Source organism: Augochlora pura, chromosome 7 (genome assembly GCF_028453695.1).
Source record: "Augochlora pura isolate Apur16 chromosome 7, APUR_v2.2.1, whole genome shotgun sequence".
Classification (NCBI taxonomy): Eukaryota; Metazoa; Arthropoda; class Insecta; order Hymenoptera; family Halictidae; genus Augochlora; species Augochlora pura.
In genome coordinates, this window is record NC_135778.1 from 26820930 (window position 1) to 26930146 (window position 109217).

Sequence of the window (109217 nt, forward strand, 5' to 3'; positions counted from 1 at the left end):
CTCGGCCAGGTCAGAGAAACGGCCCACGCAACGCGGCCAATCAGATCTCGCAACGCAACTGGCCAATCAATATCAACGATTCTAGCACCATTTTCGAAAATTACCCCTATTATTATTATACTTTTCTTTTTCAAACGCCTCCAATGCAAAAGATTCTAAATTACTAAATTTACATTTATATTGTTACTTATTTATTAATAGAGTGAAACAGGTTGCAAAATATGTAATATATACAGTGATTCGGTTCGAAAATGCAGAGAAATTTAACGTGTTAAAAGTAAGGAGGAAGAAAGTATATTTAATTTATGTATTTGTTATATGTAATATTTATTCTGGTTCTGATATATTTAATTATTCAAATAAACATTGTATTTCTAGCTGTTTATGTCTTTGATCAATTTTTTGTTAAATCGCGTGACATTGCAGAAGTTAGTTACTTTCTGATCAGGTGATTCAGAGTAGAATTTTTTTTTAACTGATTAATACTGTAATATAAGCGGAGGAATAATTGCATGATATGGGTAATAATATTTTCTACAATTCTAGATCATTTTACTCGCGGTGGCAGCGAGCTGCAGGGCCGGCTACGTGAGTCAGCCGAGCTACGGAGACCAGCCCCAACTTCATGGCCAACCGGTTCCTCAAAGGTTCGCACCCCCGGCACCGGTCGGTCAAGACGGAAACGTGATCGACACGCCGGAAGTAGCACAGGCGAAGGCGGCGCACTTCGCGGAGTTTGCTAGGGCTGCTGCGAGAGCCGCGGAGGAAGCCAAGAACCAACCCCAAACTGCAGAATACAGCCCACAGATTCCATCGCAGAATTACAATTACGCTCCTGCTCAGCCCACAGCTCCTACCTACCTCAGACAACCGAGCTATCAGTCCCAAGCTCCCGCCTATCAATCTGCTCCAGGTAAAATGGTTACACCATGCTGTTTGGATTGGTAGCTAACTTAGTTTGGTTACTAAGCTAGCTAACTTAGTAGATTCGGTTAGGTCAGAATTTAAGACTCGTTCATTGAATCTGGACTTGAAACTTGATTGAATCTGGATTTGAAACTTGATTGAATTAGGATTAAAACCTTAATTCAATCTAGACTTACGACTTGATTTAATCTGGGCTTAAAAACTTAATTCAATCTAGACATAAGACTTGATTTAATCTGGGCTCAAATCTTGACTAAAGTTAAACTTAAACTAGGCTTAACCTGAATCAAATATTCGACTAATTCTGAATTTGATTGGATATGGACTTAAAACTTAGCTAAATCTGGACTTGAATATAGGCTAAACTGAATTTAAATTTTGACTAAATCAGAACTGAGAACTTGATTGGATATGAATTTAAAACTGGATTAGATTTTGATGTAAAACTTGGTTTAGGATATTACTTAAAACTTGACTTAAAATTTGACTTAAATCTTGTCTATAAAATTCGACTAAAGCTTGATTATATTTTTATATTAAACTGAACTAAACTTGAACTTAAGAGATCACTAGTTCTGTTATATGATTTGATCAAAATTTAACTAAATACGTATCAAAACTTGTGTCAGTCTGGACTAAAACTTGTCTAGTTGTGAACTAAGACTAGTCTAATTCTAGATTAAGCTTATCTAAGCCTGCATTAAGTCCAATCCATGTAAAAATTAAAACTTATCTAAGTCTGGTTTAAGACTCGACTAAATCTTGATTATCTACGACAAACCTCGAGGTTACAAGCTAATAATCGTTAACAAAAATTGCAGTTCAGGCTCCGGTATACAGCCAGCCAAGCCCCGTGTCCTATCAACCGCAATACAGTAACAGCGCCAACTATGTTGGACCACAAAACTATGCCGCCGCCACCGCGAAGCCTACCCCCTTCGTTCCCGCCCCCCTCGCTGAAGATGGCACGGTAATTGACACGCCGGAAGTGGCAGCCCTGAAGGCCGCCAGGCTGGCGGAGTTGGCCGAGGCCGAGGCTAGGGCGTACAAGTACGCGCAAGACTTTAAACCGGAAGTTGGAGGCCAAGGTACGTTCCCGCACCCTTGAGGTATTTTTCGAAGTCATTGGCCGGGTCAAGTACCGGTTCAATTTTTATTCGAGCCATTAAACAATCCGTAATTAATCTAAATAACACTTTCTCAAGACTAATGCATTTAAAATGTTATATAATTTATCGTTTCTCTGGAGATGGATATGTTAAGGAAAATTTCTGACAAAAATACACCTAAATATTAGAAATATTTAGGACTATTTATTATTATTTAGGACTTTGTTTATTAATTTTTTTAAACATTTTGAGGCATTTGTTTTTCGATAAATTTATTAAGACGTTTGGGCAGTTTTATTCGTGATAATACTAATTGTTTTGTTGGTAATTATACTAATTATTTCATTGTTAATAATACTAATTGTTATAATAAAAGTAGATAGAGTTACGATAGATGTAGTCTGGCTCCAATTGGACCCGGGCACCGTCATCCGGGCGACACAGTGAAACAGAGCGCAATATCGATTGAGAAAAATGCATAAACGGTGCTCGTGTAACAATAGCTATGATAATACTTTTCGCAGACGGTAACATTTAACCATTGGCTAGATATGGATACATTTGTGACAGCCTAATGCGATGCCGCAGTCGGACGGTTTCCCAACGGCTTAATCGTTCGATTGTTCTTGTGGGAATGGTCCGTAGAGACACTAATCGCTCCGACTATAATCGTGAATTAGCCATTCTTCGTCACGAATATTAAACAGGGTCACCGCGGGTCAAGCACTGACTTCTGTGAACGACCTTAAGAACTGCAATCTATTTATTAATACCTGAACCATATTTAAAAAAAAGAACAATTATCAACCTTTAACACGGTCGTCGAACGTACAACTCTATAAATCTTTAACATAATCATTTAAACTTCCACGCAATCCTCTATTGGCTCGTTAATTCTGCAAGAACTAATAATTATAAACAATGTAAAGTGAATTAAATAGTTATGAAGCTTTTGTAAGATCATTTTACAGGAACTAAAAGCAATTTGCCTTCGTCGATTGAAAGCTTATTAATATTTAAGAGACGATAAAAATTTCACTACACCTTGTTAATTGTTTAAATTAGGGCTTATTAATCGTTTAAATTAGAGTTTATTAATTGCTTAGATTGGAGCTTGTTAATTACCTAACAAGACCTTCTTAAATATGCGCTTTTTGTATTGAAACAATAGACAAACAATTGCATTAAGATCTGCAGTCTACTCGTCGAGTTTGCAGGGTTTCAGCGTAAATACAGTTGTACTTGCTGATTCGGAAACATGCGTTCGTTTACCGAAACAATGAGTGGCAGCGATTGTCAGTCCGGTTAGGGGTTAAACGAGAACGAACCCGGTTGACAGCCGGAGGAAGTGACGGGCCAGAACCGGTTCCATTTGTTCCGTATTAACTGGCGGCCTGCACCCAAAAGCGGGCCGAGCTATTTCGACATCTTACTTGGCAGCGCGGGGATCGTGTGTCGGATTTAAGCTGATTGAATATCTCGCGTCGACGACGCATCCACCCGCGCGTTTAATCGACCGTTAATTTCTCAATCCCAAGGACGTTATTAATATTTGTTGCAGCCTACGCTGGACCGGCCGGTCAAGTTCCTTACAACGTCGGACAATACAACGTTCCTGCGCCGCAAGTGCTTCCGGGCCCGGGACTGCCTTATCACGCTCAGCAAGCCGCTTACGCGAAATCACCGTTCCCAGCACAAAGCTATCAAAGAGTCAGCACCTACTGATCCTGGACAATTTTCACGCAAAATCGGGACATCTGTACATAATTTAGGCCAATAAATTGTTCACATTTTTTAAAAAATATACGTAATCGTCGCTTTTATTTAGTGAAACGATCCTACCCGCTCTGCGCCAAGCACATTCCGTGATCACGTAATTAAATGATCGTAGTCTCTTCTCTCTAGTGGAAAATGATTCGAAATACTTTCGAAATTAAAAAGGACGTACGGTTTGATGTTATGCCATGTCCGTTCGCGTAATTGAAATGCAATTATCGCATCCGATTACATCAGATTTGCGTATCGCATCCGTTGAATCTGGCGCAGGATTTTATTTATTCCGAATCTTTTCTGTTTCTCCTTTCTTGCATATTCTCATCTTGATCTTGTTTCTGCGGTCACGGGGAAAGACCGCAGATCGTTGTTATTATTATTTCGACTTGCGCAACACACGATTTCGAAGATACAGTACAAGAAAGTGAACAGGCTGTTGTCCTTCGGCTGATTTTTCCGCGTAACGTAAGATCGCGCGCGGGACAATTGATTTGCTTATCGGTCGACAGCGGGCGAGAGACAACGCGCCGAGGATGAAAAGCCGTTTGCCCGCGTAGGAAGAGAACACGATCGACGCATCGAGACGTTTCGATCGCGTCGGAGCGTAACACGGCTCGTGCCAGGCATATTTATCGGCTGGAAGTGGGTCGATAAAACGCGCAGTTCGAGGAGTCACCGAATCTAAGGCCGCCCGCACGCAGGAATCGCGAGCGCGTTTCGGTCAACGCGAGACCGCAGGTTAACCCACATTCGATTTCGCTATGCACTGCGGTTAAGCGTAATCCAAGAATTAGAAAGAAATCCACGGACTGGACCGAGAGTCAGCGAGAACACTTCTTCAGGGCCGACCCGTGCCGGCTTCTTTCGACGACAATCGCCGCGGCGCATTGCTGCGCGTTTCTTTTTTCACGGGAGAACCCTACACCGCTGGAAACGCGCTAACGAAAGAATACGATTCAGCAAATCGATTTTGTGTTTTTTTATTTACCGTAACCGTCGATACGAAATCGTCGTGACGCAAAGTTTACGCAAAGTTTGCGAAAGATTACGCCTCAACCGAGAGATAAAAATCGACGCGGCAAGGGAGAGATCGGATGATCGGTTAATCGTGTTGGAACTACTGCGTTGCTTACGGCAACGATTGTTCCATACCACTGCGGTTTACGGAGAAAAAGTTCTATGAAGACGGCAGAAAGCGCTCGACATGGTACATTGGAAAAAATTGTAGAGTGATTTGATTTGTCCTTGCGTTTAGTATCGTGTTGAGCGATTTTTAGTAATTACATTTGAGCGAAACTTCGTCTAGATGCACTTTGAACTCAGGTTAGACCTACTTTAAAGTGACCTAGACTTAATTTAGGTTTGACTTAAGCTTGGTTTAGAACTGATTTAGACCTGATTTAGGCCTGATTCAGATCTTGATTTATACTTGATTTAAACCTTATTCAGACTACACTTAGATTTTATTTAAACCTTGATATAGGTCTAATTTAGATCTCGATTTAGACTTCAATTAGACCTCAAGTTGGACTTTGATTCCGACCTGATATATACTTGAATTAGGCTTGACTTATACTCGATGTCTAATATTCGATTTCTACTTGACTTAGACTTAATTCAGACTTGATTTAGTCTTGATTTAGGCTTGACATAGACTTATCTTCTAACATTTGATTTTCACTAGACTTATTCAGGCCTGATTTAGTCATAAGTTAGACTTAATTCAGACTTGATTTAGTCTCGACTTAGACTTGATTCAGACTTCATTTAATCTCGATTTAGACTTGATACAGACTTAATTTAGTGTTGACTTAGACTTAATGCAGACTTTATTTGGTCTTGATTTAGATTTCATTTAAACTCGTCAGTCGATTTAGACCCGCCGCAATTCTATTCCAGGACTAAATCTAATTCTTAGTCGTACCAGAAGCTGCAGACCTAAATTGAAGCCTAACGCAGGCCCGAGTTTCCCTGCGGAGATTTCCTATAGTTTTCGGGATGGGACACAGACTTTATTGAAAGGGAATTACTTTGTAGCTGCAGGCTGCCTCCAGACCGAATGTTACAACATAGGTCACCGGTGTACGAAAGACGTGAGAAGAAACGATCCGGGGAACGGAGATTCGTTCCTCCTGAACGAACTCGAACATCGTGATTCGCCGTTTTTACCAGCAGAAAGGTTGAGAATTGTAACTTATTCGGACTGGCATTTCCGAGGCCGTCGACGTGGCAATACCGAGATACCATCGAATTTTCAATTTTGAAACCACCACTTTCAACGCTGAATATCAACCAATTGAACGGGGTAAATGTGTGAATTACTGTGCCCATTAAAGTGACGAAGTCTTGGACAAATTAAATAATTCGTTTTGACTACGTCACGCTTCTTTGAACTTTCTACTGAAACAAAACATCCTTAGGTCAGTAATACTATTTATAAATATAAGAAAAATTATTGTAAAGCCACGGTTACGTTATGGTGGCACAGTAATTGACACACTTGGTAGATTTAATTCGCCCTAATTTAAAATTGCTTGTGCGCCGCTCGAGATTTAGACTATTCGACGAGGCACGTACTTTCGCGGTGTTTTTTGACGTACGAGATCTGTGTCGAAAAAGTTCGCGTAATGCCTGCAAAAGGTTAAGCGTTCGGTTTCTCAGCCCCGTTTCCCAAAGGTGGCAACGTTAACAATCAACCCGGACCGAATATGCTATAATCACGTTGCAGCCGATACAGAGATTATATGCTACGTGGGCCAGGTTTTGCGTAAAACTTTTGCGCAACCGTTTCCTCACGAAAGTCATCGACCCGGCCGTGTCATGTTACGTCGTAAACAGGGAATCTGAATCTATGCTAATTAACCGTAGCGGTTCGGCACGCCTGTTACGCTAATCGTCCGGCGTCTGATTAGTTTCTTGATGTAGCACGACAGCCGGTAAAATAAGACGCCAGACGGACAAGAAATCAGTGACGTGAGGTAACATTGATTCGAGACATTAAAAAATGAACGCCGGTTTCGCTTTCGATTTTTACTGGTTATAAAAATATTGATCCTTTGGACTTGTGCTAAAGACTGTTATATCGAATTGATTTATATTTATAAAACTATTTTATAAACTGCACTAAATCGTATGAGAATAATTATGTGAGGTCTAAATTAATTTTTGAAGTGAATGATGCTTTGATTGGATTCTAGAGAAAAATTGTAATGATGATTAGGCTGTTTAGAGGACTTAGAGAAAAATCGTGATGACAACTTCAGTGTGTCGGAGATTGAGAAAAAATTGTGATAATGATTTGACTGTATTGGTGACTAAAAAAAAATTATGATGATAATTTGATTGTATCAGTGACTAAGAAAAACAATGTGGTGATAATTTGTCTGTGTTAGGGACGAAGAAAAAATTATGATTACGATTTGACAATGTCCTAGACCTGCAGAAAAAATATGATAATGATTTAACTGTCTCGGTGACTGAAAAAAATTGTGATAATGATTTGGCTGTGTCAAACACCAAGAAAAAAATTATCATGATGATTTAACTATACTAGAAACCTGAGAGGAACATTATCATGGTGACATAACCATGTCAAAGACCTAGACAAAAATTGTGATGATAATTTGACTGTATTATATACCTAGAAAAAAATTGTGACGACGACTAGACTGTGTCAAATAGCTAGAAAATGTTTATGACGACGATTTGACCGATGACAATAAGATGTTAATAATTTCAAGAAGAAGCAAATGGTAATTGGCTGGCCTGTATCTGTAGCGGCGTTTATATGGGGACGAAATCTCATCGTGGAAAGAGGACTGCCTTGAAGGGATCACAGGAGGATCTATGATCCCGTCTAGTCGTCCGTGAATCAAGGCGTGTTTCGAAACCGCAGAAAAGTGCTGCCTAAGTTGCATAGTCGTTTCTTGCGACGCCGCGGCGGGGGTGTGCTGTTGCACTACACTGAAAAGTGACCTCGAAAAGTCGCGTAGAAACATCAGGGACACTCGAGGGAACTGCTGCAATATAAACATTAATGCAATACATACATTAGAGCAACGTAAACGTCAGTGCACCTTTAATATTAATGCAATAGAAAAATTAACGTGGCATCAATAGACTGTAACCGTAAATCTATGAAAAATATTTTAAAAAGGAACCTTACGGATCGTCTTCTATCCTAGATCTAAATTATATAAACACATAACCAATTGTTATAAATCTACATAAAGTTAAAATCAATGCTCTTAGCTTATAACATAAGACAAAAAAAATTTAATATTTTCGTGAATAATTTTAAATACAATAAATATAGTCTCAAAGCTTACCATATATTATAGAATTCTTGAAGAAACTGTTTTCCCTAAAAATATAAACTGATTTTTCTCAGACGATCCATCGCTGGATTCAGTGATCCATACTATAGGCTGTAGCAACTACAGTTTCCTTTCCTGCTGGTTTCGCAGGATCACAGTTGACATTCGTGACAGAAACGAAACAATTATGGTATCGATTATCGTCTCGGGTGTGATCATCGTAACGTGGTTTGCGCGCGGTGACACCGCGACGCTATAAAAGCAAGATCGATCGATCGAACGTGATACACTCGCAATCGAGACGTTCGTTTCGTGGTCGGTGGTGTCTTGGCAGCATGAGATTAATTGTAAGTGCGATCACAGTCCCGAGAAACATGAATTTCGGATTCCAGCGACACGAATCCGTACGGAGGGCGCCGATTAATTCCGTAAACCGACAGTTTCGTTTTCACTCTCTGTCATCGGAGCTATAGAAAATTCACAAGCTCGGCTTCGAATTATTTTTTTTTATTAATTTCGACCGATTAATTACAGTGTCTCTCGAACCGTTTCCCCTGATTTTCTAGATAGTTCTGGCTGCGTTGGTCGCGACCACTGCTGGAACGTACGAGGACAAATATTACCAGTACAGAGGCCCAGCAGCGCCGCTTAACAGCGATGGGATGGTGATGGACACGCCGGAAGTTGCCTCCGCGAGGGCGGCCCACTTCGCGATGCACGCGGAGGCCATGGCCAGGCTGAGGAACGCCAGGAAAGACTATGATGAGGCGTACGAGAACGGCGACATGACGATGATGATGATGCCCGAAGCGATGCCACAGATGACTGAGGCTACGCCGCCACCGAAACGCCAACGTCAACGACCTATGATGGCGCCACTCGCTCCCGATGGCCGTGTCATGGACACACCCGAGGTAAGTAAAAAACATAGTCATCGTCGTTGGCACGCGGCGATCGCGACGAAAAGTTGCCCAGGCTCGAGGGAGTGGCCGTGTCCTTGATTCCGATGCCGAAGGTCGCCGCTAGATGGTGCTTGAATCTACGAAATTTCAAGTCCCGCGAAAGCATTCGTATTTTGATATTTAATATATCATGTAGATCGAGTGCAAAAAATCACTCGCGTTTATTAACATTTCTCGAACATAAAATAGAATAAAAGACGACTTTTTAATGTCTATGATAAAAGAAAAAAATTGACTTTCTGATATCTTTCTAACTTTGATAGCTTTCATTGATGCTAGAAGTCTTCAGTGGAAAATTATTGAACCGAGTGCTTCTTCAACAAAAATTAAATTTTTCTAAATTTTTTGCAAAATTAAATCTTTTCAGAACGATTTTTCGAGCAACCGAATATATTTCATTTTTATACCATCTTCGCTGTACTACTAACATTATGCGTACTCGACCCTCCACAAGAGTTAATTGTTTACCCAATGTTTGTTCGAATTTCATTCGTAGGTGGCCGCCGCCAAATCCGCCCATATGGCGGCGCACGCCCGCGCGGCGTCCAAGGCGTCCGAGTTGTACGAATTGGACGTGTACGACGGTAGGAAGAATTTGGTTTATTTGGCGCCGATACGATTGACCTACAAACAACTCGACCCGATTGGCTACCGTGGACCATTTGCGCCGCTAGGGTCCGATGGGCGTGTCGTTGACACACCGGAAGTGGCGAGGGCGCGCGAGGCGCACATGAAGGCTCACGCACGCGCCGTTGCCATGTCTACGCAGAATGATCTATACTACTGACCGGGGCAAATGCCAGGCGACTTGGGTACGTGGACAGAGAACTGAGAATCGAATTAATAAAAATTATATCCTCGTTCCTGGTACTTTATTAGGAAGCATAGTCTGTACCTGATTTCTGTAATGGCCCGTGGGGATATATCGTTCAGCCGTGAAAATTGCAGATTAAGAGCGTAGGTGTCTGTAAATACCGTTAGTATCGATCATTTCGTCTAAGCGGATTAAGCGTAGGTCTTCATATTGCTGAGCGTTGCAATTTGAACTTAATTGCCATATGCGTAATCGTTAACGATTAAGGCACACTCGCGGTAGCGTTTAAGCTAAGACGTCGAGCTATCAATTGTTTGCCTGTAGCAGGAGCTTAGTGTGCGAAGGGCAGTCGAATTAGAGTGCTTTTTGTTTATTGCCACCAATATGTATTCTGTACACGGTATTATGTCTTCGTGAAATACAAATGTGTTTCTCTTGTTCTTCTTCTTTCTTCGATGGTCCACCCACTCCGTTAGCCGCTCGTTCACCTACCAAGATTATGCTCCTACCTGCTTACTAACCTCTCTATTAATCCCCTATGCACTTGGCAATTGTCTCGCAACGAGACCTATTGTTTCAATCGCTGGTGGATCCCGGTGATTACCCTTTTCCCAACTCCTACACGCCTAATTACCCGCGTTTAGGAACGCGGCCATCCGTTCGTCCCAAACCACCAAATTATGCCAACGTCGCCTCCCAATTCCACCTCCGTCGTTGTCCCCGCTCGAATGCCACTCGACGAGCGGACACCGATCTCGCGGTCGATGCAATATCATTTCAGACGTGACTGGGGAGGCCACGTGGGCTCAGCGTGCACTTATTCTGTCATCCCACACCGTGCCGGATTACTCACGCTCGAATGTAGGCAAAATAACCGAGAGCAGGTACAGTGGGCGTCGTCCAATGAGAAATCGAAAGGAAGAGCACTCCCAGCTTGGCCTAGGTCTTGTGCAACCCGGATTCCGCCGTATCAGAATTCCCCGACACCGACCAGAATTCACGAGCGTGACGTGTCTATCGTTGACATTTGATAAATGTAATTTAGGGACACTCCCAGCTGGCAATTAATATTCCAATAATATTTCTGTGTACACCTATCCTGCTGCGATGACGCGTGGGACTGAGACCTACTTGATCGGAGACTGATTGAACTCTGAAGTTAGTTCGCGGCGATAGGTGTCTCTAGGTATAGTCTGTGTCTGCTTGGCAGGTACGAAGAAGGGCCGGTTATGAAATTCAAATATTGAAGCACTTAAAGGCTGTTTATATTTTATATATAGTCAGTAGTGTTAGTATAGTAAGTTGTTAGATGTCTTAATAGCGAGTGGGTAAAAGGTAGCTACCCTATGTTTAACCCGTTGCACTATAATAACGAGTCAGACTCGTGATAAAGATTCCACGTAATTTCTACTAAATATGGACATTATTAATATTTTACTAAATCGAAATCAAATTGAATTTTTCTATTATCAAAATCTAGAAACAAAAGTACATGAAGACAATAAAACAAACAAATATTATCTGGTACTGTTATTAAAAATATTAAGGCCAAATAAGTGTCAAACAACGCAGCGCGAAAGGAATCGTAGTACAAGGGGTTAATAGCAATGATTCAAATGTTGTAACCTAAAGGCTGTTTATAATTTATATATAGTCAGTAGTGTTAGCTGTTAGATATCCTAATATCGAGTGGATTAAAGGTAACTATCTTAAGTTTATTTAACAACGATGACACAGGCCTATATTCGAGATGCTTAAACAAGACTGCTGACATGCTATAGTTAGCTTCTAGGCACCTTAACTCCCAATAAGTAATAGATAGCTAGTTATATCCTATATCTATTTAGCAATAAAGTCATAGAATTAATCTCCATACCTAAATATAACCTAAAAATAGAATGTTTATTTTCCATAGTTAGCTAATAGTGGTAGCTTTTCGGTATGATATCTAGTATATAATTTGTACTTATCTGTAGCCTAAGTTTACTTAGCAATAATGGCATAGGGTTGCACAAAAGACATCTAAAAGAAAACTGCTGATATCCTATAGTTAGCAATAGTGTATGATTTCAGTGTCCTAACTCAGGAAGTAATAGGTAGGTTACCCTGTATCCATTTAACAATAGGACTAGTCTTCAGGTTCTAATATTAAGTCACCTAGAAAGAAAAGGTTTATTCCCCATAACTAGCTATCTAAATGACTGGTAGTTATCTATACCCTAAGTTTACTTAACAATGCTGACATAAGACTAAGGCCTCTAGAAGAAAACTATCAGTACCTTACAACTAGTTAACAAGACAACTTGTAGATAACGTCCAATTAGTAATAGATATACCCTAATCCCAGTTAGCAATGATGACATAGTCCGAAGGTGTCGCAGCTCCTGAAACCGAGGTGTCGGAAAGCTGTCGCAAATATCGAAGTATGTAGGCCAACCCGGCGACCTTTGGTCTGCTCCGGTCAATCGGCAAGAAGAAATTCTGCGGGGCCCTAACTTGGACGTTCACTTTCGAGCGCCGAGACAAGCGCTAATTTCAATATCCGCCGCGGTTAAACAGTCAATTACGGTCGATCGGCGAGATAAGGATCACGAGAAACTGCTCGTGATCCCGGTTCCGTCCGAGAGCAAATGATCCGTGAGTCGTGTCTGCTACCGGTGGGCCCAAGTCCCTGGGCCTTGCACTTACCCAGACCACCAGACACCGTCCACGGAACCGGTTCTGCTAGATAGCTGGACACCGTGAACGGGGCACGCCCGTCCCGCCACGCTAGACGGTAATTCGTGTTGCCAGCAAGGACGTGATTGACCGGGCCTGACGAGATATGCGCCGGGCTCCGGGTTCAAAAGCTCACCGGCTGCCAGTGGGCCCAATCTCGCCGACAGAAATAATAAAAGTCTTTGCGAAATAAAAATTATCGGAATTTGCACCACAGGAGCTTTTTTAAAAACTATTTGCCGGTGTAAGTAAACAATAATTAATGCGAAACATTGTCTTTATGTAATTTGATAGTTCTATAATTGAAAATTAATTTCCTTTGCGTGCTTATAATTTTTAATTAATTTTTTAGTTGATGGTATTTCTTTTGCCCGCATTGTCTGTAGAATGTTTCTGAATTGTTACAACTGTCTTTATATTGTTACCACCGTTTTCGTTGATTTCAGGATCGTGGATCGGTATATAAGATGCAGAATGGGATATAGTCGGGAGAAAAGTTGTCGCAGCTGACCAAGGTCTCTTCCCCCACTCTCCTCTTGACGCAGAGCGTCTGTGGCGGGGAGGCCTTGTGGTGGGGACGGCCTTCAGCATCCGACTAATTCTGTCGCAACTATAATTCACGGCTTGTTCACGCCTATGTACACGTGTCCCGACCACGCACGCGGGCTGGATTCCTCGGCGTAATCAGATTTATGCTCACTACCGTAAACCCCGCGTTGTTTTCACTGCCGTGTTTTCCACGGCGAACACGAATCAATCTGATCTATGTCACGGGCATGTTAGTCAGGCACGCTTGATAGCCGGCTGATCGTAGCACAGTGGTACTCAAATTTCACTCGAAGTACCACCTAACTTTTTAACTACACTTTTTCAAAAATCTACAAAATACTTCAAAGAAAGCTCCAACCTCTTGACTATTCTTTTGGGTAAAAGATACTAAAAGAAATGCTAAGTAGTGTGAAATACTATGAAGGTATACCTGGAGTAATTTTCCAAAAATGCACACAATAATTAATAAGTATTGCCTTAGCCTTCTAACTATATTTTCAACAATCTATAAAACAGTTTCTATTTTCCGGAAATATCTGGATCGATGATGTTAGGGATAGATGCCAAAACAATTGCAGGACAGAACTTTATTATCGACCTCGTCCTCTTGCGACATTATGTACAATCCACGTTAAAAAAGTATTCGCATAATCAGGAGTGTGGGGGGGAAATACGGTGAGTACAGTCTACGAATGAAATCTAGACAAAGGTGAACGCAGACTTTCCCCGGGCGTCGAAAGCGAGAGCGATAAGGAGATCACCTTGAAAAGGAATGTGATAACGATTTCCTTCTTGAAACGACTCGATGCTATCAGCGTCGGTGCGACGGTCCGTTACTTCGTTTGCGTTTCGCCAACGAGCGGCGCGCGCTCTCCCATTTCACTCGAAGGATTGACACAATGCCCGCGGAAATATACTGCGGCATTTACCCGGGAAAATTCACGTCGACGTCGGCGCGGGCGCGTTGCGAAACGGCGGAAGAAGCGACGTCCATTTTTCTGACAGTGTTCGAGTCGACAGAGAGGTAGCTGGTGCCGCGACGCCAATGACAGCTGGCGGTCGCGACGATAGATTATGGCAGAAGGAAGCAAAGATTCGTTGTACGAGTAATAAAAAAAGGAAGACGATTTTTAAGAGACTAAAAAAAATTGGTAAACCGTTACATCGATGCTCGGTAGACTTGGTGTTTCAGAGGTAGTTTGGAGACGATGCATGACCTTCCGGAAGCACCGGTAGCATTGGAGGTATGATTGCAGTTTTGTGGAGGCGCCAGTACCGTCTAATAGTGGTTCCAGCTGTTGGGTTGGCCCCATTGGTTGGGTGGGTTGTAGGCGCCCGACGGGTTCCAAGAGGGAGCAGCCGGAGCTGGTGGGCCTGCCGGGCCCGGGCCCCGCTGCGCCTCCGCGTTGTACAGCGAGAAATGCACGGCCTTGGCTTGCTGCACTTCCGCGGTGTCGACTACGCGACCGTCAGGCCCCAAGGGGGCTGGTGGACCACTGTAATTAATAATTAGCTACAGCAATCTCTCAAAAATTTAATTTACTACAATTATACTTCACACGTTTCATGTTCTCTATACTATGTTTAAATTTAAACGGATTTCCAAAATATATAATCTAAATAATATAAAATACATGATAAAGAATTTTAAAATATTCAATCAAGAATTTTAAAATATTCAATCAAGACTTTTAAAATATACAGGCTGACTAGAAAGTTTGGCCATTCTAAAATTATACTATACCATACCGAGGTCAACTAGATGAAAGATGCTTATATAGACTTGCGTCTAGAATTCGTTTGTTGAGAAGGTATAAGCGTTCAAAAGTTATATGTTCGTACCTGTAGTGTGCGTAGTTCGAGGGACCATAAGGCCCAGCTGGACCAGCGTAAGAGCCAGGCCCAACTTTCGGCGCTCTAGCATTGGCGTCGGCTAACGCTGCCAAATGGGCAGCTTTCAGTTGCGCCACCTCCGGCGTGTCTACGACTCTGCCGTCTGGGCCCAATGGCGCTGGCGCTGCATGGCCACCATAGCCCCCTGGGTGACCGCCACCGTACCACTGTGGCGCGCAGAGCACTGCGTTCAAGGTGATGGAAAAAATTACCTGCGCAATTCATCCTGTTATTATAATGGGATCTTCAAATTAAAATCAACTATTACAAATAAAATATTATTTTATACTTTCGTACACGGTTTTATTTCTTTCGATGGATAAAATTGTACCAAGATTGGGTCCCAATTAGGTACGTAATAAACAAAAATTAGGCTTTGATCAGGCACAAATTTAGTAATTCTAAATAGATGCTAATATTCTTATTATTTCAATAAATTAATTAATGAAAATAATTTTATATAAACACTTATCTTAAAAAGCAAAAAGTTATTTTCATCTACATTTAATAATCATGAAAATCAAAGTGATGGCTCTTTTTGTATGTAGTATTGTTTGGAATAACAATTGTCAGAAAGTTAGGAAGAAGTACTGTGACTTTAGGACAGAAAGGGTTAAGTTTTATGGAGAGAAATAAATCGGTTAGGCGAGAGATAAGGGCGTCGGTACTCACGAAATAGTGCAACATGATGTCGAACCTCGGGGTACGTCGATCCAGCGACTACAGATAGAGGTTTAGATTCGCATAATGACTTCCAGTATCGTGGATCGTCCAATTTATAGGGGTTCGGTCGCGACAGACCGCTCGCGCCCCACCCCTTTCTATGGCAGTCACAACAAACGGGGTATAACCACACCCAGGAAAATGCTCTCCTTAAGGCTAGCTGCCCTGCCCCGTAACATTTACCAGGCATTAACAATGACACCGTGTCCCGTAACCTCGTCAGGAATAAAACTCACCTCCCAGCGGAGCTATGCGACACTAGGAGCGTGGACGCACGTCATTGCGGATGCAATTCCGACGTCCTCGGTATTTATCGGGGCTAAGAGCTCTGCAATGGGCGGGACCGCCGTTGTAGCTGGTCCATTTGCTAGATCACCATACGCCGCTGCCGGCATATTCCTCCACGGTTTTCGGGGTGTGACACCGGCAATCTCAAATATTTCTCGTTCTGCGCGGCTATCAAAAATTTGTGCGCATCGCGGAAATTAAAATGAGATTTAATCGAACTGGTTTGAATTAGTTTAAACAGGTTTGAGGAAGTTTTGAGCAGTTTGAGATAGGTTCAAGAAGTTTGAAAAGCCTCGAGATTAAGGATTCGTTTAATTTACAATGATTTTTAGGATTCGATTTATATATGCAACGAAGACATTTATAATACGATTTAGAATTCGAATAGATATCATTGTAGATTCTTTGTGAAGTTGTTTGATCTGATTTACGTTTAAGAAATGTTTTATAAATGCAAATTCTACTTGTAATAATTTTAATTAATTTAAACTGCCTTAACTTCAAGAAACGTTGCACAGAAATTCTGTCGAAGACTTGGGACTTAATTTCGACTTATGAACAAATTATTTACGATAAAATTTATATATTAAAGCAAATACTGTTTGAACGGGTTTGAGTTTAAAGAATGGTCCATGTTGAATAAGACGAAAGGTCGTTCCAAAGATGGAAGAGCCAATCGTACGTAGAATAAAATAATTTTTGGCAGGTTACGATATTGAAATAAATATTATCGCAAACATTTCTGTTGTTTTATTTCGTCAATAAATACACCAACTTCTGAATGGCGTTCAGTAGCCGTAGACTATATTGACCAGAATCGAGGAAGTCGTGACACCGACCTTGCGGTATAATAACGCTGGAATAGTCTCGATCGATCAAGCGATAAATCGGCGTTCTACTACCGTAAGGAAACAGGTGATGCAAGTCAATTCGTGTGAAATACCTCATGGTAATTTACGCTGGCATATCTGGCAGCGCAATATTAATTAATCAAGCGACGACAATCATTCCACGTCCCATTCAAAATCGATATCTGCCTTCCATTATCGAGAACAGAAATTACCCTGACTATCCCATAAAAAAATATATTATTGCCTTCGATTAATAACAAATCCCAGATACATTTATTTATTTTAAATTTTTATACAATGGTCTTGAGTCTAAATCTGGAGGAATGTTACTCAAATGAATGTGAATATAAATACCAATTTAATATTAAATATCAGTATTGATTGAACATAGTTTAGACTGAGATTAAACTAAGATTAAACATAGCTAAAAGTGATGTAAATCAAAATATTGATTTGATATTAAATGTAAATATTAATTTAATATTAACGTAAGTTCAGATGTAATATAAATGTAATATAAATATAATATTAATCTAATATTAATATAAGTACAGATTTAATGTCAAATGTAAATATTAATTTAATATCAATATAAGAACAGATTTAATATTAAATGTAAATATTAATTTAATATCAATAAAAGTACCGATTTAATATAAATGTAAATATTTGTTTAATATTAGATATGGATGTCTATTTAATATGAATATTGATTTGTTCATCGACAGGGCCAGTAGAAAGCGTCCAATCGCAATTTCCATCTTCATCTGCCCAAGAAAGAGCTCCACCATGCCCCGAGTGCGTTTCTTCGAATGCCATTCGTGCCGGTCGTTCTCCTGCGCGTGTTGCCACGCGTCGACGCAAGTGGTGCAGCCTATTGCTCGTTGCAACAAGAATCGTTGCGACAGTTATCCTGGTTCAAAGACCAGCGCCCGGCGCATTGTGCGCCTGCTGACCTGAACGGGACAGCGAGCTTGTCGCCAACGCCTCGATAACGACTCAGAAATCGGTCCGACAGTCCCCGATAGTCGTGTAACACGTGACATTTAGGAATTCATACTGGTCGGTGCCAGAGCACAATAGCGCCAGCACCGCATCGCAAAGAAATTCCAACAGGTTTCCGCTTGTCCAACCACTAGCGAACCATCGGGATAACAAGGACGAGGAGGGTTGACACAAAAAGACAGAGGTTTCATTAAATAATGCAACCAGTTTAATATCAAACCGTAACAAACGCGTCGCCCAGTCCCAGCGCGGCCAGCACCCTCTATCTACAAACTGAACACGGCTCGCTACGTTGCATAAATACAAGCTCCAACAATCTCGACGTACGACATCGTCGCTAGACTCCTAGGCTACAATCAACCACGCGAGAACGATGCTAAAGAGAACAAAATTTCGGCGCTGTTTAATCATAGACGGCAGTTCGCAGCCATCTCCATCATGCTTGCTTTACCCGGCGATGATAAGGAGACCTCGAACAACCGACTGTTTTCACTGCACTATACACAAGACTATAATTCCAATAGAAAATTCTGCGGCTCAGATTGCGGCGCTGTCTTCAGTAGTCAGGAGTCAGCGACCGATCCTCTCCCTCACCAGAGAGGCTGGGGGTACGGCTCCGCGTACGATAGCGACGCGATCTTCGAAATCTGCTCGGCGTGGGCAGCCAGGTGAGCGGCCTTCGCGTGGGCCACTTCCGGCGTGTCGATCACTCGACCATCGTGGGCCAGAGGTGCCGGCGGTCCGTGGTACGCGGCCAGAGCCGGGCCCGCGTAGGCACCGCTGTAGTCCTCGTATCTGCCGTCGTAGTCAGAGTAGCCCAGTGTCAGCGGAGAAGACTTCGCCGCTTCCGCAGCGTGCGCCGCCAGGTGAGCTGCCTTCGCGTGAGCCACCTCCGGGGTATCCACCACCCTTCCGTCGTGGGCCAGTGGGGCTGCGGGGCCGTGATATCCTGCGGAGTACGCTTGGTAGGGGGCGTAACCTGGCAACGCTGTGGCTGACAGCACAAGGCACGAGAAGAGCAGCTGAAAATTGCAGGAATTTTTGATTAAATATTTCGTGGTGGAGGAACTTTTTGGGGGATTTGATAGTTTAGATTTGATTAGGACAGATTTAGTTAGGATAGATTTAGTTAGGTTAGGTTTAGTTACGGCAGATTTAGTTAAGTCAGATTTAGTTAAGTTAGGTTTAGTTAGGTTAGGTTTAGTGAGGACAGATTTAGTTAGGACAGATTTAGTTAGGCCAGATTTACTACGGTTAGATTTAGTTAGGACAGATTTAGTTAGGACAGATTTAGTTAAGACAGATTTGGTTAGATCAAACTTGGTTAGGTCAGATTTGATTACGCTATATTACATATTGTCTGACTAAGTTGGATTTTACCTGATAAAGTATATTGACGGAAGAGTGTAATTTTCTTTGGAATGTACCGTTGTATAAAATTAAAAATTGACAATCAATAATATTAATTATTATGAGGAGTCAAAGAATTACTATTATTGTTAGGAGTAAATGTTAATCTGTATAGGTTGAGCCGGATAAATTATTTCAGTTTGTAGAACAGAAGTTAATCACCTTCTTCTCAATAAATAGATACAGGTTTTTAAAAATCTACAGCTTAATAACGATATTAATAAATGGAATAATTATTAGAATATGTGACTAAATAATGGTCAAATAAATTCAGTAAAGTGGAAGTTATCAAGTGTAGTGTAATCGTTGTCTGTGATAAATAATAAAGGTAAGATTACGTTCGACAGGGTTAGATCTAGTTAACATTTTAACCCGCAGAATGCTCTATAAAATTAAAAATGCAAAGCCCAGTAACAATATTACTAAACGGAATTACTACGAAGAATAGCAAATTATTTTAGACTGCGGAGGAAATAATCGTCTCCTGAATAAATTGACGTAGGTAAGTCCACAGTCCAATACACTAGTAGAAGTGTAACAAATAAAATAATTTTACTAAGTTACAAAATAAATTCTACCCAATATTTTTCAAAAATCGAACCGTAGTTTGTTAAGCGAATAAATGCGAGTAAACGTAATCTTGTTATCGCAGACCCTCTAAATCACCGTAAAACCAGCACCGGTGTCAGTAACCACTATGTAACCAAGATGGCGGCGAGGCGCCCGGAAGCTGTCGAAACAACGACGGTTACTCACGAGGGACCTCATGTTTGCTTATAGGATCGACGAGCTGATGGTTCTCTGCTGGCCGAATGGGCCGAGTACACCTTATATAGTCGTCGAACAATACAAGCGCCCACCGTTGCCGGTGGTAAACAACAACGACCACACCGGGAATATCTGCACGCACACGCACGCGTCCCATGCTTGATTTTCACATAATGAGCGACCGGGGTTGCCGGTCTGGTGGGGCGAGACATTTCTATTTGGCAATGTAGAAAACTCTAGTTGGGGCAGAGGGGTGGGGCCGACCTAGAAGGGTAGGGAAAATGGTAGCCAGCGGGACGGGGAGCAGCCACGGCGAAAGAAATGGGACGGCCGAGGCGAAATGGCCGCGTTCCGTTGCGTCAATGATGGAAACCCGACTGTTCCGATCATGCTATTTGCCCGGCAAAAAAGATCGTGAGATTTGGAAACGGGCTCGCGGCCGTTCGATCTGCTCTCTTGGCCAATCTGGGAATTTCTGTCGATCGCCCGAGGACACCTGCTGCGCAAGAAGATGGCTCCTCCATTTAATCAAATAACTTTAATCGCTGTTTTATTTCTATCTTGCACTGGAAATCGCAGGATTTGGTTTTATATATTTTTATTTATTTATATGTACTTTTATTTATTTTTGTGAATTTTTAATTATTTGATTGTACTTTTAGTCATTTTTATTTAGTTTGATATACGTTTATCTACTTTGATATACTTCTGTTCAGTTTTATATACGTTTACTTATTTTTACATACTAACATATATTTTTATATACATTCTTCTATTTTTATATGTTCATTCTATTTTCACATATTTATAAAATGGTGCGATAATAATTTATCTATAGTGTATTTCATTGAGACCGAAAGGACTGTGTCACATCGGCATAGTCACCCTTTGAACTATAATTCAAAATTTCTATATAAGTATGATGAACTTTATGTGAACTGAAACAAGAAAATATCAACTTTTATTAAATTAATAAATATTATAAGATTGATTTTACCGTGTTACTGAAGTGAAAATTGCAACAGAAGATGACACTTTGCAACATTGTGATTGAAAATGAAAACGGTTCAAAAAATATAACAATCAGATATTTGACGCCGAAGATTAACTTCGTAAAGTATCGCCCGGAAAAGAAAAATTTGAGAGAATAAATACAGAAGGAATTCTGCGGAGATTCAGTAGAAAAAAAAATGGTTTCTGCTGTCATTTCACACGCTTCGAATATGGCAATACTCTGAGAGATCCTCGAACGCTATCCCCGATGCAAATTCACCGAGATTCCGTCACGTATCGCTACGCCCGAGTTCTTAATAAGCCCCGCGGCAATTACATTTTGCGAAACACTGCGAACAATGACACCCAACGTCCAAACAATCATTTCTAACGAGCACCGGCCGCCTAATTGGGACAAGTTCATTACGGTGTAATAATTCCACGGTGTAATTCGTAATCCAGCGATCGCCGCGCCGCGTTCGATAATCGTGTATATGTACCAGAAAACTTAACCTCCGCTGCCACGTCGACTGGAAAGAGGTTCACCGTGATCGAAAGTCTTTGAAAAAATTGTTTAACATTTAGAAACAAATTAATAACCTTTACACAATCGAAAAACATTAGCTATCTTAGATGAATATGTGCGCGAGAACAACGCCATTATGAAAATAGAAACCAAAAATGAAAAATTAAATTACACATTTAATAAATGCATGTTTCAATTGAAAATATCGCAAATTAAATTTCTTTTTATGTACATTTAGAGCAGACTCGAATTTTGCAATTTTTAGTTTATAGTACTCAGCCTAATGTTAATTAGCTGTGGCATAACGTTTAAAGCGTTTCAATATTACTCTTCAGTTTAATATCGTTTACGTATTTTTCGAACCGAAAATATTTCTCGCAAAATAAAGATACACAGCTGTTGCAAACGGTGGCAAGTCTCTGCGGCGATCTATTGGGTAATTGTAACCCGCAGACTATGCTAATCGAACATTTCACGCACGAATGGCGGGAAACGACGGAATTCGGGGAACCGTGACAACGGATTTTTAGCGACACTTTTTTTCGGCGACAAGCATGTGGTGGACGTAACCGTGGCGAATGTAATAAAACGAAAAAAAATTACGCTCGGCATTCGCCAAGAAAACAGAAGAGTTTAGAAGACAATCGACGCTTCGCTCGCATTTCAGGAGAAATTTCGAACATTTACCACTTCCAAGAGAAAAACGGAGATAGCCAACGTGTAACACTTTAGCGACCGGTTATTCGGCTGTAAAGATTTTTATATTATTATAATACTAGCGTTAAGCAATATTTATTTGATCTATTTTATTTATTTTACTTTTATTTTATCTATTTTATCCATCGCGAAAGGTATATTTTAAAAGTGATATAATAATATAAAAGCTTGCAAGCTAACACTTTTACCACAATAAGAATCACATATATGACAGATAACAATATAATAGATAACTATACAGGGTGGGGCAAATAAAGTGTTACTGCTTGAGGAATTGATTGTTACTGTGAAAATGATTATTGCGATATTTTTCGGTTTTTCAACTATTTTCATACCTTGCGCGACTAGACTGACCTTGAGTTATAGGTCGCTGGATTCGTCTTAAAATCGGCAATAATGTCATCGGAAAACAAATACATGATTCCATTTGAAAAAACATCGATGACCTTCAAATCTCAAAAAATATGACGTTTGAAAAGAGCAACATGTGCTCGTTTGAACCAAAAAAATTGTTCCTCAAGCATTTTCGCGTATCATTAACGATAATGGAGATATTGCTTTGTAACACTTTATTTGCCCCATCCTGTATAACAGATAACTATATAATAGATGACTATATAACAGATAACAATATAACAGGTAACAATGTAACACATAACCGATAAAAATCTGATTTATAGATTACACCTCGGTAAAGAGCTAAGATCGACGTAAAAGTATGTCAATTATGTGAATTAAAACAAGAAAATATCAGCGTTTAATAAATTAATAAGTATTATAAGATTGATTTTACTTTACACATTGTGGTTAAAATTTAAATCAGTCCAAGAAATATGACAACTAGATATTTGACGCCCAGGGTTACCCTCATAAAGTATCGTTCAAAACAAAAAATTGAAGAGAATAAATACAGCAGAGAATCAAAGACAATAACTTCATATCTTGCAGCAGAAGCGTGCGATTTCGATTTCGCATAAGTGATTCGCATCGAGTTGCCGAGACCTAATTATCCGGGTCGAGTTTCTCGTTCGAAAATCCGGATGTCCATATGTTACGCGCAGTGGCAGCGATCTATTAGATCGATGGGTTGCACCTTGCATTCCCGGGATCGGTAGCGTGAAAAATCGCAGCCTCAGGTGTCCCTTGAATGTCAGCCAAAAGGGGATCATGTCCGTCTTTTATGACATCCGCTACTGGCGAATAACACCGTAAATAATCGCGTAAATGTCGATGCCCGATACACACAATAGGCATTCCCTGTCGACAACCGTCCCTGGCCGAGTGCGAGACAATCCGTACCGGGTTAGTGACACGCCTAATCGGCCCCGCGACGTTCGAGAACGATCCTTCGCAGGTAAGGAGGAAGTCTGTCTGCCCGATCCTCCGATACAACGACGACCAAAAAATTCATTTCGTAACAATGACGACAACAAACAAGACAATCTTTCTCGTGTTACGTAATCGCAACAGGTGCGTTTTATCAATAGCTACCGTTCCTTTTTAGTGTACGGTGTCTTGGGTGATAGGATTTGGATCTAATTTGTGAACATTGATCATTTAATTTCTATAATTAATTTTTGCTGATTTATTTTTCGTGTTTTTTAATAAAGTTTCCTGTGAAAGTGGTATAGAGCGTGTTGGCAAGTTTATTTTAAAAAATTGATAAATTATAAAGATATGATATATTTGTATAAGTATACGCAGTTAGGTTTCTGTGAAAAGTTCCAGGTATTAATTACAATGATAGTAATAATATTTATTTCATCAAAGAGAGGTAAAGAGAAAAGAAAGGAGATGATACAACGAAACAGAAGACAAGACATGCGATCAAGATATTTAAGCAATGCGAAAAACAGAGAACTTTTAACGAGCAAATAAATTAAATTAAAAATGCTTGCCTCAATTATAAGAAATAAAAACTGTCTTTAAAATAACACAAATATACATTCCCGAATTCCTACAATTTCTCGATACCACAAATCACGTTCACCCAATTTTGCCGCAAATAAAATCCGCGTTCCAATAATCACCGGTATGATTTACCGCGCAGCCATTGTTCAAGGAAAATTGATACATTGACTTGTCCACACCGATCCCGAAACAAACGGTGCTTAAGCGGAATGAATTGCGTCGTTTGTGCAACGGTGAATGTGCTCCAGAAGCGCGTTTAATTGCTGGGCGAAACGGTTCGGCGACGGTTTTCCAAATAAACATTTCGTGGGTCGCCCGGCTCGGAATTTTTCGGTTCGACAGCTTTCACCGGGCCGGACAACGGAGCTTGCGGAAAAATCGGCCTAACGACCTTTCATTGTTAACGCTTCCTTGCCGTCGACGGCGGGCAAGGAACGGCGCCGCCGTCGGCCCACGCAACAAAGGAGCGCAGCGCCAATTAATACCGCGGCACGATGATCGTTTAGCGCGGGTCCTTAGCGGCCCGCCGGAAAGATAAGCCGCGTTTAAGACAATGCTCCGCGCGGGCGTGTCGAGATTACTTGGAATTCCGTGGAAAGGGCTTTTGTTCGGCCCGGTATCGGCCGATCTGAGCATTATTAAGCCGCCCACGTGGCGGAGGCGACGCGGGACACGCGACACGATTTTCTGGCCATTCCTGGGACACCTGGCATGCCTCGCGTCGCGATTGCACAGATGCTTTACTCGACGACGGTCATCCCCCCCCGCTTACGCAGTCACAGATCGAATCACCTTTCCTGCGTTCGCTTATACCTTTTTTACGCAATGAAAATAACAAATTTTATCGCGATTTATACGTTCGCCTTGCGTTTTATGGCACTTAATTCGCATCTTTATGACTTCCGATGATATCATCGTTTCTGAGTGCTTACTTTTTTGCGATATATCTGTATTCTTCTCTATCCTGATTTTTAATTATTTAGTATTGTTGTTTAATTATATACATTGTTGAATTTTTGTTAAATTGATTGTTCCTACAGATCGACATTCTTTTTATTCGTGTCAGATAACTGTGACTATTTTATGACGATAGCAGAGATTGCAGTGTACTATAACTTCGGATAAAATTATTATATTTCAGTACAACTTTTTTCCGATGCTAAACAAATACATCCACAAAGTTGTCGATTTAATACGACCGGTTCTTCTTGTTTAGAAAATTCGTCCGAAAATTGTTCCGTTAAAAGTGATACATCATTCTCGCTTATAATGTATAGTCATTATTATAGTGATCGAGATATTGTGACAGAAGTTTCTATAGTTTTTATACGGTTCAACGCGGACTGTCCGGACCGTAGGAATACATAACTCAGGTTTCGTATTGTTACTCAAAAATCGTGACGGCAAGAAACAGCGTGCATGTGTGGCCAGAGGCATACATGCGTGACGGCTATTCTTCCGACGTGGTTTTGTCGATCCGTGGCAGATTATTTGCCAATGAATTTCACGCCTGCGACGCAATCGCGCTTTTTCCGCCGAGGAATTCGTCTGAAATCTACACACTTTCGGTTATGTGACAATGAAAGCCGGGAGAGTGTCCCTTTTTCTTGTCTGTTATCTAACTAGCCGTTGAAAGGAGAAAGGGTGCAAGACGAAAAAATTAATTTGTTGATAATAATCAGTTTGACACGTAACCGCTGAGATATTTGAACGGATGGTCCTTTTGAAAATGAAAATTAATAATGTATAAATGACAGTAGGACAGTTATTCTCAGATTTATTTGATAAAGATAACGATACGACATTTTATTGTTATATTTATTGTACAAAAGAGACAATGAGGCAATTTATTCTTAGATTTATTGTATGAAGATAACAAGAAGACATTTTATTGTTATATTTAGTGTATGAAAGTAACAATAAGGCAATTTATTCTGCGATTTACTGTATAAGGATAACAATTAGATATTTATTCTTAGATTTATTTTATAAAAATAACTATAAGACATTTAATCTTAGATTTACTTCATAAAGATAACTATAAGACATTCATTCTTATATTTATTGTATAAAAGCAACAACAGGTAATTCATTCTCAGATTTATTGTATGAAGCTAATAATAAGACATTTTGATGTTATATTTATTGTATAAAGATAACGATAAGATATTCATTTTTCATTTATTGCATAGAAGAAACAACAAAACATTTCATAATGGCATATGTATCATACGCCATTGAATGTATATAAATGTATGTAAATATGTAATTGAATGTATCAGTGAGTTCGCAAACGGCGTTATTAACTCCTTGCACTATAATAACGAGATTTCATGCAGGATTTAATAAATATTAATATTATTAATTTCCACTATATCGAAATAAAAATAAATTCTTCTGTCATCAAAGTCTAGAAACGAAAGCGCATAAAGACAATAATGGAAGCAAAAATTGTCTGGCCCTATTAAAGAAAATATTAAGAATAAATAAATGCTAATCAACGCAGCTTGAAAGGAATTACAGTACAAGGGGTTAAAACAACCTGTAAGCGACTTACTAAATCAAGCTTGTAACGACCGCAACAGTTCCAGAATCAATTTGCGGCCCGACAGACAAATTAATTGTTTTATCTCGCAGAAAGTGTCGGTACTTGAGGTCCGGCGTAAATCGGTGCATTATCGCAGCGACGCATCGTTTTAACGATGCCTCGGGTCCAGTTCGGCCGGTTTCGTTTCCGTGGGGAGCCGCTTCCAGTCCGATCCGCGGAACAAACGATTCTCCACAGTCAATCACCTAGGATCGATCTTTCCAAGGAGACGCGACAACCTTCGTCCGGATCTTTTTACCCGGTGGCACTCATTCAACGTAATTGCTATTCGTCCACGGTACTCTTTATCCGCGTCCCTTTCTTCCGAGAAACCCGCCGAGGCCGTTTTTATCCGGAACAATTAACAAAATCGTTCGGCGACCGCTGAAACCGATTGCCAAAATATACAGAAATCACCGATTGGGACGACGTTCTGTATAGTAATTTTTTCGAGTTACCAATTATAGTAAATCTCATGTAAAGATTGTCGAAAAAGATGGCGGATTGACGGAGACGATATGACTAATAATGATTCGATGACTTAATGTTCTTCATCGTGGTGAATTATAGCAAATTAAAAGAATAGCGAAGGTATCTAGAAGGAAACTAATATTTGAGAAAAATTATCATACATTTAATGTATAATATATTATTATGTTTATGTATTAGTTATTTGGACCTAATCGATAGACCTCGAAACCTAATTGTCGTCTTCGCCGTGCGTCGACGTTCCGTGTAACGCACGTTCTCCTTTTCTTGCATCAGTACGAACGAACGAGTCGCCTGAACGCGCAATTAACACGCGCCGCGGTAATAATGCCGCTCGCCGAAGGCGTCGATTCGTCGGAAAATGTGATAAACAATGCGGCATGAATGATTCAGTATGCTGATGCGTGGCTGCGCGCTTTTTCCATCGCGACGAGCACTGCTTCCAGCGAATTTTCTCGAGGATGCTGTGTACAGTTTGCTTCTGCGAGGATTGCAATTTTTACGGAACGAATGGAATAGTATGGCGGACTTTCACTCCCACGGTTAGGCTTCCAAAACTGGGGCTGGACGTCGTCCAGTGCCGGGATGGTAAGACAGGCTTGTCATTATGTAAACTGCACGGATCTTATAATCATTGTTATCTTTACTGCAACATGCTATTAGACGTGTATAGTACCAACTGCATTCGTATGCATCCTGAACTCTGTATCGTCGATGTTACGCCATATATGTAGGTGTCGCTGTATCGGGTTTTAAAAATTTAGTAGATGCAATATGAATCAATGAAAAGATTAATAAAACTCACTAATTCTTTTCATTTAATGTTGTTATTTTATATCCACTAGAGCGATTGAACGAAGGATGAATTAGCTCTTTAATTTATAAAATTGCTGTTCAAATTTCCTGAAATACTGATTGCAATTAGACTGTGGATTTTATGCATTTATGCAGAAATTGGGTAGGTGCGATTTAAGACAGTAAAAAGATTAAGTGAGTTTTATGACGTTAATGTTTGTTATTTTTTATCCACTAGAGCGATTAAACAAAGGATGAACTTGCTGTTAAATTTCTGGAATTGCTGCCCAATTTTTAGAATTGCTGTTCAGATTGCCTGTCATACTTACTGCAATTATACTGCGGATGTTATGCATTTATGGAAAAATTGGATAGATGCAATTTCAAACAATGAAAAGATTAAGAGAATTTTATAATGTTAACGTTGTTATATTTTATTCACTATAGCAATAAAATAAAGAAGGAACTTGCTGCCTAATTTGTAGAGTTGCTGGACTTGCTGTTCTGATTTCCTGTTATTTTTATTATTATTAGAGATTAAACAGTTTAGAAGCATTTCTGTATTATTATCAAAGAATTTCCGATTCATACATCATATAAAATATTTTACTATATTGTATATTTATATTAAAATTCTTTCAATCATGAAGACTTGTGATAAATTATTTTATTTGATCTCACGTTCTAATTAGAATCCAATAAAAATTACATTGTGACTATATCGTAACTATTATATCACTTTATAATAATACAAGATAATATTATATTCCTGTAATCTATATTTTCCATAATTACAACGTGACTTATTACTAATATGCAATTATGAAGTAATTTCCATCGCAGCCTAATTATAACTTGAACAAGAATTCAATCGATCGATGCAGTTTTCGTAATTTGAATTTGAGAATGAAAAATGCAGTACCGATGATTCTGAACGGCACGACAGGTGTACACGGTGTTAAACAATATTACCGACGGCTGCGAGATGCACGAACTATGCAAGCCAGCGACCTTCCACAAATTAGAGCGACCATCCGGCGTCTCAAGGAGATGAACGGCGCGCGGTTTTTGCTCATCCTCGGATCGCTCTGTCGTCCAGTTTTTCACCCGTAGGTGAGAGGATCGACGGCCGTGCACCTGACCTCGAACTGTGGGACCCTATGAGTGACAGGTCCCGCGAGGAGAAGCGTCCGGGCCCCGCGTACGTAATGTCAATGTCAGCACCTCAGGTGCAGCGGCTTCAGGGTGTGGTCCCCTCCTACGGGTCGTCGACTCCCTACCAGTTTCACATATATAAAAGGAGATGCGTGCTTGGTAAGGGTACGGCATAACAGTTGGTACCCCTTAGGGCGAGTCCTGGTTTACCACCCAGCAGCGCTCCGGCCACACCATAGACCATGAAGTCGTTCGTGAGTATTGGAATTCGTGATATCAATTCGTTGCCGTCGGCAGGATAATTAGCCACCTTGAAAAATCGAGTTGACCTGACCGTGACCTAACATAGACCGTGATGGGATTTAGGAAGGATCTATTTTGGATTCAGGCTTGGTCTAGGATTTTTTTCTGTAGTTTGAACCTAATTTTTAACCCTTAACAAAATAAAAGCTCGGACAGATTTTATGTAAAAATTGGCCAGCTTGGACAGATGATTACTTTGCGAGATATTATCGTAGGATGCTGAAACTTTTTTTAAATTAAAGCTTGAAATCTCTATTTTAAGATGGTATTTGTGGATTTTAAGTTTGGTACACTCTCGCAATTGCAGCCGTTTAAGTATGAAAGAAATTGTCAAATTCGACAAAATATACGGTCACCTAAAATTCTTAAAAAATTTTTTCAGTCAAATATTTTTCACAGATACGCTGTACAGTAAAATAAAGCCGAATTCTTCCTCTTCATTTCGTAAAAAGAAAAACGAATCTGCGATTTTCATTCGCAAAGTGACAGCAGTCCAAAGTAACCCTTATGCCAAACTTAGCAATATTTGATACAAATATTTGAGCAATATTTGATTAAATAATTACAATGATATCGCTCCATCTTAATTAAAATAAAAATACCTTATCTTAAAGTACAAATTTCAGGCTTCAGAACAAAATAAAAGTCATCATCCTGTAATGATCTCTGTCGAAGAAATGATAGCTCAAAGTTGTCCAATTTCGATACAGATTTTCTATTATCCACGAAGACGTAAACCCACGAATAATTGTCCACCCATTCGACACAGGATAAAATAAATCATTGTTCCCGTTTCGCAGATTGTGCTAGCAGTATTCTACAGTTTGGCAGTGGCGGAACCAGGTTACCTGGCGCCACTGGTGTCCTATAGCTACCTGGGCATCCCCCTGGCGTACGACGGCCGAATTTTGGACACGCCGGAGGTGGCGCAGGCGAAGGCAGCCCACCTGGCCACACAGGCGTACGAGGCTGCCAGGAACACTCTGGGATATGCACACGTGCCTGTCTTGACCCGCGTTTACACACCTGCAATTACCTACGGCGCTCCCATCGGCGCGGACGGCCGGGTCGTCGATACACCGGAGGTCGCGGAAGCGAAGGCTGCTCATCTTGCTGCTCACGCACTGGTAATTGCCCGGAAAAATGCGAAACCATTCAAACATCGGCTAATGAACCGTTGTCTGCACTTGCTTAACCCTAGACAAGCTAAACCGGCCGGGCTGCGCTATTTGTCTGCATAGTTTGCCAGAGTTCTGCAGAATTACCATTGAATTGCTCGACGAGTTATAATCACCAAGTAATTCAATTAGGATGATTACGTTATTATTCACACTGTAACTGTTCACTGAGATCACAGTTCGTAATTCCAGTACATTTACAAAATTCTAATTAGTTCAGTTGCATTCATTTCGAATCGCGATGTAATCGAATCGCTGTGTAATTCAATTAAAATTACGAATTACGGGATGGTTGAATTAAAAGTACGGGTTACGGTGAAATTTAATCAACATTATGCATTACAATGTAATTGCATTCAATTTATAAACTACAATGCATTTGCATTCAATTTATGAATCACAATGTAATTACATTCAATTTATGAATCACAATATAATGGAATTCAAATTACGAATTATGAGCTGATTTAATTGAAATTGCACATTACAGAAGAATTGCAATCAAATTATGATTTGCAATGAAATAGAATTAACGTTACAAACTACGACGTGTTTTAATTAAAATTACGCATTATATAATTGAATTGCATCGTAGTTAGATTACTGTACAATTAAAGTAGAATGTATTTAAATTGCGAAATTGAATTATGATGTAATTGAATTAGCCCAGCTGTGATAGTCAATCGGGTATTTCTTACGCGTCGGATTGAAGAGTCGTCCGAAAGTATCAATGGATTAAAATTAATCTGTTCGGTGTTTTAATTTGCAGGAGGCTGCGAAGAAGGTCGGAATGTACCCGTACGGAGCACTAGCGTATTCTAACATACCGTATGCCTATAGATACGGCTACGGTGCCCCTCTCGGTCCTGACGGCAGAGTGGTCGACACACAGGAAGTCGAGGATGCGAAGGCTGCGCATCTCGCAGCGCACGCGCAGGCCGTTCAGAATGCTGCAAAAGTCTGAGCAATGTTACCTGCTAGATTTATTCTATAAGTAACAGTCTCATTAAACAGGAACTAGTTCACCTTCTCCGACTGATTTAGCTGAAAAAAATGGATCGAGGATGCAAAAACAATCGTTTGCTTCTTTGATAATTGTTCGTGTCTCGGACGATTGTTTAATTACTTAAATGTTAACCATTCCACGGATGCCAGTGTATGTGCGTATTTAACTATTGTTTGGTAATAAAGCCTAATAGTCACATAAGTGTGTGGGCAGCATTTCATTACGGACTCTCCATTATTCGAACCCCCTAATTATGTAAAGTGCACCATTACGGTCGTAAAGGCTTCCGACAGAAGTTTCACCTCCGCCAAGTAGTCCATTACCATAATCAGAAGATTATATTGCCCGAGATGCTGCGGGGCCCGGGTCGAGCATGCTTCTTGCCGCTAGATGTCGCCACCGTTCACATTTCCCTAGCGATTTCAATGGATCGTTTGTAATGTTTATTGGACTCGTGGAAGCGTTTTGGATATGCAGGACATTTCGTTTTTCGGTAATGAAAACTGAGACCTTAGCACGTGGTATACAATTATTATTTAACACAGTACAGACCCTTACAATACACGGTCTCTGGCGAGACGCGAAACATGCGTGCGAATGTCGGGGGATGTACATAGATATTTACAGGGACGACCGAGGTACACGCAAGCGATCGATAATATCTATCACTTATCACATTATCTACGTAAGAATCACTAAATGCAGCGGGATAAATTCACATGTAAAAATATATCGAACAGTGTGAATACATTTGATCCTTCGCACGGAGACCAGACCCCGTAACAACGATGGCTAGAATTAAATAGAATGTTCCGCGCGACGCCTGCAGCGATTCTATCGCGTCTACAACGAATTCGCTACGCGAAGTATGTATATTTGTTAAGTTGGCCCTTATTTTTCAACTTTCAAAGAGTTGACCCTCCTTTTCTTATTTATTTTGTTCTCATGCTTATTCGAACAGAATTTAGGGGTAGAAGCAGGAAGCTTTATCTTTCGGAAAATTGTCGTAGATAAGAGCCAGCCTAATCTCCATTAATTATTAACTACGAAATTCATCTAATTGTCGGAACCGAGACATCAATTTTTCTCACACGAACGCAGAATCACTGCCGCAGCGTCGCGCGAAGATCACGCGGCCCCGTTGTGGCGGGATCTATCTCCAACCCTCATCCAGCGACGACCGGGTTACGTCTGACCCAAACGTAAAAACCCTAATCTCGCGGCTCGAAACTATTGGAATCGTGGCTCGCGTTCCTCTGAGAGCCGCGAGAACGATGTTCTCCATTCAAGGGCGGGTCAGGATCGACCCAGGCCTGATATGGGTGGCGAACGACGGCGAGACACACACAGACACGCGTTTACAGGCTCGTCGACCTAAGGTCGCGGGAATTCTCCGCCGAACAGATAAAAAGGATCTACAATGATCTAGAAGGTAGGAATGATTAGAGCGGCCGCCAGGAAATCATGAAGATCGATCGACGGTTAGAACGACGATCGTCGCTACGGGCGACAACGGTTTGAGTATTTAGCGAGTCCGTTCCGAAACCTGCCACCATCTTACTCCGTCCGGTACCGTCACCCTTCGCTGTACACTCGCGCGGGACTCTACATCGACGTAAACCTAAATGTACAATTTGTGCAATTGCATCGCAAGAACGCGCACGTTGAGCAATCCAGGATCTATGCGATCTACCATGATTCTCTCTTTATCCTAAAGTTCGCCGCGAGTCTCGGGAGCTTGCCGGCCATTTTGCTACCCGAAAGAGGTCAGCCTTCCCGGCAACCGAGTCGCACGGTCGGTTCCAAAAAACCAAGACGAACCCGACCTCGAACGATTACTATACAAATTCTCTACGCCGTTTTTCGAGAACGGAACCACTCCGATCGCCTGCGCTCAGCTCCGGCTGCGCAAAATGGCCGCCGGGAGCTCGCCGAGAGACAGCGAGTCCCGCGCACCCCAGCTCTCCGTGGTCCGTGATCAAGAGGTCCGGCCATTAATCTTAATAAGTGTGAATCCATGATCATGTACAAGGTTATGGCAATACTCAGGAAAGGAGGGGCCCTTGTTCGGGGCCTGCCTACATATAAATATACACTAGGGAGTCCGCGGATTCACCAGTTACCAAAATCAACGTCGCCACGAGGAGCCAGGCGAGGCTCCGGCGATTACCACTTCCTGTTCGGGCACATCTCCATGCGGAAATCGTACACGCAGCTCTGGGTCTGCTCGTCGAAGGCCGTGCCCTCCTCGCAGACGAACCGGAAGTCGAGGACCTGCCTCGAGGTGAAGCCAGGGGAGCAATAGTGGAACAGTCTGCAGTCCCTGGTGTCACCATAGAAGCGGTACATCTCCTTCTCCAGGCAATTGAAGCTGTCCGGCCTCTTCGGGAACGTCGGCTTGCGGATCGCGTATCGCGAGGTCGTCGACACGTCTTCGGGTACTTTGGGCCAGAAAAAGACAGCCTCGGTGGTCGTAGTCGTGGTCGTGGTTGAGGTCGTGGTTGGTGCCGGAGTCGTGGTCGTGGTTGTGGTCGTAGTTGAGGTCGTGGTCTGAGTCGAAGACTCGGGGACCGAGGAGGTCTCTGTCGAGTCTTGGTGAGTCTTAACTGTCGGCTCAATCGGCTGGCTTTGCATAGTTAGCTCTATGGTGTCCTGTTGAGCCTTTGTAGACGACTCTGTCGAGGCTCCCATCTCAGCTGATTTCGCAGTAGTTGCTTCATCCTTCTCAGGTTCACTTGGAATGCTAGCCACCGAGGGGGCCGTCGTGCTAATGATCTGGAGATCTATCAATGAGTAAGTCTTCGTCGTAGGCTTCTCGGCGGAGGACTCGATATCCTTCAGGGTTTCCTGGATGGCAGAAGCTATGGTGGACAGTCTGACCACAGGGTAAGGTGTGAAGCTGTCTATTTTGCTGCTAGTACCCTCTTCCTTCTCGGTATTCGCCGGCGACTTCTGTTCCGAGGGGCTCGAGTCCTGGTCCCCTTCGTTGTTCACCGAAGCCTGGTCCTTCTGCATCGACTCACTCGGAACCCTGTCCTGCTCCAACTTCACCTCCAGCACGTTCTCCTCGCTTCTAGCCTCTGCAGTAGTGACAGGGACCTCTGTCAGCGGCACCGCCGCCTCCGTCATCGCCACTGGCACTTCCGTGGACTCTGGCCATTCCTCTTCGATGAAGGTCGTGGTGGGGACAGTTGTGGTAGTCTTGCGGGTTAGCAGTGGGAACTTCCTGATGACAGGCTTGGGGGCTAGCTCGTTGTAGGACTTAGGAGGCTTGGCTGGCTTGGGGTTCAACAGGCTAATCCTTGGTTTTATGATGACGGGGTTGGGGGTCGTTGTGGGAGGGACGTAGGTGTAGCTCTTCCTGATGGAGGCCGGCTTGAACAGCTTCGGAGGCGTCCTGACTGTCGTCGTTGTCGTTGACTTCGTCGAAGGCTCTTCTTTCGGCTTCTTCGCCTCCTCTTTCTCAATTAGAGGGTCCGCCGAGCTGGTGGTAGCTTCCGCCTCGTCTTCGTAGCTTTCGTCGCCCTTCCCGTCGTCCTTCTCGTCCTTTTCGTCCTTCTCGTCCTTCTCGTCCTTTTCGTCCTTCTCGTCCTTCTCGTCCTTCTCGTCCTTCTCGTCCTTCGTTTTCTTCTTTTTCTGCTTCTTCTTCTTCTCCTCCTTGGCGCCAACGGCCTCCTTGTAATTATCAGGCTCGTAGTTGTCGTCGACGTAGTCGTGGGCGGTGTTCTCCACAGACTCCGAAGACTTCTTGCTGTCCGCCAGCTCCTCCTTCTTCTCCTTCTCCTTAGGCAGCTCGTCGGTGTACTTCAGCACACCTTCCGTGCTGGCTTCCTGGTCGTGCACCGACTCATCCTCCTCCTCGTCGATAGTGTCCTCCGTAGAAGTGAAATACTCTTCAGAGTTGCCAGCTTCGGTGGAATCGGTCGTATCCTTGTACTCGTTCTCCGTGTCGATCTCGTGACTGCTTTCGTAGAACGATTCCGTGGAGTCGTACTCCGAGGATACCTCGTGCGACGTGGTTTCTTCGGTTCTCATGGTTGAATGCTCGTACGATTCCTGGTCTTCGTCCTCGTCAGAGAACTTCCAACTCTTGTCTTGCCTGTGAGTGATCACCTCTTTAGACACTGTGTCGAATTTCATGCTCTTTCCACGTTTGGATCCTTTCTTGGCTGCGTGGCTCTTTCCATGGTTCGAGATCTTCTTGTCCTTACCGCCGGATTCGTCATGTGTTCTCTCGGTAGAGGAGTCTTCTTTGTATTCGTGCTCCTCTTCTTCTGTTGAAAGGTTCATCTCGACTTCATCGTCTAAAGGAGAGACTGTGGTCTTCTCTTCCCATTTTCCTTCGCCATCCCCTCCATCGTTCTCTTTATCTTCCTCTTCGTCCTTCTCATCATCCTTCTCTTCATCCTTTTCTTCATCCTTCTCCTCATCATTTCCTTCATCATTTTCTTTATCCTTTACCAAACCTTCCACATATTTCTTCAAAGATCCATACTCATTCGCATCTCCCTTCTTGTCATCCTTCGCTATCCCTTCGTCCTTTCCACCGCGATGACCCTTCCCTCGATGCCCCACAGCCCTGGTGTCCAACTCTTTGGAAGATTCGGACTCTGACCAGTCAAAGAGGCGTTTGTCAATCTGGTCGACGTCCACCATCGGAGTCGTGGAGACTATGTCTTCTTCGACGGTGTGCTCCTCAGCTGGCATAGTCGTTGTCTCTCCTTTCCACTCAATGTCCTCGCTCTTCTCGTCCTTCTTCCTCGAGGATATTTTCCCTGAGAAGGACCTTATCCTGGCGCTCTTCCGTTTAGCGTTTGGCTTCGGCCCAGCTCGGTCTTTCGACCTGTGAGCTTTGCTTTCGTTGTTCGAGTCTTCTTTCTTCTTGTCTTCGACATTCTCCGACGGTTTGGCCGTGCTGTGTTCTTCGTCCTCTTCATCGGAGTCGTCCTTTAACTTAGTCTCATCGTCAGCTTCATCCGTGTTTTTAGAATCCTTCTTGTTCGTTATTGTTTCAGGCCAAACAGTGGTACCCTCTGTTGTCGATGTGACTGGAACCTCTGTCGTCGTAGGTTCCTCTTCAGGCTCCGCTGGAGTCGAGGATTTCGTCTTCAGGTGATCGTTCGGATTCAGTATGACGACGTCGATGACTCTTTTGCCTTCCACATGCTTCACGCCGTCTGCGTCCGGCTTCTTCCACGAATCCTGCTTTGCATCATCCTTGGCCTTCTCTTCTTTGGAATCCTTGGCCTTCTGTTCTTTGGAGTCCTTGGCCTTCTCTTCTTTGGAGTCCTTGGCCTTCTCTTCTTTGGAGTCCTTGGACTCTTCTTTATTGTCCTTAGCATCGTCGTATTCTTCACCGCCGGACTCCTTCGAGTGCAGTTTCGAAGGCGCTCCGCTCTCAGAGTACTCGGAATCGTCACCCTTGCTGTTCCTGCTATCGTACTCGCTATCGTCATACTCCTTGGCCTTGAAATTTTTCGAGGCCTTCACCTCGAGGTCCTCCAAGGACACATTGTCTCCCATCTCTCCGGTTTCAGCCATCTGTAGACTACTCGCTTCCAAAGCATCTTGGATCATGTCTTCGGTGAACGGCTCGCCAAAAAGAATGTCCTTAAATTTCATCAGGATCCTCTTAAAGGATGTGTAGTTCGTATCATGATCGTCTAGAGGAATTTGGTCCTGGTTCCTTATCTTAGCCTTGATGTCTTCTAATTGAAGTTCTTGTCGCTTGGGTCGGTCAGTGCCCCTGACGAAAGACATCATGGAACTCTTCGTCTGACCGGCCGATCTTTTGATCCTTAAGGACGTCCTGCTAACCGCGACACGTCTGGCATTTCGAATCTTTGGGACATCCCTGTAGAAAGGATCGAAAGACTCGTCCCCTTCCTTGTAGTCGTCGTAGCTGGCTGGGATGGTTGGCAGAGGCAGGGTTACCAACTGCGTTGTGTTCAGAGGTCTGCCGGACTCGTCGCTGACGCTGGCTTTAGCGGTGACTATCACTCTGGACTGAGAAGGTAGCAAAGGCGAGGGGTTCTGGACGATCCGCTGGATGTCCGGTGGCGGTAGATTGATGGTGATCTGATGGGGCTTCAGCTGGGGAATGGGCAGAGGTGGCAGCACGTGGATGTGCTGGGTGACCTGTTCGATGTTTGGCCTAGAAGGCTGCGTAGGCTTCGACACGCTCCTCAACGTAGGATAGAACGATCTAATAGTAGTTTCATCAGTGGCTGGTGTAGGCAGGAAATTACCGGAGATCCTCTGCTGCTGAGAACTCTGACTCACCGATCGCTGCTCCGACGGCGTCGGAGAGATCGTCAGCTTCGAGATCTGAAATTAGACTTAAGTCAGGCAACGGATAATCTCTAACAACTTCGTTACTTACTTTTCCTTTGCTAGTTGGCTGGACAGCTTCCAATGGTCTGATGCTCTGCTCCCCACTCTCACGGTACTCGGAAGTCTCCCTGGGGTTGTTATTATGCAGGGCGAACTGCTCCGTGGTGCTAGCTATCCCATGATTGTGGAATATGGGGTTGATCAAGGCAGGACTGTTACCACTGTTGCTCAGAAGCGTCTGGATGGTAGAGGAGGTCGCGTGGAACAAGGGCGACACTGTCGAAGGCTCGTTGTGGATGATCTGCGGACTCGACGTCGAGCTGAACCTGATCTGGTGCACCTGGGGTGGCTGAACTGTCGTCGAACTGACGCCCTGGTTGCTGAACAGCTGATACGAAGTAGCTTGTTGGTTGTTGCTCCTCTCGCCATTGTGGAAAATGTACTGATGATGGTAGCCGCCGTTCTTGTCGTCGTACAGGGACTTCGACTGACTGGTGTGCACCTGGGGGAACGGAGGCTGGGGCTGGAAGTGCTGTGGGTAGCCAGTGGGGTGAGAGAAGGTGCTTGAAGTTGGAGTCGTGGATGGCTTGTTGGGCTTCGAGGTAGTCGTGGTCGTAGTCGAAGTCGTAACCGGTCTGGCTGACGTCGTTCGTTGAGGATGATCGTCTATGGAGTCCAGAGGGTCGATGTCGTCTTCGCTGTTCTCGTGCAAGCTGCAAACAGGGCCACCAATTAGCCTCTTCAGCCATAGAAGGTACTTTTAACTTGGTATAGGAAGCTTTTAGAATTTCGAAGCTATCCAAGATAGCAGACTTTCTATTTAATTACCACTCTAACTACTCGAGTCTGCTAGGCAATCTTTCGGGTCTTTCAACTTCGCGACTTCAATAAGCGAGCGTCTACGAAGTCTAAGAGGATTAACGACGACAGAACCGATGGGATTAAAGAAGGATCAACCAGGTGCCATGACCAGACAACATTTAGCCGACATATTGCCAACAAAGTAACGCCGTTGGACCGTGTAATTCGGCCGACAGGCGTGACGCTAACAAGTGAAAACTGCGAGAGAGCCTATCGATCAAAAAATCGGCGTCGCGCACGCAATCCCGCGGTTCAGTCCACGCCTCTCGACCCCCCTTGTATCACGCCACACGCCGCTACTCGCTGTCGCGCTGACACGAAAGTCGCGCTGGTATGTGGATCGGTGTTCTGGTCCTTACGAAACCCTGGGGTGAACGTCCACGCTGGTCGCGGATAAACAGTCCGCGCGACAGGTGGAGCTGGCCAATCCGCCGGGTCGTAATGATCATTTCACTTTGTATACATAATACAATGTAGTTTAGAGATAAATCCGCCGGTCGTTCGGGACCCGAGTTACGTGCGACGTGTGATTGACACCGGAAAACGTTGAACCACGATGTGAACCCGTTTTTCGAACTGGTAAATGGGTGCGTTGGCCCAGGAAGTGTCTATCGGGAAAGCTGGCTCTCGGCTATCTGATCCCGGTTACCGCGACGCTCGGGTCAAAAGTGGCCCGGCGTCTTGACAACCGGAAAAAAGCGTTTATCTTGGGACTTATGCTGCTAAGAAGTATAGCAATTGTATGTTTGTTTAGCCGAAGTTGTCGCGGGTCGAGTGTGACCCATGGTCTTGCTCGAAGAGAAACTACTGTAGCATGGATGACTGATACGATCGATTTCATGCGAATGGATTTTAAACTTCGGAGGAAGTATTTTAGGGAAATCTGCCTACCTGAGAGTGACCGCGTTGTTGCCGTAAAGCTCCAAGTTCAAGTTGTAGAAACGCTCGCTCTTGCTGCAGTCGACCTCGTCGACGCGTTCGCAGACCCTGGTTTCCTGATCGAAGACGGTCCCGTTCAGACAGAGGAACTTTATGTCCATAATCTCGTCTGAAACCAAGTCTCGTGGTGAAGGACGGGCTCATTATTCGGGGATGCTCTTCAGGGTCATCGTTCACGGAACGTCTAGGTCACGTAGCTACTACATTTGCTAATCGCCAAACATCTACTTCGCAACATCGTTCCTCTATCTCTTGCCATAACTGTCGGCAGATGGCGGCGAAAACTGCCTCGTTACCGCGACCGACAAAAGATTTAACACCGGAATCAGTCCCTGATTAACGCACTCTGCGCCACGCGAAAAAACATTAACAACCTATTTTTACAGTACGATAAAAATGTCTGAGCATTTCTTAATTGGAGCCGGCAACCTTGGGGTAAAAAGTTAAATGTCACTGCGGCTTAATCACGTCCAGTTTTATTAACCCTTTATGCTATGATCTCGCCGACATTGTGTAATGTATTCATGTCAACGTGGCAGTTCTTTTTAATTATTATTATCATTTTCTATGCTGTATGGTAATCGCGTAAGATACAAAAATAAAAACACAAAATGTTACGCTAATTAACTATGCATACGTAATGATTTTATGTAAGTTAAAACCAAGATTTTTACACGATTTAGAGGAGAAATCATTTGAGTGGAATAACTGCTATTTATTAAGTTATGGAATGGATTATCGAGATTTATAATATAATATTCGAACCGGTTGATCGTCGGTGGCAGAAGATCGTAGGGGGCAAGTTCCGTCAGCGATATATCGATCGGATCTCGCAGGTGTCGCGACAATTAGAATCGATAATTAGACGCTCGCGTTGGGCGTCGCGTCTCGACAAATCGGCCGATCGGCCGATGGAATGATCGAAAGGTCCGCCCGGGGGCCCGGCGAGCGCCGATCCAAGTTTTGTAATCGATCGAGAGATCACTCGGCCGAGAATGTCACGGTCGTCGAGGAACGTTTACTGACCTAAGCCGAGAGTGTCTGGCTTCGGCGCGTCACGAGAAACCGATCTCCCGGTTGACTTTGGTGACTTTTCAGTCGGATACGACGCCAATTCATCGCGCTGTTCAATTGAGAAATCTGCTTTATCCACTCTGCCCTTCTAACACGTTGCTCAACACCTGGACCACCGACGCGACGGCCGGGTCGACGGGGACCCGAGACATTCGGTACGTTAAAAAATATATTAGGTTGGTGCATATGAAATATCGGATTTTTAAGCGAGTATATAAAACTGCATATCTTTTTCCAAAAGCTACTGATTTAATCAAATTCTACTCAATTTCTACCTATATCAAATACAAATTCTACTAAATTTATTTCAATACACTTTTTCCAACCCGAGTTTAATTCATAGATGTCTGTCTTCAAGAAATTCTGATTTTTCGGATCAATAAACTATAGTATGGAATTTCTTCAGACTGTCTCCATTTACATACTGTTTAGCCCATGAAAACTACATATACGTTGTACAAAACAATTGTAAAATTAAATGAAGTAAGATATATTTTATGAAAATTTTATAAAATATGATAGATCTTTTGCCACTCGACTGTCACTATTTTAAAAAATTTGGGACAGTTTCTACGGGCTGAATAGTGTATAAACGAAGACAGTCTCAAATATTCCATATCAGAGTTTATTAATTCTAAAAATCAGAATCTGTTTAAGACAGGCATTTCCGTATTTAAATCTCGTTGAAAAAGGTGTAGTAATGCAAACGGGCCATATTTTGATTAAATCAACAGCTTTTGAAACAAAATATACAGTTTTATATATTTACTTAAACATCCGACATTTCATATGCACCAACCTAATATTAACACCTTTTCGAACGGAACAGATTTTTGTCAGGGCTGCGAAAGATTAGATTTTTGATTTATTGTATATACATTATTATTGAAAGCTTAAGATGACCGCTCATACTGCACAATGAAACTTTTTAACCCCTTATCGTATTTTGACGAATCCTATTCCCGATGGAAATCATTAGTAACACATTATTAAGTATAGATATTATTCTGTTCTTTAAAACTGGAATAAAATTCTAATCCCTTGTTATTAATACTTAAGTATTCGAGTAAATATAAGCACGGAATAAAAGAAATTATGTCAATTGAAATATTCTTAATCATATATATTAAATATTTATTCTTTTACCTTCATTTACATAATATTAATATTATAATAAATTTATTTTATAATATTAATATATAATCATGTAACATTAATAATTAATTATTTTTGCAACTGTGAAGAAAATGATACGGGAAGAGTTAAAGAAACAAATTATAGAGTTTATAGAATCATGCTCCGAGGAACGAAGGGTTAATTCAGGGACCGATTAGGATCGAAGCGAGCGTGTCCCTGGGTCCCGATCAACCCATCCGCCGGCACGTTCAGTTATGGAAAGACGAAGCGTATTGGTGGCGATTGCGAGCTAATTAGTGGTGAAATCGTGTCTGAAGCATTGAGTTACCTTTCTGACCGATGGTGCAGACGTGGAACATCTGACATCCAGCCTCGACGTCAGCGTAATAACCGCCAATCACCTTTCCCTGACACGAGAAGTTCGTCTCCGGCAGGTTGTCGAAGTCCAAATACTTGATTCACGATAAACGTAATTAAATTAGATTCACGATCCAGATATCGAATCGCTCCGTAAGATCGCGCTCCTTTGATTTCGCTTCAAATTTCCCGCGTAATAATTCTCTAACGGCGTGTCTCGCACGTGACTCGACCGCGTACGTTTTCTCCTGTTGTACGATCGTTTGCTTACTCGTTCCGTGCCAGTAACAAAGTGATTAATTTATCGAAACCTCTCGAGTGTTAAATTAAAAAGAACGAACGTATCGGACATGTTTGACTAAGTAATTAATTTGTCGAATAACACGTGTTGTGAAAATGAGTAAAACGTGAAATATTTACGAATTTTATTTATATTATTATTATTATTATTATTATTATTATTATTATTATTGTCATTATTATTAGTATTATAATTATTGTTATTATTAGGCGGGAAATTCGAGTCGAAATTGCGAGAACGCGAACTCACGTGCAATGATAGAAATAATTGAAACGTTTGTTCGTTATACTCACGCCAGGTTCCCCCGCGCTGCATAACACGGAGCCATGCTGGAGGTTGAGGATGGACAAGAAAACTGCAACAGAAGAGGCGTCATTGTCAGAGCGCGGCGGTAGCGGCGGTCCGCGGACAGTGAAAGTGTCACGGAGGAGAAAATGATTTTCACGTCACGGGGGCAACCGTAAGAAAAGGCTGCGTGCCCGCCACGGGGGTAATTTGCTTGTCTAATTTATGCGTTTGCGCAACGACTGTGCCCAGGGGAACCCTGTTACACCAGTTACTGTTATAATTATGGGCAACTATCGACACGCACCGAGCTGCTCCACCAGAACGCCGAGCCGAAAATTCCGGCCGGTCTTATCTCGTTTGAAAGTTCATAAATTATCCTCATAATTTGCAACGCTTTCCCAGATTTAAATTAATTAGTTTTCGCGAGCTCAGCGCATTAATCGAAACGGTTCTTCGGGCCCGTAATTATTCGATAATTTTGATGAAACTCCTGGCCTTTGAGAAACCAACATTATTGTAACATTTATAATATTGTTTCATTGGGACAAAGACGAGGAATTAATTGTATTATGTCATATTATAAACTGTTGCAATGTTAATCAAAAAAAGCTATTTCAAAAGGTACTTTACAAAGGTAAAGTTGAAAACTGAAACCATTGTAACACTAACGAAATGAAGGAACAGTTATTGTAAATTAAAACGGTCATAACTAGTAAAGGTGCAACTATTGAGTAAATAATTATATTAACCCTCTTAGTACCGGCCAAAAGAGTCTATATCTGAGCGAAAGTTTAAAACTAGTTTGACGAAATTTGATAAAGTTTCGGAAAGAAATTGTAAGAATTTTGAAAAGCTTAATAAATAACAAATTCAAAAAGGGAGAAGAAGAAAGAAATGAAATTGTTGTTTAATAAAAATATTAAGAAAACTATCTTTTCAATAATAGCCAACGACGATATATCGTTGTTTGGTACCAAGAGGGTCAATATTATATTATTAAAATTATAATATTTCTCAGGGATCGTGATTGTCGCGTTCGAGCGTAGATTCATTTATTAGCGGAGTGATTTCAGTTGACGGTCAGCGAAATGATTATTAATAAAATAGAATGTCACACGGTACTGAAACGATTGGCGATCGAGTGGCCAGTTGTGGGCCGAGGCCACCAGGTGTGAATACGAGCTGTCCAATCAGATTCATTGCCGGATCCTGTCGATCTCGCGAATCTAATATTTGCGATCGAGGTCTCTCGCTTCGATTTCCATAATTACCAGTCTACCGAAAGGTGTTCGATCCCGGAATCGACTGAACCTGAATCTCGCGATTTTTTCCGCGTAATAACATCGCGAAACATTTTTCCATAAATACAGTATACAGAAACGTTGCTATTTTTATGAATAAGATAATTAATATTGGCAATATAACAGAAGGAAAGCTGAGAAATAGTTGAAGCGTAAGAGAAAGCAGAAAATTAATATAAAGAAGGGAAAAAGATTTCTTTATAAAAATTTATTTTCAAAGATTTATTTATAAAAATTTATTTTCAACTCATTTCTACCTGATTGAAAACTTCAATTGAAATCTCAATTTAATTAAACCTCATCGACCTAAAGATCAACCTCAACCAGTATAAACTGGTTTAATTTCATTTATTTATAAAAATTTATTTTTACAGATTTATTTTTAGCATAACTAAAATATTAAAATTTATTGTAACATATATTCATTCTGTTATATCACCTAAATCGTTTAAATTTGTACGAATAATGCTACTATTCCTTTTCGTGTAGAGTCCTTGTATTCTTCGAATTATTTCCTGTGCCATTTATTTTATTCGAATAGTTGAAAGTTGAACAGTTAAAAAAACGCTTTGTCAAAAATTAATTTCATCAAAAATTCGTTTCATTAAAGTTTCGCTTCATTTAAAATTCTCTTTAGCGAGAACACGCTTCGTTATTAATTGCTTCGTTAACAATTCCGCCGGTGGTTTTTGACGATCGACGAAATTCAGAAACGCGGCACCGCGGCTAATGTAAGATCCACGGTCAACAGGTTGGCAGTTTCTAAAAGAAGAGGAAAAAGGCCGCGGAGTTTCTAGGATCTCGGTCGTGGACGATTAAGCGCACTGTACCGAAAGAATGATGCGTATAAAATTTCGATTTCTACGGTGGAATCCCGACACCTGGGGTCCACACGCTTTCCATTTCTCTCTCTCTCTCTCCTTTCCCTTTCTAGCCTCCTCCGCGCTATTATCGACACCCACTTTTGACACCGATTTTTAACAGTTCGTCATTCCCTGCCAAAGTGTGCCATTGCCTCAATTTTACAATAATTCTCGGCGTTACCACGAATTGTGCAACTATTCCGAGAACCCGGAAAGTCAATTTGTCATCTGTGTAAAAATGTACAGCTGCTATATGTTTAAAAAGGTGTCACAAAAATGGTCATTTCATTTATCAGAATACCTACGCGTTTATAAATATGTACAACTCTTGTATCTTATAAAAAATTAAACAAAAATGTTTACTGTTAATTTACAAAGACATCTGGGTATATATTAACCAGTTAAAATTATGATTATTCTAAGTGTAAAGAAAATGAGAATCAATTAAAAAACTATACGCCACAGAGTCCCTCAGTAAAAAAAAAAAAAGAATTAAATAAATCGTACTATTTAATTAAATAGATTCTACTACAAAAATTCATCTCTGAAGAGGGTAAAATTAACAGCTGTAGTAAAATAATAGAAATGTCACAAAAATGATCCCCGTGCTAATTTACGAAAATACGAGCGTGATAATAAAAATATAAAGTTACTGTATGTCACTAGAAGTGTCATAAAAATGAGCTCTGGTAATTTACAAAAATATCTAGGCTTGTATAAAAATATACAGCTACAGAACAGTACCAAAAATGACTCAGATATCGTCACTGTTAATTTACAAAAATACTTAGCACTCTAAAAAAATTTACCACAGTTCCATGCTATGAAAAATGACACAAAAATAGTTCCCCATAATTTATAAAAATATCCTAGTCATGGTAAAACTGTGCAGTAGCCTCCTACTACCAAGAACATTGTAAAAGTGTCAATATTAAAAATTATTTTAAAAATGATGGAAGATTGACTGTTATAAAAATATACAGTCTTTTTTTAATGCTGTTTCAGCGAATGTATAGTCTTTTTAATACCGTAATAGCGAGTATACAGTCTTTTTAATACCGTAATAGCGAGTATACAGTCTTTTTAACACTGTTTGGTGAAGTTAGGCGCAAGTGGGGGCAATTTAGGCAGCGGAGTTACCCATGGCGCCACCTGGAACGCGGCGAGGCGCCTCGGCGCTGCAACCGCGGCAGTCAGCTGGTTTTCCATCAGCATTTTTCTGCGCATCTGCACGCAGCGCAGTGGCGGTGTGCAACCAGTGATATAATCCCTTCGGCCGCGTAATGCCTGTGTGAATCCCGTGACATTTAGATCTGGCAACGATCTGCCGACCCGTTGCTCGTCTCCGCGAGACAACTCTTGACAGTCCGCCGATAAATCTATCATCCGCGGTCATGTAAATAGCCGCCGCGGAACTGATTCACGCTGATCCCTATCCGCTTGGATCGGGCAAGGATCCGCCGGGCCCGCGTCGATCGTTAAAAAGCCATAATCCGGAATTGAAGCCGGCGCGAGCCGTGAGCGCGGCGTCCACCTAAATCCTCGCGGACGGGGAATAAAAATATCCGGAGCCGCGCCGCCGCATAAAACGAGTGCATCGAATGGGTGCATAAAATCCTAGTCGCCCTAACGAGCCCGGCTTTATGGTCGCGCTGCGTTACTATGCTGAAATGCCGCCGGGAAATATGTATCATAAATTCGTGCATATCGTGTACCGAGCCACGATCGAAATTGTTGAAACTTACTTAACATCGCAAATGTTGCAAAATTTCCTGCGCTGATTCCCCCGGCTCGCGTGCTCGCTGATACGACGACAATGCTGATATACGATTACGCGAATTATACTAACATTGCGCAACGATCGTTCGCTGATCGTTTTCATAATCTTGAGAATTCTAATTAATAATGTTAAACGCGATAAGCAAATAAACTAGTTCAATTATTCGATAAAATTCTTTTCATATAGATTTTAGCCCCAAATGGATTTATATTTGTTAATCGAAAATCCTATATCCTTTACGATTCTATTTTTATTCTATTATTCTATTAGATCCTTTATAAGTGTCCCTATTGTTATCTTTAACACGGCAGATATTCCGTGATAAATTCCTGCGTACTCAGAAAAATCGTCCGAAATTCGCGTTTTCGACGATGTTCCAGAGACATGATCGACTAGAATGTAAAACAATGAATGTGCCGGTTCGATAATTGGATCAGAGTGCAGCGTAATTAACCCAATTACAGCGTCGGCGGTACCGCGAACGATTGCGACGTCTCGGCAAGAGATTCCGACGATAAATAACGTCCGATATCAATTAGAAGAATCGTTTCTGGTTTTCGTCCGGGAATAATTACCGCGACAGGCCGAACAGGGGGGGAAGAACTGCAGCTTCGATGGCCGCATCTGGGCCTCATCTGGCTCCGAGATGAGCAGGGATTGTGAAACGCGGGATGTAGCAACGTCCCAGCGACGCTACCGTAACGATAATATCGCGGTAATGGTCGTAACTGTTGCGATAATCGAGCCGCGGAGATTTCTTCTCGTTTCTCCTTCGGGGCGCCTCTTCAAATATTTTCCCCGGCTGCCCGGCGTTTGCCGTGTCTAATTGCGAGCGTCAAAATCGATGCCCGGGGAGGCGACAAGTGCATCCTGCCGTCGTAGACACCCCGAATCGGTAAAAACCACCTTCTCGCGAGTACACTCGAAGTGGACAATAATTACACCGACATCTTTAATTCGACATTTGGGTCACGTCGTGGTATAATTATTGTACCGATTTAATATGGACTAAGTTGTCGCGATGTTCATAAATCTTATGAGATAGTAATTGTAAATCTTGAGAATTGGTTATTAAATTCAATGACAATATTTTAGTTTAACTTAATTCAAATTTAATTTTGTTGAGGTGTTATTTAATTTGATTTAATTTAATGACAGTCTTAATAGAGACAATTTAGACTTCAGTTCACGTTAGTTTTAAATTCTGATATTAATTTGTAGCAAATTGATTTATATATATTTAAAAGCTAGAAAATTAATTTTATCATCACTGCAAGAATGAACTATCTTATATTAATGTAGTACATAAAATACTGTATATAAATACAGTATGTTATAGTTTGTGTGTGTATTATATTATTAGAGTATATAGTACGATTATAGTTTTATTTTACTATTATATTATATTACTATATATTATGTGTACTATGTATATATGTTTGTATATCATTATATCTATTATATTATTATTATATATTATAGTACATATAATCCCATTTTAATTCCCATTCATATCCCATTTGAATTTCTAAATGTAGTCCAGAAATGACTATTTTAAAGAGTCAAACAATTGACTATAAAAATCTGACTTCGCCTAAAAAAATATTTGTTACTACTTCGAAACGCTTTCTGCCCCATGGCGCGCTGTTCAATCCCCGATCTAAACAGCAAAATCCGTAATTATTGATCCCGATTGCGGAGACCTTTGGCTGGCCAGGTTTCGCCCCGCCGCGGTGGTTCACGGCGTTGTTTCTCAAGATTTAATTGTCCCATTGTTGATCCCGGTTAAGATCCACGAGGTGTGCAGCCCGCTGCTAATTGTTCTGTTCGTTTGATAATTTGCAACGTGGGAAGTCCGATTGTTGCCGCGGGGGTCACCGAATCTTTTCGATATTATCCGACATTAATAAATAGCTTGTCCGAGCTCGTTTCTCTCACGATTGAAATCGAACGTGCCGGAGCCTCGGCTATCCGAACCACATAAATCTCCCTCGAAAGTGAACCGTTCGATCTTAAATAAATAATAATTTCAATCGTCGCTGAAACTAGGTCATCGTTCTAATTACTATATCTAATATATATTCATTGTACGTGTATATTATAATAATTCCTATTTTTCTCTTCACTTTTATTATCGTATGTTTGTTATTAGATTTCTGATTATTATGCGAAATAAAAATTGTCTAGGGGTTGAATAGGAGTTGACTAAAGAGGTAATTTTTCTTTTAGTAATTTTGTTGGCTTGAAATAATGCCGAGACATTTTTCTATATTTTTAATTTCTGTACTATGATTTCTACTCGAATTAAAAGTAATTCCCATGAATGCATAAAATCTACGGTGGTATTATTAGCTTAATTTATCTCTCGAACTAAATTGCAACAAATAGGTGTTAAATAAAAAGGTAATTTTACTTTTAAAAATATTGTCGCGAACTCCGTTGGCTTCACGGGTTATAGAATGCGGCATTTTATTCTTAATTCACACTATTTACAATTATACTGTGAATATTTTTATTATTCGGCTGTTTTCGGAACAGCAGAATATTTTTATTTTTTCAGCTATTCATTATATTCAGCTATTCCCTTAGGGTTTGTCCACTTCAGGGCAGTATCGCATTACGGCGACTTGATTTGGACAATTCGTCGTAACATTATTATTCATTTCAAAATAACAGACTGAAGTTTTTCAATTCCTTTAATCTCCTTACCATGTTCTCTACTCGAATAAAAAGTAATCGTTTTTAACACAAATGCATAAGTTATATTTTAATTTTCACCGTGCTCGTTTGACGGCCTCTTCCCGTAAGAAATGTTCCTTTCCCCGCGTAATCGGGCGAAATCATTGTTATTAATATTTTCGAGCCGCGCGACGGTTTTCACGACGGCGTCTGAAGTTATTGCGCCGAGTCAGAATTCCCGGCGTCCTTATCATCATTCTAATTAGGTAATTGCAGCTGTCTAGGACGCCTCCGCACTGATTTTCAAATGTAATTACTTCCGGGTCTATGAAAGCCTGTTCGCGTTCGCCCGTGGACGGCTCGACTCGTCTCTGGAACCGGTGTCTGACAGCTGTAAAAATCCGCGGTGACGTAAACGATTTTTAACCCCCTGCACTATCGCATCCTTTCATGCTGCGACGATCAGCACTTATTCGTACATCATCATTTTCTAAGACGACCAGACGATTTTTGTTTCCGCTATTGTCTTCATTTACCTTTGTTTCTATACTTCGATAACAGAAAAATTTATTTTTACTTCGATAACAGAAGAATATATTTTTACTTCGATGTAGAAGAAATTAATAATATTCGTATTTAGTAGAGATTGCACAAAATCTTCATCACGAGTCTGACTCGTTATTATAGTGCAAAGGGTTAACCTCTTACCGTACCATTTTCTTTACAATTACTATGACTAGAATTTTTTCGATCGCACTAATTTCTTAGAAGGGAAAAGGAATTTTATATTTATTGTGCGCTTATATTCACTCGAATGTTTAAATATTGGTGACGAGAGAATGAAATGTGATTCCTGTTTAAAGGAACTGATGAACATTCATACCTAACAGATCATTGTTATAAATCTCCATTACGAGTCTGACTCGTTAAAGTACGACAAGGGGTTAACAATACGTCGAGCGACGTCCCTCGACGAATCGCCTCGACCGGGATCAATTTTTCCGGGTAGCACGCGGATGATCGTCGCTCGTGCGAACGCAGGTGGCGATGAAAATTGATTTTGCAACGCTCTGCGACGATTAGAAGGGTGTGTAGCAACGGTGGACGATGTCGCAACGTGGAGATTCTTCCCGAGCAGGATGTCATAAATTGTTGCGCCGCGAGACCTGACCGAACAATTAATGCACGGCCGCGTGTCGAACGAGCCGGTAACGCGCGAGCAAGAGCCGCGGCAAATAAACGTTCATGTTTGGTAAATTGCAGGGCGTCACCTTGCTCCGCAACAATGCCAACATCTCGGCGTGCAATCGCGGCTCTCAGAGAAAGTTAAATCACTCCGGGGAATTCTAACACACCCATCGGGCTCATCGAATCGTTTCCAGCCGGAATTCGTTCCACAAAATTCCGTTTTCCAAAGGAGGACGTTGTAAACTCCGCATTAACCCTTTAGGGACGTATCGAATTTATACGTAGGTGTTATGCTCGTCGTTTATTAACCCTTTGAGTGGTGATTTTGAGGCACCGCTAAAATTGTTCTATCACGTCCCAAAATAATTTTTATATAGACAAAGCTTAGCTCTAGAAAAATTGTTAATTAGTAAAGCTGTTTGTATGAATGACTGTTTGTAAAACTGCACTTTGTTATGTAGAATGAAAGTACTATTAATCAGAAAAATTATTTCAGATTTACAGTTGAAATGGCTTCGAGTGCAAAGGGTTAGTTTCGTAATACATAGTATGGAAGATTAAGTAGAAAAAATAAAATTTAATTCTCTTTTAATATTTAGATATATGTAACACGAGAATATGTTCTAATTTTATGTGGAAATAAAAAAGTAAACAAGTAGATTTGATGGCTCGGAGTAGAGTTAGAGACCGCAAAGGGATAACAATCCATGAATTATTTGTTTGAATGTCGTATTAATCGAACTACGAGATTTATGCTAAGCTAAAACGTGACTAGAGTCAGTAAGGGTCTCGTTTTTTATATTAAATACATAGTTTTGGAGGCTGGGAGAAGACTAGTTTGTAGAAAGCTGACTCACAAACAGAATTAACACTTAAAACACGGGATTCGGGTCTATTCAAACCCACAGTACAATTTCCACATAATTCTCTATTTAATCTCTTTCTTCTTTAACCATTCCCTTGCCAATTAATGCTCCACTTAATTTATTTACCATTCAGTCATCTAATTTCCAATTCATTCTCCAATTAACCAACATATCATCTAATTAACATAAAAATTCATTCCATCAGTCTCTCCGTAAAAAGACTAACGCCTCCAAAAAAAAAAAAAACCTTAAAACCCCCACCGAAGAACATTGTCAAATAAACCAGCAAATGATCCTAAGCACAACCCGGTCACATCGTCGTGAGAAAGGGCCACCCTTAGACCGTTAATAGATACGAACAAATTCACCGGAGTTCCAACAAAGCCGGGATCATCTTCGACAACGTCTAAATATGCGCCGGGCGCGGAACAATCGTATGCATTTCTCGATAGAGGCCTGAATAGATCGTCTGAGAGATGAAAGGGTGTATCTGTTGATCGTGGCCATTGAATTGAAACGTACACGTGTTCGCGTCGATCCTCGGCGAATGCCAGCGACAATGGGGGCGCGCGGTGAGGCATAGGTTAGGAGTCGCGGTGAAAATAATCGAGATTCGACGCACGAAAATCGTGTAGCCGGTGAGCAATGGGCGCCGGTTTCGAGCGGTGATCGCGGCCGCGGGTTGTCCCATCAGCCGTGAATCTTTTTCTTTTTTATTCAGCGTGCTTTCTCGCGGCGTATGGGATAATGGTGTTTCCATGTGTGTCGCTGCACGCGCGCCGGTCTACCCGATATTTCCTGCATCGATATATCGCCCACGCTTCGCCGGCCGTGCATTATCGACGTAACCGCGGATATTCGGTGTAACGGCGGCCTTACGTGCGCGCGAGAAGGTGAAAGGTGCTCTTCTTACGTGATTTTACAATACACCCGCCTGCCCTTTCCACTCTAATCGAATCACCTGGCTGGCTGGCTTCCTTCTGTGACGTACACGGTGCTCGCCAGACACCGCGAAAACCGCCGCGATTTAATTGTTAACGACGCGTCGTCGCCCGAATATGGGCGACGCTAATTTCTGACCAATCTTCAATTCAATCCGTTCAAATGTATTACAATAAAATTGAATTTTCTAAACTAAAGCGAAACTAGAAATTTAACTCTTTCCACTCGAAGCCATTTCAACTATAAATCTGAAATCAGTATGCGGGCTTATATTTTCTACTCCATTGGTATAAAAATGATTTTCAAACGTGGTAGAATGTGTCCGAAACATTTTAGTGGAATTCAATTTGTTCAAATATATTACAATAAAAATAAATTTTCGACTAGAATGTTTCGGATGCGAAAGAGTACCAATGCCATCCTCTATGATAAATATTAAATTTCTAGTTTCGCTTTAGTTAATTAAATTGCTTTATCTATGAGGGGATTTTAGTGGTAAATTGTCGGCAATGAACGCGTTAATTAGCTCCGCCCTTTTAACTCGAACTCATCGCATTTATTCGATACATATAAAATTCTTTTATATCATTTTCTTGTATTTCAAACTGGATTCTATTATTTTTTATTATATTACTTATAACTTGACTGCTATTGTCATAGTACCAACTACTTCGCGGGAAGTTAAATTAGAAATGTCGATCGAAAATTCATCGCGATATTATCCCTTTGCACTCCAAGTATTTGCATTCTATGTAACAAAGTGCAGTTTTATGCGGATGAAATTGATTCTTGTGACTCGTAGCAACAGTTCTTTAAATCTAAGCTTTGTTGGTTTAATTATTATCGCGATAGAATAATTTTAATGGTGCTTTAGATAGTACCACCACTCGAGTGGAAAAGGTTAAGTTATCATTGCAGAAAATTCTGTACGGTAATAATAGTTTAACCCCTTGTCCATTTTCATCATTTATAACTTTTTCAGTTGCAATAACTTTTAAGAAAAGAAAGACGATTTAGATTTATCGCATGTCAATAATTTTTTAAACGATTAAATATTGATAACAAGAAGTCAGAATTTTATTCAGATTAAAAAAAAACGGAATACCACTCACGCTTAACACATAATGGACTAACAAATAGTTTATAACAAATCTAGAATTAAAGAATTAATTTCCACCACAAGAATGCATCGTAATGAATTTGTTTTATTATTATATAGCATTATTAATAATTACAGATAATATAGTAAGTTTTAGTGATATAACAAATAACTGAAGAGTCGAATAAAAATAACTCGGCATAGAACGTGTTAATAAAGTATTACTAGAAATCTTCATCGCGTGTCAGACTCGTCGAATTATGGCAAGGGGTTAATATCATCGCGTGGAGGGTGTCGGGAAAAATGTCGGGATCCTCTGGAGAAATTGGTTCGGGTATCTGATAAAATTTCTCGTCGCTCATGGTTTTGTGCAACGAGGAGGCGAATTCCTGCACGGCGTCGAATTAAGCGTCCGGGAGACCCCGCGCGAGTATTACGTATCCCGTGATAGACGTGGAACGATGTTAAATAGACGACCCGAGCATCTGCAATTTCTGGCATGCAAAAAGACGTTCGCGGCACGATCAGGAAAGGACAAGACACGCGCGCAGGGAAGAAAAACAAGATCTGCTGAGAATGAAAGTGAAGGTGAGCAAAGAAACTGACGACCGAACCGGCCGTTGCAAAATCACGGCGTCGTCGTCGTCGTCAGCGGCGGCGGCGGCGGCGGCGTCGGTAAAAGGACAAAAAGGTCGTAATTTGGTCGATACGTCATCACTTTCTAACGATTATGCTATAGTGACGCGCCGTTTCGCGTAAATGGAGCGCTGGCGATCCCAGGCGATCCCCGGCCAGGCTCGCGTGTAATCGATCCGCAGATTAATATCTTAATCGGAACGTTTACATAATAATTATCCCAGCGATACTGAAAGAACTCGGCTGTACTCTTGGCCATCGGCAACATGATCGTTATCCCCTTGCCATATCATTTTCTTCATAGCTACAATGGTAAGTACCTTTTTGATTATAATAATTTCTTAGGAGAAAAAGAAAATTTATATTTATTGTATGTTTTCATTTACTAGAGTGATTAAATATTGATTGCAAGAGAACATAATTTTAATTCGAATTAAAAGAAAGGAACGACAGTCATACTTAACAGGATATTAATATAAATCTCCGTCAGGAGTCTTACTCGTTAAAAATAGAATGTTGAAAGTTTAGGAATGTTTTTTGGTTAGCAGCTATGTTCATTGGGAATGGGATAAATTAGAGTTTGGATTTAACAAGACTTCAGACTAATTTCGACTTTACTTGGATTTAATATGGACTTATTTTTGAATTAATATGAATTCAATTTTATTCAACTGGAGTTTACTGGAGTTTACGGGAGTTTCAATTAGGCAGGATTTAACTGGAATTTAATCTGTATTTTATCTTCGACTGGATTTAATTTGAACTTGGTCTGGATTTTAAATTGTAATTGGATTGAATTTGGCTTGGATTTAGCTTGGACTTAATATAGATTTGAACTTTGGCGAGATATATGCTTCGACTTAATATGGATTTGAACTTTGGCTAGATACATGCTTAGACTTAATATGGATTTGAACTTTGGCGCGATATATGCTCGGACTTAATGTGGATAGTATCTTAAACTAGATTTATATTTGTACTTAATTTGGATTCTAATTCAGGCTAGATTTATATTTAGATTTAATTTTGATTATAATTCAGGCTAGATTTATACTTGGACTTAATTTGGATTCTAATTCAAACTACATATATTTATATTTGGACTTAATCTAAATTCCACCTTAAGTCAGTTTCAACTTAGTCTAAATACCATTCTTCTCCTAAAAATGCCACTTTTTCAAAAATACTGCACATTTCGACCCAATATGACAGAGGAGCTTCAACCCATCACAATCGAAACATTTTTAATTCCAAATCCAAAATATGAATTATATAAAATCGAACTTAGCAGCTCGTGCAATATTTACGCTTTTAACAATGTATTAAAATATAAACAAATTCGATAGCATTAGAGCGGCCACTCGAGTGCAGTGGGTTAATACCTCTGATAAATCGCGCGACGGCTACCGATTAATTAAATGGACCAAGACGAAGATTGTTCCGAGTATCGATGCTGCCGCGGACCTTTCTCCTGGCCATCTCTGGACTACCCATCCGCGAGACTTGCCCGTAATTGTAGGAGAGCCAAGCCGTAGATGGATGGCCCGGGATCATCGGAGGAGCTCTTTAATATTTATGAGGAACGTTCACCATCCGAATTCTCGTCCTTTGTAGACTTTCACCGGACCGGGCCACGCTCCCGCAATTTTTCCCTGCGGGGCTATCCCCGCGAGGAACATCGACGTATTAGAAACTTCTCGGCGTCGGGTCATCTTCGCGGGAACCACGAGCGAACTTTCTACCGAGAGATGCTCGGTCATCGTCGCGCGGGGCGTCAAATATTTACCCAGCCGTGCACTTCGATTCGGAACAATGGATCCGTTAAAGAAGAGTACCGCGCGATTCCTGCGCCGATGTCCGTGCTGCCTGCGAATGTTTGCCAACCTGCCGCGCAGCAACTTTGAAAACGCGTTTCTTTGGATTTCACGAGTTCTTTGGACGCTGTTTATTAACCCTAGGCTAGGCGCGTTGGTGAATGTTATGTAAAAGTCACGTGGAGTGTGTACATCCTGAGAGATCTCTAATAATACCTGTTGGGGGGTTGTGAAGCATTTTTGGGGTCGGCGTGAGGTAAAAGAAGGGGAGAGTGTTTCGTCTTAGGGCCGTTACAGGACTCGTCAGTAAGACTAACTATAGGACCTTGCCTTAGACACAGGGTTAAGGGTAGGGCAAATTTTGGTTGTATATATATATTCGATGAATACTATGAAACGGGCGTTATTTCTAGTCTATGTTCAGCTGCGGCGCCCGTTTCATAGTTTCCAACTTAATACAAACGAGGGTGAGTGGCACAGGTAGCCGCTCTGTAACTATGACTCTTAATTAAAAGCTAATATGCAGGTACTGACAGCTAGGTAACAGTTTAACACGTTGAGCACCGCGTCACCCAAATATGGGTGACACTAATCTCTGACCAATCTTGAAAATTCATTTTTATTGTAATATATTTGAACAAATTGAATTTGGCTAGACTGTTTCGTCTGCGAAAGAGTTCTAATGCCACCCCCTATAATAAATATTAACTTCCTAATTTTCCTTTAACTGATTAAATTTCTTTAACTATGTATGGATTTTAGTGATCCATTATCAGCGCTCAATGTGTTAATAATTTATTAAAAATAAAGAAACATCGATTATAAAACAAATAACTTGGCTGTCGAACACTCTCCTATTCCAGAGTTATATAGTTGATCCCGCCTTCAGGATTATTTAAACTTTATGCAATTTTCTATTACGATATATACTTCATTAATTTAGTTTCTCTAAAAGTTTCGTGGCTATATTTTTATAATGTTGCGAACTTAATAAATTAGGTAATTAATTGTCCGTCATTTGGACTGGTTAATCATAGCAGTGGATGATGGGAGTTTCCACGGACGTGTCAGCGGTGATCGATGGCATCGACTCGCCAGGAATTCGCATGAATGGGCTGCGTCAACCGAATATGAAAATGTCGCCGGACTGTTTCCCTCGGAACGTATGCAAATCGAACAGGAAAGCCGTCGTCCGCAAAAATACAGAGCACGGCTAACTCGCGGCGATCGCATGAAACCGCGTTACGAAACCGGCGTTCTGCCGGCGCGCGGCGAGCGATTTTCACGTATCCGCGCGGAACACGTACACGCAGATCGATAGATCGGGCCCCGATCGTACCCGCTAGTAAATCAGCGTTAACACTCGAACGGCGGACCTTTTTCGCAAAACTGTAACTGGGCTATGTTCGGCTTGATTTGTAATTTTATCTATTAATTTATACGACGTATTTTTCAGTGCACCTCCACGAGGTTCGTTAATCTTTGCACAAACACTGATTAGATATACGTGGAAATGCAAATTAATCGTCGGGACTTAAATGTTCAAATAACAATACCTGTACCGACTCGAACTCCGCAGTGCGAGTGTTAAAATACAGCGCCTTGAAAGGTGTTTTTTAATAGTTAAGTGTATGAAATTTCTCATTAGGTGTCGTAAGGGTTATTAATATTTATTTGTTATAGTTTCTCGTCTCCAGGTGGTAATAATAATTAGCGAATCTTCAGGAAAGATAAAAATGATCTGAGTTAATTTTAAGACGTAGGAATTGTATACAAACTATCGTAATAAGTTAAAAATAATAAGAGAATGTCCTTATATTTTTTTCATTGACTTTTTAGCTCTGTATTCGACCTATTCGTTTGTAATATAAACGCACAAAAACCGCGGTCAGATGAATAATAGTTACGAAAGCAATTGTTCAGGCCGTTGAAGCGAACTAAATCACAGTTAAATTTCGATGGGGTCACGTGCGTGACACCGGTCGTTAGCCGGCGTTAAAGGAAAAGTTATGCGAACGTGACGCCGGCTGTCAAAGTCCTGGGTAACACGCTATTATTTTGTTTATCGTTGGGAATAATTCCAACGAAATGCCACACTTTTCACCGTGCAATTGTGTCGATGGCGTGGCGGCTGTATAACAACCGGGGAACGTGCGACTGAGTTAAAGACCCCGACGGCCATTAAGTGAAAATAAAAGCCGACGAAAACGCCCACGTGGCTTCAGACCAGGCCTTTCACGCGACCGAACCGGCGTGCCGGATTTTTGCATGCCGAGCGCACCGAGCCGAATCGACGACCTGCCCGGCGACAGTGTTTTTCCTGCGCCGAGGAAAACCGCCTGCCACCGTCGCCGGTTTTCGCATAATTTCCTATAATTAATCCACCGGGACCGCTCTGTTGGATAACCGATCCCCAGTCGTCGATAAGAATGAACGGTGCAATGAACGCTCGCTGCTAGAAATCAATCTGTCTTTCACCAGTTTTTCTCTGCCCGAGATTATGGCCCGGCTTGGGCCGCGTCTGAAATTAGTCTGGACCAGTGTCGGACGTTAATCTAATCGAACGAAACGAACGAATTCATTGCGGTCGAATATTTTGTTCCAATCGTTCACTGTTCGTCGTCGATCATTTTGTCTGTTTATTTCAATGATTCTTTGGTCGTATCATTTTTTAGTAGAACAACTCGGAGAAATTTGTTCTGATAATTCGAAAAATTCATCGTTCGAATTCTAAGCCGAACAATTCTTCATTCCAATTATTCTAAATAATTCGAATAATTCAAAGTAATTCGAGTGATCTAAATAATTCGAATAATTCTAAGTAATTCGAGTGATCTAAATAATACGAATTATCCTAAGTAATTCGAGTTATCCTAAACAATTCGAATAATTTTAAGTAATTCGAGTGATCCTAAATAAATCAAATAATTCTATGTAATTTGAATAATTTAAATATTTCAAACAATTCTTTATAATTCGAATAACCCTAAATAATTTGAATAATTTAAATATTTCAAACAATTCTACATAATTCGAGTAATTCTAAATATTTTGAATAATTTAAATATTTCAAATAGTTCCTAATAGTTCGAATAATTCTAAGCTATGAAAACGTACAGTATATTCTATCATATTTCTTCAAATCAATTGCTGTTTGTATGAAATCCAGTAGCAATAAATTTGTATTCAAATAAAATCTTTTCGCATGAGTTCTCACTCGAATAGAACTTAATCGAATGAAAATTAATACAAATGAGAATTTACTTGAATAAAATTTTATTCGTGTAAGAATTTATTTGCCTAAGAATCCATTCGAACAAGAATATATTCGTGCTGGAATTCGTACAGAAAATAATTGATTCAAATATACGATAGAACATTAAATGTTTTATCATAGAACCTATTTATTTCTCCATCGTGGAACAATGCGAGAGTTCTTTCCCTCTTTCGCGCTAGCCTCGGCAAGATCTACCAGCCGACATTATTGTGAATGACGTCTGCTTCCTTGACTCATTCATCTCTCGGCTCCTCAATGAAGCTTCCTCGCGCCGCATACACTCTTGCGTAGACACGTGTCCGGTGTCCGTGCACGCCACCAGCACGCGATGCACAATTCGCTTAACATTCAATATTCCCTAATTAAAGCAGACGCCGTGAAGATGATTCACGAATCTTGGTCTTGGCCAATCGCGCGTGTGCAGTCATTCCTAATAATATTCCAACGCGACAACTCACCTGCGTCCGTCATTGTCTCTCTTTCTTTCTCTCTCTCTCTCTCTCTCTGCGACGCCGCCGCCTAGCAGTTTTTCAAATCCCCGTGAAAATGTTTCTCAACACTGATTAACGGAAACGGTTGCGTCACGTGCATACCATAAAAATGTTCGTTACCAAATCGATTAAATTTATGGCTATAGGAAAAATTCGTCGTGCCGGCGGAGGTTTGAGGAAATTATTGACAACGGCGTCGCTGTTCGACCGAGTATTTCAACTTTCCAATCAAGCCACGGTTTATTAATAAGTTTAATTACTTCACGAGCTGTCTAATGCTCGACGCCGACAGGAAGTGAAATTCGACCGTTGTTTATATTATATATCGAAATCCGATACTGTCCTCCGCGTGGCACTCCCCATTGTCCACGTCCGTGCAGCAACGTTGCGCTTAGGAAAGGAAAAAATAAAAGTTCGAACTTTACGGTTTCATCGGCTTTTCATTGGCCAAAATTTATCGGTGGAATTTTACACCGTAACTTCGTTAGAACTATCTGATCGCATAAAAGCGATCGCGGCGTAGGAAAAACACGAGGAAATAAAATTTACATTCACATCAGGCTCAATCGAAACGCACGCGATTGCGACTTTTACGAGAATTCCAATCTTTCCATTTCCCAGTTGCTCCACTTTAAGTAATTAATTAATTTCTTACTCGTTCGACAGTTATAAAAATTGCAACAATATCTTCGTTAGAAATTAATACACGGAGTATAATTAAATTGGACCATTTCGTTTTTCCAACGTGATTTATGTCAGTAGATTTTACTGTTTCGTAGGTTCAACGTTGTTCAACGGAGCCATGGTACAACATTTCGGCAATCGGCCATCGATGTCCAAGAGAATACGTGCTCCGTTTTAGTGTGCGGTCCGTCGATCGCATGGTCGATGGGCGGTTTCGTCGTGCAACAGAAAATGCGCCGCGATCCGAGAATACCTCTCGTGTCTCGCGGATAATCGAGAGCTTCCGTTTCCTGTGGCGGCCCTCGAATAGCAATGACTTCGTTCTCGCCTCTTTCCAACTTTCTTGCGCATAATAAGCCCGGCACGCACCGCGGCACGTAATCCAGAAATCCAGGGAAATGCCGCTAAGAGAATGCCCGGCCCGGAGCCGGAAGCACGGCCAGAACCGTCCCTCAGATGCGACAGGTGTTTATTAATCGTGCCCGCTACCTCCTTACCGATGAAATACTGCGCGCAATTCAGCTCACGAGAAACGTTCAAATTACTCGACTGTGAACACCGATCGATCTTATTATTTAACTGCGTCGGTGAAATATTGTTTAATTCCTCTATATTGGGCACGATGATGCGGTAAACTGATTAATTTTAGGGTGTTAGTAAGTTGGAAGCTGAGTTTGTTAGTCAGTTGGAAGTTCGATTTTTTCATAAATTAGAAGTTTGGTTTTTTAATATGTTGGAAGTTTGGTTTTCTAATAAGTTTAAAGTTCGATTTTTTAATAAGTCAGAAAATCGATTTTTTAATAAGTCAGAAGATCGATTTTTTAATAAGTCAGAATTTCGATATGTTAATAACGTACATATACAGTCAGTCTACAAAGTATTCGTACCCCTTTTAACATGGAATAACTTCTTCATGATTAGACAGGCTAAAAAATAATTAATACGATAACATCACGTTTCATTAACTTTTCTTATATCTATTTTTAACAACAAATTTTTATCCACTGTCTAGTAAATTAAAAATATCAATGATTTTCATTTTAAAATATATAGACTCGAGAAGAAATACAGAAACTCAGGAACTCTTCCGTACAAAGCAATTAATTAAATATCATAAATATACTACAATAAAATTGTAAAAATTTTAAATAAACCCAATGAAAAAATTGTGAATGAAATTTAGCTGTGCTATAAATTTTCATGGAATTTCACAGTCACGAGTTCAGCATTGTACGAATACATTGTCCACCGATCGTAATCCCGATAAATCCAACATGTTCGGAAAATTGGATCTCGCCTCGCGATGTTAGATCGCGCTCGAACGTCCTTGAGCAACCTAGCGCTTTTAATTCAACTATATCACTCTCCCGATCGGCGCGCGGAGCGTTCGCACGCGGGAGGCATTCCTTTATTATGGATATTTCTGCGCGGGCATTAATTACCGGGCCGGTGTTATGCTAATTGAAGATTCACGCTCGATTTTCTTGTCGAAGACAATGCAGGCAAGGTGAAACTCGATGGCAGAATGGACGAAAGGTCGTCGTGCGAAGTTCAGATCGTTCGGGTGAAAGAGACCATTGTTCCCCGGCGGGCCGTTATTAATTAGAATTAATTAGGAAGCCGCGTCTCTCCGCGAAAACGAGCGGCGTCACGCTCCCGTTCACGTAGCCGGCGCGGCGTTCACAAGCCAGGTGGAACCGTCGTCGGCAGTCGATACAACCGGGTCCCGTGAAGGTGACCGTACATAGACGAGAAAATTATGCGAAAGATGCGCCGCCGCGGAAAATCGACCCAGTTTCGAAGAAGGAAAGCCAATTCGTACCGGAGAGAGATCTGGTTTCGTCATGATTGCAGCAATTAAATCTACAGAAGCTTTCGCGTTCCCGGTTTTACGTGCAATTACCGTCGCGTGCACGTCACCTTTTTTTTTCTCATCCGCTAAGCGACCGACCAACGATTTCAGGGGAGTAAAAATACTTTCCTAAACGGTGCCGGTTCGATGGCAGGAAAAACGCTCGGGATTGGCCCGTGAGAAACAATTTTTCTTTATCGGAAAAGAACGGCTTTCTGTGATCCGAGAAAACTTCAAGCCTGAATTCCGTGAACTTTTACGGACAATAGGGTATTTTTATTTTTTTGATCTCCCGTGTCGAGACTTAAAGTCGCGGATTTTGGTAGGGAACGTGCCGGGCCACAATTATGATTGGAACCTAAAACTTAATAGGAGTGTTAAGGAGTTTGGGTGTAAGTCTCGTCGTCCAAAGGAGAATATCTTCTTATCTATGTATGATTAAAAATTGTAGTTTGAGAGATCAGAATGTAGACTATGAAATAAACAGAGACCCTAATGCGTAGTAAAAAGTAAAGCGTATTAAGAGCATAGAGTGTAGGTGTTATTATCCAGAGAAGGATATCTAGTTACTCTATTAAGATTTAAACTTGCGGTTTAGATGATGAGAACGTAGACTATGAACTGAGGTGGTAGTTATAATTTAAACTTGCAACTTAGCAAACCAGAAAGTAGACTATGATCTATAGTAAAAACAAAAAAGATTAAGGGTGCAGATCTCATCATCCAAAGAAGGACATCTCATTCAAGTAGGATTAAAATTTGCAGTTTGGAGAATCTGAACGTAGATTATGAAATGACCTAAAGTTCCAATCTATAATAGGAAGCAAAGCCTATATTAGGGACTTAAGGCCTAGGTCTCATCTTCCAAAGAAGAATATCTCTACAGTCTATTGAACTGATAACTTACAGTTTGAAAAATCAGAACGTAGACTATAAAATGACCAATAGCTCCAATCCATAATAGGAATCAAAGCCTATATTAGTTACTTAAGGCCTAGGTCTTATCTTTCAAATGGAAATATCTTCACAATCTATAGAAATGATAACGTAAAGATTGAAAAATCAGAATGTAGACTATGAAAAGACCAACAGCTCCAATTCATAATAAGAAGCAAAACTTATTAGGGACTTAAGGCCTGGGTCTCATCTTGCGAAGAGGAATATCTCCACAATCTATTAAAATACTAAGATCCAATTTGAAAAATCAGAATATAGACTATGAAATGATCAAAAGCTCCAATTTGCAATAAAAAGCAACTCCTATTAAGGACTTAGGTCCTATGTCCCAACTTCCATACGAAATTATCTCCAAGCCCATCCCAGGTCCACCATCGTCGTCTCGTGAATCAGGAAATAAGACTATGAAGTCATCGCGAGCCTAAAAATAAGACGATTTTAGGAACGATGCCTACAATCGTCCACCCACGCGCTAATCCGACATGCGCAGAGGAAGAAACGGCGATTCGTAAAATCCGCCAGAATGAAGCCTGGCAATATGTTGCCCGGTATCCTGGGGAACAGGATTTCGAGTAAATGTCCTTTCGCAACGGCCAAAGCAAAAGGCGAAGCCGACGCGACGGGTTCCACGATAACAGAGCCCGCGAGAGTGCCCGCCCGTTTTTACAGCGCGCGTTCGGCCGATACGCCGCGTATAAACTAGAAATTATTATATAATATATCGCGCGTAACGCGACGTCGAAGATCAGGCGAAAAATTTACGTCGGCGCTATTTATTCCGCGAAGGTTCCCCCGATACTTTATATTTTGCATACCACGCGGGGCAATTTTATCGACTGGTTTTATGGGTTTCTCTCAGTGTCGCCTGAAAATAGCGGCCGCCCGTGCATAAAACCGCGCGAGCCGATTTTTAGCCGCGGCCGAATTTACGATCGTCCAGCTAGGAATCGATATAGTTGTAAATAAGGCCGGCGATAAATTAATACGATACGCTGACGATGGTTTTTATTGATTCATATAGTGTTTCGTCGGATTTGTTGTGAACGGTTACGCGTAGATCATCCGAAACGGCAAGGATAAATTCATTTCCAGACTGAAACGCGAATTTAAGTGAACTGAAAAGTATTTATGTCTCTTCTTGGGGCCCGCAGAGTTGGTTCAATATTTCAGCTCGCTTTAATGTCGATCTCGGAGTTGCCCGGTATAATTTCTTTAATATTTTTAATCGATTCCCGCGACGTTTATGAACGATACCTGCGCGCCGATTACGGCGTTCCAATGAATCTGCTCGCGCTAACGGAACCAGCGGCGCGTTCCGGCAGGTGGCACGATCTCGCCGGAATCATTTTCCCTCGGCGATTGCTTTCGTTTCTTTTTTCCGGCATTCCTCGCCACGCTCGGCTCACTTTATTAGCCCGCAGTGATAACAACTTCGCTTTCAACGGCTACCATGTTCTCGACACCGACTCCACGAGCGTGCACCATAATTGTGCACGGCCACCAGCGTACGCCAACAGGAAACAATCGCGGTATAGAAACGGCAAAAAGGTGATCAATTCGCGCGATAATACCGTGGAATTAATTAGAAGAATACTCGCTGATGTTTGACGGCCAAGCCGCGATTTTTAACGATTTTCGATCGGTTGAAATTTTTGGAAGAATCGGAGGAAGCGGGTGAATCGGGGACGCTGGTGAGAAGATGAGGATCCCATGAGTGTAGGCTCCCATCGTGATCGAGAAAGCGTCGATCGGGAGCAGACTGGTCGGCGTACCCGATGCAAAATCGTTCCCAGCGGATGGGAAGTGCGTGAGGCGTTATTCCTACCAATTATTCGGCAACGTGAGAGAGTGAAATTAAGATCGTGACTAGCACGCGTCTTACGTGACATCGGGAACGGGTAGAAACACGCTTCGAAAGGTCTAACCGCATCCTTGCGCCGCAGTTACGCGGTTACGTAAGGAGAAAAGTCAGACGGCCGAGCGCAATCGGAGAAGGACGGACACCGGCTGGTGAAAAGCGGGGGCAAACTTGACGTTTTTTTTTAAATATCCCTGCGTTAACAGGTGCAAAGTGGACCAGACAAGGAGTCTATAGAAACGTGCGCCGCGGTTATCTTAACCACCTGATGTATTATTTTCTTCGCAGTGCGATTAGGAAATTTCCTGTTGCGATAATTTTTTAAGACGGGATATTAATGTTTGTTAATCTAATGTTCATGACAAGAATTTTACTCCAATTTAATCTTTTTCTATTCCAAGTTAAAGTATGATATGGAATTAATATCTAAAATTACAAGCAAAAAGAAATGCTTGTTGAGATTTTAGGGTATAGTTTTTATCTTTGAAAGAAGGATATTTCACCGTTCAAGTAAAATTAATGCTTGCAATTCAGATAATCAGAAATTAGACTATGAGATTATCAAAATCTCGAATTCATAACAAATAGCAAAACCTCTTAATGTCTTAAGGTATAGATCTCATCTTTCAAGGAAGGGTATCTCATCGTCCAGATAAAATTAAAGCTTGCAATTTAGAAAATTTGAAACTAGACTATGAGATTACCAAATACTCAGATATACAATGAAAAACAAAACTTGTAAATATCTTATGGTACAGATCTCATTTTTAAAAGAACAATATCTTACCGTTTAAGTAAAATTGAAGACTAAAAATTCCAAGTCCGCCATAAAAATCAAAGCCTATCAATGCCTTAGGCTACATGTCTCACCTTTAAAAAAAGGATGTCTCATCACCCAGTTAAAATTAAAGCTTACAATACAGAAAATCATAAACTAGACTATAAATTCCCAAAATCCCAAATCCACAATAAAAATCAAAGCCTATCCAATGCCTTAGGCTACATGTCTCATCTTTAAAAGAAGGATATCTCATCGCCCAGTTAAAATTAAAGCTTACAATACAGAAAATCATAAACTAGAGTATAAATTCCCAAAATCTTAAATCCACAATCAAAATCAAAGCCTATCCAATGCCTCAGAGTACATGTCTCATGCCCCAAAGCAGAATATCTCATCATTCCATTAAAATATATACTCGCAGTTTAGAAGGTCGGAAAATAGTCTACGACAGAAACTATAAAATTATGTTATAAAAATATCTGCACGCCACGAAGGAAGGCAACGACATATGGCGAAGTATTGACGACCGTTTTCCCCGGGAGGTAATCCGACGTGATTCGGTTCCCTTCGGTTTAATTGAAACGCGGAAACGGCTCTCGTATCTTTTGATCGTTCCAAAATATTCTTCCGCATATTTCACGCTCGGAGGCATGAGCCACGCAACCTGGTTCGCCAGAACTTTCTTCGGTTCGCGCTTGCGACAAGGCTGCCCGAGCAACGGTGTTCCTTTCAAAGCGAGGCGAGGCGAGGCGAGGCAAGGCGAGGCGACGGGACGGGCTCCGCGTCGATGCACGCCCTCGCATCATAAACGCATTCGCCCGATGATTCATTTGCGACACTATTCGCCAACCTGTCTCTGCCGATTTGCGATTCCGTTCGCGTGAACTTCTCGGCCACCTTGCCCGCTACGTTCGCAATCGACGAATTCTCGCGACCGTGGACAGCCGATTCATTCGGGCTTCGTTTTTAGAATTTCCGGCGACTTCGTGTACGCATAAATTTCCTATCAGTAATTATTAGGTTGGAAACTATGAAACGGACGTTTTTGTTTAGTCTGTGTTCAACTGCGACGGCCGTTTCATAGATTCCAACCTAATACGATAATTATGAACGAGATGTGGTCGTAACAATCAAGTCTGCTCATTAGCAATCCATTAATTAGCACCTTGTGCATTTATAAGTAAAATAGAAGGAATTTCAAAATACCTCGCGTTGCCTTCATTAGCGTCGTTAAAAGTAGAAATATTTTATTATCTAACTTTTGTTTTATGTAACAGTGGTGGTAGTCAAGCAGCGAACGATTATTGTTATTATGGGTTAACGATTATTATCTTATTACGTGTGTGTGTACGTGTGCTAACGTTTGGGAAGTGTTGCATACGTACGCGTTTCCACGGGATATGAACAAATCGTAATATATCGAGGGAATGTGAACGAGCATGAAAGGGAGATCGGGAGGGAAAAGCAGAACATGTAACTAGTGTCGTACAACGAACACTTCTTTACAATTTGGTATTAACAAATATATTTTCCTCGTTCTCCTTCTCAACAAATATTCAAATTTTTTACTCGTGCTTAATCGACGAGGAAAATTCGTATTTGAAGATCTGTAGTTTAGTTATAATATTTAAAATGTGAACATATATAAAACGAACATAAACTGTACTTTTAAAAAATGTATAGATAAAGCATAGAGGAGCGAACAGACAGAAAAATAAACTAAAAATGTAGACGTGCGATTTATTAAAATTGCTTGAGAGATAGAGATATAGAGAAACAAGATTAGTTCCTACGTTTTGCAATTAACTTAATATTTATATTATAAATTTATATTTTGCGTAAAGATCCACAGTCTAGTGCTGTTAAATTAAGTTAAATTAAGTTAAATTAATTACGCTTGGTTAAAATTCTCCTTAGTGACTAGGTCTGAAAGATATATTGTGCACAGTGATTTCGAAGTTAAATTTGGCGCGATATAGTTCCCTCTCGAATTGGCCGTGTCTCGATCAAGTCTATATTAAGCCTAAATATATTTGGTCCAGTTCTCTCTGCAGATAGATAAGTCTCGCGAAAAAAGATTCGAATGACTGATCAGGCTGTCCGTAGAACCAGCCGCGTAGAAAGTACGCGTCTACGCGGTTTCTTTCGATCGTATTAAATGAACCATAAAGGTAATCAATAAATGACAACCGGGAACGCAATCCACTCGATTATCGAGATCGGCAACATTGTTATTCGTGGGGAGCCGGTAAAAAAAAATCGGTCAGAATTCCTGGATCGCGGTATATCTGATCCGATTTTTTTTTCACTTTCTCCGGGACGGGAGTCGTTACGGGTTGATTGCATTACATGCAGCTGCAGAAAATCGAGCGAGCCACCGGGCGAGCGCGCGGCGCGCAATCGCGGTGCATTATGCAGCCGTGACTTTCGTCTATCTATCCGGTCGACGTCTGTTCTGGCTTAATTAGCCTAACCCGCTTATTATGCATTTTAATTCATCGTTTCCGCGGTTCCGCTGCCGGAAAGGCTTAATAAATCCGCACGAATTCGCGGCTGTCCGGTGGGAATTTAAACGGCGGACGCGGCTCGAAGAAAAATATCTGTGTCGGACGAGTGCCTCGATGCAACGCGCGCTACTCTGGGAAACGATAACTTGCCGTTAATGATACTACCTTGATCAAAAAGTTTTAGGACTTTATTCATAAAATCAAAAATACAAATTTATTCGTCCAAATCGATATGGTCCCCTTCAAAGTAGTCCCCATTGACTGCAATGCACTTGCGCCAGCGCTTGATCCAATCCTCGAAACACCGCTGGTACTCAATTTTCGGTATGTCCATCAGAGCCGTCTTCGATTTTGTCATGACCTCCTCTCGGGTACTGTAACGCGTTCCGCGAAGCGGCTTTTTAATTCGGTTGAACAGAAAAAAGTCGCAGGGAGCCAGATCTGGTGAATTTGAAGGCTGCTGGATAGTGTTCGTGTTGTTTTTCGTCAAAAACTCACGGATAAGGATCGCATTGTGCGCCGGTGCGTTATCGTGGTGCAAAATCCACGAGTTGTTTGCCCACAAATCTGGCCTTTTTTGACGAATTGCTTCGCGCAAACGTCTCAAAACGCCTAAATAATACTCTTTGTTGACTCTCTGTTTTTCTGGCAAGAATTCTTGATGCACAACACCATTGTAATCCATGAAAACCGTGAGCATCGCCTTCTTTCTTGACTGAAAACGACGTGGTTTTTTCGGTCTCGGCTCTTCCGGTGCACGCCATTCACTCGCTTGATGTCTGGATTGTGTGTCATACTCATAAATCCACGTCTCATCTCCAGTGATGATACGTTTAATAAATGTTAGGTCGGATTCGGCCTTGGAAATCATGTCTTTCGCGATTTCAACGCGGTCCTTTTTTTGCATGAAATTGAGGTCTTTCGGCACCAGTTTTGCAGCGACACGTCTGAGGCCCAAATCACTAACCAAAACGTCTTGAACGGATCCATAAGCAATGTTCAAGTCCTCTGCCAGCTCTCTGATGGTCAATTTGCGGTTTTCGGACAACATTTCTTGAATTTTATCGATGTTTTCATCGGTTTTCGACGTTGACGGCCTGCCACTGCGTTTGTCATCCTCGACCGACTCACGACCACTTCTGAAGCGTTCGTGCCATCGAAAAACGTTTGATCTCGAAAGAGTATCGTTGCCGAAACACTTCTCCAACATATCCAAGGTCTGCGGACCGTTAAATCCGTTTTTTACACAAAATTTAATGCAAACTCGTTGATGCTCGAATGATGCCATTTTCAAAATCGAAGACACGAACAAAGGAGATGTGCTCAGTACAGCGTAACTTTTACAAATATCAAGCTATGACGCTGAAATTGGAAGGAAGTGTTAATGACAGATATGGTAACCTAACAAAAAAAAAAAGAAACAATCGGGTGATTGACAGCGACACACGGGGGACAGTCCTAGAACTTTTTGATCAAGGTAGTATGTTTTACAAGTTTTATATTGACAAAATTGACCTCGAGTTTTGCAGAAAATTTCGGGAACACGGTATCGAGAAATTCACATTTTTGTGGCGATTTAGGTAATTTGGAAACTTCTGTCTTTTGCATGTTTAATTGTTATGAAAAAATAACGAATTGGATATTAACAGCAAATTGAATAATAATAGCAAATTGAATAATAATAGTAAATTGAATAATAGTAGTAAATTGAATAATAATAGTAAATTGAATAACAATAGTAAATTAAATATTAATAGAAAATTGAATGCCAACAGCGAATTGAATATTAATAACAAAGATTTGATATATCTGATTCGGTAAATGTGAAGTTAATCGTGCTTGGAAATAAATGAAAGGCACGGTAATTGGCCACCCCAAGGCACCGCTACCCTAAACTGGTTTCCAGTCGACCGTGCAACGACACGAATGTCGGAGAATTTATTCGCTCGATGCAGATTTCATCCAGACTAATATATTTTCTGCTACGGGCATAGAGAACCGCGGCGGGATTATTTTTGGTCGGGAGCGTTGTCAAATAAAAAATTGTTTTGACCGCCGCGGGGATCGATAAAGGAACGATCCACGAGGTTCGCGAATGCAGATCCGACTCGGACGAAGACATTTGTATTCATTACCGTCGCTGTATACGCTCGAATAGCCCCTGTCTCTGGACCACCGGCAGCGATTACCGCGCGAATACACCGCTAAACCACCTTTGTACGAGCGTCGTTCGCATATATTTATGTTTACGTAGGAGCCAAATGGAAGTTGCATCGGCCACGGCTGACCAACGGAATGCAGCCCCGTGGGACATCCGTCCGTGAAACTTATGCATCGCGGTCGAAACACGTGGGACGAACGGCGCATCCACTTGTTTGGAATTTTATTGTAACTAGCCGCGGTACCGATGCCCATTTTACCATAATCCCGCGACCACACAGGCTCGCTTCGAGACGCCATCGAACTAACGTTCTCAAGGTTGGCAAAAATTGTTTTCGACGCTACGAAAAATATAATAGCGTGGGTCGAAGCTTGTAGAATTAGGAAAAAAATAGTTCGACTCGATCGGACTTGTGGTTTTCAAGAAAAAAATTGCTGAGTACTGCGTGGAATTTTGGGGACAGTTTTCGGTAAATGTAAGGCGAGACTAAAATTCTCCAGACTATACAAAATTGTTTCTATCATTATGAAAAATATGAGAACATAGATCGAAACTTGTAGAATTAGGGGAAAAATAGTTCAACACGATCGGTCCGACAGTTTTCGAAATAACAATTCTCGACCGCAGCGTTAAATTTTGTCTACAATTTTCAGTAAACGTAACGTAAGACTTTGAATAAAATTTTCGAGATTAGAAACAATTTAACTTTCGCCTTAGAAAAACATGACGACATAGTTCGAACCTTCCATAGTCAGATAAAAAAATGTCAACTTACGATTTTGCTAGCAGCTTTTGAATAAAAAATATAAGCAATTAGCAAGCGCGAATTTTGTTAATAAATTCTGTCGTTCGAGACACTTTTATCGATGGTAACAATGGAGATAACAGTGCAGCAGTGGTTTAATACACCCAAAAACTGGCACCGCAATAATTCAACCGAATTGGCGGAAATGAAGTCCGCTGCGGGCGCGTGCTTGCGCTGAAAACGAGTTTAAACCGGCTGAATCACCGCCGTATGAAAGCAACTGCACAGATCGTGGAAATAAACGGCCGGGCCTTAGCCGGCTTATAATATTCTGTAGATTTAATCGAGCCGGCCGCCGGCAGGCGAAACATCTGTATAATTGCAACATCTAGTTACTCCTAACATCTCGTTATTACGTCATATCGAATAAACGCATGTGTAAGCATCGTTTGACAAAATCACTTTAGCTCGTTACCGTCGTCAATTATCTCGAACATTTTTACATTTAATGCTCCGTGCGTCTCGCCGTGTAAACAACATTTTTACTATTTCCCCGCGGCCTTCCCCCGGCTCTTTGTTAACCCGGCTTGATGAAATCCACGCGTCTGCTGCCTGATAACAATTACACTCGCGATTCTCCTTCTGCGCCCGCGAACCCCTCGCCACGGCCCCGCGCAGCTCGATTCATTCGCGATTCTCGCGGCGTGCTCGACGGACGGTCTCGTGTTTACGTTCACGTAGGAAACACCTTGACTCGACACGAAAACCTAGTTAACACCGCGCAGCCACCGCCGATTACCTGATTTTGCCGATCAAATTAAACGCTTCGCAGCGGAGCTCAGATTTAATCATGATTTAACTTCTATAAGCACAAGCTGCCTACTTAAACAGCTTTCTTAGGAATTATTTATTTCTTTAAGATAACTTTTACGTCGACCATGGAACGTTGAATTTATTGATAAACATTCTGCATTTATCAGTAAATTTTTTCATTCAAGTTCTGTAATTTTTTCATTCAAGTTCTGTAACTTTTTAATTCAAGTTTCGTAATTCTTAATTTTAGCTTTAGAAATTTCTGAATTTTTGAATGTGTATCTACTGGTGCTAGAAATGTATTTAAACGAAGTTTGTGATTTTTAAAATAGATGATTAAAACATGATTTTTAAGACAGATGAGTCTCATATTAGGCCTCACTACTTTAACTATTTCAGGAACAGAAAAATTATAAATCAGAAAAGAACAGAGTCATTTAAGACTTGCTGAATGGAACGAAAGTTCACAGAAATAATCGATAATACCGCATCTTAAAATATTATTTAACAAACATATTTCTCCCGTGGATTAAACCTGGAGTTAGGGCAACGTTGGACAATTATCTCTAATTCGTTTCCATGCGATAATTCGCCATTAGGTCGGAGCAGCGATAGGTTAAATTTCCGTGCAGCCCGCGGTGACGTAAACGCTATGCGATATCGATTTTTGAGACGTCAGCTCCACATGTTACGCGTTAAAGAAGCAGGACAGAGAGGAGCGTACTACTCGCCGGCTCGCGTGCACTTCTTCCGCGCATTGTTCCGTTCCCTCTTTCGAGGACCTTGTATGCAACGAGCGAAGTTGAGTTAGGTCAACCCCCGATTCCCGAGCGCGAGTTCCTCCTCGGCGCATTGTTCCCTGCGATGCACCATATTGCATCGCTTTATTCCGCGAGAAGGGGCATATGCGTGCAGCGGGCACGAGCGATGCATGCGCCGCGGAAGAATTCGAGATCTCGTTTAACAATCGTGCCGATCAACGTCCGACGGACATTCAAATGTTAAACATTTACGCTCCGAGGCAATCGGCGTTTAAATAGAGATAAAGAAATAATTCTAGCGAAAACTCTGGTAGATATATTTTATAATTCTCTTTTGATTTCAGTAATCGTTTAACAAAAGGGTTAATTGAATTTCGCAATAACTCACCCTGCAACAAAAATCCATGCAGCGCGAGGTTCATGGCTACCAGGTGATCAATTCCTTCAGCCTGGAACAGAAAATTTAAGAACGTTGATTAAATATGCAACAATTAAATATACGACGACTTATGTATACTGATTAGATACAGATTAATTATATAATACCAAGGTACGCGTTGTTTAATAAAGAATGAGAAATTTTCGAAATTTCCGAGATTTTTCCCGCCAGTTGGCGGATGAAATTTTTCTGGGGAACGAGAAGCGTTTGCCAGTGGCTGTCGACAATGGTCCCGGTTTTTTTTCGTAGCAGCGATCAATGATCGATGAAAACCGACCATGTGCAGGCGGTCCATGCCGTACTCGAAACTACTCCTCGGCACAATGGCCGCGTTGCAGCGGAAATAATTCAGGTCGAGCCTGTACGTGTGCTCGCGCGTAACGGTGCTCGGGTGCGAGCACAAAACGGCGAACGGCGTTTCACGGCCGGAATTATTTCTGGCACGGCGGGCTCCTTTTCCCGTTTTTTGCCAGCATCCTGCGGCACCTCGCAGATGGGACTACGGCCCAATTACTTCAAGGATGCTCGGTGCACGCCGCTTTCTTTCGCCCTGGGCCCGCCGCGCTCCACATCCGATCATTTCATCGAGCACCGCGACAACTGTACTTGCGAATTTTTCTCTCGAAAGCGGTACGGCCGATCGGCTCGAGAATTTTTTTATCTGATTCTGGAGGGCTCGGACTACGTCGTCGTATTTATTTAAGAGGAAGGAACATTCGTTGTAATCTCGGGAATTTTTCAAAGGTCGCACCTTGTTGGAGATTGTAAGTAGAGTGGCGTATGTTGTACTTGGATACTTTCGCTTCGCGAATTTTCAGTTCAATCGAGTTGCACATTTTTTTAATGATAGTAGAAGGCAAAAACTATGCTATCATATATTTTTCAAGCGATAGAGAAATTTGTTATAACCTTGAGAATTTTAGTTAAAGTCTAATGTTCGTATGACAGCGCCTCACCTTGTACTTATTTTATTTTCGAACATGTTCGATCGAGTTGACCTATTTTATATCCGAACCTGTCGGTTCGATCCAGTTGACCTATTTTTTTGTTGCTACTACAAGGTCCAATCTATGCTATTATATTTTTCACAACTGAAAAAAGCATTTTACAATCTCCAGAATTTTAGACAATGTCTAATATTTCTACGAGCACGTTAGACAAACATTACCAACTCAGAAATTTCTACTTCGAGAACGGCGAGTTCCATCGAGATCAACCCTTTTCCCCTGAATCTAGAAGGTTCAAGCAACCGAGTCATATTTTTCCCAAATATAAAAATTATTTGAAACATCGCAACCGTTCGTCGAAGTTGCGCACGGCGCGTGCGCGCGCGCAACGAGAAATGGAGATCGCAGCTGACGCGAATGTTTTCACGCCGACTGGCGAATGTTGACAACGTAACCGGGTGTATAATTGTTACCCAGGCGAGCGGTTTAATTGGTTATCGAACAGGTCGGGCGTCGTGACGAGCCCCGGCGGTTTCTGCAACCTTGTTGCGGCAACTACGGCGCCGCATGCGAAAGAAACAATGGAGGCTAGGACAGGTACAACAACGTGAAACGGTTTCGTTGGTGTGTTGTCGCGCGCCACCCAGTGCTACTCTTTCGCGTGGCACATCACGAAACCGTGGACGATCCCTTCTCCGATGCGATCCGGGGAGCCCCGAGGTGAATACGAAATCGGTGGAACACGGCCGCCATTAACGTGCGTGCAATCTGTAATCAGCTCCGCCGTCTTTTGTATTACTCCGAATACCTCTACAGGCAATTCCAACTCCCTCGAGAATCGCATCTCCCATCTTATCAGCCCGTTTTATCGAACATCAGAGGCTGCACGCGCGTCAACTGGCCATGAAAAAAAATAAAATAAACTTCCAAGACCTTCGCTGTACCGTTTTCGCAACAAAGTGTGCTCGCACCTGTGTGGTCGCCGATTTTAAATGAATAGACTGCTGTCGACTGTTATGCGAAATAAAAATTGTCCGAGACGAGAGACAGGAATGAAATAAACAGAAATTGTTTTAACACATTATTATTAAATTGAAATTATTTTTGACATTATTATTAAATTCGTTTTATGGTTTTGAAGTTTGATATCTTAGGGACTTATTTTTGATATACAAGCATCGAATACGCGGTTTATTGATGGAACTTTTTGCTGATATTTTATCACAGTGCTAATTTTTAACTCTTTAGTTTCAATTTTGATATTGGTGTATATTCATTATTTTTAACATTGAGATAGATAAGGACTTTGCAAAGTAGGTGCAAAGGAGAGAATGATGTTGCATTCTATACTCATTTCTAAATACTTTTGTCGTCTCTTTTATCGAATTCTACATATATATATATACATGTGCATATATTATTAGACATATGTATTATTGTATTATATTCTATTAATCGTTTCTTTCAACATTTATTGCTTCAACGAATCTTATCCCGTTTCTAGCATGACCGCAAGGAGGCCCCATTAGAATGGCGACCCTACGGGCCGCGACCTCCCTCGCGAGTTTATTTTTAATTCTGACTGAGTGAAAGATACGAGTTGCTCCAATTGCGAGGACCAAGAAAGTGGGTGTAACTGCGCGCGGCCGGTTACCGGTTTCACGGCGTCGCTTTTGGACAGAGATTTAAGGCTCGGACTGCATCAGGTGTTTGATTCGAAAAGAGGAGAAGGTCGTACGCACCGGCGCGGCCAGCGGCGGCAGCGTTCTGTTTCCGTCTCGCTTTTGCATCGGCCGCTGCGTTCCCTCCGCCTTAAAGACGATTTTCACCTTACGTAAAACCGGCACATCGGCCGTGACTCGTTTCCATGGCGAACGACTTTCCCCGATTCCGTATCGCGAACGTTATACACTTTAGAAACGATTGGCGCGCCGTCGTCTCTCGCGCCACCCGACATCCAACGTTTCCACGGTTATTTTCCGTTAGACCCGCGAATTCGGGCGCCCCGACGGTTTCGTCAGCTTCAATTGCCATTTATTCGGTGCTGGCACTGGTGTTGCACGTACACGTGTTGCCAGCCGCCCACTTCTTAACCCACGGGCACACGTGTAATTAACCCCTTTGCCGTACCATTTTCGTCATAGTTACAATGGTATAGCACCTTTTCAATTGTAATAATTTCTTAGAAGAAAAAGAAAATTTATATTTATTCTATATAAACATGAAATAATTTTCCTGGCTCATAGTATTTCTATTCTATGAAGTACAGTAGACTTTTATGCGTACGAAATTGATTCTTACGACTCATAGCAACAGTTTCACTACTTAACAATTTTTTTAAATCTAAACTTTATTGTTATAAGAATTATTTTTAAACGCGATGGAATAATTTTAGTGGTGCCTCAGAGTCACCATTCGAGTGCAAAGGGTTAAATATTGATTGCAGGAAGACTGAATTTTATTCCAACTTAAAAGAACGGAATAACAGTCATACTTAACAGGATATTACTGCAAACCCTCATCACGACTCTGACTCGTTAAAGTACGGCAAGGGGTTAACACTTTGAGCACTGCGTTGGTCAAATATGATTGACACTAATTTCTGCGCAATTTTGAAAATTCATTTTTATTTTAACATATTTGAATAAACTGGATTTGATAATGTTTCGGATGCGACAGGGTTCTAATTTCACCGTCTATAATAAATATTAACTTAATAAATATTAACTATAATAAATATTAACTTCCTACTTTTGCTTTAATTAATTAAGTTGCTATGTGGGAATCCTAGTGTCCGATTTTTGGCGCTGAATGTGCTAATTTATTCGCGATTTAATCCGTTCGGACAATGGAAAATTTCTTTCTTGCTTCGCCAAAAAATGGTAATTGCATAAAACTATTTCTAAATAATTCGCTGCTGTTTCTATCCGATTTATTTCGTCGTCTATTTTTACGTTCTTTTACTGGAGAAATTATAATATACCGAGATCTAAAATCGACTAACAAGTATATCCTTATCAAAATTACGAAATTGAGTTCATTTAAATATTCCACAATTTTTATAATAATTCGTGCTTGGATAGATAGATACATTCAACGATGTTTATTAAATACAACACTTCGACTTCAATAATCATGGAATTAGAAATATGAATTTTTGTCATGTACCTCTGCGAAATTAGAAACCTCCTGTTGTTATACCTGCTGGACCAATTAAAACACAAATACCAGTTAAGCACACGTGCATCTATATTTATATAGACTTTTAGAATTGTTTTAAAATATTTAATACTTTAATAATATAATTAATGTTTCAATAATATAATTAATGTTTTAATATTTTCAGAATTGTGAATTCTGACGTTTAGAATTTTAAAGCGAATGGTAATTAGCTTTTCGAGATGTTTGGCAATGATCGCTTAAACTGTATTTAGTGAAAAGACAGTGGACAATGGCCGAACCCCGTAATTTCGTAATGGCCGTTTCACTAAGAGGCCGGCCAATGGGACGCGGCTGATTTTGCTCGATTCTATACAGCGATTTCCACGCGGCGGAGTTCTAATTCCACGGCTCGAAGGAAAGTGAATTCCAAATCGAGCGCGACCGGCGCCAGGGAGGCTCGTTTAGCATACCTTCAACTTTTGGCATTCGTCTTTTTTTCGAAAGCGGAGGACTCAAGGACGTCTGCGTGGACGTCATGGGGCAACGGGTTGACGACTATAAATTCGTTTAAATCTTCTGGTACCTGCGGCCAGCCGGATTCCACCGTGTCACAACAACCTTCTGATAATCGGGAAACAATCACCTCGGACCGGGCAACCCTTTGCCGGACTTCGGAGAGCCTAACCAAACTTTGAGATTTTTGGCTTTGGATAATCTGTTAAGTATGATTATTAATCTATTAAGTATGATTATTAACCTGCTAAGTATTATTATTCATACTTAGTGTAAAATTAATTATACAGGAAAACATTGAAATTGCTCTGTAATATTCGGTAAGGGTAAGGGTGAGATTTAGACTAAAATTCTAGACGATGTAAACGATTCTTTTTTTACTTGTAAAAAATATAACGGAGTAGTTTGAACCTTCTAGATTTAAGAAAAAAAAAAATATTCATGTAAATCGGACTTATAGTTGTTGAAATCAAAATTTAGAAGTGAAGGGTGTAATTTGGTCTATAATCTTTAGTAACGGTACGGTGAGATTTTGGCTAAAATTCTGGAGGATATAAACAATTTTCTTTTTCACTTCGGAAAAATATAGTAAAGTAGTTTGTACCTTCTAGATTCAAGAAAAAAAATGTTTATACAAATCAAACAAATGTTTATACAGTTTTCGTAATAAAAATACCCTGGTGCAACATGCAATTTTCTTTGCCATTTTCATCAAATACGAATATGAGACTTTGCAAATTTTCTCAAGGATATAAACAAATGCTCTTTTCACATGAAAAAAAATATGAGAGCATAGATTGAACCTCTTAGATTCAAGCAAAAAAATGTCCTTATGGATCAGACTTACGGTTTTCATAATAAAAATTCTCGAGCGCTTGCCACCTGACTGAATGTAATGAGTTCGGCTGCGCGACTGTAGTCTTGTTATCGTTTCTCAGCAGGTGTCAAGGTAATACGTCGGAGAATTCGTCGACGATTTGAAAAGCAGGCCGCGGTAGACACGGCGCATCCCGGACTTTCTAAACCGATCCGATCGAACGATACGATCGCCGCCGAGTTTATTCCCTTTCATGGCGAGTCACGATCTGCGGCCGGCACCGCTTCTTCTTCTTCGTCCCGAAGAAAACGGTTTTCCCGGTGAACCCGCGGCAGAACGTGTTACGTTACGTTGACTAACAATCGCGCTCGTCCGCAGAGAGAGAACGGCTCTCGTTTCCGGCTCGAGATCGATCGGCCGGATATTGCCTGCGGCCTCGCGTGTCGGTCCTTCGGCCCGTCGATGATCTAGATCTTCGGGTGCTCCGTCGGTGTCCGATAGTCGGCCGCTTACGTAGCGTTCGCTAGTTTGTACCTCGTGTCACGGTTTATACGGCGGCCGATCTTTTTTTTTCTCTGAAAAATCGCAAGTGCGAAGTTGATTTGTGCACTATTTTCGCGGAGAACATAAATCTTGCAACTGGCCCGGCCGGTGTCATAAATTCATTACGCGAGGCTGCGCTTTCAGCAGTGAAAGTGGAGGCTAGAAATGGACCCCTCTGCTACCTGAGAGTCCTGTAACACTGCGGTCTAACAATTCTACGAACCGAAACACGAGATTTTTAATTCAGGTCTCGTGTTCCGGGGCTCTCAAGCTCTAAAGTACTAACGTTTCAGAGTCCTGAAGGTTCAAAACAAAGGATTTTTAGATTCAAGGATCTCAAAATAGCAAAATTCTGAAATCCTGATTTCCGAATTTTTAAAGTGGCTAAATCGATAGGCTATTCTTAAGGTAACTCATCTTTTTAATATTATTAATACTCGGTGCTTGGTCAAAGTAATTCTTACACATTTCTTTATCTTATAATTGTTCGTTACATAAATTGTCCTATTTCGCTTGAGTTTGATTTAGTATACTTGATTTGACTCTATTCTATTTTATTTTCTTGTTTTACTTTATCTATTTTATTTTATTATATGACAATCCGTTAAGTGCGATTATTATTCATATATAATGTAAAAATGTATTATTTATATACAATGTAAAACTAATTAATCGTAAAATATTAAAACTGCTCTGTAATCTTCAATAAAGTAAACTGAGAGTTTAACTAAAATTTTAAGGGATGTAAACAATTTTTCTTTCGCTTAGAAAAAAATATGGCGAGGTAGCTTGAACCTTCTAGGTTCAATAAAAAAATGTTCATATGAACCAGACTTACAGTTTTTTTAAATAAAAATCCCTGAATACAGGCTGTAATTTGGTCTATAATCTTCAGTAATTCCAAGGTGAGATCTCGACTAAAATTCAACAGGCTATAAACAATTTTTGTTCACTTGAAAAAAATATGACAGAGTAACTTGAACCGTCTAGATTCAAGAAAAATCATGTTCATACAGATCGGACTTATAACAACTATATATCTATTGTATTTTACTTTTTTATTTTGTCTTATTCTATTGTGTGGTATACGATCTCTAAAGAGATGTAATTCGCGTTCCACAAGCGACGAAAGGAAAAACTCGAACTAAACGCAACGCTAATATTTAGCAACCGATGCGCAGAATTTTTCTTCCTCGCGAAGATCCTACCATCAGATCAACGAACCTCTGCGGCAGGTATGTATCCCGCGCGGCTCTTCAGCTATTACGTTATCCGGGGCATTTCCATAGCGGTGCCGGCACAATACGCAAACCGAGCGAATTTCTCACGAAAATCGACAGTCGTTCGTTCACGACCGTTGGATACATACAATTTCATCCACACGATCCATCCGGCTTTCTTGCGATCTTACATAACCGGTTAATTATCGGCTCAGCGATCAGCTCTTCCACTGTGGCAATAATAAACGCGCTCTTACCTAATCGATGAGCATCGCGATAAAGGCGGCTCGCCGAAAAAGAAGAGAAAGAGACGGACGGAAATAGAACAGCGACCGTAGAAGAAACAGAGGGGGGGGGGGGTAAAGGGTGGAGGAGGAGGAGGAGGTGGAGGAGGGGTGGTAGAAAAAGCCGCGACGCATGCAAAAACCGGAGCGCCGAACTTTCTTTCTCAACCGTGGAACACCTGTTCCGTCTAATAGCCGGCTCGGCCGGCACCGTTGGCCCGCTATCGATCGCGGGAATCTTTCGGGGTGCCGCGCGGTACGGGGGATAGAGTCGTGATCGGGTCCCTGGGATCTATAAATCACGGCGAAGCGCGCCTCTCGATCCGCGATCGAGGCTACGGGGAGAACGGCGGATTCTAGATCGCAGGATGAATGGAGCCTATCGTTAAGTTCATCCACCGATCCCAATGGAAATCGGCCGAGCATACCGACGCCGCCGTCGCCGCGGCAGCCACGGTTTCATTAGGTTTCATTATTATTCTTGCGAATGTTGTGTGCTCCATATTAATAATTACACGTAATAGTCTAGCGCGCGCGGATGAATCGCGCGGTCTACTACGGACCGGGACGCCGTCCGAGCGGACACCCGCCAGATCAATCTTGGAGCGGGCCGCTTGTATTCTGGGCTGGCATCGTGGGAATCGGATGATTTAGACAAAGATTAATTGATCGTACGAACCAATGCTACGCCGGCTTTCACTTTCCATAAAATCGTCTCGAATCGAACCGTAACAGAAGACGATTCCAGAGAGGGGATCTCGGTCGAGAGGCTGCTGGCCCCGGGTGGCATGCGCGATTTATTTATCGACGATCGATCGAACCGGTATCCTTGAAATTTTACAGTCGTTTTACCTGGAGGTTGATGCTGACGCACATTTTTTTTAACACGAATATCTATGCTCGTTTGTTAGGTAATAATTATTATAAGCTTATAAGTTTAGATCAGTAATAATGTGCCAAGTTGGAGTTCTAGTAAAATCAATTTTATAAAATTCTGCGATATAATTGGAAGCAACGGTGGAGAAAATTCTGAGCGCTTCTTCGAAGTCTCTTTTCAAGGTGCGGACAGGTGCGACAGAATTTGATAATGCCTAATCGCGGAGAAAAAATTATCAGCGGCGCCTTGCATGCTCCTTAAAAATGGCGTTGACGAAACGGCGGAAACGATTTTATAAGATACGTCCTCGGTGCCGGTTAAATAAATAATGAGCAACGTCTATGCAATAAAAATGTAAATTCGTCGTTTTATATGCACGATCGCTACCGTATCTTTCAACTGGCCCACCGTGCATTGCGTGTCGTATAAACGAGAGTAAGTGGATCCCGCGCATCGTTCCCATTCGCGTCGCGAATATTCGCAATCGCCCGGCGAGCTTAATCCCATTCACTTCGTTGCTCGCCGATGCACCGGGTCCTTAACAGTGTCACGCGCTGGAGGAGGAGGAGGAGGGAATTAAAGGAGGTTCGACAGTTTTGCAACTGTTGTAAGTCACGATAACATCGGGTACGCGAACCTGTCAACGAACGGCCGAGCATTGTGCGATTTTCGTTTCGTTCTGTTCGAACGGGTCTCCGGCCGGGACAGGCAAATGCCGTTTCGGTTATGTAAATTGTAACACACGGAAAACAAATCACCGTTAGCCGTCCGATTGCGCCTAAATGGCTGATTTGTTGATCGCAATGCGATACCCTATTACGGCGGGCTCGTGTTCCTCATTACACTTTCAAAATACGCGCCGAAAGCGGGCGCTCGCGGCCGACGCGATTTCGGTACGAAGTTCTGCGAGATTTCTTTCATGCGCATGCAAATGCTAGTCTGCGAGAACCGCGAGGTGCCGAGGACTTCGCTTAGGAGTTCGCAGAGGTCTGCGAAAATGACACCGAGAGTATTTGAGTAGCAGCTGAGATTTGGTATTTGGATATTCTTGAGTCGTGAACTGTCAGAGTTATGCACTCTTGTAATACTTATGTCATGCACTTGCAAAGTCATAGAATATTTTTAAATGGTCGAATAATGAACTCTTAAGGTCTGTAAATTTTTTGATTATTTAACTAATGATCGTCTAGGGTCACACATTTTTTGTAGCCAACCGATGAACTCTTAATATATTTTTCAAATACTCAAGTTATGGACTTCCATAATAATAGAATTTTTTAATAGTATTCTCAATAGTCTCTTAGAGTTTTAGATATTTTTAGTATATGAATCATAGACTCCCAAAGATCTACAAATTTTTTAAATACTCGAGTCTTGTACTCACAGATCCACAGGATTTTTTAATTGCGAAACTAATAACCCCAAAGTCACAAAAATTTCTATTTGCTCAAATGTGGAACTTTAAAAGTTTGAGAATATTTTCATTGTTTAACTAGTGGTCTCTCAGAGTAACAAATTTTGTTGATACACAATCCAGGTTTCCTAGTATGCTAAAATTTTTTAAATACCCAAGTCATGGACTCCCAAAGTCACAGAATTTTTTAATTTCTCAAACGACGAGATCTAAAAGTTCGAGAATTTTTTGGTTATTAAATTGATAGTCTCCTAGCGACGTTAATACACGCTCCAGAATCAAACGATTGCGTAACAATAAATTTCTACGCATTACTTGTGAAGCGCAAAAGAAAAGACAGGTACATATTTGGTATCGCAAGAGCCGTGTACCATGAAAACGGAAAGTTGGAAGCCATCAATCATATTTAAAACAAGCCTTAAATCAATCAAATCGAACCCATTGGTCGACAGTTGCGTAATCCGCAGCTTGTATTAATCTCCGCAAAATAGCAATTTTCTGGCCGCGGCGTGATGAATGCGTTTATTTACACTTTCAATGCGGTCGGTGCCGGCTGTTTTTTTTTCTTTTTAAAAGAACGTTGCCGCGATCGATATACGTTTTCTAACGGGTCCCAATTCGCGCTGAACAACCGATCGCCACCAGATCCTTTAAGGTATTACACGGCGGTAACAAATTTATTTGGCAACGTGACTCAAAACACCATAAATTTATTCCGTGGTGGCCACGTGAAAATTCAAACGGGTGATAAATCTCGTGCGCCGGTGTGCCTCCGCCGCGAGGCACTTTCGAGGAATTCATTAGAATTCGTTTGAAGTGTCGCCACACGTTCTGACTACGTTTCGATGCATTTCGCTGTTTGTGAAACAACGGTGTGTTTTATTGGTCGAACCGTCGCGCGCGGGAATAACAATCCCGCGACCGGTCTCGAGAACGCCCAATTAACCGTGTCGCGATATTTTTGTAGAACACGCGGGTCTGGGAACGTGTCTCGCGGAAACCGGCCGCGGGAAATTTGAAAAGTGATTCGCGCCGCATTCGTACAATGACGCGCGCGTTTTCTATGTATCGAAATTAGCCGAGGAGAGAGAAGCCGTACGCCGGTGGTTTTATCGTGTTTAGACGATCATCGGGGCCCGAACTCTAAAAACACGTTTACACAGCCGTTACAGCAACGCCTTCACTTTCTCCTTTTCGAAAAACGTTCTCCCGACGATCCCGGGATCGTAAAAGCGGCCCCATGAAACTCCGAGCTTCCATTACACGAACCTGTAAATTTCACTTTACGGGCGCGACTGACACGTTCGATCGTTTTATTACGTCTCCACGGCGTTACAGAATAATGCGCGCCCACGCGGCCTCATCTAATCCGGGTCGTCCACGGCCGGCTCGGCGGGATTAGGCTGTTTAATGCCAGCCCGTGTTAGTATCTTTACGATCTGCGGCCGATGAGAAATCAGTGCGACCCGAAATCATCGAAGTGGATTCATCCGAAAAGTCGGATACTCCATTGTCGACTTCGTAGCACCGCAGCTCGATTAAAAAAAATCGTAGATCGATCTTTAATATCTCGTTTCAAAGAAGAAACTCTAATCTATAATTTCACGTTAGCTTCAATACCAGGAAAAAATTTCCAACGCGTGTATCGTGGTTAAAATATATAATGGTCCTACGAGTGACCATTTCCATTTCTTAAGAGTAATTCAGGCGTAAAAAGATTTTTAAAAAAAAGATTACGCAACCAATATCGAAAGTAGAAGCCACGGCCTTCGAAACGAGCTACGATCGATCACCGCTCGATCATTTTTTTAGGAAGTTACGGCAGCGCGATAGCAGACATTTTTCCCGTAACGTAATTAAGGATTCATCGTTTCGCCAAACGCGTCGATGGATTAGGTGCAAAACCTCTTAATCCCTCGAAGAAAGAAGCCGGGTCTCCTAATGGCTGGCTCGGCTCTATCAATGTCTCTTTTATCGGGGCCCGATCGGCACCAATCGATCAGCGGGAGCAATCGAGAAACCTTTCGAAACTCGACGACAAGGAAAATGAAGTTCTCCCGCGCTGGGAAAGGATCGAGCTCGCCGGCGGAACAAGCGTTGACGCGGCTATCTTCGATGGATCGAACAGCCGTGGATCTATTAACATCGAATGGGATGCTGTTCGAGAAGTATTCCGGGAATGATTGCCGTTACGATCCGCAAAGTTCACGGGTGCCTTGTTACGTGCCAGCGCGAAACACCGGGGCAAATATAGAAAAACCCGTGCTTCCAACGAGACGCCGCGCCGGGATAATGTTTAATTACCGGGAGGGGGGGGGGGGGATGTGGTATTTCGCAACGCGCCCGGCAACAGCTTCCATATGTTTCCGTTGCACTCCAGTTTTCATAAGCATTACGCAACCGCGGAGAACTGCATTTCCTGGGCGACGAATGTAACGAGATGCCGACGGTGCCGCGGTACAAGCCTAACCTGGCCCCCGTGTGTCCGAAGCGGTACGATAATTCGCGATCGCTCGAAAATCCGTTCCGAATTTTTCCCCGCGCAATGGCGAACCCCGCGACGAAACCGCCCGAGGTGATCGCGTCATTCGATTACCCTCCGCGATCCGGAAATCGCTCGACGGTGTATCGTTTACCGACAGCGACATATCGATTTTCCTTGACACGAATACCGAGGGAAGAGTGCGCAACGCTGAAACGAAAGCTGCCAAACAGAAGTACCGTATGCTTCCTATGGTGAACAGAACTAGTTGATATGTAGACGACAAATATTGTTTTTTTGTTGGAGCGGGATGTAAGGATTTAAGGATCTAAAATTAGCTGAAGTCTTAAAGTACAATCGTCTGTGAGTGACGAGGTCTTAGAGTACGAGAATCAGAGAGTTATAGGATCTTATAGTCTGAACGTTCCAAGGTTCCAGAGTTTTATAGTTTTGGAATTCGAGACTCTTAACCCCCTGCACTAGTTAACTTAACCCCGCCTTAATTATTTCCTTGATGTCATGAGGTAATTCTAGCGTCCCGATTGTCCTCGTTTACTTTCATTCCCAGATTTCGATGACAGGGGATTCAAATTTTGTTTTAATTTAATAGAACCAAATGGCAGCCATATTTATCGAAACGTACATGAAACATTCATCTGACTCGTTATTATATGTAGTGCAAGGGGTTAAGGATCTAATAGAATCCAAGAATCCTAGGGTCCAGGGATCTATAAGTCCTAAGGACATAGAGTTCTAGAAACTTGAATGTTTTGGATCATGGAATCCTACGGTGTTTCAGTTCTAGGACGTTATAGCTCTGAAGTCCTAAATTGTTAGGGTCTTGGAGTGCAATGATCTATGAGTCCTAAGATCGCAGAGTACTAAGATCATATAGTGCTAAGGTTCTAGAGTTCTAAGGTTCTAGAGTCCAATATTTTAAGAGTCCTGTGGTCCTAGAGTTCAGTGACCTATAAGTCCAAAGGTTTTGGAATCTAAGAGTCCTACAATCCTAAAATTTTCGAATTTTGTAGCCGTGGAAACCTAAGCTGTTATTGACTTATAGTCCAAGAATTCTATGGACTTAGAGTTCAAGAGTCTAAGAATCCTATGGGCCTAGAGTCCAAGAGTCTTAGAATACATTAACCTAAAATTCACGAGTCCTACAATGCATGAACCTAAAGTCAATGATTCCTAGAGTCTATGGATCTAGAGTCCAAGAGTTTTAGAATGCACAGATCTAAATTCGAAGACTCCTAAAGTCCATCGACATTAGAATCCTACACTCCTAGGATCTCAGAGTCCCGAAATCCAACAGTCTTTGACTCCTAGCTCATCAGAGACCACAAAACCTACACTCAAGCACCCCAGAGGCCAAAGATCCACGTGTCCCAATTACTTAAGGAACCATCAGTCCAAAGACCTCAACGTCCAAGACGCCCAGAGCCACAAAACGATCTCAGCGGCCTCCCAATCGTCCGAACGATTACATAAAAGAAAGCTGACTTTAAATAGTCCATTTGTATCTACTTTCCACAGCTCGCCGACAGGTACCGCACGAAATCTGCGTTTCTTGCTCATCTTTTTCTAGCACGATCGTCACTCGTCAATCGATTGCTGCTCGACGATAATCGATACCGAGTTACGCAACAAGGCTGTTCTTACAGGCTCGAAACGCTTTGTGAGACTTTCCCGAATGCGGCGCGTTGCGGAAAGGGCACTGGCCGCCGAACTATAATGCACAATGTCCCCGGTTCTGTTTCGTCGCCCGAGAACGAGCGTCGGCAAATTTTCTTGTCGATTAACACGATTTAGCCGGGGCGAATTACGTAAACGCCGGGGGTTCGACGATCCTTTCACGTTAATACCATCCTCGTACTCGCTTCGCCCGCCACCGGGGGCAGTGGGAATCGCATATGTAAACACGTCCTTTGCCGATGGAAACGTGTGCATGACTGATGTGAGAAATGTTCCTGGCGGTTTCAGGTTCCTGCGCCACGCGCGGTTCACATTTTAGCAGGATTTCGTTCGTGCTCCCTGCCGGAGAGACTCTCTTGCACCGTCGCGGACTGAATTCCCCGTGTACCGGTCTACGGAATGCTAGGCTGTCGCCCAGGCTCTGTCGACGGTGACACTTTGACTGTCACCTGAAGATAACGCCAGCTTGACTCGCAGGAGTTAATCGACGCTGTCATCGGCAAGGACGAATTGATTGAGATATCCTAGCGTGGTAGATGATCGGTAGTTGAGCAATTTAACTGTAGGAATACGTCGATAATCCAAAGGTCGTGGGGATTTAGAGAGACAGCGTTGGAAGACGTGGGATCATATAATTTTATGGTGTTGGGGTTCGAGGGGAATGGGGCTCTGGGGTTTTAAAGTACAAATATCGCACGATCAAAGGATTCTGGCATTTAAATGAGGTCCTAAACTCTGAGGATAGTCTAGAGTTATTCTAATAGTTTTAAAGTACGAGGTCCATAAATTCTAAGAGTTTTAAGTTCCTAGAGGTTTAATAGACTGAGTCCTAAAAGCTTGGAGTTCAAAGCCTTAGAGACCTAGAGTCCGAGATTCCAAGAGTTCAAGAGTTTTAGGATTCAAAAGCTCTTGAATCTAAGAATTTAAGAGTTCAAGAGTTCTAGAGTTCAAGAATCATAGAGGAAAATATCTTAGAATCTAATAGTGCAAGAGTCCAAAATTCCAAGAGTCATAGAGTCCAAAAGTCTTTGAATCTAAGACTTCAAACGTCCTAGAGTTTAAGAGTCTTAAAGTGTAAGAATCTTAGAGTTCAAAAGCTCTACAATCTAAGAGTTCAAGAGCCCTACAGTCCAAGAGTCTTGGAGCCTTTCAGTTCAAGAATCCCAGGGTCAAAATATCTTAGAACCTAAAAGTTCAAACGTCGTACAGTTAAAAAGTCTTGAGTCCAAGAATCTTATTCCTAGAATCAAAGAGTTCATAACTCCTAAAATCCAAAAGTCCAAGAGCCCAAAATGATCTTCTACAGTCCAACAACCTTAACCTCCAATAGTTCCACTAATTAAAGAACCCAAAGTCTATAATCCCCATGATTTAATAAGAACCCAGATTCCCAGGAACCCATAGTCCAGCAACCCCCATCCTCGCCTAATCGTTCGCAGGCTACACACGATAATGATCCGTGACGTAGCAGTACCATTATCTCCGGTACCTGTCGGCCGGCGCAGTCCTAGAAAATCCTTTGAAAGGATTCGATACAACAAATGGTTGACATTTCACGGTGGGTTACATAAAAGCTGTTTCCGAATCGAAACAGAGAAACTTCGACTATCGCCGCGCCGGTAGGATATACTGGTCGCCGTGCCGACGGTGCGCCGCGCGGCGTGCCAATAAGACGAGAACCGCCAGCAGCGATAGTTGCCGGACAACTGGGTAACCAGTCAGCTTTCATTTTCGATAACTACCCGTTCAAATGTCTGCATTCTTTTCAAAGGTCGATAATCGCGCGTAAGACCGTTAATCGCGAGCGAAAAAAATTGTCAAACTGGTTGATAAATCTTATCGGGTCCGCGGTTATAATTAGGAGGCCGGTGCGCGGCGATTTTTTTTTTTACCTCTCGGTTATGTAACAACGTTACGAGGAACCGTACCCGCGAACGAAAGACAATGACCCTTCATTTGCATTTAGATTTTTCCAGCCGGCTTTTCCTGCCCCCATTCACCGGCCAACCCCCCATTGTGAATCGAAACGCGACTCCGACGGTGATAATACGAATCCTGTAACTTTGTTATTCGACAGTCAAAGATTCTGACGACATTATTGCAAACCTCATAACAAATTAATTCATTGCAAATATAATACTTCGTTCTTTAATTTTTATACGCTATTATACAAAGAGATCGTTAACGTTAAACTCTTATGTATACTATTTACGATAGTATTCTATAATTACGCGTCGATTTGTAAAAATATTTTCACCCGCGAATAAATGAATAAATAAAGGATTGCGCGTTAAAAGCGCAGACAGGAGTACGTAACTTCCTTGTTCGATTTTAAATAGTTTAATTTATGGAATCGAAGGAGGAAGAGCGAGTCTTCTAATTTCCTCGTCGATCCAGATCAAGCAGATTGTGCATCGAGGCGCAGTTATCGCGGATCGAACCGCGCGCTGTTTCCGCGATTTTCCTGCTAAAAACATTTCAACCGGGAGACACAAATATCGGCGAGTGCAATTTCTCTTACGCACGCATTACGCGAGGCAGTAATTTATTATATTTCTATACTAGATGAAGCAATAGTTGAAATACCTAAATGATTTTACTTTCCCTATAAATTAATTTTCTCTCGCAAAGAAGCATTTCAATAACTGTTTCGAGTAATTCTCGAACGGAATAACATGTTACTTGAGATAAATAATTCTGAAAGAGATAAAATCATATGTTACTCGAGATAATATAATATTTCAGATATCGAATCACGATCGAAAGAGAAATTAATTGAACTGGGGAATTTCAACAATAGTGCCGTTTTCTTATTTTGTAATTCTGCAGACTTGAGAGAGGAAGGTGCTCAAATATATTACATTATTACAGGCAGTTTTATAACAAAAATTGTACAATGCGAAATAAATTCGATCTTCTCGCTTCAATAAAGCAATGCATGTCAATTACTGCTTGGTAGGTTATATATTAATCATTTTAATTAGTTGATATCAGTAGATCATCATTCCTAGCGTCTTTTAATATTTTTACTGCCTCCACAGTTTTTCTCATGCAGAGTTCGAGGACTATTGTCATCCATCGACAACAAGTGTTTCTAATACATTTATGGTACGTTAATTCTACTAAATTAACTCTGGTACTACATGCCATTCTTCTATAGCACTTTCCTAGCTGAACCTGATATCAAAGGTCTCAAAATACTATATAACTTCATAATGAAATATAATACAAGAATTTAACCTTTCGCACTCGAAGTCATTGTAAGTGTAAATGTGAAATAATTTTCCTGACTCATAGTATTTCTATTCTTTGCAATAAAGAGCGCAGTTTTATACGTACGAAATTGATTCTTGCGACTCATAGCAACAGTTTCACTACTCAACAATCTTTTAAATCTAAACTTTGTTGTTATAAAAATGATTTTGGAATGTAATAGAATAATGTCAGTGGTGCTTCAGAATTACCATTCGGGTGCAAAGGGTGAATTATTAATCATTTGCATTCGAAGCCATTTTAACTGTAATTCTAAAATAACTTTTTTGACATATAGCATTTCCATTTTATACGACAAAATGTATTTTATGCATACGAAATTGAATCTTGTAACTCGCGTAACAACAGTTATACTTTTACTAATTTTTGAAATCTAATTTTCTATAACATAGAAATGATTTCGAAACGTTCTGTAACAATTTTAGTGGTGCCTCAGAGTCACCACTCGAGTGCAAAGGGTTAATTTCTTATTAATTCCTACAAAACTGTAGTCTGCTGTATAAACCTCATAATGCTTCAAGCCAATAATATATATAAATAAGTAAGTAAGTAAGTGAATTAATAAATAAATAATTGAATAAATACATGATAAATCGTTAGCATCGTTGAATTGTTTCTTAGCGTTGCCAGCACGATCCGGAGACCTTCCCCTTGCTATAGATGGAGTCGCGGCGATCGCTAATAAGCAACGGCGCGCGGAGGCGTGCAGAAACGCGAGAGAAACACGCCGGTAAAAACGGTTTCCTTGGTCGGGGATCCGATTAATCTTGTTTACCCCGGACCCGAACGGACACCGTTTCCTGATACCTCTCTCGATTCCACCCAGACTTTTATCCCGGCGGCAGACCGCGAATTAAACTGGTAACCAGAAGTCGCGCGACACGGCTACCACCCCGGTAACGTTGATAAAGAAAAAGCGCAACCGGTACGGGCGCCGGGTTCGATTTTTACGATTGTTAACAGAGCGTTATGCGATTGTACGAGCAAAAGCGAATCGAAAAGAGGAAATACCGTTTTCATGTTTTCCAGCCAGACGATTTCCGAGAATATCGATCGGGAACGGTTCGGAAACCGCGCGCGCGCCTCGAGCGTGTTCGGCCCTCGGTCTCTCTCTCTCGAAAAGGAGACCCTCTATGATAAAATCGTGCTCGCCGGTTTTTCCGCTGTTTTTCCCACAGAATACCATACCGCGGGATTGAACCTTTCCAATTTCAGCTGCTTCGCACAGGTGCGATCGAACGCTGCCCGCCGCTGCTCGCCACGCCCGATCTTCAATTCTCGTTTCCGTCCGGACTTTCTCGTGCTTTTTCGATTTTTATCTCCGCGCGGTGATTTCCCCCAGCATTTTGAATATAAACGCTTGTTAAAACGACTGCGACGACGTGATTTCCTAAAATTCTAAACCATGGTATCGTGACACGGTTTGCGATAATTAATTTGCTAAGAGAAAGCTGCCCGTTGACGGCAAACGTGGCGGAGCTCTGAAACAGCGACGCGTGTATCGTCTTGTAAAAATGACAATTTATTTACATCCTCCACGGTTTTTAGCACGCGGTCCAATAAATACGTTCAATAATTTTCAATGATAACAGCTGTATGATTTCGATAATAATAGTAATAATAATAATAATTATAAAATAAGAAACGTGAGATCGATTCAGCGGTACCGAGCTCGATCTAAAAATTGTAAAATATTTTTAAGGCATCTAGGAGCTGATAAATTATTGTTCGACGACGTGAAAACATGTCAGCTGACGAGCAGAATATTTTCGAAGGAACCCCGGTGCCAGGTTTCACCGGTGTAAATGAATTTTTTGGACCAGCTCCTACGTTTGACGAGGCTTTCATTTATTTGGAGAGCCGGTCCCAGCGCGGCATTCGGCCGCCAATTCCGTCGTTTCCATGAATCACCCGCGGCTGTAATTGGTGTCTCGTCAGTGCTATCGGGGAATAGTTTCTCATTAATGGAAATCGCTTCTCCGGCGTAGCCGTTCGATAATTCAATAGACGATTCACAGCGGAAACCGGTTCGACGAGTGTGGTCCCCGGAGAAAGGGGCTCATTCACAGGGCCGGACAATATATTATTGTATCGAATTTACCGCATAAATTGTAACGACCGAACAATGGTATTTACGGCATCGCGTCCATTACGCGCGGGCCTGATTGCGCGCGCGGCTTGTCCGTGGCGGCGCGAAAGAAAACAAGAGAGGGCCGGGGGCCGGGGGCCGGGGAGCTGGTCGCATGAATCGCCCGCGCGACCCCTGATAAATGCTCGTTCCCCGGAAGTCTGTGCGCGGTTCTGAGGATAGATGGTATTTATGATCCTTCGCGCAATCATCTGGTCCGCGTGGAACGGTAACAAGAGCCGCCGCGCACCGGTCCGGAAACTCGTTTATCCCGGCCGAAATTCAATTTCTCAAATTTACGGTTCACAGAAATGCAAGCGTTCATTAATAAAGACATTATGCGGTGATACGAAGCGAAGCCAATTATTCTGTAAGTTAAATTTTAAATTGGGTCCTAATTTTTATTTCGAAGAGGACATTATGTGGATAGTTATACATATTTATGAATCTATTAATTGATTAATTATCGACGGCGTTAAGTCTTTTAAGAAACCCACTTTCGTGTTACTAGAATATAAAATTATTATCAACCCTGCTATTATCTTCAGGATTTAACTAATATAATAAATACTCATTTTTGTTGAGATTTACGTGATTTAGTAATTTAATTTTTTTATTTAATATAGTAATTTTATTTTCATTCTCCATTTTAAGACCAATTTTGTACTTTACATATTGCAGAACACGCAATACAGCGCAGTCATTTGCATAATGTAGTACACATAGCACGGTATTTCTCACTTTGTAGTATAGTACAGTGCTTTGTACTATAGTACAGTACTTTGTAATATAATACAGTAATATAGTATTTCATGTGTTGGATCATCGTTTGTACGAGCCGCAAATTCTTCACAACAGTTTCGAAAAATTGCAACAGCATTATGTTTGCACGCGCTCGCGACGCGATCGTCCGACGTATAAATAGACATCGCGATGAATTACATCGCGTAGGCTGACAAAAATCCTTGCGCCGGAGGGCACGGGATCGCTCGAGAGGATCGGCGGGTACCGATGATTTCTAATTGGTAGAAAGCAACGGCGATGATGCCTCCTTTTTCCCCGTTTCGCTCCGGCGGCCGGCGGAACAGATTTTCCACCAAGGACAAATAGTTACACGACCGAGCGCGATAATAAGACCGTTCAACCGGTGAAAACCGAGATCGCTTTCATTTACAAGTGTGTAATTAACTGCGACTATTTTTAGAAACGCTCCTCCTCTACGGATACATTTTGCAAACGCCCGAGATTGTCGCTGACCGATTACGAATATCTTGGAAACAGCTGAGACTTTGATTTTCAATACAGCTGTATTAATTTTTACCTACCGTTGCTTGTTTATCATTCGTTCTTTATTATCTACAATTTCTGATTTGTCATTCAGTATTTAGTATTTATGATTTATCATTCATTCATTATTATTTACAATTTATTATGTATCATTCACTCTTTATTATTTACGGTTTATTACAATTTATAATTCGTTCATTATCATTTATGATTTATTATCATTTGTCATCCGTTCATTATCATTTTCGATTTACTATTTCTAATTCATTTTATATCATATACTATTTATTATATATCAGTTACTATACATTATTTACTATGAATTACTTGTCATTTACAATTCATCATTCTTCAATTATTACTTGCTACGTACAGTTTGCTATTTACTATTCGTAATACAAGTGTAATAAACCCCATTAACGTCAACGAAAGTGCGAATAAAATGAAACGAAGCTGACGGAAAAGCAGAAATCCGTCGAGAAACGGTAAGAAAATATGTAACGAGATCGGCAATTAATTTTCATAATTTTCTGGAAACAAAAAAGTGGAGGATTAATGGTTTTCAGGGTTGAGCGCGGAGTTTCAGGATCACCGCGCAGGATTTGCAAATGGCTTGCTTTCAGCCGGGATATTTATCGCGCCGATTAGATAACAATTGCAGTGTGAGATTCGCCAGATGCATTGCGCTCGATTTGCAATCGGTGTTGCGTTCCTCGCAGCGTAAATAAGAAAGCATTCCCGTGACGTTATCTAACTGCGAGAAATCTAAGAGTTCCGTTTCACTTCGTGGCGAGTCACCATAAATCAAAGCAATACTTGCGTATTATTGTCCCTATCACAGCCACGTCAAAGAATGCGCTGGCAAATCGGCGCAGAAAGGAAATAGCGCGCTCGAGAGAAAGAGTGAGAGAGAGAGAGAGAGAGAGAGAGAGAGCGACTAAGGTCCACAGTCATTTAATTGTAATTAAAATCGAATCCTTCATGCACGAGCATGTGACAGAAATATACCGATTCGCACAGACTATAAATTCAGTTTTAATGATCGCAACGTGGATCGTGGTATAGCAATTAATGTCGTAATAACAATGCTTAATTGTGATTACTATATCATAACTACTAGTGCAGTGAATCACCTAATTTCTCGTAACCTTTGTTCCTGAAAGTTTATTCGATTCAGAACTTTTTACAGGTGCGAGGAATTCTTCGTCGGATTTCAAAGTTATGGTCTTTCAAAAACGTAAAGTACTTGACTCATTGTTTCTTGATAATTTTGAGTTCTCAACTGATCGTCTTCCAAGACTATGATGCACTTTACCTGACTAATGCAGTTTCAGGATTTTCGAGTACATTATTTATGCATTCCTAATACTCTTCAAGATTTTATTTGACTCATGGATTCATAGAATCATTTAAATACTTGACTCATGCATGCCTAATGCTTTCAAATACTTAATTCTTGAAGTTTCAATACTTTGATCAATCATGCACTTCCAGAATTTATGAATATATTTGTAAGTAAATTATGAGTAAATTTAAATACTCGACTCATTGATTTATAATATTTTGCAACATTTTATTTAACACATGAGCTCCCAGGATTTTCAAGTACATGTTTCTCAATCATTTTTATCACCTTCCTTGACTCATGTATTCGGGAACTATTTAAATACTCTACTCATGAACTCCCAGATCTTCTAAGTACTTGACTCTAGAATTCCAAATACTTTAAAGTACATTATTCAACCGCGCATTTCCAGAACTTCTAAATACTTCATTGATTGATTTAGAATATATTTAAATACTCGACTCATTGACATACAATACTTTGCAATACTTTACTTAACACGTTGATTTCCATAATTTTTGAGTACACGTTTTCTCAATCATTTTTACTACCTTCCTTGACTTATGGACTCCTAAACTATTTAAATACTCTACTCAAGATGTCGAAGAACTTTAAAGTACTTCACTCGTGAATTCCAAAGACTTTAAATTACATTACTCAACCGTGCGCAGATCCAGAACTTCTGAATACTTCGCCAGTGACCTTTGAAAACTATGGACACCAGCCTGGCCACGCGACGAAGTTCCAACAACTAACGCAATCAGAATTTGTTGATTTCGTAAATCATGAATAACAGAACCTTGATGGCGAATTGATTCAAGGGTCCGAACCGTTTCGACGACCCGACAGACGAAACGAGCTGATCTCCCCCGGGTTAGATTGTCTTCATACAGTCATCAATCAGTGACAGTGCCGAGGCACGCTTTCTTAATGCCACACCGCGCGGCCCGTTGCAGCTCGCTAAACAAAAATAAAGATTCCACGCCGCCAATCAGCGCGATTCCTTGCGCAACAGGTGGTTCGCCTAAGTGTCTGGGATCCGCGAAAAAGAGGCGGTATCGTCGCGCACGTACCCCCATAATCGCGGCAATAAATTCACTCGGTGATTCTTTCCCTACCCGCGTACGAGAGACCGGCGCGTTCCATGGAACCGATCCGTAGATCTACGAAGCACCAACACAGTTTCTCAGTTAATTTACCGGATGCTTTTCTTTTTTAGTTCGTCGATCGAACGGGATTTATGCAAACACGGTCGCTCTCCGTGGTTGGGAGATCATTTCTGGAGCAACGCGGAGTAATTGATTGCTCCGTGTTGCGCCAATTTCTGAATACGTTCGGACAGGGAAACCTGTGTCTGGCTAATAGCGGGTTTCGTGGAGGTCCGCGGGCCTCTGTTCGCAGAGTGCCGCAATACGAAGGTGTCTGCCGGGTTAATAAATATGTCTTGATCGTTTCCAAGCTTCTGGGAGACTGCGAGTGAGGTATCCATCAGTTCTGGCAGGCCGTGAGTCGATTAAAGTATTCCAAAGCGTTGCGAATTCGAGAGCCAAACACTTAAAAGCTCTGCGAGTTCACGACTCGAGTATGTTTTAATAGTTCTGAGAGTATTGGGAATTTTATGATTTATTTGCCATGTGTTTGAAAGCGAGTCCTTGTGTCAAGTAAAATACTGCAAAGAATTGTATATCAGTGAGTCAAATATTTAAAATTGCTGAGAGTCCATCAGTGAAGTATTCATAAGTTCTGGAAGTGTGTGAGTTGATCAAAGCACTCCAGAGGATTGGAAACTTCAGTGACAAGTATTCGAAAGTTCTGAGAGTCCATAGATTGGATATTTAAACAGTTCTAAAAATTCATGAGTCAATTAAAATTGTATAGAGTACTGGGCATTCATAGACCATATATCCGGAAGTCCTGGGAGTCTATACGTTAAATAAAATATTACAGAAAATTGTCAACTAATGAGTCGAGTATTTAAAACTGCTGAGAGTCCATCAGTAAAGTATTCAGAAATTTTGGAAGTGCGTGAATTGAACAAAGTACTCTGAAACATTTGAAATTTGAGTGCCAAGTACTTGATAGTTCTGAGAGTCCATTGGTCGAGTATTTAAATAGTTCTGAGAATCCATATGTGAATTAAATTGTTAAAAAGTATCGGGCATTCATAGATCATGTACTCGGAAGTCCTGGGAGTCCACACGTTAAATAAAATATTGCAGAAAGTTGTAAATTAATGAGTCTAGTACTTAAAATTGCTGGGAATATATCAGTGAAATATTCAGAAATTCTGGAAGTGTACGTGTTGAATAAACTTCTCCAAAATATTACAAATTCGAGAGCCGAGCATTTAAAAGTTCTATAAGTCCATCGCTCGATTATCTGGATAGTCCATGCATTAAATAAAATAATTCAGTGTTGTAATCAATGAGTTGAATATTTGAAGTTTCTGGGAAAGTACTTCAAAGTACTGGAAATTCAGGACTCAAGTATGCAAAAGTCCTGGAAGTCCATGAGTATAATGATACATTCACAAGTACTGCCAATCCATGAGTCAAATATTCAAAAGTCCAGGTTTAAAGAGACTCAATCATTAAAAAATCTTAGGAGTCCAAGACTCAAGCAATTAGAAGTTTCAGGAGACCATGAGTTAAATTCTCAAAGCATATCAATATGTACTGAACAGTACTAGAACTCCATGGGTCAAGTACTCAAGAATCTTAGGAACCAACGAGTATCCCAGAATTCTACACGAGTACCCCAAAATTCACACCCAATTAATATCACACATATATTACTATCATACCCAATTAATATCACATATACATTAATATCTCACCCAATAAATATCACATATATTAACATCTCATCCACCTGATATCATATAAATATCAACACCGTACAAACTCGATACATAAAAATTCATCTATTAGCAGAAAAATTCCTAGAAGAAACGTAGAATGACTTAGATTATGAAACGAACGTTACCGGAGGAATCCTGCTGGCGTCGATGACTCGTCCCCGGTTGATCGATGTTCGTTCGACGACCCCTGAGCGATCGGCAGAGACGGCAGCGCGCAGTGTCCACAGGTTGGTGCCAGGCTATCGGTCCCTAGACGCACGCAGGATCACGCGCATGTTAACGCACAGAGCTTCCACACAGTCGGCACAACTCATTCTATCCGGACACGTGAGTCTCGATCGAGCATTCTCGGCCCGGGCATCGATCCTGTACACCACCAAACACAAAACCGATTTAATCCACGGCTCTGGCCTCGGGACCGTCTCGATAACTCCTGATCGTGTTATCCACCTGAGATATCCTCGCCGGTAAACACTTTCTCCCTCCTCCCTTTCCCTTTCTCTCCGGGCGCCCTCCCTCCCCCGCCGCGCGGCCACGAAAATAACCGTGATTGCACAGAGAAACACGTCGACGATTTCTTCGAGTCACGAATTCCTAGGCCGAGCGTAGAAACCGGGCACGTGCCGCGACGATCGGACTTAGAGGACCCGCCGGCACGAACCGAGCAAGGTTTCCGCCGATCGGAGTTCTTCCGGTGTGCCTTCGCGGACCACCTGGTGGTCCTTTGAAGTCGCGCGAAATATCGAAGGCCTTGTCGAACTCTGTCCAATCGAACAGTTACTACCTAAAATCGCTCGGCACTCTGCGAACACTTCCGTCGACGGAGACTCTCTCTCTCTCTCTCTCTCTCTTTCTCTCTTTCTCTCTCTTTCGTCTCCCCGGGAAACCACGAGAGATCACGGCCCACCAGGATCCACGTCCGGATTCGTCAACCTCGCTCCGTGGAAGCGATCGTCAGACTAAAGTCATCGTTCCACTGGAAACCGAGTACGTGCATGGGTTTCTTATCCCTCCTGTTAGCTCGAAATCCGTTCCTTCTCTCTCCTTCTCGTTCAAGCTGTGCCTCCCTGTCGCCTGGAACTCTCACTGCCTCTCTCTCTATCTCTCTCTCTCTCGCCCTCTCGACACCGCTCTCGCTCTCTCTCTCTCTCTCTTTCTCCCACCGACTGGCTCACTCACTCCTTCTCCCTCTTGCCGATTCTGTCATCGACTGTGGTAGGGGCTCCAATTCCAAGGATACCGGCCGTCGATTGGAAAAAAATTCATTTCGCGGACAATTTGGAAATGGGATTTTGCGAGAGACGACTTTTCGGAATTTTTTTTCGGGAACGTCGATCGAGATGTTGGCTTTTGAATCTTCGCGGGCATATTTTGACGACTTCGAGCGAGGTTTGAGGATTTTTTGGAGCCGCCATTGACGTAATTGTGCATGGTTGTGTCGATGTTTCGTGAGAGCTGCTGTGGAGTGGATAAATAGCATTGTCGGATCTGTAAGTATTGATCTGTAGAAGTTTATTTGGAAAAATGTGTCTGTAAAAATATATCTGTAAGAAACGCGAATCATATCACTCGTTTTTTAAGTAAATGAGATCAAGATTTCTTCTCTATTTCGTAATCAATATTTAATGTAATTGCCACTTCATCGAGTGAAGCCGAAAATTTAATAAGACATTTATTTGAAAATAATTGATGTAGAAATTTAAATAATTTCTATAGTAATTCCACTTTTGCTCTCTGGTAAAATTCATAAATTTACGTTCTTTTATAGACAAATATTATACACAACAATGTAATTATATATATGATTTTATTAATCCTAAATCACTGTTTAGAAATTCAACTATGGACTTCCCTAGTGCGGCGAAGAATATTCTGCGTGGTTTAAGACGCTCGTGTTAATTTTCGAAGTAGAGAGAACGGATTGGTTAGGGGATGAAAGAGAGAGTGGCACGGCGTGTCGGGCGCGGGCCGATTTTATTTTCGCTGAAAGTGATCTACGAGCGACTGGTTTCCGAGCAGGAGGGCGGAATTGACGGAAAGTCGATTGGTCGCGGTCTCGGTGCTGAATTCGAACGGCGAAACAAGAGGTAACGAGTGAATTGTCGCGAAGGCCATCCAGCTCACTTTTCCCTCGCACTTTTCTCAGCTGATTCCTGGCCTCTTGTGCGCGGCGGCACTCTCTTTCTCTCCACCTTCCTGTCTGTTCTATTTTCGTTTCGCTCGTTGTCCAGGCCGCGAAGGAAAAGTATGAATTCCTGTCGTTATCTCAATGCCGTCTAATCAATTTTTATCACCTTCTTTTTTCCAACGCCGCGATTCTATTGATCCATTGTTCTCGAATCAATCATCGGGCTCGCCGGTACACGTCGAAATTCCACGGATTCCGCCATTGTAAAAATAGAATCGATCGGACGATCTTGTCCACCGCGAGCACCGTCGCCGCGATCGAAAATCAATCGAATCGACGGAATTATTTACGGGGGCGTTTTTTCGTCACTTTAAGCGACAGTTTCGCGGGGCGCTGCATAATTCAACGATTTAAAATTGGGCTCAGTAACTTTATCGATTCTTTCGGTGACCCGCGGGTTCCACCTTCGGCTGTTGTGCGTTTCAAGGAAATTGTTGGTCTGCGGAAAGCGAACGTGTAATTTCGGCGATGCCTGTTATTGGCAGGGGATGTCCCGCTCGAAACCATGCATTTCGCTCTCCAAATATCGTTTATGGAAACTACGAGCGCGGTGACCTAATCTGCAATTCTATCTCATAATAGAAGAGGTCATTTAAATGATTCGGTTCTGGCTGAAATACTACGCATATCGTTTTTAATTTATAATAATTCGTGTTTCGATTGTAAGTTCACGCAGTGTGAATTAGATACGTATTAAATTGGATCCAATATTTATCGAGGCTTTCAGGTTTTCTTTATATAAAATCTGCGTTAATTGGTGTTTAAGATAAGTTTTCGAGTTGGAGGAAACATTATCCGGACAACGGACTTTTATTCAAATGATTTATTCCAGTTATTCGAGTAAACATTCAAATTAAAAATTATTCGAACGAAGAAAGAAACATTCGAATAAATGTACAGAATAATTCATGACGAACAATGAATTATTCGACTGAAATATTCGCCTAAAAAGAATTCATCCGGACTTAATAAAATTAAATAATAGTTCTAAAAATAGATATCCGAAACAATACAAATTATGTAAGTCTGGTATAAATTGTGAATTCTGTCTGGCCGAAGCGATCTTTAAAATAAGCGCGGTTTAAATTAGGTCTGGGTTAGGTCACGTTCAAATTAGGTCAGTCCCGACCCTGGTCCGCTCCAAAATCGGCGTCATTGATTAACTCCTTGTTGAGCACGGTTCGATTTCCAGCTCGTAAATTAAAGCGGGCTTAGAGAACAGTGCTCGGGAACGGTACAATTAATTCTCGGCGCAGCACAGAACGAGATTGTGCCAGCATATGGGAGCGCGCGTAAGTCCGAGGTACCATGGTGCTCCGTCTCGGATCGTTTTGGGGAAACGTCGGTAGGAAGCGGCGGATTAGATCAGCAAACGTTTCACACGTTGTACGTTGCACGATGGTTTCCTAAGCGCGTTGAACGGTGGCCGCGGTGGCCCAAGATGAATGACAGTCCTGTCGCGCCACGGTTCGTCAGGTCGGCCCGACCCGCAAAAGAGTATACACTAATAACTGGAGCAAAGCTTGTTGTGTAAGCCGGTGGGTGGCCGCCTTTCTCTGCCGTTGCCCAGGTTTAATACGGCCGTTGTATGCGAGAACACCGATTCCCGTGGCGACGACGGGGATCGGATTCTTTTTACGCGCCGCGCGACATTAGAGCCCCGGGGATATATCAGCTTTTGTGTAATAATTAGAACGCCGCGCGCGCGCGCAAGCGAGCGAGCGCCTCGTCCCGTCGCCACAGCCGAGATATTTTAATTATACACGGCTGTCTTAATTGTGCTTAATTGCGGTGTCGGGATACAGACGGAACCGTGTCGACGACGAAAGTCGATATCACCGGGAAATATTAGCACCGTGTAGACGCGGACGAAAATCACATCGGCCATTTACAGCCTCTCATAAATCTTGTCGTGTGCTCGCATCTGGCGTGTATTTCCTGCTGAAAGAATTCACACGCGTTCCCCGAACGCGTGGCAAATTATCCTGAAAATCTCGATGCGGGGGGGGGGGGGCGTTTCGCAATTTCCTCGGGAAAAATTCGCGAAGAGTTTCGGTCAGAGCAAAATTTATAAGAGGGGTAAAGATTTACAGGATCGAATTCGACGCTTTCGAAGAAATGTACTATTCGATTTATGCAGATAATTTCACAGAGTAAGATTTCAATCGAATTTATTCGAATTGATTCATTCGATTTTATTTGAATAAGAATTATTCGAACTATTCGAAACACTTTACAACCTCTATTCGGATAATTGAATAGAGCGAAGAATTATTACGAATATGAGATTCGAGGGATTTCATTCGAGAATAAATTTATTCCAATAATTGTCGTTATTCGAATAACTTGTTGAAGAACTATGCGAATAATATCTGCCATTGGTAAAGCATTCGAATAAAGAATAATTCGATTACTGCATATTCGAATGACTAAATAGAGTAATTTATTGAGAATGTGAGATTCGAGGAATTTCAATCGAGAATGAATTTATTCGAATAACTGATTGGAATGAAGAATTATGAAAATAACATATTTCATTGAGAAATCGTTCGACTAAAGAATTATTCAAATAAAGAACAATATATGTAAAGAATAAGTAAGTACAGGAATTTGATACGAACTATGGATAGTCGCCATTCGGATAAAATATTAGACCAAAAGGTGGTCATTCCGGTGATCATGTTACATAAATATTTCTTCGAAACAATTCGACGAATGCCCAACTACGCTTCTAATGGCCTAAATCTGGCTCACGCCTGTTACTCCAATTAATATGCCGCCGTTCGAGAAATCGGTAACAGCGCAAAAATTCCGGCACGTTACTGGCCAGGCTTTTCCCGTAAATTACAAAAATTAGAAAATCGCCGTTGCCATTACTTCCTCCATAAAACGGGCGGGGAATTAATTCGCGGCAGTTTCGTGCGGCGGGGCTAGAAACGCCGAACGGCGCTGGCAATTACGATCGCTTTTCAATGCCTCGCCGCAGTTCCACTCGACAACGATAATAAAGTTACGACAGACCGGTGTTAATGTTATGCAGGGACCGCGGCGCTGCCCGGCCTCTTATTGTTGTGCCAATCGGTCCTTGTAGCGGTGTAGATCGACCCTCAGACGGTATCACCCTCGTAGAACGTAGCCAGATGATAACACTTTCACTCGGCTGCTCGTCGACGAACATTAATCAATCGGTCGACCGGGCCGAGACGTCGCGGTCTACGACTTTTGACGATTCAATCTGATCGCGATCTTTAGGCAATTTTTTCCCCGGCGAACCGCAACGCCGATTGTTTCGACATTTTTTTTAACAATTTGTCGGCACGTTGAACCAACGAAATTAATTTTTTGTTGCACGAAAAATGAATTATTTGTCCGTGAAATGTATTCAGGTAGAATGCTCCAACTGTACACGCGAGCCAGCAAGAATAATCAAGAATTAAAAAATTCAATTCTATGCAGACTTAATATGACCCGATTGTATTAATTTATAACTTGTTAATACTATTCGAAACGTAATGGTTCGTTTGAAAGAGAATTTGAGGAAAATAGAAATAGTTATTGAGGTTTGAAAAATATTTCCATCACGCTTATAGTGAACGTCTGTCGATGATAACTTTCTTCGTTGTTGGTATTTTTTAATGAGACTTTTCGTGGACGTAATTTAAGTATGGCACCGTGTATGCAGAGTATGGCAGCTGATTGGCTTAATTAGGTTAATTACACGAAGCGGCTGAACTTTCGCACACATTCGAAAAAAGGATCTAAATGTCACCGACAACTCTGCAATCACGTTATGACACCGATTTCCAGCGACATTTTGTCAGGCATTTTAACGCGAGAGATCTAATTAGAAAGATGTCTCGCTAGCTGAGATATGTAGCTTGCCGGGCTGCCGGTTAATGCGAGAGATTCGGACATCTGCTGGACACACTATCTCCCTGTCTCTTAACAACCGGTGTAACGTTACTCGGACGAAAATCGCACGGAGCTCGAGAACTTTAATTCCGCAACCGAAAACAATTTTCATTTATTCACTAACCTTGGCAAATTGTCTTAGAAAATATGGGGTAAATATTTGACTATAAATATTTCATCACATTGTAATGTTTGACGTTCGTTCAAAAATTAATTTTATATTTATCAAATAAGACTAAGTCTATTTAAGCTTACTAAATTAAAAATAAGAAATGACGACCCATAAAATGACTAGGAAAAGAAATATATGTCTGTGTAGTTTCTACATCTTGTAATTAATGAAGACGAGCTTTATATTGCACAAAAATCCGCAGTATAGTGATAAGATCGGCATCATAAGAAAGCCAATGATCTAAAGATAATTAGAACTAGATAAAAATCATAGATAGAACTAAATAAAAATGTATTTCTTCTCCACATAGTTATAATTAATTGTAAATGATATAAGAGCGTTCTCAAATTCGGCCAATCTTTTTGTTATTCTGTGAATCTCTTATCAACTCTCGTAATAAATGCATAAAATCCGCTATTTAATCATAAATTCTGCTCTTGTAAAAATGAGCGTTCAACCGTCTATCAATTGAAAAGAATGTAACAGTGTCCTAAAATTCTACCAATCTTTTCATTATCCTTATATGTTTTATCAAATCTCGCAATAAATGCATAAAATCCACTGCTTAACCCCTTGCCATACTTTGACGAGTCTGACTCGTGATTATGATTTCTAACAATAACCTGTTAAATATCAATGTCATTTCGTCTTTTTAAGTCGAAATAAAATTCCGTCTTCTTGCCACAAATATTTGGGCGCTGAAATAATTGTAAGCACACTGTAAATATTAATTTTATTTCTCCTCTAAGAAATTATTCCAATCGAAAATTATTTAATCATTGTAAGTGCGAAGATGAAAGTACTGCAAGAGGTTAATCATAATTTTTGCTCTCGTTATAAAAATGAGTGACTACTGGTACATGCAATGAACAAAGTAAGATGAAATAAAGGCAGCTAGAATGTATTAGCAAAAATTCGGATCGGTTTAGGGTTATAGTGCAAGGTAACGTGGCACACTTGTGTGGCCCGTCATCGTCGTGCAATTTACCGGTCGGCCCGAAAGAAAAGCCTTGTAAATGTCCCTTGCTCTTTTCTAATCATATTAGCATATCTGGGTGAACCACGGCCTCAGGAGCGATTGTACAGATACGCAGCACCAGAGGCCATTTCCTTTTATCGTTGTTGCGGACAGAGCGACAAATGCCGTGTAAGTGCCACGCGGATATGTGACTGTCGTAAGCTCTCCCACTCGCGTTCGCCGCCACGTACTTACTCGCCTCTGTTTCACCGATCCAGCCAGATCCCGTTCCTGTTCTGCGAACGGCGCTCGACCGATCTACCGATCGTCGTCCGTCGTCCACAGATCGATTCTCCAGCATTTACGAAACCGAAGTCACTCGGTCGGAACATCCTCGACACCTACTCGAAATTCTATGATCGGCGAAGTCGTGGCACCGGCGAAGACAAATGGCTTCCGAAGCCTTCCACGGCGCAGCTGCTTCCGAGGGTTGACTTTTGGAATTTTTTTCAGGGAAGACCGAAAGAGATATCGCTTCGAGACTTTGCAGATACCTCGAAGCGTTTCTGAACCATGTTCCTGAATTTTCTCACCACGCTGGTTGCAAAATCGTGGGAGTTATTCACCGATGAATCGAGTTCAAGCTGCGCTATCTGTCTCTGCTGACCTTGCGCGACTTCGACGATCGTTGCTAAAGCACACGATTGATCTTCTGGTAAAGAAGATATATTGTCAAAAAATTCAAGGTCCATTTTCCGAAAGATATTTCAGCGTCCCACAAAACGGCCACGGTAATAATCGCATTGTTTACAAAGGACGCGACGTTTTTGCCAGCAAGCTCGCGGCCGGCGAGATGAATAGCGATTATTCAGAGGCGATAGCGGCTACTCAGCTGGCAAAAATTTCTTGAAAAACGGGCCGGCCAGGCGTTAAAGGATTAAGTAAACGTTCCGGCGTGCCGTTCGCCGCCGGTGACCGAGAAAAAACGAAGCGGAGTTATCGATTTCTTCGACGGATTTAATTCCTCTGTGCCAATCGCGAACCAGAATTACGTCAGTGATCGCACTCGCGGTGCCATTTTCGGCACGAATACGTGTTTCGACACTGGCCGATCCTCGCGGGATAACCGTGAATTCGTGGGGAGGGGGGAGGCAACTGGACGGTTATAATCGTCGCGATACGTGTCGCGCGCGACTTTATTCGACGGGACCTTTCCGCCGCAGAAAGAATAAAGAGCGTTCCGGCGGCGTGTGTCCGACGCGAAAGTCCCCGTGAAACCGTGACTTTTTCCTTCGCCCGATGCATATTATGTAACCTGTCCTTTCGATCGCGCCGGGGAACCTTTATTTCCCTCCACCTCCGACATCTGGCAAGCAGATCGTCCGCAATTCCTCTTTCCAACGGCGGTTAATTGAAAGATCCCGTATCTCCGTGCACGGCTAATGTGCTCCGGCCGAGCGTAATCCGAGCCGCATTTTCTCCAATCCGGTCCCCACCCTCGAGTCTTGTTTGTTATAAACAATATCGATCGGCGAGCCACTTTAACCCTTTGCTATCGTACGGCGACACCGAGGTGCAACGAGATATTGCTGCATTGTTTATAGAGGCACTTAACGCCGGCACTGCCGAGAGCTAAGTGCAACTTATGTACACATATTGGTTTATAACAACGACGAGATTGAATTTATTCGAACTTTGTGAGGTTTTTGTTGTAATATATGGTTGATTGATGTAGTTTATCTCATTGTTTATCGTAGAAATAGTTTTATATTATCAGGAATTTTTACTTGAAATTTAACTATTGTGTGAGCAAATGAGTTCTGTGATACGTGTGCAAAATTAAAGTACCATGTTGGAAGCAATGTCTTAGATATAATATAGTATAATATAACATAATATAATATAGGATAGTATAACACAGTGTACTGTAATATAATCTAACATAACATAGTATAGCGTAGTGTAATGTAGCATTGTATAATCTAACAATAATAATGATAATATTGCACATAATATAATATAGTATAGAAAGTATAACACAGTGTACTGTAATATAATCTAACGTAATATGATATAGCATAGTGTAATGTAGTATCGTACAGCACAGTATAGCACAGTAGAATATAATATAATATAACATAATATAGTATAGTATAATCTAACAATGATAATAATAATGTTAGCAATGATAATAATAATAAGTATAGTAATAAATCTATTGCAGCTTTCAATGCACTTATACTACCTGCAGCTCAAGAAAAAGCGATCATACATGAAGTCCATGAACAAAAACTACTCGCACTATTATTCTACGTTCCCCATAACAAATTGTCTAGACAATATAAGAAACGTTTTGCCTCTTCAGATCTTAGAAAAAGAATTCCTAGAAACGAAAATTTGCACAAAGAACCACGGTCCGCTAACAAACACTTATAAATTAGCAATAGAACTAAAACAGCGCCTACATCAGATCAAATCAAACCTAAATAGTCAGGACTCGAGAAGGACTCGATTCCGACCTGAATAATTACAATCTCGATCCAGTTCGACCGCGAACGCGTTCGCGAAGGATTGATTCGAACGGATTGAAAGGTTCAGGCGATATATTAGATAAATATCGAGCCGCAATTAATTCCGTGATTCGCGGAAGGACTCCCCGCCGGCGTCGGGCAGCCGGCCGCAATTAGAATCACTCGGACGGAATGCAGTTTAACGGAATCGTGGATCGTGTAACGGCCGCGCGAAAAGATCATATTGAGCGTCGAGGCGCGGCGCGGGAAAAAGCAAGAAACGTTGCGAAAGAAATCGGGCACAATACCTAAATCGATGACGAAGTGACCGGCCGGCCGGTCGAATCGCGGCGCGCGCGCGCGGCACGAAAGAAACCCGTGGACTATGCGGGACATAAATCACCGTTAAAATGCAGGCAAAAGCGGTGTCCGTAATTTTTCCGTCCTCCCCTGCGCCGCGGTGACACGTCGCGTCGCTCGCAAGGTTTATAGAGAAAGCAACATTTACATAAGGACTCGCGATACCGTGCCGCCGGACTGGACAATTGAATTTTGAAATCGCGCGCCGCCGACGCCGTCGCCGCCTGCACCACACCCACGATTACCCCAGGGGGTGTTACCTTGAACCCGGGCCCGGCCATATGATTAACGACACGAAGGCGTTCTAATTGGCCTTCGTCGCGGCGCGAAGAGCGAAACGGAGGCTGGAACGCGCCGCGCATTCCTCCGCAATGCACATTCCCGGGGTGACCTTCGAACGGTGGAACAACGAGGTCGAAAACTGGGGCCGAGCAAAAAGCTTTCAGGCCTACGGCGAAGTTAGGCGAGGTCCCGGTCCGATCGCACCCACGCCGTTCGAGCGCGTTATCGACGATCTAATTGTCGATGGGCGCAGAGACACCCGCTGCGAGCAGGACCGGTCACCTAATTTTATTTATGCCTTTTATTTCAGTGGCGACGGTGACGCAACCGCCGTTTCATTGGTCAGCTGAAATCGGGGTATGCTAATGCCGAATTCTTTGCTACCATTCGAGGAACATATTGATAATTGACTAACGACCGTTCTCAGGACTTTTACTT

The 109217-nt window shown here is 41.7% G+C and overlaps 4 protein-coding genes across 4 annotated transcripts in view; 2 read left to right on the forward strand and 2 right to left on the reverse strand.

Annotated features, from left to right (window-relative positions):
• LOC144471970 (uncharacterized) overlaps positions 1-10276 on the forward strand; it is a 10535-nt gene extending 259 nt beyond the window's left edge. Inside the window, exons 2-7 of the mRNA XM_078184599.1 lie at positions 547-913; positions 1749-2015; positions 3598-3746; positions 8392-8472; positions 8692-9039; positions 9584-10276. Coding sequence (XP_078040725.1) covers positions 547-913; positions 1749-2015; positions 3598-3746; positions 8392-8472; positions 8692-9039; positions 9584-9874 — 1503 coding nt within the window. The 3' untranslated portion in view covers positions 9875-10276. The remainder of the gene's footprint in view (positions 1-546; positions 914-1748; positions 2016-3597; positions 3747-8391; positions 8473-8691; positions 9040-9583) is intronic.
• A 4171-nt stretch (positions 10277-14447) lies between these two features.
• LOC144471971 (uncharacterized) lies at positions 14448-20106 on the reverse strand. The gene is made up of 6 exons (XM_078184600.1): positions 20095-20106; positions 18523-18950; positions 18380-18437; positions 15734-15781; positions 15011-15273; positions 14448-14664 (listed from the first exon to the last, which is right to left on the reverse strand). The coding sequence occupies exons 1-6, from the start codon at positions 20104-20106 to the stop codon at positions 14448-14450; spliced, it is 1026 nt and encodes a 341-aa protein (XP_078040726.1).
• A 9338-nt stretch (positions 20107-29444) lies between these two features.
• LOC144472242 (uncharacterized) lies at positions 29445-31724 on the forward strand. Its single transcript, XM_078185162.1, has 3 exons — positions 29445-29533; positions 30383-30709; positions 31530-31724. The coding sequence occupies exons 1-3, from the start codon at positions 29522-29524 to the stop codon at positions 31722-31724; spliced, it is 534 nt and encodes a 177-aa protein (XP_078041288.1). The 5' UTR covers positions 29445-29521.
• Positions 31725-32293: 569 nt separating this feature from the next.
• On the reverse strand, positions 32294-98744 carry LOC144472777 (uncharacterized). Its single transcript, XM_078186114.1, has 7 exons — positions 98523-98744; positions 73500-73560; positions 43062-43123; positions 42439-42562; positions 39852-40008; positions 38149-38812; positions 32294-38093 (listed from the first exon to the last, which is right to left on the reverse strand). The coding sequence occupies exons 2-7, from the start codon at positions 73531-73533 to the stop codon at positions 33933-33935; spliced, it is 5202 nt and encodes a 1733-aa protein (XP_078042240.1). The 5' UTR covers positions 73534-73560; positions 98523-98744; the 3' UTR covers positions 32294-33932.
• Between the last annotated feature and the right edge of the window lie 10473 nt (positions 98745-109217).

What these genes read in the sequence shown, in the direction of transcription:
- LOC144472777 (XM_078186114.1), bottom strand. Translation starts at nt 73,533, where the DNA reads ATGAACCTCGCGCTGCATGGATTTTTGTTGCAGG. An exon ending in CTGCACCATCGGTCAGAAAG is followed by an intron (nt 40,009 to 42,438) that starts GTAACTCAATGC and finishes ACTTGGTTTCAG; the next exon opens with ACGAGATTATGGACATAAAG. An exon ending in AACAACGCGGTCACTCTCAG is followed by an intron (nt 38,813 to 39,851) that starts GTAGGCAGATTT and finishes CCCTGTTTGCAG; the next exon opens with CTTGCACGAGAACAGCGAAG.
- LOC144472242 (XM_078185162.1), top strand. An exon ending in ATCTTGCTGCTCACGCACTG is followed by an intron (nt 30,710 to 31,529) that starts GTAATTGCCCGG and finishes TTTAATTTGCAG; the next exon opens with GAGGCTGCGAAGAAGGTCGG.
- LOC144471971 (XM_078184600.1), bottom strand. An exon ending in CCGTACCCCCAGCCTCTCTG is followed by an intron (nt 18,438 to 18,522) that starts GTGAGGGAGAGG and finishes TTGGAATTATAG; the next exon opens with TCTTGTGTATAGTGCAGTGA. An exon ending in TCGAACTACGCACACTACAG is followed by an intron (nt 14,665 to 15,010) that starts GTACGAACATAT and finishes TATTAATTACAG; the next exon opens with TGGTCCACCAGCCCCCTTGG.